The sequence below is a fragment of the Hemiscyllium ocellatum genome, chromosome 25 (genome assembly GCF_020745735.1).
Source record: "Hemiscyllium ocellatum isolate sHemOce1 chromosome 25, sHemOce1.pat.X.cur, whole genome shotgun sequence".
NCBI classification, from domain to species: domain Eukaryota; kingdom Metazoa; phylum Chordata; class Chondrichthyes; order Orectolobiformes; family Hemiscylliidae; genus Hemiscyllium; species Hemiscyllium ocellatum.
Genome location: NC_083425.1, coordinates 35,592,474 through 35,736,652, shown reverse-complemented (window position 1 = coordinate 35,736,652; position 144,179 = coordinate 35,592,474). Strand labels below are relative to the sequence as shown.

The window sequence follows — 144,179 nt, the reverse complement described above, 5'->3', positions numbered from 1 at the left end:
TTACCCTACATGGATTTCAACTCAAGTTTCACCTTTGTGGTTTGAATCCACCCAGGATTGCAAGTATCTTGAGGACATACAATGTTCCACAGACTGTTGTTCCTGTTGGATCCTGCGATCCATGATCAATGCATGTGCTGTCATATACACACACCCGACTCTAATGTGCAGCAACATTGGCACCCTGTCTCAAAGTCGTGCCATTCCCCAGTTTCACTTCATCCTTTGTCTCATCACCTCAACAAAATGCTTGTCTTTCTTTCAGGCATCAAAGCATGTAAGTTCCAGCAACTTATGCAGTTCAATATCCATCCTGCACTGCCCTCTCCTTACTGCCTCTCAGACTCCATCCCTTCAGCTTACCCCTTCCCGGCCCTCAGATGCTATCTCTTTCTGTCTCCTTAAGATAACTTATCCATCCTCTCCCTCAAACCCCAGCCCTTGCCATATTTTCATCCTACATTCTGACCTTCCCCTCTCTGAGGCTGAATGTACTGCCCTCAGCGAAGGAGTCAGCTTCATACCCTTACAGCCCCACCTTAATGCATTTTGGGCTTTCCATGATTTTTTTTTGCTGCCTCCATCTTCACACTCACTTTGGCCTCTATCATTTCATTGAAATCTGCTGGCGTGATATCAACTGTCTCAATATCTCTGTTCCCTTCTGAAATTGCCGCACTTCAGTCTCTCTGGTCCAACCCTAACTTTGTTATCAAAGCCTTCGTCAAAGGCGGTGTTGTTGTAGTCTGGCGCACTGATCTTTATTTCGTTAGGTAAGATCTCATGGAATACAGGGAGAATTAGCCATTTGGCTACAAAACTAGCTTGAAGGTAGAAGACAGAGGGTGGTGATGGAGGGTTGCTTTTTATGCTGGAGGCCTGTGACCAGTGGTGTGCCACAGGGATCAGTGCTGAGTCCACTGGTATTCGTCATTTTTATACAAATGATTTGAACATATGAGTATAGTAAGTTCCCAGATGACACCAAAATTCAACATGTAATGGACAGTGAAGGTGGTTACACAGTTTACAACAGGATCTTGAACAAATGGGCCAATGGGTTGAGGAGTGGCGGATGGAGTTTAATTGAGATAAATATGAGGTGCTGCATTTTGGGAAAACAAATCATAGCAGGGCTTATACACTTAATGGTAAGGTCCTGGGGCGTGTTGCTGAACAAAGAGACCTTTGGGTGCTGGTTCATAGTTCTTTACAAGTGGATTCGCAGGTAGATAGAATTTAGAAGAAGGCATTTGTTTTGCTTTGCTTTATTGAACAGAGCATTAAGTATAGGAGTTGAAAGGCCATGTTGCGGCTGTAAAGAACATTAGTTCGGCCATTGTTGGAATATTGCGTGCAATTCTGGTCTCCCTCCTATTGGAAGGACTTTGTGAAACTTGAAAGGGTTCAGGAAAGATTTGCAAGGACGTTGTCAGTTGGAGAGTTTGAGATTTATGGAAAGGTCAAATTGGCTGGGTCTGTTTTCCCTGGAGCATTGAAGGCTGAGGAGTGACCTTAGAGGTTTATAAAATCATGAGGGGCATGGACAGGGTAAATAGACAAGGTATTTGCCATGGAGTGGGGAGGGGGTGGTGGTGGGAGAGTCCAGAAGAGGGTGTAGGTTTAGGGTGAGAAGGAATAAATTTTAAAGAGACTTAAAGGGCAACTTTTTTAATGCAAAGGGTGGTGTGCGTATGGAATAAGCTTCCCCAGGAAGTGATGGAAGCTGGTACAATTACAACATTTTAAAAGTCATCTGGATGGGTATATGAATGGGAAGAGTGGAGAGGGACATAGGCCAAGTGCTGGCTGATGGGACTAGATCAGATTAGGATATCTGGTCAGCATGGACGAGTTGGACTGGAGGGTCCGTTTCCATGCTGTACATCTCTACGACTCTATTGTGGATGCTGAACGCCAACTCTCAGACACTTCTTCCAGACAGTCCTGGTGGGGCCCATCGCATCAGCCTATTCCTTCCCAACTGAGCTCATTTCCTCTTCATCTTCTCTCCATTTGTCCAGACCCTGTCTGCCTACATCTGCAATTTCTTCTTGATGCTCTCCATCATATTGACAATTTCCAGTTCCCTGGCCCTAACTGCCTCCTGTTCCATGGATATCCGATCCCTCTTTGCCTCCATTCCCCACCAGGATGGTCTGAGAGCTCTCCCTTCTTTCTCGTCCAGAGGCTTGAACATCCCCATCCAACACCACACCCCTCTGCTTGGCCGAACTTGTTCTCTCACCAAACATTTTCTCCTTTTCATTCATCTCACTTCTGCCAAGTCAAAGGAGTGCCTATGACACCTGCATGGATTCCAGTTATGCCTGTTTCTTTATGGGGTATATGGAACAATCCTTGTTCCAGTCCTACACTGCCCCCCTCCCACAGCACTTCTTTTTTCAGTCTGCTGGCTGTTTTGGTGCTGAAAAATTTGTTCATTTTGCCTTCAATTTCCAGCCCTCTACAACTTTCACAATCTATTTCTGATAAGTTTCTTCCTTTCCTTGACATCTGTCTCCATTTTGGGGAGTAAACTGTCCACTGCCATCCACTACAAATGATGTGGAGATGCTAGTGTTGGACTCGGTTGGACAAGGTCAAAAACATAGAGTTCAATACCTTCAAATTATGAACCAACTCCCCTTTTTTAGCTTTACTTGTTACATTGTCTGTCCTCCCCTCCTCCTCCTCCCCCACCCCACCCCAGTGGGACTATCTGTTCTTCCTGGTCTGGCACCATTGTTCTGTCATTCTCACATCCCGATCACTTAATCCGAACTGTCAACATCCTTTCTCCAGCCCTCCAATCCCCACACCCAACACCACTGTTGCATAAATGCTGCCCCCTCCACACTTGGTGTTCGGTCTGACAAAAAGTCACCTGGACTCCACATTAACTTGCTGTCTCTCCATGGATGCTGCCTGCCCTCTTGTGATCTCCAGTATTTGTTGTTTTCAGTACAGATTACAGCACCTGCGAATACTTGCTCCATATCCCCTGCTTTTTGCCCATCCACAGCATCATCATTTTGAAGGACGAGGTTATGGAGAATGATTAAGCAAGTGGAACCTCAATTGTGGATTTGCAGCACTGAATAATTGGGATGTGTGGAAATTGAAAGCAGCAGCATTGAGTGGTTAGGGTTGGGGTCTATGCAATGGTTGAGAAGCTCTGGGAAAAGTAGGGTGAGCCTTTGTATTAAGAATTGGAAAGCAGTGGAAACTACCAAGAGGTTGGGGAATTGACCGTTAGGTAGTATTGATTGACCATGACTCTGCCAGAGCCTCAAAACATTTTGTGGTAGACAAAAGACAAAAGACAGCAGAAAGACATTTGAGGGCGATGACAAAAGTTAACAATCAGTTGTCTGTAACCACTGACATAATTGATTACTGTTTTCCTCCAACATATGTATAAATGCATCCAAAATGCAGCGAAATCGACGTTTCGGGCAAAAGCCCTTCATGATGAAGGGCTTTTGCCCGAAACATTGATTTCGCTGCATTTTGGATGCTGCCTGAACTGCTGTGCTCTTCCAGCACCAGTAATCCAGAATCTGGTTTCCAGCATCTGCAGTCATTGTTTTTACCTCATATGTATAAATGCACAGGAATGTGTTAACAGTAATCTATAAACTTTAAAAATGGCTATTGTTGGCACTTAATATGCAAGGTTAAAAAGTATTCAGAAAAATTAGAAAGGGAGGTGGAGTGGTGAGTAATGTTTAAGGAAACTATTATTTTGGAAGTGAGAATTTCCGTGAAGATAGAGTTGAGAAACCCAAACGATAAGATTGTGCTAGTTGGGTTACTTTATCGGGCTCCAAAAAAATGAGAGTATTGGAGCAAATTGCAGGGGGATCACAGTTGTGCAAGTCTATAGGTGGCCATACAGGAATACTAATTGCTTAAATATTGATTGGAATCATGTTGATGTATGTTTTTAACTCAAATTGCACGAGGGCATTGGTGCATCTGGTGTCAGACACTTTATCGAGCTCATTTCCTATGAGGGAACACATTAAGAATAGGCATAATACCATAATGTTTAGATTGGCAATGGCAAGGAACAGCTTAACATAGAATTTCTAAAATAGAAGCAAGAACAAAATGGTGTTTAGGAAAAAGATACTTCAGGGGAATTCCAAACATGGTAACAGAACCAAAATTAGGGCTCTTTGGATGCTGAGGGGTTTAGAGATTGTGATGAAACAAATGGTTTGTGATGACAACCAGATTAGTTCAAATGAGTAAAAAGTGAGGTCTGCAGATGCTGGAGATCAGAGCTGAAAATGTGTTGCTGGAAAAGCACAGCAGGTCAGGCAGCATCCAAAGAGCAGGCGAGCCAAAGGGCTCATGCCTGAAATGTCGATTCTCCTGCTCTTTGGATGCTGCCTGACCTGCTGCGCTTTTCCAGCAACACATTTTCAGCTAGTTCAAATGAGTACCAGGTCAATGGAATAGGTTATAGAAGTGACGCAAAAATGACTGGCAAAGAGAGAGCATCAAAGTAGAATGGTAATTAACATAAAACTGGAATCAAGAAAGGTCTGCAAGCATATAATTAGCAATTGGGTAATAAGTAGAGTGGGTTCTATTACAGATAGGATATTGTGTAGTTTGAGCTACAGGGCAAGACTAGAATCGTAACATATAAATTATGATAAGAAGGAGACCGTTCAGTTTCACCTTGTGCAGGAATTCAATGAAATCATCGCTGATGTACATTCTACATTCCCATCTACCTTTGATTCACTTACTAACAAAAAGGCTAACTCGTCCACCTTTTAAAAATAATCCATGTTGATGCCTCTATTACCCTGAAGAAGAGTTATACCCCAAACATGGACTTCTCCACCTCCTGAAGCTGCCTGGCTTGCTGTGTTCTTCCAGCCTCCTGCTTGTCTCCATTACCTTGTAAGACAGTGTTCCAAAATTTGTCAACCCTCTGAGAGAAAAGGAAATTCCCTCTTTCCTTTTAAAAAAAAAAGAGATTGTGTTTTAAAATTAACAGACTCCTAGGTTCTGGGCTCACCCGCTTGAGGAAGCATACTTTGCAAAACATATCTTATTAAGACTATTCAGGTTCTTATAAAATTCAGTTAAATTATCCCTCACTCTTCGGAGCTACAGTGGAAAGAGCCTGTCCATTCTATCCTCTTAAGACAGCCTGCTCACTCTGGGTATTGGTCAGAGTGTAAATCTCCTTCAAACTGCCTCCAACACATCTACAACCATCTTTCAAGGAGACCAAGACTGCCACAATATTGCAGATGGGGTGATAAGGTAATGGCCAATTATTACCAGATGTTATTACCAGACTGTTAATCCCAGGTTCGAACCTGCCATGGCATGTGGTGGAATTTGAATTCAGTAAAGTGTCTAATGATTGTGAATCCATTGTTGATTGTTGGAAAAACCCAGTTGGTTCACTAATATCCTTTTAGAGCAGGAAACTGATATCCTTACCTGATCTGGCCTACGTGTGACCCTAGACCCACAGCAATATGGTTGACTCTTAAACTGCCCTCTAGGATGGGTAATAAATGCTGGCCTGGCCAGTTACATCCCCAACCCATGAATGAATTTTTTTTTAAAAGGTAGCCTCTCTAATACTCTGTACAACTGAAACATGATTCCCTTATTTTTATCTTCAATTCCTCTTCTCATAAAGGATAGTATTCCTTCTCATTCACTTGCAGTACCTGCAAACTAACTTTGTGACTCATGCACTAGAACCGCTACATGCATCTGTACCTCAATTCTGTAGTTGGCTCTCCATTGAGTAATCTGCTTTATTCATTTTACTCACAAAGTGAACAACTTCCCATTTTCGCACATTATTTTCAAAGTGATAATTTTCTGCCCAATTAACCTGGAGGAGAAAGTGAGGACTGCAGATGCTGGAGATCAGAGCTGAAAATGTGTTGCTGGAAAAGCACAGCAGGTCAGGCAGCATCCAAAGAGCAGGAGAGCCGAAGGGCTCATGCCTGAAATGTCGATTCTCCTGCTCTTTGGATGCTGCCTGATCTGCGCTTTTCCAGCAACACATTTTCTGCCCAATTAACCTATCTATAACACTATATTACTTATGTCATCTTCAAAACCGTTTCCTACCTATCTTTGTGTCAACTGAAAATTTAGTCGTCATGCCTTTGATTCCCTCATCTAAGTAATTAAAATGAATTGTAAAAAGTAGAGGCCTTTGCTCATCAAATTGTGTTGATCTGAAAAAGACCTATTCATGTATGCAGTTTTTGCCAGCCAGCTAATTTTGTTTTTGGTTTGTGCTAATATGTTAGTACTTACACCAAACATTCATTTTGTGCAATAGCCTTTTATTTGGAGTCGTGTCAAATGACTTATGGCATTCTAAGAGCACAACATCACACTGGCATCTAGAAGCACCCACATTCTGCATTTGCTGTATTTTACCTGCCCTATCTTCTTTAATATGTTACTTAATTACTTAATGCTTAATGCAGTCTAAACCTCCCAGTAAGTTGTTTTTGCTAGTAAGCTGTACAATATTGATGAATGTTATAGTTACACGTTTGGAAGTCAAACGCTGGAGGTTGGAAAAAAGACCATTTCCCAACATTCATTGAACTCTCCACTTCCTCAGTAAACTTTACAAAACCACTACTTTTTCCTCAATGTTCTGAATTCCCACTTTTTTGCCACTTTCCTCGATATATTACTGGCTAGTCTCCCACATTCTATGCTTAGTAAGCTTAGGTCCCATCAAAATTTTGGTCTTGTCTAAATTTGCAATGTTCTGATAATCTATCATCCTGTATACTCTCCTGCACTTCATTCTAGTCAAAAATTTCTGAATTTTAAATTTATCATCCTTGCTTTCAAACTGTTCATAACTTTGCTCCTTCCTATATAACACTTTCTTTCAGCTCTAACCTTCCAAGATATGTCGTCTTTTAACTCTGGTGTTTTGGGCATCCCATTGGTGATTTTGTTTTCAGTTGGCTTTATAGAAAGGTTTAAAAACTTTTCGCTGTACCTTGCTGCTGCTTTACCCTTTTTTTCCTCTTTTAACACTTGAAACTTCTGTCTATTGATGTTTTAGACCCAACATCTCCTTAAGTTGTACAATGATATATTTTGTTTTAAAATTCTCCTGTGAAATGTCTTGGGACATCTTATTTTGTTAAAGGTGTTTATATAAATTCTTCAGTGGATATATGTTCTATGCTTGGGAGTGCACCTGCATGGGCCATTGTTCACATTTCATGTTTGCAATTCTGAATTTAGGAGCATCTACAAAAATGTGTTTTGCGAATAGCGAAACTTATAGACCTTTCCAGTTAGGGAAGAGCTGACTTTAATCACAGCAGTATACTTTGGACTCTCAATTGGGTTCTTGAGTGGAACAATATTGAAAATAAAGAATTTAGATGCACAAGCCTGAGAGTAAGTAAGTTTGCAACTGAAAATTTACTGGCTAAGTATAAAAGGCTGCCTTGCTATAATTAAATCTGTCTCTTGTTAATGGTATAAATATATGAATAAACCTTTAATTCTTCAGCATTTCAATCCACAGAGTAGAAGTTTTGAATCCTGCCTCTAATTACCCAGGTAACTGATGAGCAATATTCTGGTTCATAAGAAGTGGAATATTCATTTGGTAGGTGTACAGAATGTCAGTGTCCATAGAAAACCACCTGCGGTATATGACTTAAAAAGATGGTTAGGTTTTTTCAAATGTACTCATGGGATATGGGCATTGCTGGCTGGCCCTCATTGCCCTTCAGAAGATGGTGGTGAGCTGCCTTCTCGAACTGCTGCAGTCCATATGCTGAATGTAGAGCTGTAATGCCATTACTGAGGGAAATCCAAGATTTTGACCCAGCCACAATGAAGGAAGGGTGATTATATTTCCAACTCAAGATGGCTTGGAGGGGCACGTGCAAGTGCTGGTACAGTATTCCCTTGTATCTGTTGCCCTTTATTCTTCTAGATGGAAGTAGTTGTGAGTTTAAAAAGTACTGCCTATGGATCTTTGATGAAATTCTGCAGAGCATCTTGTTATAGTATAAACTGCTTCTCTACATTGATAGTGGAAGGAGTGGATGTTTGTGGATATGGTCAACCAATGCGGGCTGCTTTGTCCTGGATGGTGTCAAAATTAAGTGTGGTTGGAGCTGTACCCATTCAGGCAAATGGCGACTTTTCCAACAGTCATGATTTGTAGATGGTGGATAAGCTTTAGTGAGGTAGGGGTTATGGAGATGATGTACATGCTGTGTTCCTAACCTCTGCCCAGCCCTTGTAGCCACTGTATTTTATATGGCTAGTCCAGTTCAGTTTCTGGTATGGAAGGAGTGTTTCCATCTTAGTCTGCTAAACTGTTAATCAACCCAAAGTCTTCCCACTCTAAAGGAATAGCATGGTGTTAGGAAAATAACATCAGCAGCATCAGCCTTTTTCAACTTGTGAACTTTGTTACTTCATACGGATTTAAGGGAAGAGTGTGAAGATGCAAAAGCAACAACTGTGAAGACAGCTGAAGTTTGAACAGATGCTACTGTCTATATAGTCGAGGTTAATGTCTAATTGTCACTTCAAATAAATGTTGAACCAGCTGACCTGCACTTAACCAATTTGATTCTGCCTCCTAAGCCGCTCTGCAGTATTTTCATCACCACTGCATCCAGTTTTCTAGAAAAGCTGTAACTCAGAAGGAGGCATTCAGCTCATCCATTTACATGGTGCTATGTGAGAGTAATTCACCTAGTACCATCCTCCTGCCTTTCCACCCTGGACCTGAAAATCTTTTGCCTTCAGGTAGTTAATCCAATTCCCTTTTGAAGAATGTTTGTTTGAATTTACCTCCACTGTTTCCAGATGTGCATTCTAAAATCTAACTGTTACTGTAAAAGCAAAAATATTTTTCATCATGTTGCCTCTGGTGCTTCTTCTGTTCACCTTGTTAGTGGTTGACTCCTTTCATCAATTAGCTTTTTCTTTTTCTTGCTCTGTACCCTGTCCAGACCCATCATGATTTTGAACCCTAATTTTCCTTCAGCTTCTCCTCTGAAGCAACTCCCATTTTTCCAATCTATTCACATAATTGAACATCCTTAAACCTGGAGCAATTTTAATGAATGGTTTCTCTCGCTTCATGCATTCATCCTTTCTAAAAGTGTGGTACCCAGAATTGAACCCATGTTCCAACTGAAGCTATATCAGCTTCTGAGAAAGGCTCACTCCAACTTCCTTTTGTATTCTATCCCTCCAAAATTCTAGATCTCGTATGCCTATTAGCCGCTTTTACAGCCAGCCTTGCAGCCATCAGCAACCTGTGCTGCTGCACCCACTTTTGCATTTGATAGGACCAACAAGAAATGACCTCTTTGCATCAAATTTATTTATTCTACTAGTTTGCTTATGTCCCCTTAAAATCTATCACTTTCCTCCTCTTAGTTCAGAACAGTTCTTAGTTCTGTGTTGTTATGAAAGGTATGTTAATATATGTAATAAACGTCAAAATTTGGGTTTCAAAATAGCTATATATGGATGTTGATTACTTTTACGCAGGGTTTTCTTCTAGAACAAAAAAGGTTGTAGTATGTTTGGAGCAGTGATTCAATCCAACATTGTTCAGAAAGCAAGTTGCTGTCGACTACAACACTGTGTTAATGGAAAATTGTTTATACTGTGGTGGTTTATGTCAGAAGCATTAAAAAAAAATTGACAGCCATTAGCTTGTTTTCAATTTAGAATGATCAAAAGTTTATTTTGTGTTAAACACCCAGACGTTGGAAGGTTTTTAGAGCAGTTGGAAGGAGATGTGTCCGAAGTCAAAAACATTCCTAAAGTAGTGGAAGACGCTTACGGGAATAGAATGTTGCCTCGGTGGAAACATTTAGCTTGTGCAGCTTCCCAAACTAGGAGTGGAAAACACAGATTATTAGGAACTGAGAAAGCTTAAATTCCAAAAACTGAAAACTTATGTAAAAAAGACTCTACAGTTCACAGGAAAGAAGTTGAGAAGAACCAGTTGAATAATTGCTCTGAATTTGAATCTCTGTAATCAGTGGTGTTGAGAATGATGTTGAAAGCTGTTTTAATATCTTTCTAATTGTTCTTTGTGCAAAAAGTTGTTTTATTATTAAAAGAAATCTGCAAATGAGTGTGGATGTGTCACAGTGACTAACCACCACTTTTGTAAGTTAAATGACTAAACAAGGAAAAAAAAACTACTTAGCCACGTTTTATTTTGGAATCTGATTATCCAGGAGTGGCATTAGCTGGAATCATCATAATGTCATTTGTAAACTTATGTATTGTGCCATGTGCAAGTCATTAATAAACTTCAAGATCCCACAAGAAACCAATGTTTTCCAATCTGATGAATGGCCATTCATTATTTCTGTTTTCAGTTCAAATTCAGAACATGCCAGCAATATTCCTCTGATTCTATAGGTTTCAACTGTGTTGCACTTGTTATGTTGCACTTAATCTAATGTATTAACCTCATTAACCCTTTCTGTTAATTTGCCAAAATGCAATCAAATTAGTTTCACAAATAATGATTTAACAAATCCATGCAGCTTGCCTTAATCAGTCTTGAAGAGGGACATGGTCCAGTAAGCAGGAAGACTAGGATAGCGACGGAGGTTATGAATTTTTTCAAAAGCAAAAATGAAGCATATAAAATAAAAGGTTTAGCCAGCTAAAATCGGACAAGGCCTATGGGGAATATAAAGAATTCAAGCAGGGAATTGGAACAAGAAGGGCAATGCAATGACCTTGGCAAGTAGGGTTAAAAGGAATTCCAAGGCATTCTATACATGAAAAGTAAGAAGATAACTAGGGAGAAGATAGGACCACTCTAAGAACAAGGAGGGAACTTGCACTTGGAGACAGAGGATGTGGGCTCCCCTGACTGCTTGAGTACTTTAATGTCAATACTAACTCAGGAGAAAGATATGGAGGATTGTGAGATTTGTATGGAACATGCTAATATGCTAGGGCATTTGGAGATCAAGAAAGTAGTGATGTTGGGTCTCTTGCAGAGCATTTAGGAGAATAATTCCCCAGAGCCTGATGGTATCTGGTGGTGGGAGAACACAGCAGATCAGGCAGCATCCAAGGAACAGGAGAATCAATGTTTTGGGCATAAGCTGTTCATTGGGAATGAAGCTGGGAACCTAGGGGGTGGGGGTGGTGGAGGGTGAAGATGGAGGGAAAGGTAGCTGAAAGTGCAATAGGTGGATGGAGATGGGAGTAAGAGTGATAGGTCAGATGGGAGGGTGGAGTGAATAGGGAAGGAAGATGGATAGGTCGTACAGGTCATGAAGGCGGCACAGAGTTGGGAGGTTGGATCTGGGATAAGGTGGGGAGAGGGGAAATGAGGAAACTGATGAAATCCATATTGATGCCATGAGGTTGGAGGGTCCTGAGGTGGAAGATAGTCGTTCATCTGAATCCTGATGGTATCTACCCCAGGTTATTGAGAGAGGCAAGAGAGGAGATTGCTGGGGCCTCGACCAAGATCCTTTGTATCCTTGCTCGTCATTGGAGTGGCCCCAGAGGACTGGCTATTAGCTAATGTTCCTATGTTCGGGAAGGGAAATGGGATAATCTAGGAAACTATAGACCCATGAGTCTCACATTGGTGGTTGAGAATTTGCGGGAGAATTCTTAGGGATAGTATTTGCATACATTTGGAAAATCATAGCCTAATTAGAGATAGCCATCATGACTTTATGCAGGGCAGGTTATGTCTTGAATTTTTTGAGCAGGTGACAAAGGTGATCAATGAGGTAGAGCAGTGGATGTTGTTGACGTGGATTTTTGTAAGGCTTCTGTGAAGGTTCCTCATGGTAGGCTCATCCAAAAAATTAAGATGATTGGGATCCATGGTGTCCTGGCTGCTTGAGTTCAGAATTAGTTTGCCCATTGAACGCAAAGGGTGGTTTTTTCGCCTGGAGGTCAGTGACAAGTGTTGTTCCCCAGGGACCTGTACTGGGATCTCTGCTGTTTGTGATATATAATAATGACGTGAATAAAAATGTAGATGTGTGGCTGAGTAAGTTTGCAGTGGAGTTGTTGAGAGTGTAGAATGTTGTCAAAAGATACAGTGGGATACAGATCAGTTGCAGATATAGGCAAAGAAATAGCAGAGTTTGATCCAGCTAAGTGTGAGGTGCTGTACTTTGGGAGATTGAATGTTAAGGCAAAGTATGCAGTTAATGGCAGAATTCTGAACAGCATTGATGTACAGAGAGATCCTGGCATTTAAGTCCATAACTCCCTGAAAGTGGCCATGTAACTAGATAGGGTGGTAAGGCAGCGTATGGCATGTTTGCCTTTATTGGTTGGGAATTGAATACAAGATTCAGGATGTTATGTTCCAGCTTTATAAGACATTGGTGAGGCTACATTTGTAGTATTGTCTTCAATTCTGGTTGTCACATGACAGGAAAGATGTGGAGGCTTTGGAGAAGGTGCAGAAGAAGTTTACCAGGATGATGCCTGGATTAGAGGGTATAAGCTGTAAGGAGAGGCTAGAAAAACTCTGGTTGTTTTCTCTGGAGTGGTAGAGACAGAGGAGAGACTTGATAGAAGTTTATAAAATTATGAGATGCGTTGATAGATGCGTTGACTGTCAGAATCTTTTCCCAGAGTTGAAATGTCTCATATGAGGTGGCGTGCATTTAAGGTGAGAGGGGAAAGTTCAAAGGAGATATCGGGCAAGTTTTTTTATAGTGATAGTTGTTTGTAGCATGCTGCCAAGGGTGGTGGTGGAGACAGATACGATAGAGGCATTAAGGGACTTTTAGATAAGGACGTGAATATGCACAAAATTGAAGGATATGGACCAAGGGCAGACAGAAGAGATTAGTTTAATTTAGTGTCATGATCGGCACAACATTGTGGGCTGAGGGGCTCGTTCTTGTGCTATACTGTTTCATGTTCTATGTTTAAATGACTAATTTTGTTCTGAACGTTTTATTCAGAACCCCTTAGAATTTGTCTCGATTAGAAATTCAGTATAACCTCATTATTTTTGTATTCCATGTCCCTATTCATAAAAGTGGATACTGTGTGCTTTAACCAGAGTCAACCTATTCTGTCATCTTCAATGACTAATGTACATAGATTCAAATTGTATATTTTTTTTATGTTGACTCTTTGCATTCGTCTGCATTGGACTCCATCTACCACCTCTGCCCATTTGGCTACTTTGTGTCCTTTTGAAATTTTAGCCTTACCTTCTCACAGTTCATAAAGCTTCCAAGTTTCCTATTGTCTGCAAATTTTGAAGTTGTGTCTGGTCCATCTAGGTCTAGATCATTAATAAATTATCAGGAAGTCTACATGGACTTTAGTAAAGACTTTGATCAGGTTCCGCATAGTAAACTAATTAGTAAAGTTAGATCACTTGGGATTCGGGGAGAACCTGTCAACTGGATACAAAATTGGCTTGATAGTAGGAGACAGAGGGTGGTGTTGCAGGGTTGCTTTTTGAACTGGAGGCCTGCGACTAGTGGTGTTCCTTAAGGCATTGGTACTGGGTCCACTTTTGTTTGTAATTTATATAAATAATTTGGATGAGAATTGGAGGAATGGTTAGCAAGGTTGTGATGACACCAAAATTAGTGGTACAGTGGATAGTGAAGAAGATTATCTAAGATTGCAAAGGAATCTTGGTGACTTGGGCCAATTGCTGAGAAGTGGAAAATGGAATTTAATTTGGATGTGAGGTATTGCATTTTAGTAAAACAACAAGGATAGGACTTGCACAGTTCATGGTAAGGCCCGAGATAGTGTTGTGGAACAGAGTCCTAGGGATTCAAGTACATAGTTTTTGAAAGTTGCACACAGGTTGACAGGGTCGTTAAGAAGGCATTTAGCATGTTTGCCTTCATTGCTCAGACTATTGAATATAGGAGTTGGGATGTCATATTGAGGCTGTATAGAACATTGAGGCCACTTTTGGAGTACTGTGTCCAGTTCTGGTTGCCCTGCTATTGGAAGAATTTTAGTAAATTGGAGAAGATTCAGAAAAGATTTACCAGGCTGTTGCCAGGACTGGAGGGTTTGAGTTATAAGGATATGCTGAGACTTTTTTCACTGGGGTGTAGGAGGTTGAGAGGTGACCTTCTAGAGGTTTATAAAATCATGAGGGGCAAGATAAGTTGAATAGCCAAGATCTTTTTCCCTAGGATGGAAGAGTTCAAAGCTAGCGGCCATATTTTTATGGTGTGAGAAGAAAGATTTAAAAAGGATCTGAGGGGCAGAATTTTCACACAAGGTGGTTTGTGTGTGGAATGAAATGCCAGATGAAGTGGTAGATTCTGGTACAGTTACAACATTTGAAAGACATTTGGATAGGTACATGAATAGAAGAGATTTACAGGGCCAAATGCAGGGAAGTTTTGTTTGGGAAACTTGGTTAGCATGGACGAATTCAAACACAGCGTCTGTTTCCGTGGTGTGACTCTATGATTCTATTTTAATACAGACCCAGGAGGAATACCACTATAAATCTTCCAACCTATAAAATATCCATTCAACACTACTGTTTCCTGTCAATCAGCCAATTTGTATCATGTTGCTACTGTTCCTCCTGTGTATTCAACTCTCTTTGTGCACCTGATATTTCCATTAAGAAACCCATGCTGGCTTTCCTTAATTAACATGTATTTGTCCATGTGGCATATTAATTTTGACCAGAAGAATTGCTTTGCAAGATTGCCCCTGTACCAATGTTAAACCAACTGGCCTGCAGTTGCGTGACTTACATGTACACCTTTGTTTTGAGCAAAACATTTTTAATTATGTAGACCTCTAGTACTGCCCTGAAGAAGAACTTGAAAGATTATGGTCATCGTCTGTGCAATTTCCACTCTTTCTTCCGCCTTGGTATCCTTGGATAACTCTCATTCAGTTCTGGTCCCTTATCGACTCTAATCTTAGCCCACGTCTCCATTATATCTTTTTGATTAATTTTTGATCATGGTTGTATGCATTCCATTCTATTTCACAAAGACCTAGGTAACATTAATTTCCTGTTGAAGATTGAGATTTTAAAAACTGCAGATGCTGGATGGGAGACCAAACGCAAACTCATGGCATGTTTCGCTGAGCATCTCAGTTGGGCACATGGGGCTGACCGGACCTCCCAGTCACCACCCATTTTAATTCCCCTTCACACTCTCACTTCTGGCATGACTATCCTTGGCCTCCTCCATTGCCACAGCGTATCAAACCGCAAATTACAGGAACAACACCTCATCTTCCGCCTGGGCAGACTACAGTCTGGAGGACTCAACATCGAGTTCTCCAATTTCAAATAACCTCCCTTCCCATCTCCCTCAGTCCCTTCCCATCTTCCCCCTCCTTCCACTCCTCTGGTAGACCCTTCCAGCTACCAAACAGATTCATTACTCCATTTGGCCAATCAGGTTGTACCTTCTACCTGTGTTCACCTATCCCTACCTCCACCCCGCTCCCCCCCACCCCTCCCAACCTTTATCTGCAGCTCCCCTTACACCCATCTCCAGTCCTGAAGAAGGGTTACATCCAAAACATTGACTTCTCTACCTCCTGATACTGCCTGGCTTACTGTGTACTTCCAGCCTTCTTGTCTACCTCTATTGAAGACTGAAGCATTTAATACCTCTGTAATTATCTCAGCCCCAATTTTTATTTCCCTTTTTGATTCCTAATCTGCCCTATTCCTGTTTTTACCACCTTTTAACTATTTTAGCTAGCTGCCAGTTTCTTATGTTCCTTCTTTGCTTCTCGTATTTGCTTTTTCAACTCCTTGCAGAACCTTCTGTAATGAGAATACACCTGTCATAAGCACAAATTTTCTTCTTTGTCTTAGTTTCTCTTTCTTTTGCCATCCAGGCATTTCTGGCTTTGTTTTCCCTACCTTCCCTTTTGCAAGAATATACCTTGATGATGCTTAAACTGTATTTTCTTTGAAATTGGCCCTTTGTTCAGCTATCATTTTAAACCTTAACTCTTAACTTTTCATCTTTCCTGAGTATCTAATAAGTGCATCTGATCTGGACCCCGTGTTTTATCAGCAACAAGTATCACCAGCATTTTTAATACATCTTTGTTCCTCAACCCTATCTAGTCTTGCACCTTCCTACCAAAATTTGTTACCTGGTATATTGAGTTGAACTTCATTTGACAATTATTTGTCTATTCTGCAAGTTTATTAACACCCCTGTAATTTGTTGACAACCTCCTCAATTATGAATGTATCCCTTCAACCCACCTCTAATTTGGTGTCATCCCACAAATTTATAAATGGTATTTCTGATCCTTGAGCTCAAATAATTAATGTAAGTTTTGAAAAGCAGTGGTTCTAGCACTGATCCTTACAAACACAACTTTCCACCATCTCCACTCTTGGCTTTGTCTTGAAGCCAGCTAGCGATTCATTTTGCAACTGCTTCTGCTCCACGTTCTGTCCTTATTCACTGGTCTACTACAAAACACCTTATGGAAGGCCTTTTTGAAAATCCAAATAAATTACATCAACTACATTACCATTGTCTATGTTCTGTTATCTCTTCAAAATATAGGCCCATATACCACAATTTTAACCACACTGCCCTTATCTATCACAAAAGAATTTGATCACATTAATCAGATATGATTTACTGAGGATTAATCTACATTGTAATAATTTGTTAACCATCACTTTTCTCGGTGCTAATTACTTTTATCTATGGTTATCATCTCTAAAGGTTTCCAGGACACCCATTAGACTGACTTATCTGGGGTTACCATCTCTCCTTGTTAAAATGCTGTAACGCCTTCAGAATTACTACGGTGTGAAACAGGCCCTTTGGCCCAACAAGTTCACACCGACCCTCTGAAGATTTTACCACCTAAATCCATTCCCAATACTCTACATGTACCCCTGACTAATGCACCTAACATACACATATATGGGGCAATTTAGCATGGCCAATTCACTTAACATGCAGATCTTTGGACGGTGGGAGGAAACCGGAGAACCCAGAGGAAACCCATGCAGACACAGGGAGAATGTGCAAACTCCACACACAAGTCACTCGAGGCTGGAATCGGACCTGGGTTCCTGGCGTTGTGAGGGAGCAGTGCTAAACACTGAGCCAACGTGCCACCCAAACTCAGTTCTCCAAATCTGAGGTAACACCCCAGATTCGAGGGATACTTTTTAAAAAATGGTATGTAGGTGTCACTAACTAGGCCAGCATTTATTGCCTGTCCTCAATTTCCCAGGAGAAAGGTGCTTAGGATGTAGGGACTCTTGCAATGCTATTGGGTTCTAAAATTTTGACTCAGAAGCAACAGCGATATAGCTCCAAGTCAGGATGGTATACCACTTGGGAAAACTTTGTAGGTGGTTATATTCCATGTGTCAGCTGTCCTTTTCTTTCTAGGTGGCAAAGCTCATGTGTTTGGCAGATGCTGCCAAAGAACCTCCACAATTTCCACTGTTGTGCCCATCTGGACTATTGTTTTAAGTTTAGAATTGACAACTTCTGCATCTATTTTTAATCTATTCAATTATGCTTCTATCTCTTTCTTTTATTTTATCTGTTGCATTGACAGCAGATTTTTTTCCAAATGAGTAAATATCAAAACTAAGTACTTTAATTAGTACTTTAGCCATACCCCCTGCCTTTTGGTCCCTAATTAGCCATAGATCTTATTTGACTTTCCCTTCAATTCTTACTAAAGACTTTAGTTTCCTTTTCATGTTAACCATCTTTGAATCCATGTCACCTTTGACTCCAACTCACCACAACCAGAAAATGTTTGAACCAATGGAAGTTGGCCCTCTCCAGTTAAATATTTCTATGCCTACTGCATCTTGTGATGTTTTAGAACTAATGCAAACCAAATTACATTATGATCACTATTGCCACATGCTCTCCATTAAAATTTTATGGTGTCACACATTTGGTTGTGCTTACTAAGCAGTACTGTTCTCCATCAGCCCATTGACAGTGCCACCGTTGAGTGTGCACCCACTGATGAATGTCACTGTCCAGTCTGGTGTCACTGACAATTTTCACAGTTCATTTGTTCATTCATTGGTGGTCAAATTAGAAAAGCTTTCCCTTGATTACAGGAGCTAATTGAGTGAGTGCAACTTGGACTATGTAGATGTTCCCACTTTCAAAACCTCATGCAAGCAGGATAGAAATAAGCTGAACCTCTCGCGTAGTAGACTGTTCTTCCAGCCTCCTGCTTGGATTCCAGCATCTGTAGTTAATTTTGGCTCCAGTCTCCTACAGTGGCAATCTTACACAGTTGGGCAAGATGGAGGATCTGGGAGCTGTCTTTTGATCAGCCATTCTACTCGTGAGAGTCCCAGGTCAAACTCTCACCCCCCCCCCCCCCCCCCCAGCTACTGCAGATTACTCGACCCCACATTCACATTAAACACCTCCAATCTTGTCTACAAATGGAAACATTTCCTGTCGAACCAAATCATTATTTCTATCCTTCAGTCTGTTTGTTGTGGATGCAAATGATTTTGCCAAACTCTTAGTTCTTTAAGCCTTTTAAATTTTTTGCCATCATCTAATCAACAAGGCACAGTTTCTTCTACATATAAGTCACCCAATATATTTTATTAATATGTTCTTAATTTTAGGAGGTTCAGTTAAAGAAATGAAGATTGTGTGTTGTTCGTAATTTTCAGGTTCAGTTAAAGAAATGAAGATCAACATTCGAGGCAAACATTACCAGCTGGAACTGGTGCTCAACAATTATCCTCCTTTATTTCTTACTCTTTATTTTTATTGCTACAATTAAAACACTTAATGTAAACAATGGCTGTCATCACTCAGTACAGAATACACTAATGTGGCCTCATCATACAAAGTGACATTCTGATATAGAATCATAGTGAGTTGGGCCAGTTGTACAGCATAGATTGTGTTGTCATGTACTAACGTATGTAGTTCACTGAAGGAAGACTCTGTCTCTCTGTCTCCTATTCCTACCTTCTTTCTCACTTTCTCCCTTCTACCTATTCTGCACCTTAACTCCCACTTCCCCCTTTCTCCCCCTCGTTCTTTCAATCCCACCTTATTGTATCTTCCTCTTCCCTCTTTCCTCACCAACCCATCCTGTTGTTTCTGTCTGTCCTATTTTTCCATATCTCTCTCACTCCCCATTCTTGCTCTCCCCCTCTCCTCACCAAACTCTTGTCTTGTTCTGTATATGTAGGGGTGTGTGTGTCAATGTGATTGACTGCAGGACTGTGGCAGGGTGAGGGGTGATGCAAAAGTGTACCATTGGTATTAGGCTTATACACACAGTGGATCAGCGCGGCCCATTATGCATGGAACTGAGTTTTGTAATACACAATACAGGACAGAAAACAACCCATTCAGATAGGTGCTTTTGTTTCCTGTAATGTTTTGGATATGAAGCTGATGAATGTTTGTGATATTAATACAGGGATTAGATTTGTAATGTGTTTGGTATGGTCAGAGATGTGTACATGTAATTAAATGTCTAAAGAGTGAATAGAGGTACCATTAACTATAGAGTGAGCAGGATGCTAAATAGATCTTGTACTTAAACGTGTACTGACTTGAACACAGCACAAAGAAGTCATTGTTCAGGAAATTGAATTTCTTAGATTAGAATAGTCATCAGCAGTTTGGTCCAAGTCCAGGCCCAGGATGTGTGGGTCCAGGCCCCAGGGGATGGGGGATAGGTCCAGGTCCACCAAGGGCAAGTCCAAGCCCTCCAGTGGCAGGTCCAAGCCCAGTGTATGTTGTGCCGAATCAGACTGCCACCGTGGTTTCCTGCAAGGAACAAGCAGAGCTGGGGTTATATTAGAGCCTGGTGCTCCTGGTAGGACTGAATTAACCCTCAGCAGAAAACCCAAGCTTTTGAGATTGGACCTCATACAATCAATTGAAATGTTACCATTGAACAGAGCATGGTATGGATGCAACACTCCCAGAATAGTGTTGAAAACAAAATCCTTCCTGATACTTCTCAATAAAACTGAAAATTCTGGGATGAGGTGTTTTCAAAACAAAAAGTAAATTAAGTGGATTCAGGAACTTTATTTGAACATAGAATCTCTAGAGTGTGGAAACAGGCCACTCGGCCCATCATGTCTACATCAGCCCTCCAAAGTTCATCCCACCCAGCCATTACCCTATCCCTGTAACCCTGCATATTCAATAGCTAATCAACCTAGCCTATACATCCCTGGACACAATGGACAATTTAGCTTGGCCAATCCACCTAAGCTACACATGGTCACAGATATACAGCATGGAAACAGACCCTTCAGTCCAACCTGTACAGACCGACCAGATATCCCAACCCAATCTAGTCCCACCTGCCAGCACCAGGCCCATATCCCACCAAACCCTTCCTATTCATATACCCGTCCAAATGCCTTTTAAATGTTGTAATTGTACCAGCCTCCACCACTTCCTCTGGCAGCTCATTCCATACACGTACCACCCTCTGTGTGGAAAAAGTTGCCCCTTAGGTCTCTTTTATACCTTTCCCCTCTTACCCTAAACCTTTGCCGTCTAGTTCTGGACTCCCCCACCCCAGGAAAAAGACTTTGTCTATTTATCCTATCCATGTCCCTCATAATTTTGTAAACCTCTATAAGGTCACCCCTCAGCTTCTGATGCTGCAGGGAAAAAAAGTCCCCGCCTGTTCAGCCTCTCCCTATAGCTCAAATCCTCCAACCCTGGCAACATCCTTGTAAATCTTTTCTGAACCGTTTCAAGTTTCACAACATCTTTGGGACTGTGGGAGGAAACACACACAGACATGAGAACGTATAAACTCCGTACAGTCACCCAAGGCTGCACTCAAACACAGGTACCTGATGCTATGAGGCAACAGTGCTAATCTCTAAGCCCCATTCTGCCCTTAAACCGAATAAAGGAGAGCGTAAGTCAGTGAGATCTCATGAAGTGTGTAATAGTTCAAGTTGATTTTAAACTGAATTCACCCAAACTGTTTACCCATTTACGCTAAGATCGCTAACATTATAACATTAGGATTCAATTCATGATGAGCTTTTACTGTAATATGACACAATTCAGAGTTCTCTCCAGTGACGAAATACCATTCTGTCATGTTACACGGTTAGTTGCACAAAGATCTCATTCTAATTGTCTAACACTAGGTCTTATAATATGAATATAAAGTTGTTACACAGAATTAAGACTCATGGGATTTGGGTAACATTAACGTGAATTCACGATTGATCAGTGGACAGGATTAGAATAATGGGACATTTAGTTGGCATTATCTAGCAAAGATCAATACTTAAGCCTTAGCTAGTTACAAATTATCTTAACTTAGATGAAGAAGCCAAGTTTTCTGATGATACAAGTTTTGCATGAGGACATAAAGGCTACAGAGGGAAAAAAAATTAATCGAGAGCTAAAGCATAATATATTTGAATACAAGTGATGAAGTGTGAAGCTATCTACTTTGCTAGAAAAAGCAAAAGTAGTAGATTTTGTTTACACATTGAGAGATTGGAAAATCTTAATCTTTAAAGACATGGATGTTTTTGTATACAAATCAAAGTTAAATGCTGGTAAACCAAGCAATTCAGAAGGTAAATGAAGTGCTACACTTTACTGCAATGAGAATATATATATTTTAACATGTCCTGGAATAACATGTCCCATTTGATCATCTTATTTAAGGAAAGATGTGCGTGCCTTAAACAAAGCCATTGTCCCATGAAGAGAGAGTGAGTTGACAAGGTCTTTCTCCTTTGGAGATTTAAAAAGGTGTAAGTGATCACATTGGAACAGGTTATGTTCTTACATGGCTTGATAGGGTAGATGCTGGGAGGATGTTTTTCCTCTCTGACAAGCCTCTAAATGGATTGTATGCTGAGGGTAAGTGGTTGACCCTTGACTGAAATAAGGAAAAATTTCTTGATTCAAATGTTTCTAAATCTTTGTAATTTTATATCATCGTGGTTTGTAGATTCTCATTTTGGAAAGTACATTCGAGCAAAGATTGATAGATAATTGGATACTCAGAATTGAAGGATATGGGGATAATGCAGGAAGGTGAAGTTTTAACAGAAGATCAGCCATTATTTTACTCCTTTTTCTTTCTTTGAAGTCATGATTTTATTAACTGGTAAATCAGGCTTGAAAAGGCAAATGGCCAATTACTGTTGCTATTAATGTTAATAAAATCTTGGTACGTTACTGAAAACTGTCTCCAACTATAATGTCAAATTTGATTCACACTGAGATCAGTGTGTAATATTAGAACTTGCAAGTTAAAATGGTAGTAAAAAGAGCACAGACATTGAAAAGTGTGATCTTAGACTGTTAGCAGAGCAGGAGAAAAATTGTGAAATGATGTCACTGTACATGGAAGAACAGTGGGATTCATTATGGGGGTGGGGGGGCAATATTTAATCTAGTCAGAGTCAGATAGTCTGAGTTGTACAACGCGGAAACAGACCCTTCGGTCCAACTTGTCCATGCTGACCAGATACCTTAAATTAACTAGTTGTGAGAAGATGTAAATCTCAGATTGAGGTTTTGGATGTAGGTTTGCTCACTGAGCTGGAAAGTTCATTTCCAGATATTTCGTTACCCTACTAGGTAACATCTTCAGTGGGCCTCCGGCAAAGCCAACATATTGAGTTATACCCCAGCTACCATCCCCTGAGAAAAGGAAGAGGAAGTGACTTCACCACAGGAAATAACATCACTACAGGAAATGACATCACCAACCCAAAGAAATCTAAACATATAAATAGAAAGTAGGAATTTTCAGCATTGCTTCGCCTGAGGTCCACTGAAGATGTTACCTAGTAGGGTAATGAACCTAGTCTGGAAATGAACTTTTCAGCTCAGCGAGCAAAGCTACATCCAAAATCCTAAATTTAATCTCACCCCACTTGCCAGCACTTAGCCCATATCCCTCTAAACCCTTCATATTCATATGCCCATTTAGATGTCTTTTATATGTTGTAACTGTACCAGCGTCCACCACTTAACACTTAAATCAGATCGAGTAAGTGTTTTACTTTTTTAAAAAGAGCTAAACATTAACCAAAACATTAACTGATTAAATAACTGAGACAAGGTGAAACAGGATTGACTGGCAGTCGGGGGAGGCAGTAGTGTAGATGTATTGTCACTGGACTAATGTCTCTGCACTGGATGCATGGGTTTAAATTGCTCTACTGCTATTTGAATTAAATTATTAAACCTGGAATCAGAACTAGTCTCTGTCATTATGCAACTAAATTGCCATTGATTATTGTTAAAGCCCCATTTAGTTCACCAATACCCATGAGGGAGGAAAACATGCTATCCTTACCTGGTTTGGCCTACACATGACTCCAGATTAACAAGCCCCCTGAAATGACCGAGCAAATCAGACACTTCAGAAATAATTTGGGTATGAGAACAAATTCTTGTCTTGCCAGTGACACCATCAAAACATAAAAGAAAAATGGGAAAAAGGTCAGGAAGGTAGTACATAGAGGTTTTTGATGTTGTGAGCAACACTTTCCTTAATTATTTTTTTGGAATGCATGGATGATTTGATTAAGTGTGCAGATTGTTTAAATCTCTTTACATTGTCATGCACACATAGGATATGTCCTTTAACTTGCTATGTGGGAAACGAATGCAATGAATGGGCTGGATAAGAGAGAACCCTATGATGTAGTAATATTTGGATTTTCGAATATCTAAGGAGATGCTGCATAACAGGCTGTTACCCAAAATTATGCCCCTGAGGACTAGGGTGCAGAAAGCAGGAATTAATTATACTTTTTAGAATGCTATATTCTGACTAGTGGATCACTATTTGTGTCTCAGCAGAGGGACCCACCTGTCCATACAGAACTTTATTATACAGGTACAGTAAGCAGTTTAAGAAAGCAAAAGCTTTGTTAGCCAAAGGATTGTAATATGAGTAAAGAAATCTTTTCATGGTTATACAATTGGTACAGATATCCAGGACTTGGTTAGACCACATGTGGAATATTGTGTTCAGCTGGACCTCCTCACATAAGGAAGGATGCATTTTATTTTGAGAGAGTGCACTGAAGTTCACTTCGATTTCTGAAATGAGAGAGCTACACTACAAGAAGAAATTGTGTAGAATTGGTCCACTATGTCTTAATTGTTTAGAAGGAGGAGATGATCTCTCAGAAATATCTCAAATACGTAAGGAGTCTGATGGGCAGGTGTTACTAGTAAGTATTCAGAGCTGAGGAATCTGGGACATGGAGCCACAGTCTCAGAATAATTGATCTCCTAATCAGGACTGAAATATAAATTTCTTTATTGGAAGAGTCGCAAATTTCAGAATTCGTTAGCTCATGGATCTGTGGATGCTCAGTCATTTGAATACATTCAAGTCAGAATCATTAAGTGTTTGGATAATGAACAAATTAGAGGCATGAAGATTGTGCATGAACGTGGATTTTATGGAGAAGATTAGTTGATATCATATTGGATGTGCAGCAGGTTTGATGAAGTAAATGTATTTCAGCGCTCTCTATGTAATGTTAAAACTTAATTGTACAAATCTCAGGGTGGATCAAGTGGAGTGCCTGATTTTGGATGTAATTATGTCAGAGAATGATCCCTCAACCATCTCATACTGCTGCCCAGATATACGTGTTTGAGACTCATTGTTAAGAGGACTGGCCTCCGCAGCTGCCATAATGTGACCTCTCATGCTAGCCCTACTTCTCTTACAGGCCCAACTCATGTCTGAACTCTGGTAACAGAAACACTTTATGGTTCTGTATTAGAGAGCAGTCTGTGACACTGCTGATTGCACCATCAAGTATAAAGTTGCCGATCTGTCTGGTTACACTGGCAGAGCCTCTATGTCAGGCCATTGACATTGACTTTAACCTCTAATGCCTGCAAGTCCAGTTGATGTGGCAGGGTAGCTGTGCAATAGTTTGCTGTATGAAAATATTGAAATATTTTGCTGTTATCCGCTTCTGTCTAAATGCAAGGATTATATGTCATAAAACATTGGTACAGCTGTGAGCAGCCAGGAGCCATCTACTTTGAGATGTATTAAGTCCTTTGCTAAACTGTGCAGCTGCTACTACTCGGATGAGATCAATGAAAGCTCAAGTCATATGACAAACACATTGGATAATTTATCAGCTTTGAAACCCCACAGAATGGATGCTTCATTTCTACAGAAATAGATCTTATTTCCCAAGAGAGAACCATAGCACTGAATGCAGTTGATCCCTTCACTCTGTTCTCCATTCAATTCATAGTTCTTTGCCTCCAGCACTTGCAGCTCACTCACCTGAGACCTGCTTGATTGTCATGACATCTTTTTCCCATGTAGCATTATGGTGAATAGCCTAGGTATTAGGGACTGGAAGAGTTAGATTGGAAAGAAAAGTCCTTTCAACCTAGTTGGCTAAATAAAATAATCAAGGTGTGTTTTAATGAGAGAGAGAGAGAGAGGGGGAGAAGTTGGAAAACATTCAAAGTAATTGAACGAAGAAGGGGATCACTGAATGAAAGGAAGGTTTTCACTCCTGGAGTTTATTTCTTTAAATTTTACTGAATCTATACCTCAGATTCAAGGCTGGAAAACCTTGCACACGATTTTCTCAAATGAGTACAACTGACTCCTGCTCTTCCAGCCTCCAGCTCCTCGCATCCTCTAGCTGTCACCCTATGGTCAACCATTCTGCTCCTTCCAGCCGTGGGCTCCCTCGCAGGATTGTCATGGTATGGAGTCCTTTTTTCTAAGTACTTCATCACAATGTCTCTGTCACAGGATTGGTGTCCTGATCCAATCAACCAATTGAAATGTTGGGAGCCCACACGGCGATGCCAGACGTACATGGAGGGACTAGGACAGGAATGTGACCATGACTGTTGGTGTAGTTCTGTGGAGGCATGTCTCAGAGCAGCTGAGTTTTGCAGGCAGGCCTCTCTGTATGAGGGAAGTCTGGCAGGTGGAGAATACCTGGGTCTACCTGGTGAGCTGGAATACAAGAACTTCTTGTCATGACCCAGGACTGCTTCTCTCCGATCTGAGGAATGCTTGGTAGTGTCCCTTCTTGGTTCCAGAAATTCATTGTTCAGGCTGGAGAACAGATCAGTAATTTCTCCTCGCCGTCCCAGCTTTTCGAAGTTTACTGTTCTGACTTGAAACCTAGAGGTTTCCTCTGGTTCCTTTGTTGCTTTAATATATGAAGATCGTCTGGTCAGTGAGGGTAGTTCTTCTGACTGTGACCCAGAGTAAAGTCTCATACATGAACTACAATTGGTCAGGTTGGGATATGACACTGGATGGTGCAAGTTTCGCACAGGCCATTTCTCATTCAATCCAGTACAAGATTTCACTGCAGGCACTGTCTTTGTCCCACTCTGAGAAGCCACATGCCCTGCAGAGCAACTGGCCAACTTCCTACAAGGTAACGATAGTCGTCTTGCAAAATATTTTCTGTTATAAATATCCTGGTGATGTAATTCATTATTGCTGATAAATGGAATATAAGGGGATTCCAAGTCTTTTCTCATATCAGTTCCCCTGGTATGTTGGGAGTGCATAGGGAACTCATTTGATGTCATGGAATGAGGGTTGTGAATCACAGTAAAAGGTTTTGAAGCTACATATTTGCTTTCTAGTCTGTTCTTATATTTAATTATTGGTCGACCTGACCATCTTGTCTCACGTTCAGAAGCCAGAGATGGAGATAATGTTGCTGGAAGGTAGCAAAGTTGGTGTCTGTTAGAAATATAGGGAACTGAAAGTTGGCTATCCATGGCCTCTGACCCTTCAATCTGCTGTGATGGTGCTTTAGGAAGTCTGTTTGTGAGGTTTTCACCTGCACGTGTCCAATGTTCTATTGTTTTTGTTGCGTTCTCCAAAGAATTTTCCACGTTTGTGGATGAGACTAAATCTTTGGCCGCCTGCAACATCTTCTTCATATTGGCCTGAGAAAAGCTCGAGGAGACAATAGGAGAGGCCACATGGAGTGGGCTGGAGACTTCCTGTACACCACTGAAACAACTGTAGATTCCCTGAAAAGGATGAAGGAAACAGACAACTTTGTTACAATTCCATTCACAGCCAAGAGCAATTGAAACCCTTTTCACCCCAACCAATCAGCTAAAAGACCAACTCTGTAATCACAATTCTGTGGTGAAAATCAGAAAATTTGATTTCTGTTGAAGTGAGACTTGTCATTTCTGGAGAGCCCTTGTGCCTTATGTCTGTTCTTGTAGGGCAGGTATAACACAGGAAAGATGAAGCTTCCTCTGACTGTCCCCAACAAATTGTCCCAGGGCAGATACAGCATAGGGACAGAGGGATAATCTGTTCCAAGACACTCCATTCTCTCTTACTTTGCAGGATATTAGTTAATGTAGGAAGTATTGCAGTACCTCAAGCTCTTTTTGCTACTTAAAGGCAACTACTGTCAATTCCTTTGATGTACAAGGGTTTCTAGCAAGCCTGCCTCAATTTAAAGCAAAGAGGAGTTGCTACTGTAAATGGAAAAGCCTGTACAAAACCAGATTGTGATCTGTTCACATCTCTGTGGTTTTGATTTCATGGATCTGAATTCATACTGAAGATGACCACAATACTGTACTGGTTATTTGGTTGGTCAGAAATTTTGCAGCAGTAGCTCTCAAACCCTCTCAGCATGGACTCAGATAACTGTGACCAAATCCTGTATTGCCTTTTCTTGTCATTGTGTGCTCTTAACATTCAAATTTTTTAAAAAATTAATGTATGCTTTATTGTCTCATTTGTATTTTCTTTCCTTTTTAGGTAAGTCCTGGCTGCAAACATCTCATGCTCTTAGCTCCTGCCCCCCTTCCTCTCCACTTTCACAATCCCTGTCCTCATCACTCCCACATGAGGCAAGATTTAGATCTATCTGCCAGCATTGTAGTTGTGCTCTATACCCTGTTTTCATAGAGTCCCTATGCGAAAACAGGCCATTTGGCCCAACAAGTCCACACTGACCCTAAGAAGAGTAACCCACCCAGACCCATTTCCCTGTCCTTTTACATTACATTTACCCCTGACTAATGCACCTAACGTAGATATCCCTGAACACTATGGGCAATTTAGCATAGCCAATTCACCTAACTTACACATCCTTTGGATTGTGGGAAAAGACCGGAGCACCTGGAGGAAACCCACACTGGGAGAATGTGCAAACTCCACACAGGAGGTGGGAATCAAACCCGGGTCCCTGGTGCTTTGAGATAGCAGTGCTAACCATTGAGCCACCATGGTTTTATGTTGCTTCAGCTTCTACCATCAGGGTCCCAGGAAAGATGTCCACCATTGCAGTAATCATATGGCCCTAAATTTCGAGTCCTTTATTGAAGGTGAAGGTTAGTGGGAATCATAGAATCCCTACAGCATGGAAACATTCAGCCCAATAAGTCCACACTAAGTCTTCAGAAAGCATCCCACCCAGACTCATCCCCCACCCTATCCTTGTAACCCTGCATTTACCATGGCTAATCCTTGGACACAATGAACAATTTGACATGGCCAATCCACCTAACACACGTACCTTTGGACTGTGGGAGAAAATTGGAGCACCTGGAGGAAACCCACACAGACACTTGCCCTAGTTGGAATTTAACCTAGGTCCCTGGCACTGGGAGATGGCAATGCTAACCACTGAGCCACCATGCTATCACTTCTATATTAGGAGCATCCTGTTTATGGACTACTTCATTGGAAAGAGGTGATCCTGTACTTGGAAATCCATCCCTTTTTTAAGAGAGTTTCTGCTTTGGGATGATAGTGTTGTACTGGAGTCCCTGTACTGGAGATGATTCAAGAGCTGATGTGGTAAATTAGATCCCTCATATCCAACACAGGATGAAATTTCTGAGCAGTTAGGAGTTGATGAGTGACACGGACTAATAATCGTAGATTTATAAGTGACTACTTTGCTTGACTAGCCTGACAACCTTATTTAATTTAAAACGCAAGATAAACAGTGTGGCTGGTCTACAAAAGTAAGGTCTCACAGATTAGTCTAATGGAGGTTGGAATCCCATGGAATGTGATGGTGACATTTGGGGAATTGAAAGTTAGTCTGCAAATTTCTGGTGAGGGATTTTGACAGCTCACTGAGGCTGCACTTACTCAACCCATAACTTATTTTGAAAGCAGAGGCAGCACCTTGAATGTAGAAAGCCCTGCAGTCTTCATTGAGGCAGAAGAAAAGCCAAAGATGACACAGACAGATGAGGATTGAATAAAACCTGGTCAGGGGTGCAGCTAGAAGAGAAGCTGAGAAATTTGGGGAAGGAATTCCATATGTTGTGGCCTATGCAGCTGTAAGTTCAGTTGCCAAAAGTGTGAGGGAAGGAAGGGCTGGATTTTCAAAAGGCCTATATCAGAGGATTGAAGATTATATTTACTATTTTGAATACTCTATGACTGCTAAGTAAATTTGATATTTTCCAGTAAGTGGTGAAAGGGAACTTAGTGGACTTTTGTGTCCTATTACATTTCTCCAGTTTGTGGATAGCCTTTGTTTTGTGTTGCTGTTAAAGTTCTGATTATGGGAATGGTCAGTAATGTGGAACTCCAGAAAGTGTAGCAGAAAACTTCAAAAATATAACAGCAAAAACTTTTAAAATTGATGCAGTCCAAGGTTTTATATCTTATGGTGTAGGATTCCAAAGTCAAGAGGTGTGTGGAGAATGAGTCCCTGATTACTGGGAATAATCAGGAATGTGGATTTAAGGCCACAGTCTAATAATTTTTAATTTTATTGAGCAGGTCAGAGGACTGAATGGCCTACTTCTTCTCTTTCATCTTTCTTTACTTGTATTATATAGTGTAATTGTTGAAAATCTGGATTTCTGATTAACTAAATCGAAGGTAGTAGGATATTCTTCAATGGCTGTGAGAACAGTAGATGATGGATTAAGACAAAATACCATGGATGCTGGAAACCTGAAATGGAATGCTGAAGAAAAGTCATACCAGACTCGCCACGTTAACTCTGATTCTCTCTCCTCAGATGCTGCCAATTTACTGAGCTTCTCCAGCATTCTGTGTTTAAATCCGATATTGAGATGTTCTAAAAGATTAATATTGTACTGAAATAGTGTGACAGTCCTGCTACTTAGTAAATCATTTGATCTCCCATGCTTGGGGCATGGTTCTGGTCAATATAGTACCAGAAGGATATTTCAGTTTAACTTTTTTTTATAAGGAATATCTGAGGATGTTTGAAATATGTCTAACAATGGACCTCAGGGTAACAGTGATCATGTTGATGTAAAGTTTTTGTAGCAATGCTCTGATGACATAATGAATGGTTCAAGCAATAAGTGGAATACTGATGAACTAGAATACTGGTTAGTGCAAGTCTGCATGTAGTGGCACTCACTCCCATTGTCAGTGTTTACAATAGTTACAGTCTGCCCTGATCCTCTCTGACTCTTGCCCTTTCCCCCTCAGGCTGCTGCCATTTCACCCCTTGTTCCATGCCCTTTACCTCCTCTGCCCTGTGCATTATGTTCTTTCTGTTCTAGGCATCTTACCCTGCTGATTGCCAGAAGAAAATCTGTCTTGCTGGATTTCTTCACATGATGTCTCAGCTTCCAATAAACCAGATGTTCCCAAGCGAAGACCAGCAGACTGAGGCCCATAGCCACCAGGAGCATGTAGAAGACACCAGCCATATTATCAATGTCCAATTTGCTGCTCATTGCCTCATTCTTCTCATTCTGACAGATTCCTGTCAACCACACAGTGTGCAGCTTATGGGTCTCTCCTGTAGAAAATGCAAAAAGAAATGCTTTATTATGAGTGGGATATTAAAATTATGTGAGAAACGAACAAGCGTGTGTTAAACTGAATGAGATATTGAAGGGCAAAGAGTGTTAGGGACAGTGAAATTAGACATGAGTGGATTTTTAAAAATATTTTTAGCACAGGAACAAGCTATTTTTTTCCAAATGACTCTGATGTTACTGCTCCACACAAGTCTCCTCTCACCTGTAATTATCCCATACCATCGATATATCCTTGCTATTCTAATTCTGACATGTTTATCTATTGTCCTCTTAAATGTATCAGTGCTACTTACCTCCATCATTCTCTTTGGTAGTGAGTCTCAGAGTCACTACTCTGAGACGAATATTTTTCCTGAAATCCCTACTGGGTTTATTGATAAGTATGGTATAATTATTGACCCAATTTGGATCCCTGCAAGTGGGCATATCTTCTGTATTTATCCTATTAAACCTTGTCATAGTCTTAAACACACAATATTCTCTTTTCAAGAGGGCAAAGCCCCAATCTATTCAATTATTCCTGCGAAGTATAATCTTTCAGTCTTGGTGTCATTCTAGTCAATCTTTTTGCACCTTTACAAGTGCCCCTATCCATTTTAATATGAAAACAAGAATAGCTCAGAGCTCCAAGTATGTTTTAACCAAGTTCCTGTCCAAGTTTAACAAACAGCACTGCTGCCTCACAGTGCCAGGGACCCAGGTTCGATTCCACTCTCAGGCGACTGTCTGTGTGGGGTTTGCATGTTCTCCCTAAGTCTGCATGGGTTTCCTCTCACAGTCCATAGATGTGCAGGTTAGATGGATTGGCCATGCTAAATTGCCCATAGTGTCCAGGAATGTGCAGGTTAGGGAGGTTAGCCTTGGGAAATACAGGGTGATAGGGTAAAGGGGTGGGTCTGGTTGGGATGGTTTTTGGAGGGTCGGTTTGAACTTGATGAGCCAAATGGCCTGCTTCTGCACTTGTAGGGATTCTATGAATTCCTTTGCTTTTCAACGTTATATCTCTAGAAATAAGCCCAGTGCTTTGTTTACAACTTCTATGCTTTATACCTTACAGAACTACTTTTAGTAATGTTTATATCTGTTTTCATGGGCTCTGCTGGTCCTTTACCTGGATTTAGACACACCCAACTGGATTCTTGCTCTGAGGTGGATAGTTTGAGTCAGGAAGTATCCTTACTTGACAGATTTGTTGTGGATTAAAGAATCCCATTAGGTTCACATTCAGTGAAGGCTTTCGAGGGTTAGAACTTGCTGACCACGGAAGTAGATCCTCTGCAAACAGATGAGTGCTGAACTATTTAGAAAGTCTATCTCAACTCCTGCCAAGGTGTTCAGCCCTCACACACTTTCTGCCTACTCCCTTAACCTCTTTGCCAAATCGTACCTCCTTTACATTGATGTTCCTACAGGCTAATTCATGCCTACCATCCACTTGTCATGCCCTGTCACTGCCAATACTTCACTCTATTCACCTCCATACCCCATGCCATTTCCAACAATCTGATAAATCTCTCATACATATACACTTGACAGTGATTAAATGTTCCATTCTTGAAACTCAGAACTTTTAAATCTTCTCAAGTGTACTCAAAATCTCTTATTAAAGCATTTCTATTCAGATCCTACATCAAACATAGCTGAAACTAAAGCCTCTTTAAATTGTAAGTCAAACTTTTACTTCAGAATATCCCGCTGGGATCATTGAGGTTACCATGAAGGTTACCTCCTACACCCCTCCCCTAGGCTGAGGTGTGGTGAACCGCAGGTTAAACCACCAACAGTCATCTCTCTCTAATGGGAGAGTAGGACGATGGTGACTTTACCTTTTTTAATTGTAGTTTTCTTTTTAACTCAGGTAAGTGTCAATGATGACAGAATAATAGCCCCAGGAACTGTTAAAACAAAGAAACTTTATTGAAACTATACATATTGATAATTATTTTTCTCACCTACACCTTATGGGAATATAAATCAAAGCTGTCCAACAATTAATATTTATTTACTTCTCATTGACTTTCTTTCTTCAAGTTTAAAGGATTTAAAAATCCTCAGATCATGAGTTTAAAGAAAACTTATGTGCCTTTCAGGATTATTTATATCCACGCAAACATTTTATTACCAGACATTGCGCTAAAACTATTGGACCAGCTAAAATAATGTTTGTTTGAACTGAGTATTATGTTCCAATGGCTTGCTGCTTTCCCTCCTGTGTGAATCGTGCCTCAACTCCAGCAAAAATTGCATTTGTCAGAAACAAACATTGGACTGCCACATCAGGTCACGTCTACCATTTTTAAATGTCTGCAGAAGCTAAGTCTGGCCTTTATTCCTAGGTAATATGTTGCCTCTGATTCCTCCAAAATTTACCCTCCATCCCACATTGAACTCCATTTATGTGCCTGTTCTGTTGGTTTATTAATGTCTTCCTTATTTTTGCAGTTCTCCTCTCTATTAAATATACTCTGCAATTTGGTGTTTTCCTCAAATTTTGAAATTTTATTTCCAATTCCTGAGTTCAGATTGAGAAGATTTGTAGCTCAGGTTGAGGTTTTGGATGTAGGTTTGCTAGGAACCTCCTTGCTCAACATGGATAGTGAAAACTGTGATCTCAGTACTGATTCCTGGGGCGCGGTGGCACAGTGGTTAGCACTGCTGCCTCACAGCGCCTGAGACCCGGGTTCAATTCCCGACTCAGGCGACAGACTGTGTGGAGTTTGCATGTTCTCCCCGTGTCTGCGTGGGTTTCCTCCGGGTGCTCTGGTTTCCTCCCACAGTCCAAAGATGTGCGGGTCAGGTGAATTGGCCATGCTAAATTGCCCGTAGTGTTAGGTAAGGGGTAAATGTAGGGGTATGAGTGGGATGCGCTTCGGCGGGTCGGTGTGGACTTGTTGGGCCGAAGGGCCTGTTTCCACACTGTAAGTCTAATCTAATCTAATTCCTGTGGAACATTACTTCCCAATCTCAGGAACTACTTTTACTCCCCCTGCTCTGTTCTGTGCTATCTATTCTGCTATATTTCTCTAAATTCACATATTCTGATCTTAATTTGAATCCAGAATGGGATTTAAAAGATATTCAAATGTGCCATGAGTGAGCAGAGTTGTAGAATTACTAAAACAAGAGTGTAATGGAGGAACAAGGCAGATCTGGCAGCATCTGTAAGAGAAAACAGAGCTAAAGGTTAGAGTCCAGTGACTCTAAAAATGTTAAAGGAGAGTTCTTGTAGGACCAGACTAGTTGCCTTAGTGAGCTTAGTGAGGGTGGAGTTCACCTGGTTTGAATACTCCACTATTTCCTTATTTGGCATAGCATCCAGTTTTGACAGTTTACAGATTAGTAGAGTCCCTTGGAATGCTTTTACATCGCTAGGCACACAATGATTTGATTTTTGAATTGACTGCAGTTTGTGCTTTATTCCTGTTTAACGAGGGCAAAACTTCAATGTTCATTTCCACTTGTTTACCATAATAACATGGATTTAAAGTTTAACTTACCATCACCCAGGAACTGTAAGAGGGCCAGGTCAATGGCTCTCTTCCATTTGGAGTTTTTCTGCAAAGCAATCCCGTAACCAGTCGTTGCAAATACTTTGCCACTTCCGATGGTAACGAGTTTACAGCCCTCATCCTTCCCAGCCATATAATTAAGAACAGCTGCATCATAAATAAAGGCATCAAGCTTCCTGCAAGAGGGAAAACACATCAACCAGAAACGCTGGTGTTAGGAATATCAGAACAAAAGGAGGCAACTTAGCTCCTTGATTCTATTCTACATTTAAATTAAATTATGGCGGATGGGTATCTTAACTCCAGGCTGCCTGGATTTTATAACTCTGAATGCCCTTAACCAACAAAAATACATCTAACTCTGTTTGTCTTTTTAATTGAAAACTCTCCAGCCTCAACAGGGAGGGAGAGAGTCCCAGATTTCCAGTGCTGTCTGTGAAGAAATGCTTTTTGACATCACCCGTGAATGGACTGGCTGAAGTTTTAAGGTTATGTTTCCTTTTTATAAGTCACTCCACTAAAGGGAAACAGATAAATAGAAAGAAACTATCATCATCTTTAATCATCATTAACTGGAGGAGAGGAGTGATTTCCTTTAGACTCACTTAAGCTACACACATCCATCAGTATCCCCTCCTCTCCATCCAAAAAATCTTAACTGCACAGGTTAGGTTCAGAGAGGGATGACTGGGGTTCAAATTCTTTCCATTGCCCTGCACTGCTTTGCAAACACCTCCCATCTCCCAAGAGAAACCTGTGCTCATGATGTTGTATGAGGACAAACAAATCACCCTATCCTATAACAACTTTATGAAAAGAAAACATCTCATTGCCTCATTTATTCTATCTCTTGCCTTTAGAGATACAAGAAATGGAATATTCAGATCTCTTTCTTTCTCAAAAATCTTTGATGCTGTCTCCCTGAAGGCTACAATTAACATGTTTCCTGTCCATAACACTGCATCACATTGCAGTCTTCCAAATTAAACAGTATCTGTGAGTCATGAGCCCAAACCTCAACATGTTCAGATCAGCCTGAAGCGACTGGGCATTTTGTACGGTCCTAACACTCAAACCTTCGTATCATCTAGGAGTTTTCAGATATTGCTGAAAAAAGGAGAATTACTGTCAAACGTTCATCTTGCACACATTACTTATGCAAGAATGTCACATTTCCAAAGGAAGCATCACCTTAGATTGCATTAAAATGTTTGCTGATTGGTTAAGACATTGCCATAGAGAATTTATCAGGGAACTATTGATCGGCAAGTTTTTTGTTTAATTCAAAAATGTTTGAATTAATGCAGCTTTCAACAATTTTGTTAGAATGACTGATAACCTTAAGTTGGTTGTTACTGAAAGAGCGCAAAATATTTACTCGAATTGTTCTGTGAATGAAGAGCTTCAATGAAATGTGTAGTAGGAGAAGCTGAGGTTCATCTTCTCAGAGATGGAATTGTTGAGAAGGGATTTTCAACACTCTATCAAATCATGTATGTCAATCTGGACCACAGAATAGAAAAGGAGAAACTATTTCCCATAGGTGGAAAGGTTGAGAACTAGAGACCCTGATTTACGGTGATTGGCAAAAGAAGCATGGACAACAAGAGGAAAATCTTATTTTATGCAGCAAGTGTTCAGAAATCTGAATGTATTACCTCACAGTCTGCCTCCATTAGACTTAATCCTGGCTTTCAAAAGTGAATTGGATAAGCACCTGAAGAAAAGGTAATTGTGGGATATTAGGGGAAAGGTGAGGGCTTTGAGATTGGCTGATTTGCTGTTGCAGAGAGCTGACACAAACCGAATGAGCTGAATTTAAGGGTATCAAAGGGTATGTGGAGAAGGTGGGAGAATGCGATTAAGAAACACATCAGCCATGATTGAATGGCAGACCTGGCTTGTTGAGTTGAACAGCCTAATTCTGTTCCTATATCTCACGGACTTAAGTTCTCTTTCTGTGCTGCAACCAATGTATGAATCCATGTTGATGAGACTCAACAGCTTACCCTGATTTTAAACTGTCAAGAGCATCTGCCACAGAACGTTGATTATATTTGGTCATGTGAGCATGCATGTCTGGATAATTGTTCTTGATATTCCGCTCTGTGCTGCCATTGGGAACCGTACCAAATCGAAACGGCGGATAGTGATCTTGTGGCTTCTGAAACTGTTCACGAAAGATCATGTTAGAACCTCACCAATGAGTAAATCACAAAACTTATTCTACTCTTTATTCAGCCCTCTGTTGACAATTCCTGATGTGGGGCAAGTGACAATAGCAAGGTTTTCACTGATTCCTACCAAAGACATTGGCCCCAAATTGACAGAGTTACAGCAGTGAGCCTCAGAACTCAATGTTCAAATCAGGTGATAGTAAACAAAGTTCCAGATGAGGAGAGCCATATCATCCACTATGACCATCCCACAATCCCCTTTAACACTCACCAATTTCAAGACTCCCTAAGATGCCCCTAATAGCCGATGACCTCCAGAATCTCTGAGAGTCCACTTAACATAAAAAGATTCCAGCTGTGCAGAAGTTCAAGTTATTTCCAATGTTTTGCTTCCACATTCTGCCTAAAATGTACATCAAATATGGCTCACTTTCTGAATAAGACTTTTCTTTTATATCGATCAATGGTAACCTATTTCAAAATCAAAGTAGTCTTTTAGATTAACCCTTAAATAACTTCACATTGAAGTTATCAGTATTTTACAGAAAGAGACTGAACAGTGCCACAAAGTTTTTTTTATATTTTATTCATTCATGGGATGAGGGTGTTGCTGACAAGGCCAGCATCTATTGCTTATCCCTAATTGCCCACTGGACAGTTAAGAGTCAACCACTCTGCCATCCTTATCTGGTCTGGGCCACGTGTGAATGCAGACCCACTGCAGTTTCCTTCCCTCGAGGACATTTGTGAACAAGATTGATTTTGCTGACAATTGGCAATGGTTTCATAGTCACCATTAAACTCTTAATTCCAGGGTACATATTGAATTCAAATTCCACCATCTGCTGTGGTGGGATTCGAACCCCAGTTGCCAGAACATTATCTTGATCCCTGGGTTAACAGTCCATCAATGATAGCACTAGGCTATTGCCTTCCTGTTTGTTCTACTGTTCAATATCATAGAATCCCTACAGTTGGAAACAGGCCATTTGGCCAAACAAGTCTACAATGACCCACTGAAGAGTATCCCACCCAGACCCATTTCCCTACCTCTCTACATTTCCCCTGACTAATGCACCTAGTCTACACATTTCTGAACACTATGGGCAATTTAGCATGGCCAATTCACCTAACCTGCATATCTTTGGATTGTGGGAGGAAACCGGAGTACCCTGGAGGAAACCCATGCAGACACTGGGAGAATGAGCAAACTCCATACATTTGCCTGAGGCTGGAATCGAACCTGGGTTCCTGGTGTTGTCAGGCAGCAATGCTAACAACTGAGCCATCATGTTGTCCTAAGTTAGATTGTATTTTATTTTTACCTCAGCTCTATTTATGAGCCCTTGATCAATTACCTTGATATCCTTGCTGAACAAAAATCTATCCATTTATTCTTGACAGCGATAGCTGACCCCCAGCATTAACATGTTTTGGAAACAGAGTTCCAGATTTTCATGACCATTGATGTGAATATAGGCTTCTTAACGTCAACCCTGAATTTTCCAATTTTAAAGTTATATTTCCTTTTTCTGGGCCTTCCAACAGAGGAAATAGTTCCAATCTTTCTGCACTATCCTAACAGATTGAGTTAAAAATCAGAAAACACCAAGGTATAGTCCAACAGGTTTACTTGGAAGTACTATCTTTCGTAGCACTGCTCCTTCATCAGGTAGCTAGGTGGAACAGTGAGGTATCAGGGGTACACAAAAAGGATGCTAATGATGTAGACAGGGCAAATGAATGGGCAACAAGGTAGAGGTTGGAGTATTATGGGGAATATGAGAGTTTATTCACTTTGGAAAGAAAAGCATAGCTATTTTAAATGATAAGCAGTTTTTTTTTTAAATGTCAGTGTTTAGAGGTACTTGGATATATTTGTACAAGAAGCATGAAGTTAGCATGCAGGCACAGCAAGCAGTTAGGAAGGCAAAGCCTGCACAGTATTAATTTCCTCATTCAGGGAAGGATATGGAAACTGGTACAGCAAAGGTTCACTGGGTTGATTCCTGGGGTTGAGAGTCTTATGATGAGAGTTAGAGTAGAGTAGATTAGACTTGTATTGTCTGGAGTTCAGAAAGTTCGGATTTTGTGGGAGAATACTGAAAGAATGTTTCTCCTAGCTGGAAGTCTCAAACTTTGGAAAGGTTTCACGGTTAGAGATTGATTATTTAAAATTGAGATGTATACTGTAAATCTTTGGAATTCTTTACTTCAGATGGCTGTAGATGCTCAGGCATTTGACTATGTTCAAGGCTGAGACAGGTAGAGCTTTGCAGTCTAAGGGAATGAACAGATAAGGTGGGAAGGTGGAGAAGATCAGCCACAATCTTACTGAGTGGCACAACAGGCTCAAGGAGTCTTGTAGCATACTCCTAGTTTTATTTCCTGTACTCTTAATCCATTTTATGATTTTAAAACATCCGATCAGAACATTCTTTATTCTTCTACACACAAGGAAGGGTGAGCCTTCTCCAAGCAAATTCTTTTCATAACTTCATCCACCATTCTGATGAATATGTGCTGCATCCTGTCCAGGGCCAGTATATACTTTTTGAGTGCAGTGCCCAGATCTAAACACAGGCAAGGTCTGGAGCTGCTGCAATAAGGAAGATTCTGATTTTGAATTGGTAACAAATGCAGTATGTTAACTATCCATCTCCTTCCTTCCTTTCATCTACAAGAAAATGTTTCAAGAAATATTCCATATAAAATGTTGTTATTCATAGTCAGTTTTATCAATGAGCAGTATCATTAAATCTTATGTGCTGTTTAAAAAGGAAGAAGGCCCGGATGCTATCTTCCAGATTGCTGCACAGTTATGCATGTGCAGATCATAGCAGGAGTTGCCATTTCAAGTAAGCACAAGATGTTTGATGGGAGATTATCTGGAACAGACTTCTTTTGAGATGCAACACTGGGATCTGTCTGACTGTAATAGAGAGCTTTTCCTTTCCTGCATCTTTTGAGCTCTTTCAAGATCTGCTCCATTGTACTTCAGCTACATCAAAGATAAATATTTCAGATAAGACTTCACAACGTGTCTGTTCCTGTCCCTTTGTAAATAATTGCAATTCATTACTGCAAAGCAACTTCCCTCAAACGAGGCCTGTAACAGTTCTGAACCTATTTGAACTTGGAGAAAATGAGGACTGCAGATGCTGGAGATCAGAGTCGAAGAGTGTGGTGCTGGAAAAGCACAGCCATTCAGGCGGCATCCGAGGAGCAGGATCATCTATGTTTCAAACATAAGCCCTTCATCAGGAATGAGGCTTGTGGCCCAAAAGGGCTGTGGGGAAGGTAGCTGGGAATGCGAAAAGGTAGGTGGAGGTGGAGCTGAAAGTGGTAAGTCGGAGAGGAGGGTAGAGTGGATTGGTGGGAAGGAAGATGGACAGGTCGGACAGTTCAAGAGGGCAGTGTCTAGTTGGAACTTTGGATCTGGGAGAAGATCAGTGGGGGGGGGGGGGCAAATGAGGAAACTGGTGAAATCTACATTGGTCCTGTGTGGTTGGAGGGTACCAAGGTGGAAGATGAGGCATTCTTCATCCATGTGGCAGGTGTTTGGAGTTTAGCGATGGAGGAGGCCCAGGACTTGCATGTCCTTGGCAGAGTGGGAGGGGAAGGGGGGTTGTTTAGTGCGTGTGTCCCAGAGATGTTCTTTGAAATCTTCCAACCTGATCCAACCTTCCACTTTGGCACCACCCTCTTGAACTGTCCTATCTATCCATCTTCCTATCTATCCGCTCCACCCTTCCCTCCAACCTTCAACTACCTATCATGCTGTGCCCGACCAGCTGTGCTTTTCCAGCATAACACTCTTTGACTCTGAATGTATTTGAATAACAGATTTGGTGAACTATTTTGTTTTGATATAACATTAATAGATCTATCAGTCTGTGTTTGTTACATTTCTCAATATAATATTATAAACAAGCAGGAACATTGTTTCAAACTGGCCAAAAAACACCATAATGCTAGAAACATATTGTGGAAAAACATTGAAGGAAAAAGCAGGGTATTGTTGCTGAAATCAGACTCTCAAAGACCCTAAGCTTCACTTGGAGTGCCAGGCAATATGGTCAGGAAGGATATATTGATCTTGGAAAGTCAGTTTTTATAAGATTTTATTTTTGATTCTTAATCCTGAACACCCAACAAATCAAGTCGCCTTTTTCACTTGGACATGTTAAATTCAAATTATAGCATTAAAACCTCTACCTCATTTTTGGAGCATCACTTGTTAGACTGGCACACAAGTTAAAAAAAGTCCAGGATATTGATGTAAATGAGAGATTAGTGGTCATGCTATGGGCATGATGTACATGACTCCAACACTCTACGTTCTTGTTATTGGTCAGTTGACAAAACATTACTATAATTTATGAATGATATAACTTGACAGATTTTAAATGTGGAACCAAGGTTTATACCAGCACAGCGAAAGAGCCTTTCTGAATTTAAGCAAAACCTACTCATTAACTGCAGGCTGTTTTCCAAAGGTAAACAAAAGCAAAAGGTTTGTGAAGAAGGTCACACTTTTAATGCCAAGGAATGTTTAGTCAGAGACCCTGGGTTGTGAAATTAGAACTAAGCATAACAGAAAATCATACTCCAAAGCTGGGATAACTTTAGTGTTGTGCTTCAAGAAGTATGATAAGAAATTGTCATGATTGGTCTCAGACAGGCAAACGGACTCAACAGACAGCTATTGCTCAATTATTATCCAGGAGTCTTTCTCTTTAATCTACTTCCTGAGACGTAATGGAGGATTACAGGTTGGGGAGGAAGGGACATGAAAAAGTGTCAAAAACAGAATAAGGAGAACGTAGAGGAGGGAAGAGAAGGTGATGATTTTGACAATTGAATGGTAGAAGAGTTGTTTCAGCATCAACAGACGTGTTCTGAATTTACTGCTGATGTTGTTTATTTTAGGTGGTAGTAAAGATTCAGTTATAGTGACATCACTTCTAGATGCAGCGCTAATGATATAGATTCTGTTGTTGGGTTGTGCCTTACCTTTTTGTCACTGAGACCAGAGACAGTGTCAATGAACTGCTCTTGAATCATAAATGCTGCCAAGTTTGCTGTATAACTTGCCAGGAAGATGACAGCAAAAAAAGCCCAGATTAAGACCATGATTTTGCTTGTTGTTCCTTTAGGATTTTCGATGGGGACAGAATTGTTGAAGACAAGTGCCCAGAGGAGCCACACTGATTTCCCAATGGTAAATGTTGGCCCTCCTGTAACTGAACAAATATTCAGAGAAAATCATAAAAACTACTGCGACAAATATAGTTCTCTATTCATTTTCAATCTTACAAATGTAATCAAACGAAATGTTTGTAATACTGTACTTCCATCTCTACTTTTTCCCTTCACCACAGGCAATAATTCACCAAAAATCATAGTGAATCACCTTCTTAATCTTGAGCATTTTGATAGAAAACTAAAGACTATTTGGTGAACCTCAACAAATTGAACCCTTAAGCCTTCCTGATAATGTTAATTCTTGATGCCCATGATCTAATATATGTGACGAAGGCAGAACAATATGATACTATTTGTTGTACACAAGGGCTCTGGGAGATGCATAGGGTTGATGTTGATGTATTGTAGGAGGCTGGGCCTACTCACATTCTGTTGACTCAAACTAACATTGTTTCTGTTTTGCTAACTAAATATTAGTGTTTACATTTGCTAACAAGTTAATTATGTTGCACTTTTTTGAGTTCTTGGCCTTTCTCACAATATATCCATTCAGTTTGATTTTCATAAAGACTAGTAAAGCTGTTAGTAGGATCAGTTGAGGCAAAGAGGAGAAGTGAGCAGTCTGTCTGTATGAAAAAATGAAGTCCCACACACCAGTCATGTCGTCATCAAAGGAATTAAATGAATGGATAAGAGGTGTCAGCTCCTCCCAGAGACTAAATAGCAGCAACAAGTTGCACTAATGCTTCCGTCTGTACTAGATTGGTGACAGAGAGGGCTGTGAGGAATTAAGAACATGGTTTTGCTGTGCGGGCAGGCTGGCCTGTAGTTTGGTCTATGTCAAGGATCATTCAGAGTTCTAGTTTGCCCAGAACAATTTTGTAAAAGAACGGAGTTTGGCTGTTGCTGGTGAGGAGGCACTATCTCGGTCAGAGGCAGGCTACTTGGCAAGGAATCTTCATTAACTATTACAAGAGAAACTAATGCAAAATCCTCAGTTAAATATTCTCGACAGTGCCAGTCTACCATTACCTTTATCATAAGACCATTCTTCTCAATTTCTACTTAAAGGGACATTTTCTTATATGAATGTTCATTCTATTCTACTTTAGTCAATGAGAGAGAGAATTGCAGGTAATTGATGTCCATGCTGTACAATAGAGGAGCCTCTTGTTATGGCAACTTATTTCAAACTAGGAGATACAAATGGCAGTAACTCTGGAGTTGTTCCTGTGCATTCTGGTGCAGCTTCCCATGCTCCACCTGCCTGGTACGCTGAGAAAGATTTAGTGCAGTGAGTTACATAGAACATAGAACATAGAAGGATACAGCGCAGTACAGGCCCTTCGGCCCTCGATGTTGCGCCGACCGAATCCTACCTAACCTATACTAGCCCAATAACTTCCAAATGCCTATCCAATGCCCGCTTAAATGACCATAAAGAAGGAGAGTTCACCACTGATACGGGCAGGGCATTCCATGAACTCACAACCCGCTGTGTGAAGAATCTACCCCTAACATCTGTCCTATACCTACCACCCCTTAATTTAAAGCTATGTCCCCTAGTAACACCTGACTCCATTAGCGGTAAAAGGTTCTTAGTATCTACCCTATCTAAACCCCTAATCATCTTATACACTTCTATCAGATCTCCCCTAAACCTTCTCTTCTCCAATGAGAACAGCCCCAAGTGCCTCAGCCTTTCCTCATAAGATTTTCCTACCATTCCAGGCAACATCCTGGTAAACCTCCTCTGCACTCGTTCTAAAGCTTCCACATCCTTCCTATAGTATGGCGACCAAAACTGCACACAATACTCCAGATGAGGCCGCACCAGAGTCTTATACAACTGCAACATGACCTCAGGACTCCGGAACTCAATTCCTCTGCCAATAAAGCCCAGTACACCATATGCCTTCCTCACAGCACTATTTACCTGGGTGGCAACTTTCAGAGATCTGTGTACATGGACACCAAGATCCCTCTGCTCATCCACACTACCAAGTAGCCTACCACTAGCCCAGTAATCCATCATCTTGTTATTCCTACCAAAGTGAACGACTTCGCACTTAGCTACATTGAATTCCATTTGCCACATTTCCGCCCAGCTCTGCAACTTATCTATATCCCGCTGTAACCTACCACTTCCTTCCTCACTATCCACAACTCCACCGACTTTTTTTTGAAGGTGTAACTAATAATGCAGATAATAGGGAACCTGCTGAAATTCCAAAAGACATTAAATAAAGGGGTATGCAAAAGATTAATAGGCAAGATGAGGACTTATGGACTGAGGTGTAACATAGACGGGAAGCAGAAGGTGGAGATAAAAGAGGCCTCAAGATGATGAGGTATAGGAGCAGAAGTAAACTCTTCAGCCCATGAGTCTGCTGCACGATTTAATAAGATCATAACAGGTCTGATATTCTTAAACTCCACACTCCTGCCCTTTCTGTATGACCCTTGGTTCACTTATTGACTAAAAGATCTACCTTAGCCTTGAATATACTTAATGATCCAACGTTTTCAGTACACCGTGATAAAGAATTTCATAGGTTCACTATTTTCTGAAAGCGGAAATTCCTCATCGCTGTCTCAAATGTGTGACCCCTTGCTATGAGATTATGCCCTCCTAGACTTTCCCACAAGGGGAAATGATATTTCCTCATCTAACCTGTCAAGCCTCCTGAGAAACGTTTATATTTTAGTGAGATAGTCTGTCCTTCTTATAAACTCCTAAATTAATACAGGCACAATCTACTCAACCTCTCCTCATAAGAAAATCCCTCTATGTCCTGGATCAACCTCATGATCCTTCTATGGATTGCCTCCAATGCCAGTAAACTTTTCCTTAGAGAAGTGGACCAAAACCATACATAGTGTTCCACATGTGATCTAATTAGTGTTTTGATTAGTTTTAGCAGGACTTCCTTCTCTTTGAAATAAAGACCAATGTTCCATTTGTCTTTCCTGTTACTTGCTGAACTTGTGCTGGCTTGTTGTGACTTATGTACAACTTCATATTCTTTTGAGCTGCAGCTCTCTGCAGTCTTTCTTCATTTAAATGTTATACATTAACTTTATTCTTCCTGCCAATGTGCATAACCTTACAGTTTCCCACATTAATTCCATCTGCCAAGATTTGCCCATTTCCTAAACTGTCTATAACCGTTTACAGACTCTGTGTCATCCTTCCCACTTGCCTTCCCACTTATTTTTGTGTCATCCCCAAAGTTGGCAATAGCACATTCACCATCCTCAAAATCATTGATATACATGATGAACAATTGTGACCCCAGCAATGATCCCTGTAGCCCTATTTACACAGCCTGAAAATGACGTCCTTTAACCTAACTCTATATCCTCTCTTAGTTAGTCAATTCTCTGTTCATGCTAATACACTACTCCCGATATGATAGGCTGTTATTTTATTGAGTAGCCTTGTATCCAGAACCTTATGAATTGCATTTTGGAAATCTACATATATTACATTTACTGGTAGCCCTTATCCTGCTGGTTACCTCCTCAAAATAAAACTCAAATGTAGTTTTCAGGTATGATAACTTCTGCATGAAGCCATACTAGCTCTACTTGATTATATTTTCTCAATGCTCTGTTGTTCCATCCTTTATAATAGACAATTAAACATTTAGTCACTGACAGATGTTAAACTAACTGACCTATTGTTGCTGTTTCATGTCTCTCTCCCTTTTTGAATAAAGGGTTACATTTGCAGTTTTCTAATCTTCTGGGACTTTTCCAGAATTTAAGGATTCTTGGAAGATTACTTCCAATTCATCCACTATCTCTGTAGCTACTTCCTTTAATATCTTAAGATGGAATCCAATAGGTTCAGGGGACATACTAGCTTTTAGGAGGAAGCAAGGATTGCCAATGCTGGACAGTCAGAGTTGAAATGTGTGGCGCTAGAAAATCACAGCAGGTCAGGCAGCATCTGAGAAACAGGAGAGTTGATGTTTCGAGCATAAGCTCTTCATCAGAAATGTGGAGGAGGTAGGAGGCTGGGAGATAAATAGGGTGGGGGTGGGCTGAGGGAAGGTAGCTGGGAAGGTGATAGTTGAATGCAGGAGGGAGTTGTAATTTTGATGGGTGGGGAGGGTGGAGCGGATAAATGGGAAGGAAGGTGGACAAGTAGGTCAGGTCAGGAGGGCAATGCTGAGTTGGAGGGTTGGACTGGGATGAGGTAGGGGGAGAGGAGTTTGGAAACTAGTGAAGTCAATGTTGATGCTGTGTGGTTGTAGGGTCTCAAGGTGGAAGATGAGGTGTTCTTCCTCCAGTTGGCAGGTGGCTTTGATTTGATGGTGAAGGCGGCCCAGGACTTGCATGTCCTTGTAGGAGGAGTTGAAGTAGTCAGCCACAGGGTGGTAGAGTTGTTTGGTGCATGTGTACCAGAGATGTTCTCTGAGACTTGATATCCTGTCTCCCCAATGTCGAGGAGACCATATTGAGAGCAATGGACTCAGTTGGTGAGTTGAGTGGATGTGCAGGAAAATCTCTGCCTGATGTGAATAGATCCTTTGGGGCCTTGGACAGAGGTAAGGGGGGAGGTGTGGGCACAGATTCTATACCTTATGCAGTGGCAAGGGAAGGTGCTAGGTGTGGAGGGTGGGTTGGTGGGGGGAGGGTGATGTGGACTAACGAGGGAGTCGCAGAGGGAATGGTGTCTGCGGAATGCAGATAGGGGCGGGGAGGGAAATATATCTCTGGTGGTGGGGTCTGATGTTAGGTGGCAGAAATGGCGGATGATAATACGCTGTATCCAGAGATTAGTTGGGTGGAAGGTGTGGATCGGGGGTTATATCCTTGATGCGTCGGAGGAGTGGGGTTCAAGGGCAGAGAGGCAGGAAGTGGAGGAGATGTGCTGGAGGGCATTTATGATCATGTGGGAGGGGAAATTGCAGTCCTTGAAATAGGAGGCCATCTGGGATGTCCTGGAGTGGATTTGCTCCTCCTGGCAGCAGATGCAATGGAGGTGGAATAATTGGGAGTAAGGAATCATTTTTTATGAGGAAGGGGGAAGGGCGGGTAGCAGGAGGAGTTGTCGTCAAGGTAGCTGTGGGAGTCGGTGAATTTGAAATAGCTTTCCAAATCTCCCTCCCCCACCCCCACCCCGCCCCAGCCCCACAAACTTCATCCCGGATTGAACACTCCAACTCAGCACCGCCCTCTTGACCTGTCCTACCTGTCCATCTTCCTTCGCACCTATCCACTCCACCCTCCCCACCTGCATCCAACTATTGCCTTTGCAGCTACCTTCCCACCCAGCCCCACCACCACCCTCCTATTTATCTTTCAGTCCCCTTCCCTGTCCACATTCCTGATGAAGAGCTTATGCCTGAAATGTTGACTCTCCTGCTTCTAGGTTGCTGTCCGACCTGCTGTGCTTTTCCAGCTCCACTTACTCTGACTCTTACTAGTCTTTAGCTCTGTTTGTTTACCTAGTAATATTTTTCTTTGTGATAATTATGATGTTTATTTTTATTCCAGCCTTTGCCAGTTGATTATCGTTGGAAGGCCATTATTCTCTTCTACTGTGAAGACTGATACAGATTAATTTTTTTTAAACTCCTCTGCCATTTCCTGGATCCACCTTATTGTTTTCTCTAGCCTTGAATTCTTTTGGGCCTGTGTTCACTGGTCTTTCTCCTTTTTACACATTTAAAGGAGTTCTTTTCGTCTGTTTCCTACTTTGCCCTCTTGGTTCATTTTCTCTCTCTTTAATAATTTTTTTGGTGATCTTTTGTTGAATTATCATACCATCCTAAGCCTGTGATTTACCACTAATCTTGGCCATTTTGTATGTTCTTTCTTTCAATTTGATACTATCCTTAACTTCATTAGTTTACCATGGTTGGTTTTCCCTCTTCCTTACTGGGATGTATCTTTGTTGCAAATCATGAACACCTGTCTTTGTTTCTCAACTATACTTTATACTAAACTCCTTTCTCAATCTACCAGCCTACTCTGCTCTCATTCATAAGGCATGGAAACAGATCCTTCGGTCCAACTCGTCCACGCTGACCAGACATCCCAATCTGACCTAGACCTATTTGCCAGCATTTGGCCGGTATGCCACCAAATCCTTTCTATTCATATACCTGTCCAGATGCCTTTTAAATGTTGTAATTGTACCTACTTCTGCTACTTCCTCTGGCAGCTTGTTCCATAAGTGCACCATGCTTTTTGCGAAAAACTTACCCTTCAGATTCTTTTTAAATCTTTCCCCTCTCACCTTGAACCCATGCGATCACAGTTGTTACTGACCCAAGTCTCAATATCAAATTGAATGCCAAGTTCCACCATATTATGGTTACTGTTTCCTAGGGAATCTTTTGCTCTGAAATGTTTTATTGGAATTTACCTAATTCCCAATAACCTGATCTCTGAGTGGATATAGAACATACAATTCTCGGAAACTGTCCAAATTACTCCACTATATGGATATTTCTTGTGGCTACTTTTTGGTTTTTGCCAATATTGTTTTCCTAGTTTATATGAAGATTAATATCACCCATGATTAATGTACCTTTTTTTTTGCATGCCCTCATTCCCTCCAGATTTATCCTCTGTCCTGTTATAGGCCTATGGACTACTCTCACCAGTGTCGTCTTCCCCTTGTTATTTCTTGTTTCCAACCATATAGATTCTATGTCTTCTGATCGAAGGTCATTTCTTGCTATTGAACTTATTCCATCTCATACTAACAAAGCCTCCCTACTGTCCCTTCCTTTTCACCTGTCCTTTTGGGAAAAAAATATTCCTGAGTAATTAGACACAGCTTTGATCTCCTCATAACTGTCTCCCGAATAGCTATAAGATTATACCAATCATAACATGTGTATTTAAGTAGACAGCTATTAATTTTCCTTTTTGACCATTTTTCCCCCTTCATGTCAGTTTTTTTTTCATGTTTGCACATTCTGTCCCTTCCTGTCCCACTCATTACCTAAATGGTTGCCCTGCAATACTGCCATATTGTTTTGCTTTGCAGCCTTACATATTCTGTCTTCACAACCCTCCCCCACTCTTAGTTTAAAGCTCCTCTCTGCAGCCCTAATTATTTGATTCATCATAACATTTTCAAGTTGACAGGCAGTGAATAATGGAGTGCCAAAGCAAGTTTACAATCTATATGAATGACTTGGATGAAAAATTTAAAAGTATAGTATTTGAATTTGCTGATCACAGAAGAGAACATAGAGGCGTTTGCAAACAGATACAGACTGGTCACATGAGTGGGCAGCAAGATGACTGATGGAGTAAGTTGTGGGAAAATGTGAAGGTATTTACATTTAATTATAGAAAACCAGAATATTTTTTAAAGGGTGTGAAACTTGCAAGTGTCGATGTTAAAAGAGACCTGTATGCTCAGATAGCCAGTGTGTTTTCTTTATTCTCTCCTGGTACATGGGCATCACTGGCTGGCATTTATTGCTCATCCCTAGTTGCCCTTGAGGTGGTGATGGTGCGCTCCTTTCTTGAACTACTGCAGTCTATGTGCTGTGGGTGGACCCACAATGCCTTTGGGAAGAAATTCCAGGATTTTGACCCAAAGAGAAACTGAAGGAATGGCGATATATTTCCAAGTCAGAATGGTGAGTAGCCTGGAGGGAAACTTGAAGGTGGTGGTGTTTCCATATATCCACTGCCCTTGTCCTTATAAATGGAAGTGGTTGTTGATTTGGAAAGTTTTGTCTAAGGATCTTTGATGAGTATCTACTGTGTATCCTGTAGCGGGTTCACAGTGTTGCTACTGAACGTCAGTGGTAGAAAGAGTTGACACTTACGGATACGTTGAAAGTGAGGACTGCAGATGCTGGAGATTAGAGTCGAGAGTGTGGTGCTGGAAAAGCACAGCAGGTCAGGCAGCTTCTGCAGAGCAGGAGAATCAACATTCTGGGCAAAAGCCCTTCATCAGGAATGAGACTGTGAGCCTCGGGGGTGGAGAGATAAATGGGAGGGGGTGGAGCTGGGGTGAAAGTAGCTGAGAATGTGATAGGTAGATAGAGGAGGGGTAATGGTGATAGGTCAGAGAGGAGAGTGGAGCGGATAGATGGGTAGGAAAATGGACAGGTAATACAGGTCATGAGGCCGGTGCCGAGTTCGAAGGTTGGAGCTGGGATAGGGTGGGGGGAAGGCATCTCCCGGGCCGCCTCCATCGCCACTCCCTTACCACCTGTTGCCTGGAGGAAGGACATCTCATCTTCCGCCTTGGGACCCTCCAACCCCATGGCATCAATGTGAATTTCACCAGTTTCCTCATTTCCCCTCCCCCCACCTTACCCCAGTTCCAACCTTCCAATTCGGCACCACCCTCATGACCTGTCCATCTTCCTTCCCACCTATCACTCCACCCTCCTTTCCGACCTATCACCATTACCCCCACCTCCATTTACCTATTGCACTCTCAGCTACCTCTGCGGCCCCCCCCAGCCCCACCCCCCCTTCTCATTTATCTCACCACCCCCTCAGCTCACAGCTTCTTCCCTGTTGAAGGGCTTTTTCTTGAAGTGTCAATTCTCCTGCTCCTCAGATGCTGCCTGACCTGCTGTGCTTTTCCAGCACCACACACTCAACTTCTGGATATGGTGCCAATTAAGCAGACTGCTTTGTCCTGCGTGGCGTAAACTTCATAAATATTGTTGGAGCTGCACCCATCCAGAGAAGTGGTGACTATTGCATCATATTCAGACTTGTGTCTTATCGACGGGAGGCTTTAGGGAGTGAGGAGGTGAATTACATACTGCAGTATTCATAGGCTTTGACCTGGTCTTATAGCCACTGTATTTACTTGCAAGACCAGTTGAATTTCTGGTCAATGGTAACCCCTAGTATTTTGATAGTGAGGAATTCAGTGATGGTAATGCCAGTGAATGTCAAGGATCAATGGTTAGATGGTCTCTTATTGGAGATGGTCATTGCCTGACATATGTGTGGCATGAGTTTTACATGCTACTTGTTAGCTCAAGTCAGGATATTATGCAGCTCTCATTGCATTTTAACATGGGCTGTTTCAGTATCTGAGGAGTTGCAAATTATGCTGAACATTGTGCAATCATCAGTGAACATCTCCACTCCTGACATTATGATGGAGGGAAGGTCTTGGAGCAGCTGAAGATCATTGGGCCTAGGACACTAGCCTAAGAACTGCAGAGATGTCCTGGAGCTGAGGGGACTGACCTCCAGCAACCACAACCATCTTCCTATGTGCCAGGTATGAGAGTTTCCCCCAGATTCTCATTGATCCTAGTTTTGATAGGGTACAACAAGCAATTAGGAATGCATAATGCATGTTGGCCTGTATTGAATGGAGATTGCTGTGCAGGAGTAATAAGTATTGCTAACATTGTACAGGTTAGGCTGCATCTGAAGTACTATGTGCAATTGTGGTCTCTAAAATTGCAAAAGGATACACTTACATTGGACACAGCATAACAAAGGTTCACTAAATTGGTCCTAGAGATAATGGATTGTCCTATAATAAGATGCTGAGTAAATTGAACCTATACTCTGGAGTTTAGAAGAATTAGGGCCTATTTCATTGAAATATAAGGATTCTGAAGGGGTTTGTTGGTTGGATGCTGAACATTGTTTCCACTGGTCAGGGAATCTAAAAGACAGAGCATAGTCTCAGGATACAGTTGGATAGAGGGGTGATCATTTGGGGCTGAGATGCAGAGAAATTACTTCATTCAGCATGTAGTGAATCTTTGGAATTTGCTAATCAGAAAGTTGTGGATGCTCCAACATTGAAAACAGTTAAAGTGGGGATAGGCAGGTTTTTTTTATTTTTTAAAGAAAGAGGAATGTTATATTGTCATGTAGAGAAGTATCCAGAGCTATATTATGTGGACCTGTACATCAGTATCCAGCTGCCATCTTACTCTCGACTGCACTACTGCATGTATCCAAAGCTAACAGCATATCATTTGTACATACACCACCTGCAGGAATAACTGCAAGAAATACACTTGAAGAAAGCCCTGGTATTGCGCCTAAACATACGTTTATTGTTAAATTCTGTAAGCCACAAACATAAGTATGGAGATGAATGTTAGATTTAAATCTTCAGACCTAAGGATTCCAACCTTGACCAGACTAAAGGTTGTTGACTTACCTTTGGAAATGCTTTTCAAGCAAACTCCTTGCCCAGTGGCCTTTGAAATAGTGCAGTCAAGGCCAGGAATTCACATATTTGAGAGTGTAGTGTGGAAAAGCACAGAGGTCAGGCAGCATCCGAGGAGCAGGAGAATCAACCTTTTGGACATAAGCCCTTCATCAGGAAGGGCTGATGAATGGTTTATGCCCGAAACGTTGATTCTCCTGCTCCTCTGAAGCTGCTTGACCTGCTGTGCTTTTCCAGCACTACACTTTAGACTCTGATCTCCAGCATCTGCAGTCCTCACTTTCTCCAAGAGTTCACATAACCACTCCTTCTCCAACAGTAACTACTGTATTCTGTGGCTTAAAGATCCTTAAACCATTTTCACAGCTACTGAAAGAAGGTAAGTATTGAAGTGATAGTGAGGTGCTGGGTGGGTGCAGATGTACAGGTATCAGAGGTTGAAAATGCAGGTAGGGTGGCAGATGGGTTATGCGCTGGGGAGTAGATGCTGGAGACAGGTAAAGTGGTAGGTGGATGGGAGGGGTTCAGAGTGCTTGGTTGGCAAGGAGTGATGTGTTGGGTCCAAATAGGTCAAGGTTCATGTTTGGAAAAGTGGGTCTGAAGAGTCTATGGGAGATGATGGGGTGCAGAGAGGTTGGGAGAAGAGAATTGCTATCAGATCATATATCATTTGTGGGTGGCACGGTGGCACAGTGGTTAGCACTGCTGCCTCACTGCGCCAGAGATCCGGGTTCAATTCCTGACTCAGGCGACTGACTCTGTGAAGTTTGCACATTCTCCCAGTGTCTGCGTGGGAATCCTCCAGGTGCTCCGGTTTCCTCCCACAGTCCAAAAATGTGCAGGTCAGGTGAATTGGCTATGCTAAATTGCCCGTAGTGTTAGGTAAAGAGGCAAATGTAGGGGAATGGGTGGGTTGCGCTTCGGCGGGTCGGTGTGGACTTGTTGGGCCGAAGGGCCTGTTTCCACACTGTAAGTAATCTAAAAAAAAATGGAGCAATGTGATGTTTTGGATCTCTGCATTGGCATTGCACGTTCCAGGATACAGAGGGGTGGGCGTGGTGACTGTTCCTGTAACCGTTTCAGGTAAGTGACTCAAAATTATCTGAAGCCTCTGACCCTAATCCAGAGTTGGAGATGTTTTCAGAGAATTCAAATGGGGGGTAATTGCCAATCAGAACTTTCATCCTCTGAGATTTGCACAGAGTGATCTTCATCAGGGCTTCTGCATGGTCCTGTCACACAACTCCAGTTTATGTTGCTGCAATAGATCTTCCTATTGGGAATAGTGATATCTGTAATCATTTGTTATAACACAGAAACATTACCATTTGACCCACTGAATCATGTCAGCCGTCTATTGGGACAATTCAATAATTCCTACTACACCATGTTAGAATCTGATCTTCCAAAGAGAAGATAAGCCATGGACATATGCTCCAGTGAATGATGGGATAGGTGCAATGATAACCACACTCAGAAAATGAAATCACTAACAAACTGCAGCAAATACTGTGTGCTGAGGGCCTTGGAGCCAGTGTTCAGGTTTTGTAGGGCTCTTGTGGGATAGTGTTGTATTTCTACCTCTTGGTCAAAAAGCCGGCATTAAATTCCCATCTGTTCCAAAGGTGTGTCTGAATAGGCTGTTTATGGGTCCAAGGTGTGGAGACAATATAAACTAAATATAATAATTTTGAGAGATTGAGCAATCAGATGATCAGTGAAAAGGCTGATGAAATATGGGTAAATGGAGTTGAGACACAGATCAATGATGATTGATTTGAGTGGTGGAACAGGCGTGATGGGCTGAATGGTTTCCTGCAGTTCCTATGTTTCATTCCAATCATTATATCTCACTACAACTTACTTTTGCCGTTCATGAGGTTTCTGTTATATCCAACGGGACTGAAGTACTCAAATAGACAGACTGTGAGAGCAACCACCGTCAGACACATCACAAACATCATCATCCACACTGCGGGGCTGTAAGGTTCTGCAGAGAGAGAAATGGCAGCTGAGTGCCTTCAACAAGCAGTCATGAACTTTCTAATTACTCAATCAGCATGCATTCACTTCCTGCAAACTGAAATGTCTCAATGCATTAGCTCAGAGAACACTCCTATGCATGAAATCAAATTCCTATCAACCACATCTAATTGTTAATTTTGTAAATCTCACAAAGGTAGCCAGATCCATCTTTAACACCATCACTGTTTTTTAGCTCAACCACTGACCCCAATTCTGATCACTGACCCCAGAGTCCGAGCACTGACCCCTGACTATGAATACTGATCCCAGACCCGAACACTGATCGTGTTTGATTATTGCACTTGGTTTCGAATCACTGTTCCCAGTCCGCAATCACTCACTCCAATCCTTGACCATTAACTCCCAGTCCTTGAATGCTGAACATTGACCCCAATTACTCACTAGTCTCAATCATCGACCTTTAACATAATGATAGATCGACTCTTTGATGATTGACACCTGACTTCAATCTTTGACCTCAATCCATACCTATGACATCCCAATTAATGAATGATGCAGCTCCTAGTATAGAAACCAGCACAATGATAAATCCTTGCCTGAACCATTCTCATCATTGGAAATCTTTGATCTCAACACTAATACCCTCATATTCTTCATCCCCAAATATTTAATAAAACAAAGGCACGGCAACCAATCTGGGCAATCACACTCAAAATTTCTTGTGAATAAGTTGAAAACAGCAGATTTTGTTTTTCCCCTTGTGGCCAACTTCATGACAACATTTTCAGCTATGACCTGATGTTGACCCATTTGCTGCACAGTTTTATCAGTACAAACTCTTCACAACACCATGCTGCTCACCAAGAAAAGCTGATGGGGAGACAGTACCATTGCTCCTGGCCACCATCACACTGATTCCTGTTTCCACAAAGGGGACAGAAAAACTCACAATCTCCGAGCGCTCTTCATTGATGGTGAGAGATCCGATGGCCATGTCTGCTCGCTGGTAGAAAACCTAAAGTGGGAAATAAAGGACCAAATGGGGTAAATATAAGGATGAAACTGATCAGCATTTATTTGGAGTGAGTGTTTCCTACTGGTTTAATTTAGATTAGATTAGATTACTTACAGTGTGGAAACAGGCCCTTCGGCCCAACAAGCCCACACCGACCCGCCGAAGCGTAACCCACCCATACCCCTACATTTACCCCCTACCTAATACTACGGACAATTTAGCATGGCCAATTCACCTGACCCGCACATCTTTGGAATGTGGGAGGAAACCGGAGCACCCGGAGGAAACCCACGCAGACACGGGGAGAACGTGCAAACTCCACACAGTCAGTCGCCTGAGGCGGGAACTGAACCCGGGTCTCTGGCGCTGTGAGGCAGCAGTGCTAACCACTGTGCCACCCATAAAGTGAGAGTCGAGGCGATTATCATCGCGACAGCAGAGAAACGTTGCAATAGTCAGCACGTTTCCATGTCACAGTTAAATCCCTGGGGACATCCAAGCAGCGGGGATCGAAGCAGCATTTTAGCAAGTTGATCACCTGAAATGGCAGTGGTGGGATTCGAACCCACGATCCTTTTGGGACTGGAACCTGGATCCAGCACCTTAGACCGCTCGGCCACATTTCCAGACAATGTGAGTAGACTTAGAGTAAATATGAAGAGTTTGTATTTGCTGAGTGTAAGGGGTTTTGTATTGACTAGGTGTCAATGGTCTATCTTTATTAGATGAGTTAATCACCAAATGAAGTCATTCAATCCATCATGCCAATGCTGGCTCATAGAAAGAGCATTGCATTTCGTCCCATGTCCTTTTCATTTGCCCATCATCCTGCATTTTTGTCACCCTAAAATATCCATCCAACTGCTTTTAAAAATATATTTATTTATCTGCCTCCTACCTTTTGGGTAAAGAATTCCAGATCCAAATGTCTGAATTAATTTTATAATTATGGTTTTTGGTTAATGATTCCTTCACTAGAAGGATTTTTTTCTCTGTCAAAACTCTTAATTCGATAGGCTTCTGCCTTAGCAATCATCCTTTGAGATTTTTTAAAACATATTCTGAGAGTCCATATGTGCAACCGCTACTGCAATACCTCCTCTGTTGAAACATTTGATCCACTTAGTCATATGTTATTTCTTTTAACAAACCCACAGCTGTATTCCTTGAGTAAATAGTGTTCTTGCAAATGAAAATGTATTTTGTCCCTGATATTAGCTTCCATTAATTCCTCCACCACCAACATTAGACGGACTGGCCTGGATATGCTTGGTTTATGTCTGTCTTGTTTCTTGCCTCAAACAGTTTGCATCAGAATTGAAAGGTGTGGCACTTGAAAAGCACAGCAGGTCAGGCAGCATTCAAAGAGCAGGAGAGTCAATGTTTTGGGAATAAGCCCTTCAGGAATTCCTGATGAAGGGCTTACGCTTGAAACGTTGATTCTCCTCGGATGCTGCCTGACCTGCTGTGGTTTTCCAGTGCCACACTTTTTGAATCTGACTCTCTAGCATCTGCAGTCTTCACTTTCTCATAGTTTGTGTCAGTGAATTTATAATAATAGAGTACAAGTGAATTTTATTTTTTGATTACTACCCACATTTAATTGCTACAAGTGGTCCAAATTTTGTTATGTATCTGGTGGAATGGTCTGTATGGACGGAATGAAAGTATTTTTTCTTTATTTGATTTGGGGGCCCTTAATTGTGAATGTGCTCTATTGATTGGGTTGCATTTTCTAAGTTAAAGGATGTAGTGATAATAATGAGGTCAGCCAGGTGAATCTCTCGGGGAGCTTCAGATATCCTGACACTCTGAGGAAGGTGGACCAGTGTCCAGGACTTTGCACATGTTTAAAAAAAAGGGTGAACTGGTGACGGGAAACCAGCCTCTATTTCAATTGTCTCTGAATTTACACAAAATGAGTAATTCTGTTAAGTGAGTGTGATTTTCTTTTTGTTTTGTTTATTTTTCTGTATTTAATGAATAGTATTTATTTGGCCTGAATAAATAGTATTTAATGTGAGTGTCTTGTTTTATTGAAAGTGATGATCTATGTTTGTTTCTTGTGACTTTTTTGAATAATGTGAGATGATTGATCTATGTATGTAGTGTCAGTAGTTTTTATGTGTCTGGTTCATATGTTTGTTTTGATTTGTCTGCACTTGATACAGTTATTTAGTAATTGTTGTTTAATAAATAAACAACTTGTGAAGTTTGAGCATGTATTATTTGTTGGGTGCATGGTCTCTGTTTAAATATTCTTTAAGTTCTCCCAATGACAGCTTGACCTTCGATCCCACACTTGCCATTCTGCTGCAACCCTCAACCTCCCAAGCCCGTGTCACCAAGCCATGTCCCATTCATTGATGATTACTTTTCATGTCTCCTCTGAGGAACAATGAATTCCATACCTCTCCAATCATTCCGTTCCAGGTTCCCCGAACTTTCTTGCCGTGTTTCCCATTGGTCACGAGGTAAAGGTCATAGGAAAATTTGACAGTTCTTGCAAGTTTCTTCAGGATGTCGATGCAGAATCCTTTACAACACAGCTTGGTGTACGTCTCTGCAATGCTGAAATATATTTAGGTTAAGACAATGCATCGCAACAGATCAGGACTTGGCACAGAGTTTTAAGAAGCTCCACAACAAGTTACAGACTAAGAAGTCCAGAGCCCTGGCCTCATGATCAGACATATAATCTCAAACCCTAGATGGCTGCCTGCGAATTTGAACTCAGCTATTTATTTTATTCTGGAATGAAAAACTAAGTTTGGAGGGAATGGGATTCCTCAGCATTGATTCCAGCCCCCAGGCTGTATCACGATATCAGGTCAGTCAGAGGGAAAGAAACCTCCGTGTCAGTATTGGCAAGAGTTACCACTTTGCTGTTCTTGAGATAAAATCCAATCTTCACACTGAGAACAATACACTGTATTGTATAACACATTTACTGTGCTAAAAACAGATCTTGCATCCTAAAGCTAGGCATGCAGCTGTGGGCCATCAGCAACAGCAGAACAGTATTCAGGTACTAACCATGGATCAATGAAGAGAGTAGAAGACAATATCAGGAGCAACACAAGGCATATCTAGAAGTGAGGTCCTACCCAGTGAGGCTAGAAAATGGACTACATACCGGTTAACTAATAAAATCAATGTGTCAGAGACAGAGCTAAGCAACCTCATGACCAAGATTACATTTCTGCAGTCTTGCCACATCTCATCATAATTCAACAACTAAACAAAGGAGAAAATGTCAGAAATATCCTCATTCTCAATGATTGAAGAGCCCACAAACCAATGAAAAGCAAGATTGAAAGATTTGCACTATTCTTCATCCAAAAGTGGTGATGATTAATACACCTCAGCTTTGCCCTGAGGTTCCCCATATCACAATTTTGAGGCAAATTAAGCAAATCACTGAAGGCACTGGATGCTATGGGCCTTTACAACATTTTAACCATAGTGAATACTTTTCCTTCAGAACTAATCATGTCTAAAGTCAAGTTACTGTAATACAGCTGAAATGGAAGCATCTAACCGGCACTATGGAGATGTCCCAGGTATGTTCTGCTACAAAAAGCAAGACAAATCCAATTCTGATTAGATATTGCAAGGATCTGGAAATGGGTGGGTGGTGATGTAGTATCAATGACAAGGCAGATACATAGAACCGTAGAACATAGGAGCAGAATTAGGCTGTTTGGCTTATGAAGTCTGCTCCACCATGCGATCGTGGTTGACATATTTCTCAACTCCATTCTCCCCATAAACTTAGGTTCTTGATTGGTAAAGGAATCAATCTGAAAAAGTGCAGCAGGTCAGGCAGCATCCAGGGAACAGGAGATTCGACATTTCGGGCATAAGCCCTTCTTCAGGGCTTATGAAGATGGGCTTATGCCCGAAACGTCGTATCTCCTGTTCCCCGGATACTGCCTGACCTGCTGTGCTTTTTCAGCAACACATTTTTCAGCTCTGATCTCCAGCATCTGCAGACCTCACTTTCTCCTCAAAGGAATCAATCTGTCTTACATACACTCGATGACTTGCCCTCCACAGCCCTCTTTGGCAATAATTTCCACAGATTAATCATAAAAATGTACAGCACGGAAACAGACCCTTTGGTCCAATTTGTCCACACGGACCAAATATCCTAAACTAATCTAGCCCCATTTGCAGCAGTTGACCCTCTAAACTCTTCCTACTCATGTACCCATCCAGATGCCTTTTAAATGTTGTAACTGTGCCAGCCTCCACCACTTCCTCTGGCAGCTCATTCCACATGTGCATCATCCTCTGCATGAAAAAGTTGCCCCTTAGGATTTCTATCTTTCTCTTCTCACCTTAAACTTATACCCTCTAGTTCTGGACTCTCCTACCCTGGGGAAAAGACCATGACCATTCACCCTATCTGTGCCCCTTGCGATTTTATAAACTTCTACAAGGTCATTCTAGGGAAAACAGCCCTGGATTCAATCAACAAGCACATCGACCTGGACCCAATATACCGGCCACTGCAGCGGACAGCTGGAACTGACAACCGGAAGCGGCAGATACAAATCACTATAAATGCCGGAGGAAACATCACAGAAGCGCTTCACAGGAGGCTCCCAAGCACTGAGGATGTCACCTAGACAGGGGACGAAACATCTGCAACACAAATTCCCAGCTCAGCGAACAGAACCACAACAACAAGCACCCAAACTTCTCCCAAACTTTGAAAAACAGCCCCAGCCTATTCAGCCTCTCCTTATAGCTCAAACCCTCCAGACCTGGCAACATCCTTGTTAATCTTTTCTGAACCCTTTCAAGTTTCACAACATCTTTCCTATTGCAGGGAGACCACTCTCTAGCTGAAGTAGTTCCTCCTCATCTCAGTTCTAAAGATTGTCCCTTCACTCCTGAGGTTCCTTGGGTCCTAGTCTCTCCTACTAGTAGAAACACCTTTTCCACTACCACTATCCAGACCTCTCAGTATAAAGTTTCAATCAGATCCTCCAATCCTTCTACACTCCATCAAGTCAGACCCAGAGTTCTCAACTACTACTCATATGACAAGCCCTTCATTCTCAGCATCATTCTTGTAAACTACGTCTGGATCCCCTCCAATTCCAGTGTATCCTTCGTTAAATATGGGGCCCAGAACTGCTCACAACATTCTAAATGCATTCTGACCAAAGCCTTATACAGCCTCAGCAGTACAATTCTGCTCTTGTATTCTCTTGAAATGAATGCCAACACTGCATTTGCCTTTCTAACCGCCAACGGAACTTGCAACGTTAACCTTAAGCGAATCCTGAACTTTGACTCCAAAGTTTCTTCATGCTTCAGATTTCTGAATCCTTTCATCTTTAGAAAATAGTCTATGCTTCTATTCTTCCTACCAAAGAGCATAACCTCACACTTTCCCACATTGTATTCCATCTGCCACATCTTTGCCCACTCTTTGCCCACTCTCCAAGCCTGACTAAGTCCTTCTGCAGCTTCCCTACTTAATCAATACTACCACATCTACAGCTATGTTTCTATCATTTGCAAGCTTAGGAACAATCCCCCTCAGTTCCTTCATCCAGATTATTAATGTGTAACGTGAATAGTTGCATTCCCAACACAGACCCCTATGGAACTCCTCTAATCACTGCTGTCACCCTGAAAAAGTCTCCTTGATCCCCACTCTCTGCCCCAGTCAGCCAATCTCTATCCATTCCTACCTTGCCTGTAATTGCATGTGCTCTTATCTTATTTAGCAGCCTCCTGTGCAGTAGCTTCTCAAAGGTCTTCTGAAAATCCAATAGATCACACCCACTGCCTCACCTTTGTCTAACTTGCTCATTACTTCTTCAAAGAATTGTAATAGATTTGTCAGGTATGACCATCTCATGATGAAGCAATGCTGACTCAGCCCTATTTTACCATGCACTTCCAAGTACTCCACAATCTCATCTTAATAATGGTCTCTAAAATCTTACCATCAACTGAGGTCAGGCTAACTGGCCTATCATTTCCTACCTTCTACTTCTCTCCCTCCTTAAACAGAGGTGTTACATTGGCCATTATCTAGGTCTCTGGGAGCTTCCCTGACTCCATTGATTCCTGAAAGATCTCCACAAATACCTCTACAATCTCATCAGCCATCTCCTTCAGAGCATAAGGATGGTACGGTAATACTATGGTTAACACTGCCGCCTCACAGCCAGGCACATGGGTTTTATTCTAACTTCAGGTGACTGTCTGTGTGGAGTATGCATGTTCTCCCCGAGTTAACTTCTGTTTTTGATGGATGCTCTGGTTTTCTTCCACAGTCCAAAGATGTGTAGGTTAGGTGGATTAGCCACCTAAATGTGGGGTTATGGGGATGGTTGGAGGTGGGGTGTTCTTTGGAGGGTTGGTGAAGACTTTGGAGAGTGGCCTCTGTCTGCACTGTAGGGATTCTATGATTCCAACTCAAATGGGGTGTAGTCCATCTGATCCAGGTGATTTATCAACCTTCAGAACTTTAAGCTTCCTTAGCACCTTCTCCATCACTTCTCCATAGTCATGCCCACCACACTCACTTTGCCCCTGACTTTCTTTTGAAGTTTTGGTATGCTACTAGTGTCCTGCACTGTGAAAACTGATGTAAAGGAACTATTCTGTTTCTCTGCCATTTCTTCCTCTTTACCTCTTGTCTAGGCTCACTTTCCAGCAGTTCAATGGTCCAATATACATTCTTTCCTATTTCTTACCTTTTAGATATCTAAAAAAATCTTGCAATTTTCTTTTATATCATCAGCTACCTTACTTTCATATTTCATCATCTCCCCTCTTGTTGTCTTTTTAGTTATCCTCTGTTGGTTTTTAAAGGCTTCCCAATCCTCTGGCTTCCCACTAATCTTCACCCCATTGCATGCTTGTAAAACATAAGGGTAATCACATAGCAATGAAGCCAGTGTTGGTTAGAGTGGATTGGGAAAAGAATTTAGCAAAAAAAATAGTTACATAAGAATGTAAGAACTTATGAACTAGGAGCAGGAGTAGGCCACCTGGCCCTTCAAGCCTGCTGTACCATTCAATAAAATCATGGCTGATTTTTTCAGGGCCTTACCTCCACTTACCTACCCTTTCTCCATAGCCCTTAATTCCTTTACTGTTCAAAAAATTATTTTAGCTTTAAAAACATTTACTGAGGAAGCCTCAGCTACTTCGCTGGGCAGGGAATTCCACAGATTCACAGCTCTCTGGGTGAAGAAATTCCTTCTTAATTCAGTCCTAAATCTGCTCCCCCTAATTTTGAGGATATGCCCTTTTGCCCTCGTTTCACCCACCAGTGGAAACATCCTCTTACTTCTATCTTATCTATTCACTTCATAATTTTATATATTTCTATAAGATTCCCCCTCATTCTTCTAAATTCCAATGAATATAATCCCAATTTACTAAGTGTCTCCTCATAAGACAACCCCCTCAACTCCAGAATCAATCTAGTGAACCTCCTCTGCACCCCCTCCAGTGTCAGTACATCCTTTCTCAAGTAAGGTGACCAAACACTGCACACAGTACTCCAGGTGTGGCCTCACCAGCACCCTATATGGCTGCAACATAACCTATCTGTTATTAAACTCAATTCCTTTAGCAATGAAGGACAAAATTCCATTTGCCTTTTTAATTACCTTTGTACCTGCAGACCAAACCCCTCTGACTCGTGCACAAGGACATGCAGGTCCCTCTGCAGAACAGTGTGCTGTAATTTTTTACTATTCAAATAATTGTCCTTTTACTGTTACTCTGACCAAAATGGATGATTTCACATTTATTAATATTGTACTTCATCTGCTAGACCTTTGCCCACTCACTTAAAGTATCTATGTCCCACTGTAAAGTTTCATAGTCTTCTGCACACTTAGAGGAACAAAGGCAAATGTTTAAAGAAAACAGTTCATGACTCACTTTTAAGTTATATTCCAGTGAGGAAGGACTACAGGGAGGGAATAAACCAACCATGGTTAACCAAGGACATTGAGAATAGTATTAAGTTGAAAGAAATGGCATGTAATGTGGCAAAGATTAGTGGCAAACTAGAGTTTTGGGAAAAAATTATAAATCAACAAAAGATGACCAAAAATGAATAAAGAGGGAGATAATAGTTAATAAGGGTAAACTGGCAAGTAATATAAAAATGGGCAGTAAGAGCTTCTTTAAATACTTAAAAAGGCAACAGCGAGGCCAGCTTGAATATAGGCCCCTAAAATAATGAGGCTGGTGAAATAATAATGGGGAATCAGGAAATGGCAGGGGAATTGAATAAGGTTTTATGGTTGAGGACATTAGTTGCGTTTTAAAAAAAACTAAACAATTAAGTCCCCAAAGTAGAACAGCAAATAAACACGATAACTGATTAGAGAGAAAGTACTAGGGAAACTAATGAGGCTAAACACTAATAGATCCCCAGAACTTTGTGTTGTGTCCTAGGATTTTAAAGGAAGTACTTAATGACATAGTGAAGCACTGGTAATGGTCTTCCTAGATTTTGGGAAAAGTCCTACCAGATTGGAAAACTGCAAAGGTAACATCCTTATTCAAAAAGAATAGACAAAAAAAATCACTCTAGACCAGTTAACTTAACATATGTCATGGGAAAATGTTGGTTTCTTTTATTTTTAATTAGATTCCCTACAGTGTGGAAACAGGTCCCTTGGCCCAACAAGTCCACACCGACCCTCTGAAGAGCAACCCGCCTATTCCCCTACATTTACCCATGACTAATCCACCTAACACTATGGGCAATTTAACATGGCCAATTCACCTGACTGCACATCTTTGGACTGTGGGAGGAAACCCACGCAGACTTTGGGAGAATGTGCAAACTCCACACAGACGGTTGCCTGAGCCAGGAATCGAACCCAGGGCCCTGGCGTTGAGGCAGCAGTGCTAACCACTGAGCCACCATGCTGCCCTGAGTGCACTGTAAGTGCTCTTAATGCAGTGTATTGTCCCTACCTCCAGGCCATAAGGCCTTGGTTCAAGTCCCACCTGCTCCAAAGGTGTATCATAGTCATCTATAGACTCTATATAAATAACAGTTGAATGTTGTAATAAGCCATCTGGTTCACAATTTTGGGAAGGTAACTGCCAACCTTATCTGAGCTGGCCTAATATGATTCCAGGCCCACAGCAATGTGTTTAACACTTAACCACCTTCTGGAAATTAAAGATGGACAAAAATGCTGACCCAGCCAGAGATGCCCATATCACATAAACAAATAAAAATAAAACTTAGAAAGAGGGTACTGAAGGAGGTGAGTCTACAATAACAAGTATCTTGCAGAGTCTGAAGATGAGTTACTTGCTGCAGGATTCCTTGCCTTTGACCTGCTTTTGTAGCCACAATACATGTATGGCTAGTCCAGTTCAGTTTCTGATCAACTCTAACTCCCAGCATGTTAAAGGTGGGAGATTCTGTAATGGTAATGCTAATGGTAATTGTCATCAACTGGCAATGATTTCATTCTCTCTTTCTTGAGATGGTCATTGCTTGACACTTGTGTGGCATGAATGTCACTTTTCATTTGCATGTCCGAACCTGGATATTGTCCAGGTCTTGCTGCAGTCACCAGCAAATATCCCCACTTCTGACCTTATATTGAGGGAAGGTAATTGATGAACCTGCTGAAGATGGTTGAACCTAGGACATTAGAATGAAGAATTCCTGCAAAGTTGTCCTTGATCTATGATGACAAACCAACAACAACTCCAGCCATCTTCCTTTTGTGTCAGACATGTTTACAACCAGCAGAGATTTTTTTTCTTTTGATTCACATTGACTTGAGTTTTGCTAGGCCTCTTTGATCCTATACTCGGTTGAAGACAGTCACTCTCACCATACCTCTGTGAGGTGTCCAGATCCTTTGTCCATGTTTAAACCAAGGAAGTAATGAGGCCTGGAGCTCAGTAGCCCTGGCAGAACCCAACCCAAGATTCACTGACCAGATTATTGCTAAACAAGTGCTGTTTGTTAGCACTGTTGTTGACATCCTCTATCACTTTACTGATGATCCAGAGTAGACTGAGGGGATGATAATTTGCCTGTTTGGATTTGCTCTGTTTTTATGTATACAGGACATTGTCACCACATTGTTGGCTGGATGCCAGTATTGTAGCTATACTGGAATAGCTGGCTTAGGGTGGGCAAGTTCCAGCAGACAATTTTCATTACTATAGCTGGAATATTGTCAAGGCCAATAGCCTTTGCAATATCCAGTGCCTCCAACCATTTCCTGATACCACATGGAGGGAATTGAATTGGCTAAAGACTGTTATTTGTAATGGCGGGGGCTCTGGAGGAGTGAGATAGATCATCAACTTGGCACTTCAGACTGAAGATTGTTATGAGTGTTTCAGTCTTGTCTTTTTCTTTGATATGCTAAGCTTCCCCATCAATGAGGATGGGGATGTTTGTCTCCCCATGAGTTGTTTAATTATCTATTACCACTCATGGTTGGATATGGCAGAATTGCAGAGTTCTGATCAAATGCATTGGTTGTGGAATCACTTGTCCCTACCTATCCCCATGAAGCTTACAGTTCTGTCATTCCTGTTGTGTAGCTTCATCAGGTTAGCATCTCATTTTTTAAGTATGACTGCTCCATACATACCCTCCCGCACTCTTCATTGAACCAGCATTGATCCCCTGGCTTGATGATAATGGTAGTTTGGGGAGTATAGTGAACCATGAGGTTGCAGATTGTTCACAGTTAAATTCTGCTGCTGCAGATGACTAATGGCACCTCCTGGATCCACAGTCTTGAGTTGCCAAATCTGTTCAAAGTCTGTCCCATTAAGCATGGTGATGGTCCCAGACAATACAATGGAAGTATTCTCAATGTCAAAATAGATCTTCATCTCCACACAGGCTGTATGGTGGTCAATCTTATCAATACTGTCATGGACAGATGCAACAAAGAAGTTGCTGAGGATGAGGTCAGCTATGTGTTTCCCGCTTGGTTCCCTCACCACTTGTTGCAGATTCAGTCTAGCAGCTGTATCCTTTAGGACCCGACCAGCTTGATCAGTAGTGATGTTGCTGAGGTAGTTATAGAGTCATAGAGGTGTACAATATGGAAACAGATCCTTCGGTCCAACTTATCCATGCTGACCAAATATCCTAACCTAATCTAGTCCCACTTGCCATACCCCCCCTCAACCTTTCCTATTCATATACCCATCCGGATGCCTTTTAAATGCTGTAATTGTACTAGCCTCCACCACTTCCTCTGGCAGTTCATTCCATACATGCACCACCCTCTGTGTGAAAACGTTGCCCCTTAGGTCCCTTTTATATCTTTCCCCTCTCACCCTAAACCTCGTCCACCCCAGGGAAAAGGCCTTGTCCATTTATCCTATCCATGCCCCTCATGATTTTATAAACCTCTATAAGGTTGATATATAAAATGCCTACAGGAATCACAGGTTCACAATCACATGGATTTAAAAGCCTAGTGATGACTATGGAACTCTTGATGATTTTTTTGGAAAAACCCAACTGGTTCCCTAATGTCCCTTAGGGAAGGAAACTGCCATCTTTATCTGGTCTGGCCGACAAGTAAATACAAGCCATTCATTTGTCTCAACTACTATAGAGTGAAAAAGGAATGAAACCAGATGTACCACTTGACATCAACAAACAACAACTTGATATAGATACCCCTCAGCCTCCGATGCTCCAGGGAAAATAGCCCCAGCCTATTCAGCCTCTCCCTTTAGCTCACTCCGAACCTGGCAACATCCATGTGGGCGGCATGGTGGCAGTAGGCGGCATGGTGGCACAGTGGTTAGCACTGCTACCTCACAGCGCCAGAGACCCAGGTTCAATTCCTGCCTCAGGCAACTGTCTGTGTGGAGTTTGCACATTCTCCCCGTGTCTGCGTGGGTTTCCTTCGGGTGCTCCGGTTTCCTCCCACAGTCCAAAGGTGTGCAGGTTAGGTGAATTGGCCATGCTAAATTGCCCGTCTTGTTAAGTGAAGGGGTAAATGTAGGGGAATAGGTCTGGGTGGGTTGCTTTTCGGAGGGTCGGTGAGGACTTGTTGGGCCAAAGGGCCTGTTTCCACACTGTAAGTAATCTAATCTAAATCTTTTCTGAACCCTTTTAGGTTTCACAACACCCTTCCAATAGGAAGGAGACCAGAATTGTGTGCATATTCCAAAAGTGACCAAACCAATATCCTGATCAGCCACAACATGACCTCCCAAATCCTATACTCAATGCTCTGACCAATAAAGGAAATTATACCAAACACCACCTTCGTTATCCTCCACTTGCAAGGAAATATGAACCTACACTCCAAGGTCTCTTTGTTCAACAACACTCCACAGGACCTTACCATTAATTGTATAAGTCCTGCTCTGATTTGCTTTTCCAAAATGCAGCACCTCCCATTTATCTAAATTAAACTCCTCAGCCCATTTGCCCAACTGATCAAGATCCTGTTGTACAGTGAGGTAACCTTCTTCGCTGTCCACTTCACCTCCAATTTTGGTGTCATCTGCAAACTTACTAACTGTACTTCGTATGCTCACATCAAATTCATTTATATAAATGATAAAAAGTAGTGAACCCAGCACTGATCCTTGCAGCACTCCACTGGTCACAGGCCTCCAGCCTGAAAAGCAACCCTCTATTACCACCCTCTGTCTTCGACTTTCAAGCCAGTTCTGTTTCCAAATGGCTAGTTCTCCCTGTATTCTGGGATCTTACCTTGTTGGAACTTTGTTGAATGCCTAACTGAAGTCCAAATAGACCACGTCTACTGCTCTTCCCTCATCAATCCTATTATTTCTTCAAAAGCTCAATCAAATTCGTGAGACATGATTTCCCATGCACAAAGCCATGCTGACTATCCCTAATCAGTCCATGCCTTTCCATTACATGTAAATCTCCCAGTCTTGTGATCCTCAGTGCTTCTTCCAAGTATTGGTCAACATGGAGGATCACTGATCTCTAAGTTGGTCAGTGGTGGGCGTAGAATGTGGGGACGTGGTATGGGGAGTGAGGTACATGGTGACCAGTAGCAGGCTCTCTCTCCCATGTATGACCTGATGCCATGAGACCTCATTGGATGCAGAATGTTGAGAACTCCTATAGCAGTCTCCTTCTGGCTCTATTGCCTCTGCTGGGTATGTCCTTTCCCACAGGGAATGATGATGTCGAGAACATTCTGTGTAACAAATTATTCTGTGACTATGACTATATCAAGTTGTTGTTTGTTGATGTCAAGTGGTACATCTGGTTTCATTCCTTTTTCACTCTATAGTAGTTGAGACAAATGAATGGCTTGTATTTACTTGTCAGCCAGACCAGATAAAGATGGCAGTTTCCTTCCCTAAGGGACATTAGTGAACCAGTTGGGTTTTTCCAAAAAAATCATCAAGAGTTCCATAGTCATCACTAGGCTTTTAAATCCACGTGATTGTGAACCTGTGATTCCTGTAGGCATTTTAAATCCACGTGATTGTGAACCTGTGATTCCTGTAGGCATTGCACCACATCACAAAATGAAGCTCCTTACCTTTCACTCAGGTTTGCTTGCTTCCTGCAGGGGACAGTATTCCGTACACACGCTCCATCTTCAGGATCTGCTTCTTCCACAATCACAAATGGCCTCTCCTCCAATGTGGCAACAGTTAAATGTGCACTGTCAGTTACAGGTTGCTGAAACTTTCCATATCTTGGCCACACTGGATATTTCATTCTTATCAAGCCATTTTCCCATCTTCCAACCTGTAGATGCGTGGAGAGATTTTACATTTAACTCTCAGTTTATGCAAAGAGTGGCAGTCGCCTCAAATCTAACCGTCCAGCCATTATAATTTCTCTTTATTCAATCTTCATGGTGATAGAGATTTATGCAAAAAAATGAGAGTAGTGGAGAAGTACTGGCACTGGACAATTAGAATGACAGTGACTGATATGGGAAGGGTTTGTGGTGCTACACTGACACTTGCAAATGGATTGATAGTGGGAAAAGAATGAATCTGGGGAATAGTCAGGTGAGGTTTTGCCAAGAGTATCAGAGTCCTATTGGAGTGAGTAGTACAGTGGAAAATGTGAATTATAGGTTGTCTAACACTGGCACGAGCAAATGAGGCTGTTAATGAGATAATAATGAAGTTGCAGAATGAGAATCAAATGAGAACGAAGTATGTGTGTCAGGCAATTCCCACAATCTGAATATATCAATATCATGGTCAATGTGTGGAACCAGCACACAATGAGTCAAACTACTTTCTGTTAGTTATGATGTACCGCACCGGGGAATTGAAGACAAATGTATCTCTAGAGACAAGCAGGGCAATAAAATATTTGAACTTTGCTCAGTGGTTTCTAATGGTCTGTGATAATTTGGGATAAGCCAATTCGGCACTAATATGTTTGCAGAAAGGGATTGAAAATAAGGTGATGATGCAATCATATTAACACGATTATTGAAAGAGATTAAGAAGTTATATGCATTCTGCTGAGTCCTTGTCATTATTCTGCTGTCATTTGTATTTTTTTTTGTTTCGCTACGATTTATTTATGGGATGCATGAAAGATAAAAATGGAGCACCTGATGAGCAATTCACTGTATTATAGCAATCATATGGCTCTAGTGAATATGACATCTCAATAAGGATCTCTTATTACAATTTCAATATATAAATCTGTTGTTTCAGTAACAAAATGAATTTGATGTAGAATCTTCTTGAAAATTTCCAAATTTTATGAACTTGTAATTGTTTCGTGAAGGTTTTTCTAAAACACCTATTTGTCTATTTGTGTGACTAAGTCTGCTGTTGTCTTAAAAATCACAACCTGAAGGGATTTCCAGTTGATGATGGGAAGATCAGGAGACATTCCAGTAAAAGTCTAATCATTTCATAATAAATTGATTAAATGTAAGTGGGGGTTCTGTGGAATAGATAATGAACTAATTACAGGAGGATTGAGAGAAAGACAACAATCTTAGTGGAAACTGTTTAATTAAGTGTATCAGTGTCTAATGCTGGAAACTTAGAAATCAGGAACAGAGGCTGAAGCCAGAAATAAACGAGATTCAAAATGAGGAAGAAAGCCATGAAGGAGACTGAGAAAACTTGGTGATTCAAGGCACTTGGAGTAGACAACACGATTCTGAATCTGGATTAGTCTCTCGCTAATAAATAGGTTAAGAACTGGGTTATTTAGAGAAGAATAAATTGGCAGAAACTTGTAGATTAGAATGGGCTCTATTGTCCTGCATCCAGTGATGGGGGTGGAGGGGCAGTAGATGATGGGATAAGCTTTCTCAGTGGAGATAGATATAAATAAAGCACAGTATAGTCCACAGGATCCCAAGGTCTAAATGTTGATAAGGTTGTAATGGAACATCATTCCCTTCTGCATCTCCTTTACCTTCTCTGCCTTTAGAGTTTGGAACCAGATGGTACTAGCGGTGATTTTTGATAAGGCCGAAGAGTAATTAAAAGCCTTTTTCATTCTTCACTCACTTGTTACTTCAAAATAGTGGGCAGAGCCTTTCAAAAATGCAGAGATTGAGAGAAGTACACTTGGGTGGACAAGCTGACAGTCTGATCATGAATCTTCAATTCCCTTGAGAGGTCATAAAGGTAACATGACCTTTAGAGGTTTAATGGATTCCTGATGAAGTTACAGGACATGTGAGAAAGAAAAGAACTGGTGTAGATGAATATGGAGTGATATATGGAATTAAGAGCAGGTTTTTCACAGCATATAAATGTTATGAGAGACTTATTAAAAAAAAATCTTAGGTTGACAGTTGATATGCAACACGGTGGCACAGTGGTTAGCACTGCTGCCTCACAGCGCCTGTAGACCCGGGTTCAATTCCCGACTCAGGCGACTGACTGTGTGGAGTTTGCACGTTCTCCCCGTGTCTGCGTGGGTTTCCTCCGGGTGCTCCGGTTTCCTCCCACAGTCCAAAGATGTGCGGGTCAGGTGAATTGGCCAAGCTAAATTGCCCGTAGTGTTAGGTAAGGGGTAATATGTAGGGGTATGGGTGGGTTGCGCTTCGGCGGGTCGGTGTGGACTTGTTGGGCCGAAGGGCCTGTTTCCACACTGTAAGTCTAATCTAATCTAATCTAAAAAAAAAGGGTAAGGAAAATGAGAAACAAAGTTAAAGAGCACAGACCAGAAAATTTCAATGAGACTGTAATAGTAGGTTAATTAGATTTCTCTCATTCTTCTTAACTGCAGGGAATGTAGAAAGGGCTAGTTCTACTCTGGGCCATGGAAATTCTAATGTATGCATTGTGTATATTGGTTGGTCCTACTCAGAAATTGATCTGGAATTTTATTCAAGGTTTGACAATGCTATCTGTGATACTACCTTCAGGGCAATTTTAGTTTAATTTGTGATTAAGAACAAATTTGCTCTTGTAGAGTTGAATTTCACTGGTTAAACAAATCTATAATTGTGGATGTGGGATGTGCTTGATTATGTGTATGTAATTTGATGTATGCATCAGTTTTGTTGTCATTCATTGCCTGAACAACTGTACAATGCGATTGAACAAGCTATGATGATTTTACAGATAACTCCTGGCAGGAAGGACAGAGAGAAGATTTGTCATTACATATACTTAAGCAACTTCACACTATCCAAGTAGCCTGCGGGACCAGTTCAGGATGAGTTAAAACTGTTTTCTGTTGAGACTGAGGTATAGGTTTATCTGCACAAACATGGAATGTGTTTAAATTGTTCAGCCCATATGTGATGGTCTCAACTATATTTGTCTAGTTACTATTGGAAAATGAAATTAGATTAAGACCATAAGATATAGGAGCAGCATTAGGCCATTTGGCTCATTTGAATCTGCTCCGCTGTTTAATCATGGCTGATCTATTTCACTTACCCATTCTCTTACCTTCTCCCTGTAACCTTTTGCCTCCTTACTATCAGGAACCTAGCTATCTCTGTCTTGAACACACTCAATGACTTGACCTCTCAGCCTTCTGCAGCAACGCGTTTCACAGATTAAACACCCCTTGGCTGAAGAAATACCTCCTCATTTCAGTTGTAAAGGGTCATCCTTTTGCTTTGAGGCTGTGCCCTCAGGTCCTAATCTCTCCTCCTTGTTAAAATATCATCTTCATGACCACACAATCCAGGCCTCTCGGTATTCCGTAAGTTTCAATTAGAACCTCTCTCATCCTTCTAAACTCTATCAAGTACAGGCACAGATTCCTCAACTGCTCCTGATATGCCCCTCCTGGGATCATTCTTGGAAATCTCCTTTGGATCCCCTCCAACACCAGCGCATCCTTCCTCATCTATGGGACCCAAAACTGATCACATTATTCTAAATGCTGAGGGCAGCGTAGCCAAGTTAAAGTCGAGATAGAAAACAGCTTAATGACATTTTAGTCTAACCATTGTTGTTATTCTGATGTTACTGTACTTGCATTTACATTAGCTTAACTGATTTATTGATATTTCTGGAGTGTAGTGATAAAAAGATAAAAAAAATTTACACAGTGAATACCACAGTACAGTTAATTAATCACATAAAAACTGTAAGGTGTCTCAGAGACCTAATTCTGAACTGTTACAACAGTATGCATACATGCAATCTATTGTTTATTGTAATTTAAGTTGAATTTCTATGGGAAAGCAGTCTAACACCATACACTATTAAATGTGAATGATACGGTGACAGAATATTGCTGGAGAATGAGAATTTCAATGGGGTGGAAAGTTCAATGGAGAATGGAATTAATAAAAGGGATAGAATTATAAATAAGGTGTCACTGTGCTGGCAACTGAGCATGATCTTGAAGAATGAAGTACACTGGGACTGAGAAAGATAATGGAGAGATATTTACACTGGGAGATGAGAATCTTCTTAGGATGAGAAGTAATTTGGTATTGAGGTGGAGTCACTGTCACTGATTCTTGATGACACCAGTGGGAAAAAATTAGACTTAAACTAAGGAATGATTATAAGGTGAAGGAAGGTTTGCACTAGGGAGCAAGAATGATGATGACAGGATGTGGAGATTGAGAATGAGAATGATAATGGTCAGGGAAGCAAATTGGGGAATGACAATCAGAGGTATATCACTGACACTGAATTCTCTGAATATTATCAGGGAAAGCTGACAAAAAGAGTGCAATTGGATGTTGCCAGATGGCAAAACATTAATCGGATGTGAGGCAATGACTCTGTTTCCTTCCTACATCTGCCTGATTAAGTCCAAGGCAGGAAGGCTCAGGACACAGCCTCATACCTCAACATTAATTGAAGTCCTTAAGTGGGCATTTAATGTTTATTTAAAGAGACTTATTCTGTCACTATTGATGCTCGATTTGAGAAGGATCATTAAGCACTTAACTGGCCAGCATTGATCCTTCCAGGGATTTAGGACTCTTGGGAATTCCAGTTCTCATCACAGGTACCTTCCCCATTGCCTGTTAGAGCCACTGGCAACAATGGCAGTTGACGGTAGTGTACCCACCCGAGACCTATCCCATACTAAAGATGACTGAAGGTGGGCTGGAGTCACTAGCTAAGGGTGGAGAGGTCAAAGAAAGGGCAGGAGGTGACTCTCAGTGCATCCCATCCCAATGTTAAATCCCTTGAGCAGGCTGTGAATGCTTTTGATGCGACTTGGTTTTATTTTAGTTTCCTCGTGTGGTGACTAGTTGAATCCCAGTGATGGTGAGATGTGCCCTTAGACAGGCATTAAAATTTCCATATAAAGAAAATATATTGGAGATATTGGAAATCTGAAATGAACACAGAATGCTAGAGAAACTCAGCGAGTCTGGCAGCATCTGGGGAGAGAGAATCTGAGTTACCGTTTCAAGTCTGGTGTGACTCTTCTTCATTCAAACTCCTCCTCTTCAAGATTAAAATTTCCTCACTTAGCAGACTTGCCTTTGTTTGGAGGTGTCTATAAACCCAATTTTCACCCAAGGGGGCAGAGATAGAATGCACCCCAGAAGTGTTTCCTAGGCAGCCACTGGGCAGGTGAGTGCTGAGGTGGGCTGGTTAGAAAGTCCACCTCAGTTCTCTGAAACTTTGTAACAATTATTTTGAATGCTGTTTGTCCTTTATCCATTCCTTCTGCCTTCTCCATGCCAGTTCATGCTCACTTCCCACACCCATACTCTCCATGGCATCTGCATAGCTAATCACCTACTATCCAACACAGGCAGATCTCAGGATCCATGTGCAGATCAAAGAAACAATATATGCACACTTCCAAGCATTTAAATCTTAAGTGGTTAATCTTTTGTAAAAACAAACACTCCTCATGTTCTGACTTTAATTTTTATGAATATTATCACCACAAACCACATACGCAGACTAACCAATTTGAATCATGTACACTGAATACATCAATGGGGGATAATTCAGACTGTTCTTGACCAGGTCACTATCATAAAAATATTCAACTAATACTCACCATTTCCCAAAATCTGCTTCGGTTCAGTGTTACCACAGCCATCGATGGTCTCACCAAATAGCCATCCTCATTGAAAGAGAAGTCTTTACCTTCCCAGGTAATGTTCAACATGTGCCTGTGAAATGTGTTTCAAGATCATTGTTAGGTCTAATGAAATGGAAAATATAGAAATCTTGGTTAATTCAAACATTCATTATTCATCGTTTCCAAGGTGATACCACTCTGCAATATGATCACCCACCAGTCGAAACAGTTTCTCTCCAGCTGCACCATCATTTACAGGTTGTTCTGCTCAAGCGTGCATTTGATTAATGTGAATTCGCTGTAACACGGTTGATGAATTGGGGACACTGTTTCTAAAGAGCAAACTTTTAAAACATGTTGGTTGTAACATGATTACATCGGCAACACTTTAGGCATTTTTTTTAAGCATGATTTTTCTATACTCCAGGTTTGTATAAGAATGCAACCACTGTGTTATATAAGAATTACATGTACTTTCCCAAAAGTTTCATTCAAACCACTTGCCATATTTCAGGTTATGTAATTTTTTATTGTAATCTAGCGCTTGGAGCTATTCTAGCATTTTATTTAATCTGTGTGCCATTCCTTCCCAAGACCAACATAACTTTCATTACATACAGTTCCCAGAACTGTACACAACAGTTAGATTTTATGTTATCCATCTTGGCAGGAACCATGGTTATTGAACATATGCAATTGCTGGAGATGCCCCTGTTGTTCTTGTAGTTTACGATATCCCAATTATTGTTAATACTGGACAAATCAGATTCCAGACTGAACTCAGTGGATCACATTTTGTTGTTTTGTTTTTAATGAATGGTCTTTCTTGGAAACACAAACATACAATGTTGCAAATTTGGTTTTAACAATAAAATAGAAGTTTAAGATGCAAAAGAATTGAAGACAACATAGAAAAACCAAATTATTTTCATAAATACAAGTTTAAGAATTTTGAAACATGCTGTAAAATAAAATCCTGTTAATCCCAAAAGCACTCCTTTACTCTCGTCATTCCAGAGAGAAGTACCACTCTATCACCTCTCCAGGACTTAGCTTAATTGTGATTTCAATTCCCAGCCTGGAGAATCCAAGAGACTCTTCCTTGAGTTTAAATGGAACTGAGCTTGGACTCTCTCAGCTTCAAATAACTGGTTCAGGATTTTAACCAAGCATTTGTGATTTGGAATTTTAAAACTGATTCCTTACACTGAAGTAAATTATTTCTTAACGGTTCTAAACTACGTCTATTCTGTTATTTTGTCTTACTGTCTTACACATCCAGCTTCAGCCAAGAGCTCTGCAAAAGTGAAACCAAAAGGTCTTTTTCAAACTATGGGTGCTTCTCCTAAGTCAAAAAAATTCCAAAACCCTCTACCTGAAACATAATACCCAACTGTTCACTCTGCTCATAACAGTGAAAACAAAAATCCAGGAAGTCTCTCTCTCTCTCTCTCTCTCACACACACACACACTCTCACTCTCTCTCACATTTTTTAAAAATAATAAATGACCATGACTATAGAAAGATTTAAAATCCAACCAATAAAGTAAATTATATTAAAATATATATCATACACCTTGCAGCATAACCTCTCCTGATTAAGTCAGAGGTTGGAATGGACAGATGTTGGCTGTCTAGCCATGAGCTCATTAATGAGTCAATTGATGTCCGTCTCCCTGAGCCCACTACAATGCAGTGGTGAATGAGTCGGTATCATAAACCCTTGGAAGGTGCTGAGCAAAACATGTTGGTTTTTCCTTAAGGTCAGGTAGTTTGTGCATGATCAAGGAACCTGGTATTGTGTAGGAACTGAAAGTTACCCCTTGCCGTTGTTTCACCCTCACATGGGGTCTCACTATGATTATGGTTCTCAACTGTGTTCAGTGCCATTAGCTATGGCCAACACTCTCACTGGTACACTTGCTGTCACCCTCTGAGTGGCTGGAAGATCTTGGAAGGTTTGACTTCTGTCATCTTGGACTCCAGTCAGGGAGTAAGCATCATTGCAGCCAATTACTGCCAGTTCTCCTCACTCCTTGTGTAGTGCTGATTGAGCTTCTGTGCTAGTTGTTTGATCAGTAGATGATTCCCCATGGTTACAACAAAATCCTGGCTATTCTGTAACCTGACCTGAGATGATATACCCATTCCACTTTATATTCCCAGCCCTTATATTATAAATGTTAACAATAAATTAGACACTCTGATTTTTCTTCGAACATTGCATTTTGGTGATCTGTTTACAGAACCCCCCAAAAATCTCTTTGGATTTTCTACTGCTCCTGGCTTTTTACTATCTTAAAAACTCAATTCTAGCACTTCTTTTTCATCCAGAACAGATGACATAACATATAACTGCAGTGAAAAGTATCTGCTACACTTCTATCTACTCACTCATTCAATCAATGTTTCTTTGCCATTTTATATTCCCAGCTGAAGCATTTATTATACTAACTATAGTTCTATTATTGGCAAACATGGATATAATGAATAATTCAACTCCCAAGGATTGTTGTGGGCCACTAGCTCACTTGCTTTAAGTTCAAGTGCATACCCATCACTCTTTATTCTGTTTTGTACTGTCGAACCAGTCAGCAATCTCAATCATTTGCTGTCAATTTGCTTTGTTTTGAGTCATGGAATGTGTTAACCATGCATTTGGGTGTTCGTTCACTCATTTTGCTGCTCCAGTCTTGATTTCTACTGTGACATTCAGATCTGTAAAAAGTAATATTATCCTCAATCTTTTTTTGTTTGTAACTATTACATTGAAACCCACATTCTGTATTTGACTGATCTTGACAGACTGCAATTATTGATATCTCTGTTCTTGAGGATACCACAGAGTGCCCCATTTGCACTATCAAGGCTGCTGGAAATAATTCTTCTTCCAGGAATTTAACTAAACAGCAGACATTTGATCCAAAAGTGTATATTTTCCTGGAACCAAATGCCTCAAGAGCCGAAGCCTATCCATATATGACATCACAATAGAATCCAGCAATATGAAGATGAGAACTGATTGTCTGACTTCTATCTTCAAATTGACTTTCTACACTTTTACAAACAGTTTAATAAAGTCCATGATATTCCTCTATGGAATGATTGTCCAGTATTGAAATCAATCAAAGTCTGCATTTAATGGATCATCATTTTTTTATAAAATTTAGATGTGAAGCTTACGACAAGATACAAATCATCACCAAAACTTAAAATTCTTTGCTTTTGATTTTGTTTGTATTAGTTAGAAGCAATACTCTGGCCATAGTTTGTTTTCACTTTAGTAAAACCATATTTCACGTCCACATATCTGCTTTTTTATTTTCACCAGTCACAAGGTTCAGATTCAGAGAACATCAATGGGTATTCATATCTTGACAATTTATCCTTGCTTTCAGCCATCCTCCACAGGAGTAACTCAGATTACAATCTTCTGTCTGACTTGGAATAACTTAACCCTGTTGAAAAACGTAACAGGATAACAGATACCACAACTAATTAACTACTACCAATAAACTGTTCCAATGTAGTAATGTTCCATAAACACACCCATGGCAAAAGGCAAATTTAGAACACAGATTGTCTCAGTTTTCAAGTTTCATCGTTTGGGAAACATTCTCTGCAACTTTGGTGGGTTTTTTTTAAAAGTTGGAACCACAGAAGCAACCTGAGTGGGTGTGGTTAAGCTCCCACCCACTGAAGCAGAATGTTTTAGTTTAGCTTTCAGCAGTTGCTTTTGGGGACTTGAAGAAGAAAAAGCTATTTTTTTCCCTCTCTCGGTTACAACCAAACATTGAGAGTTCTCTGCTTGCCAAGGGAGTTGCATGTGAGGCAGTCTGTGTTCTGAATTTGTCTTTTGTTAAGAGTGCATTTATCTGATGTTACTTTATTGAAACAGTTCAATAATAATAATTACTGTATCTATTACTCTGTCGAGTTTTCTAGTAGAGTTAAATTATTCCAAATCCATTTTTTTGTTGTATTTGAACTGTAGTGGATGAATAATGTGTGTCTTGCTTTAAATCTGATAGTTTGACCAATCCAATTTAACATCCAAAATAAAGGACACGATCACTTACCACTTGCTTCCTTTGAATTCAATAATCCTAAACCCAACCCAGATTTAGAGATTTTGATCCCGATAAGAGTGCCAAGTTTGTTATGGACCAGATCAAACCCCCTCAAAATATTCAGAAGATAATCTAGGCCTTAACCTGTTCTTATTTTAAAAGTAATTGTGGGTGTTGTGTTCCAGATGCAATTCAATTGGTCAAACTACCAGATTTAAAGCAAAACACACTTTATTCATTCACTATAGTTAAAGTACAGCAAAAGAAAGATGGAATTGGAATAACTTAACTCTGTTGGAAAACTTAACAGCATAACTGATACTACTACTAATTAACTGCTACCAATAAACTGTTCCAATATAGTAATGTTCCATAAACATACCCATGGCAAAAGGCAAATTTAGAACACAGATTGTCTCCATGCCAATCCCTTGGTTGGCAGAAACCCCCCAGCGTTTGGTTGTAACTGAGAGAAGGAAAAAAATAGCTTTCACTTCTTCAAGCCCCCAACAGCAACAACTGAAAGCTAAACTAAAACATTCTGTTTCTGTGGGTTGGAGCTTGACCACACCCATTCAGACTGCTTCTAATGTTACAGCTCTTAAACAATTTTTGAAGCATTGGGTGTTTTTTTTTATCTTGTAGAATGCTCAGCACCTGTTCCCCAACCTCTCTTAAAGGAAACAAGGACAAAACACACTTTTTGTGAAGCACTTGTGACATCTGGGAGTTGCATGTATTAATACACAGGGCCTCTGTCTCTGCAGATATGCAGAAAGAGAATGCAGTCACTGAATCTATGTTAACACAACAAAATAGGCGATAACCATTCTCTGATTTATTCTTGACAATCCCTTGACAGAAGGGAATCTGCCTGGTTTAAATTTGAACAAAGCAAGCAGTTAACTGTCAATTATCACCTAATTGCTACATTCTCAATAGCAACATCTCTACCAATCAGGTTCCACTTGTCAACCAATCAGCACTCTCTTCTCACATAGCATAAGGTGTTATTGTCCTTTATATTGGCATTCTTATGAATATCCTCCCGATGAGTGCTGTTCAAAAAAGCTTTGATAAAATGTCTTACTTTACAAGACATAACTTACAAGACAAAACAGACGTAGATGAATTCTTCAAGTAAAAAGTGAGGTCTGCAGATGCTGGCGATCAGAGCTGAAAATGTGTTGCTAGTTAAAGCACAGCAGGTCAGGCAGCATCCAAGGAACAGGAAATTTGACGTCGAATTTCCTGTTCCTTGGATGCTGCCTGACCTGCTGTGCTTTAACCAGCAACACATTTTCAGTGGATGAATTCTTGTTGAGCAAGAAGGTGAAAGATTGTCAGTGTGAGCCAGAATGTGGACTTGAGGTTCCAGTCCATCCACCATGATATTATTAAATAGAAGAGCAGACATAAGGGGCTGAATGGCTTACTCCTACTCCTTTTTAATATACTTTGCTCCCTACCTTGGCGTCATCAGCAAATTTAGCTATACCTTCAGTCCTTTCATCAAAGTCATTGATGTGAATTTTAAAATATGAGGTCCCAACACTGATCTTGTGGCATACCACTCGTTACATCTTGTCAACTAAAAAATGACCTAATTAAGTTGAAACAGTTTCCCATTAGCTGGTTAATCTTTAATCTATGCAAATTTGTTGGCTGCCACAGCACAAACTTGTAGTTTCTACAATAATCCACAAATGTGTTCTTGGAAATCTAAGTTCAGTACATCCACTGTTCCTCTTTATTCACAGCTGTGTCAGAGTGTCTGTGTGGATACCACCATTACGCATGGGGACACCTCCCACCATGTATGTGGCAGGTACTCATGCGACACAGTCAATGTTGTCTATCTCATATACTGCAGGCAAGGATGCCCTGAGGAATGGTACATTGACGAGACCGAGCAGAGGCTACAGTAAAGGATGAATGGACACCGCACAATAATCAACAGACAGGAATGTTTCCGCGCAGTCGGAGAACACTTCATCAGTCTGGGACATTCAACCCCGGACCTTTTGTTGACTGTCCTCCAAGGTGGACTTCGGGACAGGCGACAATGCAAAGTGGCCGAGCAGAGGCTTAGAGACAAGTTTGGGACTCATGGGGATGGCCTCAACCGGGATCTTGTGTTCATGTCACACTACAGGTGACCCCACTGCACTACACACAGACACGGACACACATTGACAGACACACACAGACACTACTACACACATGCACTCCTACAGGCACACACACACTTCTACAAATTCATACATTCACACAGACCCTCTCTCATACACAAGTTGTCTCTCAGATGCTGACACGTACACTCACACACAACCGTCTCACAGACTTTACATTCACACTTACACATGCACACTCTCTCACAGACACTTGTAACACCCCTATGCCTCCACACTCGCACTCACACACAGGCATGCACACACATGAACACTCATATAGGTTTGTGGGGGAATTTGTACTTGCAGAATTATGTTTTATTTTGTTCAAAAACTGCATGAATCCATGTAATATTCTGTAAATCCATTTTTTAGATTTGAATTAGTCTGACCATTGTGGCACAGACAGTCACACACAGGGCACTTCACACCTTCAATGCATTGGGCTTATGCTCGAAACGTCGAATTCTCTATTCCTGAGATGCTGCCTGGCCTGCTGTGCTTTGACCAGCAACACATTTTCAGCATTATCTGGGCCAACATGACACCAATTGTTAAAGTTCATTTGAGAATGTAACTTTAAAAACATTCTGTGATTTACATACAAAAGAACTGCAACCAACATGGTCATTCTAAAAGATGAGAGACTTAACAAACAATCCAAATCTTTTTTCAACATATAATTTCAGTTACATCACACTTTAAACTTTTGCTTTTAATTCTGTCTTATGATCTTATCCTCCACAACCACCTGAAGGGGCAGCGCTCTGAAAGCTAGTGCTTCCAAATAAACCTGTTGGACTATAACCTGGTGTTGTGTGAATTTTAACTTTATTTACAGCACTTGTTATTTTGTCTAAAAAGTCCAATAAATTGGTAAAACATGATTTTCCTTTCACAAAAGCATGCTGACTCCATTGATTATTTTGTGCCATGCAATAATATCTTTATAATAATCATGGAGCAGGCTATCTCTGGTCACATCCATGAATCAATCCACTTCCCTTTCATGTCCAATGTGACCTCCTTCTGTGTCTATGTCTAGAAAATACTATCAAATCACTTACAACTGTACGGACAAAATGTCAATTGTCTAGCCTTTGACTCTATGTTCATCACAACATTTCTACATCTATAGATTTTCTTAATTGCACTCTCCACCTTTGATGCCCTTCTCCATAATAAATCCATTTTTCTTTCTCAATCCAACTCTTCCCTTGGTACAGACCTGATCACAGGTAGACATAAATGGATGTGGTGGACAAAAGATTTAGCCATTCATCACTAGATATGGCTGGACCATATAGAATATTATCAGGTTTCATTATTATTTGCTAAAACTGCTCACTATTCCAGGAACATCCTGGAATGCAAAGCTGTTCCAAAGAGCTCACAGATATCTTTATCACTAAGATAAAAACAATCTGTTCACTACCTCTGTCACTCAATCCTTTTCATTAGTCTAAACATCCCTTAATGCTCCCCATTCCCAACTCTAAATTTGCATCTTTCTCTATTTTCTCCCCTGTCTCCCCTCAAACCCTCTGTGAATTCATTTTGTCCATGAGTTCTACCAGCAGCCCCCTCAAACCTAGTCCCATCTAACTGCTGATGACCTCACTTCCCCTCCTGCTCCCCATATTAACCAATATTGTTACTCATTCTCTCTTCAGTTGTGCGTGTCAATTTATGTTGTTCACTGTTGTTAAAATGAACATTAAATAAGTGAGATTTTGTCCCTTGATTTTCTTCGTTCAGATCATCTGGTAAGTTTGATTCTTTTAGATTATTGGTCTCCAGGGGGATCAAAACAGTCTATGAAATAACATCCCTGTGAAATGATTGATATAGTCTACTACACTAGAAGGTATTACATAAATGTAGGTTGTTGTCTTTGAATTCATCTCAGCATATAACAGACGTTTCTCTACACTGCAGAAAACTATTTCCTGTGGAATATCACTCTGCACAATAGATCTTTATTTATAAAATGCTAATATTTATAATAGAGTATCTTCTGTAAAGTGTAAATACTTATAATAGATCATTACTTGTAAAAACTGAAAGCCTGCAGTGGAGCATTACTCCTAACACAATGCTGTCCATAATGGATTATTATCGGTATAGATGACTACAGTGGACCATTCACTGCAAAGTATTTCATGATTGTACTGAATGATTATGTGAATGTGGTCAAAGTCCATGACAACTCCCTCCATGCAAAGTATCACTCGCTATAACAGATCATGAATTGCATTAAGTTACTATCTATAATGGATCATTACCTTCAAAAGTTTGCTCTCCATAATAGATTATTAGCTAAAAAGGGTCTCAGTCTAAGTGGATAGTTACCCATAAAACTACTCTCTGTAATGGGTCATTATAAGTATAAGGTCATTGAATTTAATGGATGGTTATCTTTAAAAATGTCACTTTTTGCAATGGATTATTATGTCTACAGGGTCCATAATGGACCCATTACCTGTCAAAGTTCACTGTCTATAATGGATCATCCTCTGGAAATTTCACTCTCTGCACAGGATCATTACCTGTAAATCTTCATTGTCCATGAAATATTGTTGTCTTGAAATACATTTCCCTGGAAAGGGTCAACACCTATATTGCATCCTCATAAGCACAGGATCACAGTCCATCATTCATCTCAAATTTAATGGGTCATGTTTCACTAACTCTAAAAGTTCATTGTCTGTAATGGATCATTAACTGTAAAATGTCACTGCCTATTTTTAATTGATATCTATAAACAGCCACTGTCTCTTAGGGATTGTAACCTGTAAATGGTCATAACTTTAATAAATCATTATCAATAGAAGTTCACTGTCTATTGCAGAATTTAGTTATCTGTAAAAGATTATGGTCACTGGTCACCTGTTATTAGCTACAAATGATTACTATATATAAAAGATTAATAACTGAAGAAAGTTGCTCTATGGAAACCTTAAAGAGTTACTGTGTGCAATGTCACTAAGAGTTTTCACTGAACAACAAAGGTATAACATTTGAATGTGTGGTACCTGTTTCTGGTTGCCAGTAGACATTGTTGTCCAAGCAGCATCATATATTAAATTAGTGATTGCCCATTTTTGGGTTCAATACTCTAGTTAATGTGTCTCAAAATCACACAAATGTCAGCTTTGATTGCTCAGCAAGAAGAACCATCCTATGTCTGTAGAACATAACTTATTGGGATCACCAGTTACTTATAGATTAGTTACTGATTGATTTCTAAAGGCTAGTAAGACAATTTAAAAAGGAAAAGTAAAGACTTTCATTTCTGTGTTACTTTTGCAATCACTGAAATTGTCAAGCACTTCGCAGATAATGAAGTACTTTTGAAGTGTAGCCACATTATTGTAAAATAAACAATGGAATGGCAAAATTCCCTGAAACAGCAATGTGACCAAGACCAGGTCATCCATTTCAATGATATTGATTGAGAAATAAATATTGGTCAAGATACCTAGGACAGCTCCCTACTATTTTTGAAAATATTATGGACTCTTTACATCCACTTAATGGGCTCTAGTTTAAAATCTCATTTGGAAAACGCAACATGCTCGATTTTCCAAGAGTGGCAATTTCACACAGATTGGGAGGATGTTAGGTCCAATGGCAGGAGGTATTGAGTCCTGGTGAAAGAGATGGTGCGCTATGCCAATGCTTGCTCTGTGTGAGGAGTTTGTGGAAGGTATAGCCAGGGTCTAATTGGCATGGCCAGTTGAGTAGTTACTTAAGAATTAGGCTAAGTATTTAATTATCTGACTTTTCCTGAGTAACTATTTAATTAATGGACTTGGAACCTTCCAAATTCTCAAGTTTAAATGGATACTTTTCGAGAGTTTCAGGCAGAAGAGAATTTCCTGAAGCAATCTTCAGTTCCCAGGCAATTCCCTTGGAGCCTGTTACATTGGGGAATCTGCAGGGTTGCTGTGCACAACTCCACTTTGTGGTTCAGAACCCAAACCATTCTGTTAGCTAGCCCTTGGAAACTTGGGGCCAACCTTTGCAACTGCAGTGAAATGTCAGCCCAGGAGCATGTAATTCAGAGACAAGAGTGCTACCTGCTGAGCCAAAACAATCACATAAAATAAAGTAAAAACTTGGTGTTCTCCAGAGTTCTTCAACGTTTCCAAAGTTTGGAGGAAGTGGTTGTGGCAGCTGCTAAGTGAATTGATCCCAGACATGTGCACAGAAGTAGGCATTTATATTGCATGCATTTGCATCATAACAGGAGGAATGCACAAAGGACTTGAAGAAAACAACAAAGTTCCAGAAGGAAAAAGGAGGAGGGAGAAAAGTTAGGAAGGGGTAAAAAAAGGGACAAACAGGAGGGCATTTCATCCAAGGTGCTCAGAAAGCAGTTCTCCAACTTGAATCTGTGAGAAAAGACATATCTATGCTTCAATAAGAATGAAACACTCTGAAATCTGCCAACTGCTGCAACCACATCTGCAATCTCAGACCAAGGGAAGAATACTACTGCTATTGACTGTGATGCTTTTATGCGCTGGCTAGGTTGGAGCAGACAATGTTTGCAACATCACCCAGTTCCCATTCTTTGTTGCCTGAGGAGGTCACTGAAACCCTCTATACAAAGAGAGCTGATTACATTTCAATTTCTCTAGTCAGTCAGCAGCAGATGGAGTGAGCACATGACTTCTGAGGATTGCAGGCTACTCCTTGATGCAGATCTCTCTTGAATGCACAGGCATCGCTCTGCGGGAATTGCATGTCAACTCCATACCCCAATCAAAAGGGATTACATTCCCTCAGAGTCCAGTTAGTTTGTAACCATACACAGTGTATCCATGAGGACAGCATTCACTATCCTGGGAGCAGTCATCTTCATCATGCAGCAGATTGCTGTAACATCTGCATCTAAATCATCATGAAAAGCCAAACAGTCGCTGCTAGGTTGTGAGCTCTCTGCACTGACCACGTGATTGCTGTTTCTAGTGTGTCTACATGTGCAGTATGCTTAAAGTGAAAGTTAAATGTCTATTGACCGGGGTGGCACGGTGCCTCAGTGGTTAGCACTGTTGCCTCATAGCACCAGGGTCCCAGGTTCGATTCTAGCCTCGAGTGACTGTCTGTGTGGAGTTTGCACATTCTCCATGTGTCTGCGTGGGTTTCTGGTACTCTGGTTTCTTCGCACAGTCCAAAGATGTGCAGTTCAGGTGAATTGACCGTATTAAATTGCCCATAGTGTTAGGTACATTAGTCAGAGGGAAATGGGTCTGGGTGGGTTACACTTTGGAGGGTTGGTGTGGACTTGTTGGGCTGAACGGCCTGTTTCCACACTGTAGGGAATCTAATCATATTCAAAATGTGACCATTGGGGTGCAGAAGCCACTAGCTGGGCAGCTCTGGAGGAACCACAGTACTGGGCAGAACATGTGTCAAGATTCATGGTGGGCTACTGCATCCTGCACAACCTTGCATTACGAAGGTGCAATACTCACAATGAGTGATGATGAGGAGGAGGAGCAGGAAGAGGAAGCAAGGATGTAACCAAGACAGTCTTTTTCTGGCAGGATTGTATAACTGTAATCCCAACGTTCTCTCCATTACTGACTATTTCAAAATAAACATAAAATAAACATTTCAAACCAAATTTGTAAATTTAGTGATACTACACCAAAGACAAAGGTCAACTCTTGTCTACTGCTTTACCTTTCCTTGCTACAAAACAATGCTACCACAAATTTGCTGACTTTCAATGGGGAGACTACAGCTGTCATTGCTGGATGATCTTGAGCAGCTCTGTGCTGGGAAGAATGCATCACCTTATAGACTGGCTGGATGGTAGGCAACAGCAAAAGCTCTGAAAAGGCTGCAGTTATGAGAGAGAGCAGTAGGCCATATCAGAAAGTTCAGATTGAGGGGACAAAATTCAATCTGAGGAAGAACAATGAGTTACCTTCAAAGGAGAGGTATTCAGCAGCCAAGATATATCCCTCAGAGGGGAAAGGTAGGGCAAACAAAGATAGAGCTCCCTGCATGACAAAAGAGATAGAAACTAAGATAATGAAGAAAACACACTTTAGATGAAAGTACAATTGAGAACCAAACTAAACATGAGAGGTTTAGATAGGAGGTGAGAAAGCAAAAAAGAGAAGCAAAGAAGAAGTGTGAAAAAAGACGAGCAACATGAATAGAATAGAATACCAACTTATTGTCTCTGTATTTTTACAAAAAAAAGTCACCATATCACAGCACTTAAATTAATGTCAGAAGTCATCAATAAGAAAAGAAAATGTAAAATGTTCATCACAGTTCAATTAATGGCTCCTGGGTTCAGGGTATGCTGAGACCGCCACATTGGACTGAGATGAGGTCTCCTCACCGGAACTAGATCTTCACGGAATACCCGGGAGCCACTGAAGAAGACCTCCATGCTGGGATGAGACCTCCACACTGGGTACTACATGATAGGAAGGATGTGAAGTCATTGGAGACATGCAGAAAAGATTTGCAAGATTGATTGCAGGGATGAGAAAGTTCAGTAATGAAAATAGGTAGAAGTTGAGATTGCTTTTACAGAAGAGAAGGCTGAAAAGCTATTTGTTTGAGGTATTCAAAATCATGAAGGTCTGGATAGGGTAATAGGGGGAAACTGACTCCACTCCTGAGATAATTGAGAATGAAAGGACACAGATTTAAAGCATTCGGCACAAGCAACATGAGGAAAAACATTGCTGTTCAAGGCATGATTGAGTTCTGGAATATGCTGTCTGAGAGAATGTTGGAAATTCAACTGAAACAATCAAAAGAAAATTGGAGTATATTCTGAAAAGTAAGAATGTACAAGATATACGGGCAGAAGACAACAGAACAGAACTAAGTGAATTGTTCTTTCAGCGAGCCAATTCATTCATGATAAGCTGAATGGCCACCTTCTTCTCAGTGACAACCTTTTTGATTCTGTAGTTCTGAGGTTCCTGTTCTTTAGAGCCGCATGAAATCCCACAAGACAATGCTTCATCAATCCAGTCGTCTGTTAGAGTCATAGAGTCATAGAGATGTACAGCATGGAAACAGACCCTTTGGTCCAACCCATCCATGCCGACCAGATATCCCAACCCAATCTAGTCCCACCTTCCAGCACCTGGCCCATATTCCTCCAAACCCTTCCTATTCATGTACCCGTCCAAATGCCTCTTAAATATTGCAATTGTACCAGCCTCCACCTCTTCCTCTGGCAGCTCATTCCATACACGTACCACCCTCTGCGTGAAAAAGTTGCCCCAGAGGTCTCTTTTATATCGTTCCTCTCTCACCCTAAACCTATGCCCTCTAGTTCTGGACTCCCCTACCCCAGAGAAAAGACTTTGTCTATTTATCCTATCTATGCCCCTCATAATTTTGTAAACCTCTATAAGGTCACCCCTCAGCCTCCGACTCTCCAAGGAAAACAGCCCCAACCTGTTCAGCCTCTCCCTGTAGCTCAGATCCTCTAACCCTGGCAACATCCTTGTAAATCTTTTCTGAACCCTTTCAAGTTTCACAACATCTTTCTGATAGGAAGGAGACCAGAATTGCACGCAATATTCCAACAGTGGCATAACCAATGTCCTGTACGGCCGCAACATGACCTCCCAATTCCTGTACTCAATGCTCTGACCAATAAAAGGAAAGCATATCAAATGCCTTCTTCACTATCCTATCTACCTGTGACCACCACTTTCAAGGAGCTATGAACCTGCACTCCAAGGTCTCTTTGTTCATCGACACTCCCTAGGACCTTACTATTAAGTGTATAAGTCCTGCTAAGATTTGCTTTTCCAAAATGCAGTGCATCGCATTTATCAGAATTAAACTCCATCTGCCACTTCTCAGCCCATTGGCTCATCTGGTCCAGATTCTGTTGTAATTTGAGGTAACCCTCTTCGCTGTCCACAACACCTCCAATTTTGGTGTCATCTGCAAACTTACTAACTGTACCTCTTATGCTCACATCCAAATCATTTATGTAAATGACAGAAAGTAGAGGACCCAGCACCAATCCTTGTGGCACTCCACTGGTCACAGGCCTCCTGTCTGAAAAACAATCCTCTACCACCACCCTCTGTCTTCTACCTTTGAGCCAGTTCTGTATCCAAATGGCTAGTTCTCTCTGTATTCCATGAGATCTAACCTTGCTAATCAGTCTTCCATGGGGTACCTTGTCGAACGCCTTACTGAAGTCCATATAGATCACATCTACTGCTCTGTCCTCATCAATCTTCTTTGTTACTTCTTCAAAAAACTCAATCAGGTTTGTGAGACATGATTTCCCAAGCACAAAGCCTTGTTGATTATCCCGAATCAGTCCTTGCCTTTCCAAATACATGTACATTCTGTCCCTCAGGATTCCCTCCAACAACTTGCCCACCACCGAGGTCAGGCTCATCGGTCTTTGGTTCCCTGACTTGTCTTTACCGCCCTTCTTAAACAGTGGCATCACGTTTGCCAACCTCCAGTCTTCCAGCACCTCACCTGTGTCTATCGATGATACAAATATCTCAGCAAGAGGCCCAGCAATCACTTCTCTAGCTTCTCGGGTACCCCTGATCAGGTCCTGGAATTTATCCACCTTTAACCGTTTCAAGACATCCAGCACTTCCTCCTCTGTAATCTGGACATTTTGCAAGATGTCACCATCTATTTCCCTACAGTCTATATCTTCCATATCCTTTTCCACAGTAAATACTGATGTAAAATATTCATTTAGTATCTCCCCCATTTTTTATGGCTCCACACAAAGGCCGCCTTGCTGATCTTTGAGGGTCCCTATTCTCTCCCTAGTTACCCTTTTGTCCTTAATGTATTTATAAAAACCCTTTGGATTCTCCTTAATTCTATTTGCCAAAGCTATCTCATGTCCCCTTTTTTGCCCTCCTGATTTCCCTCTTAAGTATACTCCTACTTTCTTTATACTCTTCTAAGGATTCACTCAATCTATCCTGTCTATACCTGACAAATGCTTCCTTCTTTTTCTTAACCAAACTCTTAATTTCTTTAGTCATCCAGCATTCCCTATACCTACCAGCCTTCCCTTTTCACCCTGACAGGAATATACTTTCTCTGGATTCTTGTTATCTCATTTCTGAAGGCTTCCCATTTTCCAGCTGTCCCTTTACCTGCGAATAGCACCTTTGCTAGTAGGTACATCCACATACTGAATCAGAAAATTGTACACATAAAAAATTCCTCTCCATCTAAACCTTTAACACGATGGCGGAGGACACTTTATTAGATTTTGACACCCTGTAAATCATTTTAGGTATTCCTATCCACAGCCATGAGGTACCAGTCTGAATTTTCACTCTAATATTCAGAGTAGGTGATTTTCATGAACTGAGACTCAGCCATCAGGTGATGTGTTGTAGTTATGTCCACAAGTGTGCTAATTGGCTGCCATTTCCACATTGGAAAAATATGGGCTTCAAGCCCTGTGCATAGCCATGAGCTAAGCCAGATCTCTGCACGTATGGATTTGTTAAGGGAAAGTTGTGATGCTTAACGTGATTAAAATTTTTTTGAGGGGGCAACAAAGAGGGTTAATGAGGACAGAGCATTTGATGTTTTTTACCTAGATTTTGGTAAGATTTTCAATTAGAGTCCCAATAACAGACCAGTCAGGAAAGTAAAAGCTTTTGCAATCCAGTGAAGTAACAAATTGGATCCAAAATTGTCTCAGAGATGGGAAGAAAAGTGTGATGTTCAATATGTTTTTATTTAACTGGAAGGTCATTTGTATTAGAGTTACACAAGATACAGTGCTACATCCTCAGTGTTCACAAGTAGAAAGCAGTGATTTAGTTTAATTTAACATTTACATATGCAAAAATTGACCATGTGTTGATAATAAGGAAAATGTAGACTACGGGAAGATGTCGATGGACTAGGTATATAGGCAGAAAAGTGGCAAATGGAATTAATTTCAGAAAAATGTGTGGGAATACATAGTAACTACAGAGAAGTGAAGATGAACAGAGGAACCATGGTGAATGTTCACAGATCCTTGAATGTAACAGGACAGGTAGATAAAATGATGAAGAAGGCATAGAGGATATTTCCCTTTATTGGTTTAAATATAGAATTTAGGAGTAGCAAATTTATAATAGAACTGCGTGAAACACTAGTTGAATCACAGCTAGGGTACCATATAAAGTACAGTAAACTTTTTTATTTATTCGTTCACAGAGTGTGAGTGTCAGGACTAAGCTAGAATTTATAGCCCATTTCTCATTGCCCTGGAGAAGTTGGTGAGCCACTCTCATGATCCATCGCAGGTCCATACAGTATAGGGGAATTCCATGATTTTTACCAAACAACAATGAATGGTGGTATAGTTACAAGCCAGGATACTGCATGTTTTGAGGAGAACCTGCCAGCCATATTGTTACCTTTGCCCATCTTGGTGATGGGTAGTGATGGTGGGGTCACAGATTTGGAAGGTGCTACGAAAAGACTATGGGTAAATTAATTTCTGGATTAGTGGTGCTGAAAGAGCACAACAGTTCAGGCAGCATCCAAAGTGCAGCAAAATCGACGTTTCAGGCAAAAGTCCTTCATCAGGAATAAAGGCAGTGAGCCTGAAGCATAGAGAGATAAGCTAGAGGAGGGTGGGGTGGGGAGAATGTAGCATAGAGTACAATGGATGAGTGGGGGAGGGGATGAAGGTGATAGGTCAGGGAGGAGGGGGTGGAGTGGATAAGTGGAAAAGGAGCTAGGCAGGTAGGACAAGTCCGGACAAGTCATGGGGACCAGTGCTGAGCTGGAAGTTTGGAACTAGGGTGAGGTGGGGGACAGGGAAATGAGGAAACTGTTGAAGTCCACATTGATGCCCTGGGGTTGAAGTGTTCCGAGGCGGAAGATGAGGTGTTCTTCCTCCAGGTGTCTGGTGGTGAGGGAGCAGCGGTGAAGGAGGCCCAGGACCTCTATGTCCTTGGCAGAGTGGGAGGGGGAGTTGAAATGTTGGGCCACGGGGCAGTGTGGTTGATTGGTGTTTGTAGGGTGGAAGGTGAGCACCAGGGGCATTCTGTCCTTGTTACGGTTGGAGGGGTGGGGTCCGAGGGCGGAGGTGCGGGATGTGGACGAGATGCGTTGGAGGGCATCTTTAACCATGTGGGAAGGGAAATTGTGGTCTCTAAAGAAGGAGGCCATCTGGTGTGTTCTATGGTGGAACTGGTCCTCCTGGGAGCAGATACAGCGGAGGCGGAGGAATTGGGAATACGGGATGGCATTTTTGCAAGAGGTAGGGTGGGAAGAGGTGTAATCCAGGTAGCTGTGCGAGTCAGTGGGTTTGTAAAAAGTATCAGTGTCAAGTCGGTCGTCATTAATGGAGATGGAGAGGTCCAGGCAGGGGAGGGAGGTGTCAGAGATGGTCCAGGTAAATTTAAGGTCGGAGTGGAATGTGTTGGTGAAGTTGTAATGCAGTGCATCTTGTAGGTGGTACACACAGCTACCTCCACGTTTCGGTGTTGGAGGGAGTGGATGTTGAAGTTGGTGGATTTGTTACCAATCAAATAGAATGCTCTGACCTGGATTTTATTGAACTTCTTCAGTATCGTTGGAGCTGAACACATCCAGTCAAGTGGAGAGTATTGGATAACAGTCCTGCCTTGTAGATGGTGGACAAGCTTTGGAGAATCAGGGTGTTGACTATGGTCAATTCGATTATGGTAATGCCATGGAATTTCAAGGGGAGATGGTTAGACTCTGCCTCATTAGCTTTGGCTATCACTGGCCATTGTGTGATGCAGGTGTTACTTACCACTTATCATCCTAACCTGGAAGTTGTCCAAATCATGTTGTATAGAACACAGACTGTTTTCATAATTGGTGTTGCAATGGTGTTGAGCATTGTGCAATCATAAGGTGAGCATCACCACATTTGACCTTATGATGAAAGGAAGGTAATTGATGGTGATGGTGATTGGGCCTGTGACAGTAGCCTGAGGAATTCTTGCAATGATATCCTGAGACTGAGATGATTGACCTCGAACAATTACAACTATCTTTGTTTATGCCAGGGATGACGCAAATCAGTGGTGTGTTTTCCAAAAATTTTCATGGAGTTCTATTTTGTCAAGGCTTCTTGATATCAAACTTAGTTAAATTCAGTCTTGAGTCAGGGCCAGTCACTTTCGCCTCACTTCTAGTGATCAGTTCTTTTCTCTGCACTTAGGTGAAGATCGTGATGAAGTTAGAAATTAAGTATCTTGGCAGAACCTAAACTGAACATAAATGAGCAGATTTTGTTAACCAAGTTGAAGACTCATTCCTGCCTGGTAGATGCTAATCTTGCAGCTGTAACTGCAATAGCTTGACTTGGGATGCAGCTATTTCTGGAGCATAAGTCTTCAGTCCTATTGCCAGAATGTTGTCAAGGCCTATAGCCTTCATAATTTCCATTGCTTTCAGCCATTTCATGATATCATATTGAAGTGAATCAAATTGACTGAAGACTGATTCTGTGATACTGGGGATTTCTGGAGGATGCCGAGATGGATCATCTACTTTCCACTTCTTATTGGTTGCAAAAGGCTCTTTTGCTGGATTCCTCCATCACTGAGGATGAGTGTTTATCTTTCAATTATTTATTTAATTGTCCACCAACATTCATTAGCTGGATGTGGCAGGACTGCAGACCTGAGATGTTGCTATGTTGTTGGTTGGACTGCTTAACTCTATCCTTTCCAGTTTGCTTCTGCTGATTGGTATGCAAGTAATCCTGTTTTGTAGCCTCATCAAGTTGATGCCTCATTTCTATGTAAGACCAATGCTGTTCTTGACATAGCCTCTGGCATTCTACATTAAACCAGGGTTGATCTCCTCACTTTGATGGTAACAGAAGAGAGAGGGATATGCTTGGCCATGAGGTAACAGATTGTGGTTGAATATTATATTAGCCAGTTGGGCCCTGTGACATCAGGATAGTATCCACTTAAGGTCTTCCTTGGTGTGCATCCTTTTACTGCAGTGAAGTATTAAGAGATTCATTTTGGAAGGATGAATGAGGAGAGACAATTTAACCTGAAGGATACAATTCTAATAAGGGTGCAGGAACAGAGAGACTTGGGGTACGTGTGCACAAGTCAGTGAAGGTGCAAGTCAGGTTGCATGAGCAGTTAATAAACCAATCGCATCTTAGGATTTATTAACAGGACCATTCCGTAATAAGAGTACAGAAGTTATATTAAACCTCCATAGCAAGAAATGGAATACTGCATATAGTTTTGAGCATCACACTTTAGGAAGGATGTAGAAGCATTAGAAAAATGCAGAACATTGTCATTTATATAAATAAATTAGAGAATTTATAACTGTTTTTCTTAGAGAAGTAAAGTTTGAGATGAGATTTGTTCAAGGAATACAGAATTAAGAGGGGTCTGCTCAAAGCTCATCAGGAAATTCTTCCCGTTGGTGGAAGAATTAAGAATGAGAAAGCAATGATTTAAGGTGCGGGTAGTCTTTGTTCAACTCTGACCCATTGGGTGTTTCACTTAAATGCCAATTCTCCAATGGGGCTTGACATTTTGGTATCAGTGCCCTGGGTTCCATTCTTGGAGTGTCAGGGAATAGGAGAGGCTGCAAGTCAAAGGTTCAGTGAGGAAAAGAATCCACAACCAACAGGAGGATCAGGGAGCTGGAATCATAATTGGCAGTGAGTAAGAGATATTCCAAATTTTTCTTCTGTATTTTATTTTAGTGGTTATTTAGTTTATAAATATAGGAACAGCCATTTAAAAATATTACATTTCAGCTTAATGGCTCTCAGTATAATTTTAATTTTCTCTTCTGCAACTGAAGGTCCTATGGAACACTTGACTCCAATTTGATTCTTATGCTAATTAATGCATCACTTAAAGTCATTCCACTTTAATTTGCAATTTTCAGGAATGCAACCATGACCTTATGTGAGAACTTAATGCATTGGCAATCAAAGCAATGAAAACATGAGGAAAAACCATTTCACATGTTCAGGATCTGGAATTCACTGCGGGTGAGTGTGGTGGGGTCAGGTTCAGTGAGGCATTTAAGAAGCAATTGGCTTATTAGCTGAAAAATGTAAAGCATGCATAGCTAAGGGAATTATTCCTTTGGAGAAACGGCACCGATGCAACCAAATAAATTCCTGCAGTAGCAGTAATGGTTCTGTGATTGATTAATTCTGTATAGCAACAGTAGATGGGCACCACAAGCAGTGATAATGGGCCCCTGAGAGAACTAGGAGGTGCTGTACCAACCCTCAAAGCCACACGATGCAAACCAATTCCTAGTCCAATGGAGATCTGATGGATCAGTACGTGTAACATATCTCTGCAAATAACGGATATTCTGCCATCAAGGAACATTGTCTATAAAGAATGATTACCTGTTTTAACTGCCATAAGTCACCTGCCAATGGTCGTTGATTATATTTGATATCAGCTTGTAATCATTCACTATCTATAATGGACCAGCATCTATAATTGGATTTCCATGCATCGGTACCTGTACAGTATATTTCTTGTGGCCCCTCGAGCTGGATGGCGACAGTCAGCACTTGGTCCCGGCATGTATCCGTATGTTTTATAAAAACTTTCTGCACCTTTTGCGACGATTGCCACTCCATCCCTCACCCGCTGCTTCAAGCTCATCTTCCATCTCTCCGTCATGACGCTGATTAATCCGACTGGAAATTGTTTTGCCACTCGTTCCATGCTGCCCACTGCGATACTGGACAGTATCCAGATATAGCCTGGGCCAAGGAGATTAACTTGTTCAGCCAATTCAAACAGATTTTCTGCCTCCTCTCTTGAGCAATATAGAATCAGAACCTGTGCATCAATCTGCTGCAGAAGTCTCTTTGTTTTGAAATTGTCCTCATCTTTTATCATTTCAAGAGTAAGAGTCTGTTCAATTTCCCACCCATAATAGCTGGTTTCAATAAAAAGCTGAATGTGAGTAATGAATTCCTGATATCCAGGGAAATAACTGGTAATGATGGCAAAGCTCCCCCAATCATACTCTTCCATTACTTTGAAAATGACCCTGATCTGCTGTTCCATTGAAGCACCCAACTGTAGAAATCCAGAATGCTGCTCCTGGAAGGAAATGGAAAGTTAAATAAGTTTAATTAAATAGCAGGATCCTAACCACAACTTCACTGTGTCATAACTGTCTGGGAAACAAGAGTTACTGGGGATGCTGCTGTTCCTCCCTCTACCATCCAACATTCATATCTTATCCGAATCAAATAGGTGTTCACTGGTTTTAACATCAGGTCTACATAAAATCAGACATCATGCCCAGATTCTGACAACAATCATTCGTAGAGCCTGACATCAGGCTTACTGTGAGACCTCACTGTTGAGTCTATGGCTTTCTGTTTCTGTTCCTTGAGATTTATGTGAAGTTACACAGGAAAATCAAGTTCAGCGTATAAGACCTTAATATATTTTTAGGACAGTTTCAAAAACACCACTACCACAATCTAATATTCAGTGTAAAGGAACACTACAGTGAAAGCAGTTCGTTGTAGGTATGGTTATCACTTACATTATAAGTCACAAATAGTTGATTAGTCCTTGCTGAATATAGGTCTTCCCAGCCAGATTGGTGGCCAAGATGGACAAGTTGCCATCTTCTGACTAGTAATGAAGTGCCTTTAACTACAATTTTTTATATTTTTAAAATGCTTTTTAATAACCCCACACTACCACCTAACTGCAGTAGTGTTTTTTTTCCCCAGCACCCATGTTGTGTGTGTGTAGGTGTGAGATGCAGTGAAAGACACAAGGTCTACAAATCTTTATTCAATTTCCACCACCAGGAAGAAAGAAAACACCCAAGTGGTCAGTGACAAGTAGTGCCCTTCTCATGAAAGGGCAATGCTGTGTGATCAAAAAGGTGAAGGGGAGGGCAGTGATTAAATCGAAATAGAGTTGGGGGGAGAAATAATGCACTCCACTCCCTGTGGTGCCACAACAATTTTTTATAGTGCTATTCAATAGTAAACAGGATGTTAGATTGACAGGGCCTCACTGTTTAGTAAAAGTCTTTTGTGGTATAAATTATCCAATGGAACTTCAAGTTCTTCATCGGAACCATAGCATTAAAGCTTGCCTTGACATTGTCCATTCTCTTTGAGCTTTCACATATGATTTCTGTCAATGAATAACCAGGCATTTATACTATCTTGTAAATAGACCTGGATTAAGATTTTAGAATAACCTGATCATTTTAAATTATTTCCATTTTAAATTCACTGTAGCAATCTAGCAAGGTCCAAAGAAGCCATTTGAAACAAGTATTAAAAAGTTATTTTACATTCTGTAACTTACAAATACAAATCTATTAATTGGAACTACTGTACTAACCACCAATTAGAAACAGATGATTAAATAGATTGTGAGTGCAGTAACTATAGAGGCCAGTATCCCTTCACCAACTCACCCTTTATCTGCACATAGGTGACACTGGTTCCAGATCTCTCGGAGTTAACTCTCAGAATGAACAGGATATCTGACACTCCTGTTCTTGCCTGTAAGCCAGGGCTCCCTGATTGGATCAGATTAACAGCCCCAAGTAGGGAACTTATATTCTATGAGATCTACTTGGCTGACCTCGTTATAATCACTACAGTGAACCTCAACCAAGTTACAATTGAAGAATCCGTGATTATATTTTATTGACTGGGTGATATTAAAAGCTCTTTAATTCTGTTTTGATGTCATTAATTACCCATGAGTTTCTATGCATGTGAAAAGAATGTAGATATTTTAATCAACATGTTTAGAGATGTAATGATACGTCTCTGGAGCATGTGGGGCTTGAATCCATGCCTTCTGGTGTAAAAGAAATGTATGATCCAGTCAAATATGTTAGTAATTAATCCTGCTGACCTTGATTAGCCTACAAGAGAACTACATGACCGTACAGAGAATTGATATAATTGGAACATTTCTAAACATGGGAGCATTATCCAAAATTAGTTTGGCAGATGCTGTAAACACCTCTAATGTAGATATTTTCAAATCAACCTGTCCAGAGATGTTGCATACCTCTGCAGCAGGTGGGGCCTGAACCCAGGCCTCCTGGTGCTGAAGTAGGGACATTATCATTGTGCCATGAGAGCCCAATATCACCATTGCAGATATCTTTAATCAACTTGTTCAGAGATGCTATGACACACCGCTGGAGAAATTAGCATTTGAATCTTAGGCTTTCAAAGCCAAAGGTAGGGCATCACCATTGCAGATATTTTCTAATAAATCTGTTCAGAGATGTTTTATATACTTCTGGAGCAGGTGGGATTCGATTCTTAGTCTCCTGGCCCAGAGGTAGGGATACTACCACTACACCAGATGATGCCTTCACATTACCATTCTAGGTATTTTCCAATCAAACTGTTCAAATATATTATAGCACCTGGAGCAGGTAGGACTCAATCCTGGGTCTCCTGGCCCAGACATACAGACACTACAACTACACCATACGAGCCCCACATTAGCATTGTATATATATTTTGGAAACAACCTGTTCAGAGATGCTATGGCACACCTCTGAAGCAGATGGAACTTGAACCTAAGCCACCTGTCTCCGAGGTAGGGACATTATCACTGTTCCACAAAAGCACTTTCATATCACCATCTTGATATTTATAGTCAACCTGTTCAGAAACGTTACTGCACACCTCTCAAGCAGGTGGGACTTGAATCCGTGCCTCCTGGGTCAGAGGTAGAATACTACCACCAAACCAAAAGAGCTTCAATGCATATCACTACTTTACTCTTGCCTGGGAGCCTGGGATAGTAAGCATAGGTGACTGTAATAATTGGGACCTAAATGAAATATTTAAATCATAAAATTGACCAATTATCAAGTTACACTGAATTCAACTCAGAATAAGGTAATTAATTTCATGGTTAAAATTAAAGACTCTGATGTGCTTCCAATCTAGACGTAGACTGAAGATTCTGTCAGACAGAATTCCTAGAGAAACATTTGGCAGAGAAGGATTCCAATGGAGTAACACTTTTGTGTACAGATCACCCCTATAAATCTGTTAATAGTTATCTTCAGTTGCATGTCTACCATTTTCTTTCAATATATTCAAAGTTCACTTTTGTCTTCAATTGGTTAATATCTAGTTTGAACCAAAATTAAATGGCAAGTTAGGGTGACTAGAATCAATAATATTACAGACAAGATTGAAATTATCAAGATATGAACAGGAAAAAACAATGTAGAAAAAGATAAACTATTTCTACTGTTGGGGCAGATTCTGAGAAATTGGGGCAGACTGTTCAAGAGAGATGTTAGGAAGTACATCTTTACACAGAGGGTAGCAGACATCTGGAATTCCCTTCCACAAACTGCAGGATCAGTTGTTAATTTTAAATCTGAGATTGATTTTTCATTAAACAAAGGTACTAAGTGATATCGGCCAACACAGCTTTATAGAGTAAGGTCATAGATCAATCATTATCTCATTGAATAGCAAAACAGGCTCCAGGGTCTGAATGGCATATTGATGTTCCCATGTAGATAACTTGAATCTTATCTAAAATCCTATCATCTTCCCTTCCCTCATTCTAGGCTTTTTCCTTGACTCTCTTGAATCATTCTATCTCTGGTTTGTATAAACAAAATGACTTTCAATCAACCTGTCATGACACAGATCTTGGACAAATGGGATTTGAACCAGGACTTTCATGATCCAGAAGTAGAAACAGTGTGCCGCAACACCTCTTGCATCCCTACTTTGCAAATTGACATTCAGAAGCTCCTCACTGGTATGTATTTGTTAGCCATCAGTAATGATCAGAGCTGTTCATAATAGTTATCTAGTCCAAGTATTCTGAACAGATTATTGAAACCATACTAAAAATGTTTCTTCTCACAATATATATGGAATTCTTGTCTGTGAAAAAGCAGTCTGCAGCTTTGAGCAAATTACTTTACATCCAAATGTTTCCTCTGGCCTTTTCAGAGCATGCTGTAAAATTGGGTCAAGTTTCTGAAAAACCAGCTCCTGTAAGCCGTACTCATACTTAATGTAACTGTTAATGTCGTGTCCCCTGGGTTGGACACTTTTTCTGAGTCTCAACCCCATGTTCTGAGGTTAGTTGATAATATTATAGTGTCTCATATATTGCAATGTCTTACGTCACACACCGACATTGTCTTTGCACAGGGCCTAACATTACGAAATATGAACAGAATCTGACGTCAGAATTTAAGAAAGGAGCAGGAGGAAACTGTTTGACCTTGAAGCCTGCTCTAGGATTCCAGAATTCAATGTGATCAGGGCTGACCGTCTGCCTCAATCCCACTTTTCCACCTGCTGTCATATCCCTCTGTGCTCAGAGATTCTCTAAAGTTTGTCTGTTTGAACCTTGAATATATTCAATAATGGAGCATGTAGAATTTTACGGAGTAGAAAATTTCAACAATTCATAACCCACTAATATAAGGTCTGTCTCCGCATTTCAGTCTGATTGGTCAACCCGTTATCCCAAGACTGTGCCTCTGTGCTCTACATTCCCCAAACTGGGAAACCATCAGTATCTACCCTATCGGCCCCTTAAGAACCTTGTATGCTTCAATAAACTCAGCTTCCTTTCTTCTAAATTCCATTTTACTTACGCTCCCATCCTAACAGCATTGTGGATATCCTGACAACTCCAGGACTGCAGTAGTTCAAAAAGGCAGCTCACCACCACCTCTCTCCAGGGCAATTAGGAACGGGCAATAATTGTTGGCCTAGCCAGTGGTAAAAGCATTTCCTGAACAAATGAGGGAAAAAAATCATAGGACAACAATAACATCCCAGAAACATATCAGGTGACCTTTGAACTTGTCACCTACAAGTGAAGCATACCTACCCTTAAGTATTGAGACCAAACGTCATACAGTATTCCAAGTGTGGTCATCAAAAATCTAGCAACACTTCTATAGTCTTGTATTCTAACCCCCTTGCAAGTAAGGTTAGCATATTATTTAACTGTCTAATTGCATCAGTCTCCTTATACAAACTCCCACATGTGATCTGCCTAGAGCCTGCTGCTAGCAATAAACTGAATATCATCTACCAATATGTAGTGATATGAGCTGATTCATTTTGGTAGGAAGAAATGAAACACAATGTAAAATAAAAGGTGCAATTCTAAAGTGAATGGTGGAGGAGATGGATCTATGTCTCCACATAGATAAGTCACTGAAGGTGACAGGACAGTACCTCAGGCTTTATATATAAGATAGAAAAGCAAGGCAGTGATGTTGAACTTACATTGGACTAGCTGTCCCAAGTTGGAATATTCCATCCATTTCTGTGTACCACAATTTGGGGAGGATGTGTGAAGACATCAGGGAGTGAAGAAATGATTCACATGAGAATGGTTTCAGGGATGAGGAACTTCAGCTATGAAGATAGATCGAAAAAGTTGGGATCATTTTCTTTGGTGAAGAGAAGGTCAGGAGGAGATGTTTTTGAGGTATTCAAAATCATAAGGGGCCTGGACAAAGTAAAATGGGAGAAATAGGGAGAGGACAGAGAGAACAGATTTAAAGTAATTCGGGAAAACTGTACAAGCAAGCAGGCGGTTAAGATCTGCAATACATGACTTGAGAGTGTGTGAAGTTAGGTTCAGGAAAGGCATTGAAAAGGGTAATACTCCTTTTGTGAAAGGACAGAATATGCAGGGTTATTACTGTGAGAAGGCAGGGAAACGTTTTGCGATGAATTGCTTATTTTGAGAGCCATTACAGACACAATGGACTGAATGGTACCCTTCACTGTGAAAATTGCGTCTGGGTGAGAACCAAATTAAATCTGAATTTTGTTTCTGAAGAAAATTTGTATTAGATTCAAAACATTCTCTGTATTTTTCTTTCTATCCACAGATACTGCCAAACCCGGCAGTTGTTTCCACTACTTTGTTTTTATTTTAAATCTCCAGCATCAGTAGTATTCTGCTTTTACAAAAAATCTGAAATCAGGTCAACACAGAATCTGCCGATTTATAAGTGTACAGCATCTGTCAAAAGCTGGTCCACACAGAGTATGACATCAGGCCTATAGAGGTTTTAACATCAAGCCTACACAGAATCTGCCATGAGGATGCCAGAGTTGCAGTATCAGGCGAACACAGAATCTGACATCAGAACAACAAAGAATCTATCAGGACTACAGAGTCTGACCTCTGGATCACATTCTCAAACATCAAATATGCACACAATCCGACATGAGGATGCCAGAGATTTTACTGTCAGATCTGCAGAGAAACTGATACTAGAGGCTGTGTTGTAGCTAGCCTGCAGCTACTATCAGAACTGGGGGCAGAAACCATTTAACTTAACAATTGACTGACTACACGCAATGATGAATCATTGAATGGTAGGATACCTACAGTGCAGAAAGAGGCCATTCTGAAGAGCATCGCTCTCAGACCAACCCTCCTCCCCATCTCTGTAACCCCACATGGGCTTCTATCCTAGCCAACCATCTAACCTGCACACCCCTGAACACCATGGCCAATGGCCTAACCTGCACATCTTTGGACTGAAATGAAACTGGAGCATCTGACAGAAACCTATGCAGAGAACAGGAGAATGTGCAAAACTCCATACAGTCTTCCAAGGGTAGAATTGAACCCATGTCCCGAGCATGGTGAGGCACCAGTCCTAACCGTTGTGCCACTGTGCTGCCGGCACATGAGAAGAAAGACCATAAAATCCCTACAATACAGCAATGCCCCTCTCTGAACTCTCCATGAGGCTGCATGGGCAAGGTCTCTTCAGGAATGAGAGGCAGAAACTGATTTAACTGCCTAAGCAGGATGAGATACAGAGGAAGCAAGCAGCTCTGAGCTTACCTCCAGAATCTGGCTTTGGTGTTGCATCAATGACTATCTGTTCAATCCGTTTAGGTGAGTACCTTGTACGGGATAGGGTGGGGTTATGGGTCTGGGTGAGATACTATTTGGAGGATCAGTGCAGATTTGGTGGACTGAATGGCCTCTTTTCACACAAGAGTGATTCTATGACATCCATTTTAATTTAAACCCTGCCCTCTTTCCCTGCGACTTACTATTCTCTTTTGTTCTTGTTGGGGGCAGTGCTTGTACTTTGTTAATTTACTTTTATACAGTAATATCCTTCCTATAACTGGCTGACCAGAACAGGACACAGTATTCCAAACTAATGTCCGGTATAACCTGACCACGACGTCCCAACTCCTATACTCAATGGACTGAGCAACGAAGGCAAGTGTGCCAAATGCCTTTTTAACCACCCTGTCTATATGTGATGCCATTAAATAAAGCTTCTTTTTTAAAAAAAAAACCCTGGTAAACATTTAGAAAAATAATTCTGTATCCTACTTTAAAACATTACTGATCAGTAATAAAATTACTTTTCTTCATATTCCATAATATTCAATTGACAAACTTTTCTTAAGTTAGCCTTACCAAAAAGATGGATATTCACAGATAACGTTCTTCCCATTGAGACATAAGGCTAAAGCCAGACTTAAGGCCAAGTGGTGTCAAAGAAAAATTCTGTGATCAAGATGTTAGATTGCATAGGATTTTCTTCAGCATTTGGCAATAAATACACCCTGGAGCTATAACGCCTACAGCGCCAATGTTTCAGCTGGTAAGATACTTCAAATTAACCTTTTTGTTTCTTGGCTTCCCAAACCAATGGGCAACATTTGTTAATCTTTCCAACAGAGACCATGATAAATCTTGCCATTCTAGAAAGAGCCATTTAGAATAGGTTGCCATGTGAAGCATCACTGAAAAAGGACGCTCTTCATAACTTCTGGGTGACTCAGGGTTGGATATTTCACTGTCTATTTTTTGGAATTTACCTTCTTTGATGTCTTGTTTGCTCCCAAGACTTCCTCATGTTTCATTGTAGTCTTCAAATTCTAATACTGGCATCAGTTCTAGTCAAACTGGATGATCCGATTAACTATTTGAATAAACCTCTTGTCAGGGCTATATCTTCCTTGGACATAAAATCATCTTTGTCTGAGGGCTGACCCAATTTATCAGGGTAATTTGCTCCAAGGAAGCTCCTGATTTATTCTGCTCAGTGTCTAACCCTGTATGTTTAAAACTCCTTCCACCAACCCCCAAGCCTATCTCTAAATTTAAATTTCCCATTTTTAAAAATTTTATCTACTGCTCAAGTTCTGTAGAATCTCCTGACAGAAAATTGATGTGTCTCTTTATAATTCCTGTAGAAAATTGCTAGGTCTGCTATAAGTTGAATGCAATTTATTTTTGATCAGGACAGACCTAATTGAGAAATACCAAACAAACGCAGAATATTCTGGAGAAACTCAGTAAGTCTGGTAGCATCTGTGGGGGGAGAAACACTGTCAATGTTTCAAGTCCAGTATGACTTTTCTTCAGAATTGGTATCAGTTCTGGTGTAAACATGCAGACACAAACTTTAACTCTGTTTCTTTCTCCACAGATGCTGTCACTTCTGCTGAGTTTCTCCAGACTATTCTGTCTTTTTCCCAAGATATCCAGCATTTGCAGTAATTTTATCTTTACTTGAAAAATAGCAAAACCTCGCTGCAATTCAGCCCATAAACATATTTGTTTATTTTCTATAGCTTCGCTTCCTTATCACTTGCTTCTTAAAGTGACTTCAAAAATACTTCCCATTGAAAGTTTTCATCCTGTAACAATGCAATTGTTGCATTGATCAATTTTCACTTCCAGGAGTATGTTGTGAATAGAGGTAGGAAGATCTTTAAGATCCCTTTTCCTCCAGTAGGGGAGTCCACTTATAACCTCTTGATTACCATGTTTTTCTTTAAACCCTTGATCCTTTAGTCGGACTTTATCTTGACATATCCTATTAGAAATGAGGAGAAAGTGAGGACTGCAGATGCTTCAGTCCTTTTCAACTCCGTTTCAACTCAATATCCTATTAGAAAGAACATTTTCTGTGAATACCCATTTGTTTGGCTGTTCCCCCATAGAACAGTACAGCACAGTACAGGCCCTTCAGCCCTCACTGCTGTGCCAACCTTTTATCCTACTCTAAGATAAAACTAACTTACATACCCTTCATTTTACTGTCATCCATGTGCCTATCCAAGAGTCACTTAAATGTCCCTAATGTATCTGACTCTACTACCACTGCAATGCATTCCACGCACCCACCACTCTCCGTGTAAAGAACCTACCTCTAACACCTTCCCTAAACCTTCCTCCAATCAGTTTAAAAGTATGCACCCTCTTGATAGCCATTTCTGCCCTGGGAAAGCCCTCTAGTTATCCACTCTATCTATGCCTCTCAAATTCTTGTACACCTCTATTAGGCCACCTCTCATCTTTCTTTGCTGCAATGAGAAAAGCCCTAGCTACCTCAACCTTACTTCATAAGACATCCACTCCAGTCCAGGCAACATCCTCGTAAATCTTCTCTGTACCCTCTCTCAAGCTTCCATGTCCTTCCTATAATGAGGTAACCAGAATTGAACACAATATTCCAAGTGTGGTCTAACCAGGACTCTTAAACTCAATCCCTCTGCTAATGAAAGCCAAACACACCATATGCCTTCTTAACAACTCCATCAATTTGGGTGGCAACTTTGAGGGATCTATGGGCATGGACCCCAAGATCCCTCTGTTCCCCCAAACTGCTTCCACCACTTGGCCTGGTTTGTTGTCAAGTACAAAATCTAATATGGCCTCCCCTCTAGTCAGCCTATCTACATATAGAGTCAAAACTCCTTCCTGGACATATCTGACAAAACCTTCTCCATCCAAACTATTTGAACTAAAGATGTTCTAATCAATATTAGTGAAGTTAAAGTCACCCATGGCATCAACCCTGTTACTTATACACTTGTTAAAATTCTGCCTCTCAGTCTGCTTCTCCGTGTTTTTGTTGCTATTGGGGGCTCTGTAAAAAACTCCCAATAAAGTGACTGCTCCTTTCCTGTTTCTGACTTCCACCCATACTGACAGTGTAGACAAACCCTCCTTGATGACCTCCCTTTCGGAAGATGTGATACTATCACTGATTAGCAATGCCATTCCCCCACCTCTTTTATCCGCCCCTCATTCCTTTGAAACATCTAAATCCTGGAACATCCAACAACCATTCCTACCCCTGTGATATCCAAGTCTCCGTAATGGCTACAACATCATGGTTCCAAGTACTGATCCATGCTCTCAGTTCGTCACCCTTATTCCTCATACTTCTTGCATTAAAATAGACACACTTCACCATCACACTGACTGCACCTTTACCCTATCAATTGTCTAATCCTCCTCACAGACTCTCTGCATGCTGTGTCTGGCTGTTCACTACCTACTCCATCATCTGATCTGTAGCTCTGGTTTCCACCAACCCCTGCCAATGTAGTTTAAACCCTCCTGAAGAGCTATAGTAAACCTCCTGCCCAGGATATTGGTGCTCCTCCAGTTCAGTTGCAACCTGTCCTTCTTGTACAGATCCCACCGTCCCTAGAAGATATCCCAATGATCCACATATCTGAAGCCCTTCCTCCTACACCAGCGCTGCCGCTGCGTGTTCATCTGCACTCGCTCTGTTTCTAGTTTCACTAGCCTGTGGCACCGGTAACAATCCTGAGATTACTACTCCGCTTGTCATGCCTTTTAGTTTCCAACCTTCTCTATTCCCTATCCTTACCTATGTCAATGTTGCCGATCTGTACCACGACTTCTGGCTACTCCCCCTCCCTCTTAAGAATCCTGTAGACTCAATCCTTGACCCTGGCACCTGGGAGGCAACATACCACCTGGAACCTCATTTGCAACCACAGAATCTCCTGTCTGCTCCTCTCACCATTGAGCCTCTTTTCACTAACGTACTCCTATTTCCAACCCCCCTCCCCCCCACCAAATTCCCTTCTGAGCCACAGAGCCAGGCTCAGTGCCTGAAATCTGGCCACTGTGGCTTTCCCTTGCTAGGTCCCCCCACAATAGTATCCAAAGTAATATTCTTATTATTGAGGTACACGGTTACAGGGGATCCCTGCACTGTCTGCCTATTCCCTCTCCCTCCCTATAACTTCTCTCTATCACCCCCTCAACCTCCCAAATGATCTGAAGTTCATCCAGTTCCAGCTCCAGTTCCCTAACATGGTCTGTGAGGAGCTGGAGTTGGGTGCACTTCTCACAGGTGAAGTCAGCAGGGACACCAGTGGTGACCCTTACGGCCCACATCCTGCAAGAGGAGCATGCAACTGCCCTAGCCTCCATCCCCTCTGTTCTAAATTACCAAGAGAGATTGAATAAATGACCTTACCATCCCTCCACACACAGTCTTTTGTTTTGGTTACAGGAGGAGGACAGGTGGGAAACATTATACGTGTAGTATCTTGGGTTTAGCCACAGTCCAAATATATCAGTCCACGTGTTCAGAAATCCCTGTGTCTGCGTCCTCTCCTGTTGAGCTTTTGCCCCGTCTATTCATGAGGCAAATCTTTAAGAAGGAAATTTACCTTCCCTTGTCCATGCTCTCACCACTCCCGCTGCTGTACCTTAATGTATACACAAATTCTTTCCAGCTATCCAATTGTTTTTGGTTGGCAAATTTTATCAACTTATATTCTATTTTCTTTGTAGCCACTGAAACGTATTGATCTTACTTCATGTGGTATTTCCAGCCTGATCCATGTTCTTGTTTTTCTCTTTTTGTCAAACAATGACCTCTATTCGCCATCATAGCTTTTTCTGGACTACTATAGCAAGGTTCTTCCAACTATGATCAGAACTCCTTTTGTAAGTTTGTTATTTTTCCCATGGTCCATGTTCAGAACTTGTGCTGTATTTTCTGGTCTTCCACATCTTTACGTCATTATGTGAATTCATGGATCTTACCTTCTATCCCTCAACCTGTACACTTAATCAGTATTTGTACTTTCTGCTCCCCCTATAATGGTGGCACTAAATTTTGATTAAGGAAGCTAGGTCTTTTGGAGAAATACCATAACTTTCAGATTGTGTAAATTCTAATCCCACTGACATCAGAAACAACTGCCTATTGTGTTCAATGTCTGGTTTCCTTTTGAGCTCCTTTCATAGAAAGCCTGCTTAACAGTAGGAGTGAACATTATGCCTGTGCTGGTAAATTTGTTCATCCGTGCTATTTTACATTGAATCACTACTCTTTTTAATGATTTAGCATGCTGTCAATCACAAGTCTGAAGCTCTTAACTTCCTGAACAATCACTTTAGTCCTTATTATTTAAATAATCCAGACAGCATTTTATCCAATCCATTCCACATGGTGTGGATGTGCATTCACTGTCCAGCACAGTGCAACTGAATGAGTCTGACTAAAATGTTGATTATTGGAATGAAGTTTCTTGTAACTAGTACAATGCCCTCTGCCCGATCAGTATCACCTCTTCCTCTTCTGAACCTTCCAGATCATGTATAATTTTGAAAATCTTTGTTATTCAGTTTAAGATAATTCATTGTATAATACCATAGAGTTGCCAGTAACCATACCCTAGACATTTCTGGGATTTGTTCTTCTGCTAGTTTCTCAGTCTCTGTTATAATTACTCAGGGTATCTCTAACCCCACTACTTGAATTGCTTATTTATTTGAGTTCAGCTGAATGTCCTATGAAGGCCACTGGGAATTAATGTCTTCCCAGGAAATTTTGTTAGGAATTCTGGTATGTGTTCCGAAAGCAAGCTGCTTTCTTAAAATTTAATTCTACTGAACCTATTTGTGTTCAATGCCTTAACATTGTCCAAAGTTTAAAGTCAAGCACTGAATTAGGGCTGTTCAAGTAGAATTTAAACAACTTTGTGTATTGTCTGTTAAATTCCATTATATTTTCTTCTATAGAATATCCAACCTGTTTACTAAATTTATGAACGTCTGACCACGCCTCGTGCATTTCATAAGCCATCTTTCTTTTAAATTTTATCCGTAAATGTTAGTAGAATTTGCACATCTTCCTCAGTGTCCAATTGTTGATCTTTGAACTCCAGGAATACTTTGAACATGCTTTTATTAGAAAGTAACAAAACCAAGGTCATGCCTTGCTCTTTTTCTTGGTAAAGATTTAACCTATCTCCACATATTCACTTAGTTTGTTTATTGATCAAAAGGTCTTTTATACAAGCCATCAATGGGAAGTCAAACCTCAAAACTATGGACTTGTTTTCATCCACCCTACTCCAAAGTAATTCCAATTACAATATTCTGTTTAAAAAGAACTTTTAGTCTTCAATCTGCAACTTTCAGAAACCACCTTCTGCTACCAATATCATTTTGGATCCAAACCAGTTGGTGAGACAGAAACCAAGAGACCTTTCTTTGCGAATAGAGTTTATTAACTACCAACATATTCAAAATTATGTAGGCTGGGGATACAGTACTTTATCTCCCCCTCCAACTCAATTTTGATTTAGCCCCTTGCTGGTCTCCCTACCTGCCCAAACCTTTGACGGTTTGTGTTGCCCATAATAGGCTTTGCTTGTAACTATTCAATTAGCTACTTGATTGATTAACTGGTGGTAGACACTAGTTTAAAATAAAGCAATAAAAAGTCAGAGATTTTGGTAGTGAAATAGTCACTCAGTTGTGCATAATAGCACTTATGGGTTTTAAATAAAGAACAAAACAATGATGTGATCAAACATATTGATGGGAGGGGGGTGCTCTTGTGGTACAGTGGTGGTGTCCCTGACTTTGAACCAGGAGGCTCTGATTCAAGTTCCATCTACTCCAGAAGTGTGTCATAGCAGTCTGAACAGATTGGTTTAAGGTATCCAACGTATTAAAGGTTGCAAACAGATTAGCAAGAATGAAAAGGGATAGCTTACCTTTGTCAAGCTTTGCTAGAGAAAAATAATGAATGTGTGCAATGCAGGAAGGGGAGATATAATCAGCAACAATCAGCAGAAGGTTTGTTCAATGAACAAAAGAAATAGAAATAGGAGTAATCTATATTGCCTCTTGAGTCTGCTCCACCATTTGATAAAATCAGGGCTAAACCTCTCCCATTTCCACTTTTGTACCTTACATTCTGTGAGATCAAAATTCTGCCAACTCAGCCTTGATTAAGTTTAACTGTGTAGAAACACAACAATTTGAGAGAGAGAATTCCAAATATTCACAAACTTTCGAATGAAGATGTTTTTCATCAAGTCTGTCTTAAACAATCAGCTCTTTTTCCTGAGACAGTGCCCCTATGTTTTAGCCAGGCACAACAATGCCCCAGTGACTGTCCTGTGAAACCCCTTTGGAATATTATATATTACAATGAAATCATCTCTCGTTCTTTTGAATGCCAAAAATTACAGACCCAATCAACTCAGCTTTTCATCATAACTCAGCACCTTTCTGCCAGGTGCACATCATTAACTGCATCATCACTGATGCAATTATAGCCTTTGTTAAATATGCAAAGCTAAATTGCACATGATATTCCAGGTGTGGCTTCAGCATAGCCCTTTAAAAAAAACTGGAGTTTTGCTTGTGAGACTGGAACTGGAACTAACCTTTGGAGTGAGCACAACAGTAGAGCCTCCACTCATCCCTATGATTGGAGCTGACACTTCTGCAGAGGTAAAATCCAGAATTTGTGCCACAGCCTCAGATTCAATATCGTCCTCAAAAATAACAGCATGGATCCTGGATTTGGCCAGTGCATCACAGATGTGAGTGATCAGGCTGCTGGGATTGGTGTTGTTAACTACTACTGTGACGGTGTTGATTTGTACAGGCAGGTCCTGGAAGGTCTCTTGATTAAAGCTGCCCCTGATTTCCATGTGGTACCAAGATCCTCCGAGTACAACAGCTACGTTGATGGTAGGTTGACTGGGTTGTCTGGCGAAAGCAGATTCTACTGCAGACAGGAAGAGGACGGTCTGTAGCATTTGTTCCATGGTGTTCCCTAAAGAAAAGCAAGGATCGTCTAGTTAAAATAAATCCAAAACTGTTTCCATATAAATCAGTCACATTTAAGGTGTCATAAACAAGGAGGCCAAGACCAAAACCTCAGTTTGGGGCCATTTGGGTAGGAGAGGAAAGGCAGAGATTGAGGGGAATGGAATTAGAGGTAATGTGGAATATTGGATTTAAAGTTGCTTAGAAGATAGGCAATAGAGTAGGAACTCAGGGCAAATTTTAAATGTGGTTGGAACTACACTGTGGAATCTTCAAGGATTCAGTTCTGGGGCTATAACTCTTCACTGTCTCTCAATAATCTGGAAATAAACTAGAGACATGATGAAAGATTTGTGAGAATGGAGGGCGCTGCAGGGGATGTTGATGAGATGGTGGACAGGATTATAAAAGGTGCAGTGGAGTTCTCTGCAACTTAATGACAGATGTTGCATTCTAGTTTAAAATGTGATCATATTTTAACAGCTAGGTGATTGGAATTATGATTTGGGGTTCAGGTTTGCAAGACATTAATGCAGCTATTCAAATGGATAAGATCATAAAAGAAAATGAAATGAAATGGGTCAAATAACAAGTGTACAGAATGGAACAATAAGCATTTACAAATCTAAACAAAACCTTTACTAGACCACAGCTGCTGTGATTGGGTCCGCTATACAGGAAGATGCTGAAACTTTAGAGGTTCACTAGGATGTTGCATAGTATGAGGATATATAATTACAAGGAAAAAGTAAGAATAATTAGAACTGTTTTCATTTAGGAGATCAAAGAATGGTTTGACATGAATGATTAAAGATTAATCAGTGATGTTGCCAGTGAAAATTGTTGACATCAGAATTTACAGTTGAAGAAGAAATTAGCGTGTTCGAAATCCCGAGGGAACTAATATTGAATCAGGGACAGCAAATTGAGCAAAATAAGAACTATGAGAAAACATAATGGTACTAAACATAATGGTGACAAATCAGAACTAAATATTTTTCTATATCATTAGTAGATGAGAACGTTATAGAAATGCTACGAGCTTCTGAAGTTCTCTGAACTTAGCAACCATTTATTTAGCTTGAAAAGTTGTGCATGTCATCTGCAGTTTCAGTAAAGTGACATGTGTGGGAAGCAAGGGAATTAGAGACCATTAAGCCTAATATTTTGTGTCAAGAAATTGCAAGTATTGATAATTAATAGGGTAGCTGAATACCTTGATATTTTCAGCTGATCAGAGAGCCAGCATGAAGTTGTAAAGTGTAACTCATACCTGATTAAATTAATTGAATTATTTGAAAGGGTGGCGAAATTAACAGAAAGGGAATATCTTTGGATATTATTTAAATGAAGTTTAGAATTCATTTGTTTCAGCCATTTATAATAATACTTGTTAGATGGAAGTGAAACTCATGAAATGCAAGAATATTATTGACTTGGATAGGAAATTGACATAGTGGAAGGAGACAAAGAGGAATAAAGGACCACAATAATAGTGACAAGGGAAGTTTGGGGTGGTCTGTCGGTGCTTGGGTTGATTAACCATTAAGATGTCATCATATAGACATGGTTACAAGGTGACCAAGATTGGGAAATAAATATTTCGGCATAGACAAAATTATGAAAAGAGAGTTAAATAGGAAGAGGAACAGCCCTAATAGTAGAGAGTAATGTAAGGACATTCATAAGAAAGGATCTTGGCAAAGTGAATCAGCATGGGTGGAGATTAGGAATCGCAAGAGTCCGAATATGCTAGTAGTATAGTTTATAGGCAGCTAACAGGAGTTATACCATTTGAAAAAGCATTAAACAATGTAATCATTATTAAGGATTTTAATCTTCACATAGACTGAATCAATCAGGTCAGCAAAGATCATCTGGAAGATGAGTTTGTGAAGTGGTTTTGTGATATTTTTCTGGAACAATACATTGTGGTACCAGTTAGAGTTGAAACTATTTTCAGTAATTAGTAATCTAATGATAAAGGATACACAGGGAAAATGTGATCATAGTTCAGTTCAATTCCATATTCAGTTTGGAAAAGACATATTCCAGTCCCAAACAAGAATTTTAATCCTACATAAAAACCAATTATATAGATATGAGAGGAAACTGGCTTTGGTTGATTGGGTAAACAGACTAGAACTTATGCTGACAAATAAATAACAGGTGTAATTTAAAGAAACAATAAAAATACTTATCATTTTAAAAAGAAATCTCAGCAAGAAAAATCCATCCTTGGCTTAAGAGAGAAGTTAAGGACAGTTAAAACCCACATCCTTAATATTCTTTATTTTTGACTGTGGATTAAAACTGCAGGTCTCCTGCTTTAATTCAAAGGGACTGTGGGGAAAATGGGTGCAGTTTTAAAAATCATGTTTGCATCTCTGATTGTGGATTGCAAAGTAAATGGAGCTAGCAGGTCCATGAAAAACTGTTACTGTGTGGGACACATTGTAATCAGACACATTGTCTTCACTTTTTCTGTTCAGGGTAAACCTGCCTGGAAACACTAGTTGTTTTTTTTCCATCAACCACTTGGATGTGAGAGAACAATGCTAGGATTGGCCTTTGAGGAGGAGACCAGTTCTGTGTGCAAGCAAGAGCAGCAGAAAAAGCCCAACTTCTGAGGAAAAGCTTGAAGTTTTTGCTTCACTTCCTTCTGTCTGTGAAAAGTACCAGCAATCCCCATCTTTTCTAGCTATTCTCACCCATTCCTGTAAACTGTTTCTTTCATATCTCGGCTGAAGGAAGGGAAAATAAAACTTTCCAACGTGTTCAAAGGATCGATTCTCAACGATAAATGAAAGACTGAAATTTGCAGACAATCTTATATTGCTGTCTTGTAATGCTCTCTTCCAACCTCTTCCGTCAGGCAAAAGATACAGAAGCTTGAACACATTCACCAACAGGTTCAAGAACAGCTTCTTCCCTGCTGTTATTTGATTGCTGAATGGACCTCTCTAATTTCAAATAATGTTGATCTTGCGTGGTACACCTCCTGTGCAACCATGATCTTGTATGCTTCACTCTGTCTAAGCACCCTGTAATCTGTATGTCCTTGTTTTCTATAATCTGCCCGTACTGCTCACAAATCTTTTCACTGTATTTAGGTACATGTGACCACAATAAAGCAAATCAAATCAAAATGAAAAGATATCAGGAAACTGGAAGACAGCAAACTAAAACCACTTACTCAATCCTGTACTCCAGGTTGGCACTATTGAACTTTGTTATCCCTTTGTTTTTTTCTCGTCCTTAAAATCCATGTGTCTACCTATGTGTCTTAGTCGTTAAAGGCAGACACATAGAGTTTTAATTTAGTAATTTATATTTATTTCTTACTATCAGTTAAAGACCATTTGTTCATAATGAATACAAATCTGGTATATTCTTTTGACCAGAGTTTATAGGTCAGGTAAATTTGATGGTTTAATGAAATCTTTTCACATTTTATCACAGCTCCAGGTTAGCGGGGCTTGATTTTACACAGTAATGAATTAAACAAAGGAGTTTACAATGTTGCAGAGGATAATGGTTAACCTGAGCATGGGGCTGTCAACAACATTGACAGAAAGTTAAGAAAAATAGCACACAAGTAAAATGACAGCAAGACAAAAACAAATTATATAGTCTTTTATAGCTGTGTAAAAAAGGAAGCAAATAGTTAAAATACATGTTGGTCCCTTAGGGGCACGGACAGGAGAAATTATCTTGGGGAATGATGAAATGGCAGAGACATTTGAACAAATATTTTTGTCTGTATCCACAGTAGAAGAAACATATTATAGACTAGAAAAAGAGAATAATCAAAGAACTTATAAGAGCAAAGAGCTTGAAATAATTAATGACAGCAGAGCAAAAAAGCATAAGAGACACTTTCAGGACTAAAAAACATCAATTTTCTATTATCTGTTGGCCTATATCCTACTGTTCTATAAGAAGCAATTGCAGAGATAATGGATGCATTAGTTATGATTTTCCAAAACTACCACGATTCTAAAACATCCTAAGCAAATTGGAAGCTAGAAAACATAAGACATAAAACATAATTCAAGAAGAGAGAAATAGAGAGAGATTTAGCCTAACATTAAACATTTGGAAAAAGCTGGGATCTGCAATAAAGTAAATCCGAACAATGCAATTAAAAAATTCTCATACTATCAAACTCAGTGTGGTTTCACTTGTCAAATGATTATAGTCGCATGGCACCTTTTGTTGAGTTTTTAATTACAGATATGTTAATTAACTTCACCAACTGCCATGGTGGGATTTGAATCTATCACCAGGGCATTAACTTGGGCTTTTTAAAAATTTATTCACAGGATGTGGGCATCGTTGGCCAGGCCAGTATTTTTTGCCCATCTCTAAATCACCAGAATGCAGTTAAGTGTCAGAATTCTTTGAGGCTGTACGTAGTAGGGTGAGTAAAGAGAACCAGTAAATGAAGCTTATCTAGATTTCCAAAGATTATTCAATGAAATACTGCATTAAAGGCAATGATAAGGCAATATGGACTTGATGTCATACATCAGCACAGATAAAATATTAGTTGATGAAGATGAAGTAAAACAGAAGGATATATGGGGCATTTTCAAGTTAACAGATTAAGCATTGCAATGTTGGCACTGTTGTTAAGAATAATGGATCTACATCTGCTGAAGATACAAAGCTAGATGGGGATGTTAGCTGTGAGGACCAGAGTGGCAGAAAAAAGATGGAGTCAGGTTGAATCTAATGATGACCATGAAACCATTGTCAATTGTCAAAAAAAGATATTTCAGGGTTAACATCCTTTAGGGAAGGAAACTACCATCCTTACCTGTTCTGGCCTACATGTGACTCCAGACCTACAGCAATGTGGTTGACACTTAACTGCATTCTGGGGATTTAGAGATGGGCAAAAAACACTGACCTGGCCAGCAATGCCCACATCCTGTGAATAAATTTTTTTAAAAGTCCAAGCTAATGCCCTGGTGATAGATTCAAATCCTACTATGGCAGTTGGTGAAGTTAATTAATATATCTGTAATTAAAAACTAGTCTCAACAAAAGGTGCCATGAGACTATAATCATTTGTCATTGAAAATACACGTTCATTCATATCTCTGCTGTCCTTACCTGATCTGACCTACGTGTGCCTCCAGATGCACAGCAATTTGGTTGACTCTTAACCGCCCTCTGAATTGCTGACCAGGCTACTCATCTCAAGGGTAATTAGGGATGATTAAGAAATGCTGCCTTTACACACATCATAAAAAATAAAAATAAATAGATACAGTGAGTCATTTGCAGGTTGATGTACTAACTGACATTTGAACAATGTTGAGGCCACAAATATTTATGATGTATATTAGTGATTCGGATGAAAGAGCAGGCTATATTGCCGTCAAATTTGCTGATGATCCAAAAAAAAGGAGCAGAACAAGTTAGTAGTTGGATAAAAAGTATCCTTCAAAGTGATATAGATAAATGTATGGTCAAAATTGTGCAGATAGACTACAGCGTGGGAAAATATCAAGTGTGCTTGATAGTTTTTCTTATCCCCATAAATTCTGATTGCAGGATTTCATCTCTCTTTGCCTGAATGGTTTGCACAATGTGGATCTCAGCTGTTGGCTGGTCATTTTGTCCCCCTCAGCTGTGATATCCTTGACTGAAAATGTGTTGCTGGAAAAGCACAGCAGGTCAGGCAGCATCCAAAGAGCAGGAGAATCGACGTTTCGAGCGTAAACCCTTCTTCAGGCATCAAGGCGATACCATTCTGGATTCATATTCACAGCTGCAGAAATGCATATTTGTTCCTTAATCCATGAATCCCTCTTTATTGCTTTGCCAAATTTCCTCCTGTCATCCTTCACATCTGAGCCAGGCCCGGTGCTCTGGGCTGTGCTGCAGCTATTCACCCAGAAAAAAAGCTCGTGGAATACAGGCCGGGTAGTGAGATGCACTAAGGAGGACTCCTGCACTATCTGCCTGTTCTTTCTTGACTGTCTATAGCAATTTCCCAATCTCTCTCTACCTGCACAGCCTTCAGCTATGGGCTGATTACATCTATAAACATGGTATCAACAAAAATATCAGGTAACACCTCCTCACCTGAAGGAGTTGAAATCTCTCCACCCAAAAACAGGCAAGGCTAATTGAAAATTTCAAAACTAGGATCCTGTAAAATGTGTTTTACTTGTCAGGACCGGTCTGGACTTGCCTTTCAGTATTTACCAGTATTTTCAGTATCATAATTGTAACAAATATAATGATGCACCCGTGTACGGTCATGATGAAATAAAAAGCTTTACTTTCTCTCTCTGGCACTGCTACCAGCTGTTGGCTTCAGTAGAGAAGGTGCCAGATTGCTCTTATCCCTGTTCTGACTGCTAATGTGTTTGCAGATAATGACGTTCTTCTTATTGTAGCTCAGGAATGCACAGTCACTGACTGCCCTAGAACCATTGTGGGCTATTGGGAGATGAGACTTCAGGTCAGATGTTGTTTGTAGGACATGATAGGTCTTGTATGGGCATGCCAGGTCATGAGACTGTAGGAGCTGCTGCTCATGGTAGTCGCCACCACCATCCTCTTTCAGTGTAGGAAACTACAGGGCCTGCTTGGTCTCTGGTGGTAGAGGAAAACCACTTCATGGTCTAACTGTAATTATCTCTCATAGTTAACAAAATATAGTTTATCGCATTTTAGCAACTAGTTACAGGTTACATTGATATGATGAACATTGTCACAGAGACTTTGAACAGGAACAGATGTTAGGTATCATTGCTTTGAGATCCCAAGCTGTTCTACCCAGAAGCCCACATGAAATAATCATAATAATGATGTTTATTATAGTCCTCCATTCAGATTCCCTCCAAGCTTTTTTTCTGGTATTAATTTTAATTCATTTGTGCATAGATTACATTGACCACTAACTCAATTCCTCCCCATCTCTGACATTACAAATTCAGGCAGTCTGGAACATTCGCCTTAGCACTATTTCCAGAATGTTGTCAAGGCCCGTTGCCTTTACTTTATCCAGTGCCTCCAAGCATTTTTTGATATCACATGGAATGCTTCAAAATTGGCTGAAGACCGGCATCAGTGATGCCAGGGACCTCTGGAGGAGACCAAGATAGATCATCCACTTGGCACTTCTGACTAAAGACTGTTGGAAACATGAAAAATAAGAACAGCTGTAGGCTCTGTGGCTTTTCAAGTCTGCTCTGCCATTCAACATAATCATGGCTGATCATCCTACTCAGTACACTGTTCCTGCTTTCACCCCATACAGTCTCTTTAGCTCTGAGTACTATATCTATCTCTTTTATGCTTCAACTGCTTTCTGTGGTACAGAATTCCACAGGCTCACCACTATCTGAGTGAAGAAATTTCTCGAGGAGAAAGTGAGGACGGGAGATACTGGAGATCAAAGTCGAAGAGTGTGGTGCTGGAAAAACACAGCAGGTTAGGCAGCATTCAAGGAGCAGCAGTGTCGACGTTTCAGGCAAAAGCCCTTCATCAGGCCAAGGGGACAGAGAGATAAATGGGAGGGAGGGCAGGCTGTGGGAGGGAATCTGGGAATGCAATAGGTAGGTGAAGGTGGGTGTGATATGTCGGAGAGGAGAGTGGAGCAGATTAGTGGGAAGGAAGATGGACAGGTAGGACCATTCAAGAGGGCGGTGCTGAGTTGGAAGGTTGGGACTAGGAGAGGTGGGGGGAGGGGAAATAGGGAACCTGGTGATTTTATTGGGTGGTGCAGGGTTCCCAGACTATGAGGTTGGAAGTTATGGATGGTTCATCAGGTTCCCCATTCTGTGGTAATCAGTAGGTCGTTCCTTTGCCCATACTTGACCTACTGCCATGAGACTTCATGGGATCTGGAGTTGTTGTTGAGGACTCGTAGAACAACTTCCACCTGACTCTATCCTTCTGTGTGGTGCTATATCTGCTGGGTCTGTCCTCTCCCATATCCGGAGGTGGTGATGTTGATGTCTGGGACATTGTGAGGTATGATTCTGTGAGTATGGATACGTGAAACTGTGTTTGACTAGTTTGTGAAACAGCTTTCTTAATTTTTTTGTAAGGTTTATGAAAGTTTGTAGCTCAGGTTGAGGTTTAGGGTGTAGGTTTACTGGCTGAGCTGTAGGTTCAAACTTAAAGCTCAGTGAGCAAACCTACTCCCTAAACCTCAACCTGGGCTACAAACCTTGCAAAAACCTATGGGCGCAACCCGCTACAACTTGCCACCTTCTGGTTTTGCAGGGTTCAAACCTGTGTCCCCGAGAACATTGCCGGAGTCTCTGGATTACTAATCCAGTAACAATGTCACTATACTGTCACCTGTCCTTAAATATTAAAACTATGTTATATGAGCTTCTGTTCATGATTAAAGTTGCTGCTGCCATCCTCTTAAAGTCTCATGAGCTACAGGACCAACTTGGTTTGTGGTGTAGTAAGGGAAAACCACTTCCAGGTCAAGCTCCAAGAGTCTGTTATAATTAGATGGATAGTATAGGTAAATGGGTTATGGTTTTCAGTTCTGAGAAAGTGAATTGTATATTTTAAGGGTCAGAAACTCATTTTCCTTTATCAGTGGGTCAAAGCAGCATTTCCAAAATATCACATGATTTAAGTTGAATGAATAACAAACTACCTGGCAAGATAAAGGCTGGTAGGTATAGGGAATGCTGGATGACTAAAGAAATTGAGGGTTTGGTTAAGGAAAAGAAGGAAGCATATGTCAGGTATAGACAGGATAGATTCGAGTGAATCCTTAGAAGAGTATAAAGGAAGTAGTACACTTAAGTGGGAAACCAGGAGGGCAAAAAGGGGACATGAGATAGCTTTGGCAAATAGAATTAAGGAGAATCCAAAGTGTTTTTACAAATACATTAAGGACAAAAGGGTAACTAGGGAGAGAATAGGGCCCCTCAAAGATCAGCAAGGCGGCCTTTGTGTGGAGCCACAAAAAATGGGGGAGATACTAAATGAGTATTTTACATCAGTATTTACTGTGGAAAAGGATATGGAAGATATGGACTGTAGGGAAATAGATGGTGACATCTTGCAAAATGTCCAGATTACAGAGGAGGAAGTGCTGGATGTCTTGAAACGGGTAAAGGTGGGTAAATCCCCAGGACCTGATCAGGTGTACCCGAGAACTCTGTGGGAAGCTAGAGAAGAGATTGCTGGGCCTCTTGCTGAGATATTTGTATCATCGATAGTCACGGGTGAGGTGCTGGAAGACTGGAGGTTGGCAAGCGTGGTGCCACTGTTTAAGAAGGGCGGTAAGGTCAAGCCAGGGAACTATAGATCGGTTAGCCTGACCTCAGTGGCGGGCAAGTTGTTGGAGGGAATCCTAAGGGTAGGTCGTTTATGTATTTGGAAAGGCAAGAACTGATTACGGATAGTCAACATGGCTTTGTGCGTGGGAAATCATGTCTCACAAACTTGATTCAGATTTTTGAAGAAGTAACAAAAAGGATTGACGAGGGCAGAGTGGTAGATATGGTCAATATGGACCTCAGTAAGACATTTGACAATGTTTCCCATGGGTGACTGATTAGCAAAGTTAGATCTCATGAAATACAGGGAGAATTAGCCATTTGGATACAGAACTGGCTCAAAGGTAGAAGACAGAGGGTGGTGGTGGAGGGTTGTTTTTCCGACTGGAGGCCTATGACCAGTGGAGTGCCACTAGGATCGGTGCTGGGCCCTCTACATTTTGTCATTTACATAAATGATTTGGGTGTGAGCAGAAGAGGTACAGTTAGTAAGTTTGCAGATGACACCAAAATTGGAGGTGTAGTGGACAGCGAAGAGGGTTACCTCAGATTACAACAGGATCTGGACCAGGTGGGCCAATGGGCTGAGAAGTGGCCAATGGAGTTTAATTCAGATAAATGCGAGGTGCAGCATTTTGGGAAAGCAAATCTTAGCAGGACTTATACACTTAATGGTAAGGTCCTAGGGAGTGTTGCTGAACAAAGAGACCTTGATGTGCAGGTTCATAGCTTGTTTAAGGTAGAGTTGCAGGTAGATAGGATAGCGAAGAGGGATTTGGTATGTTTTCCTTTATTGGTCAGAGCATTAAGTATAGGAGTTGGGAGGTCAAGCTGTGGCTGTACAGAACATTGGTTAGGCCACTGTTGGAATATTGCATGCAATTCCAGTCTCCTTCTTATCGGAAAGATGTTGTGAAACTTGAAAGGGTTCAGAAAAGATTTACAAGGATGTTGCCAGGGCTGGAGGATTTGTGCTATAGGGAGAGGCTGAACAGCTGGGGCTGATTTCCCTGGAGCGTCAGAGACTGAGGGGTGACCTTATAGAGGTTTACAAAATTATGAGAGGCATGGATATGGTAAATAGGCAAAGTCTTTTCCCTGGGGTCGGGGAGTCCAGAACTAGAGGGCATAGGTTTAGGGTGAGAGGGGAAAGATATAAAAGAGACCTAAGGCAAAACCTTTTCACACAGAGGGTGGCGCAGGCATGGAATGAGCTGCCAGAGGAAGTGGTGAAGGCTGGTACCATTGCAGCATTTAAAAAACATTTGGATGGGTATATGAATAGGAAGGGTTTGAAGGGATTTGGGCTGAGTGCTGGCTGGTGGGGCTAGATTGGGTTGGGATATCTGGTCAGCATGGACGGGTTGGACTGAAGGGTCTGTTTCCATGCTGTACATCTCTATGACTCTATGACTCTGAAGATTTATGATCCAAAGAGAGACATTTCCACAAGTGGGTTCGGTTCAGAGAGAAAAGATCCTTACCAGCAGAAAAAAAACAGTTTAATTTTCCCACTGTCTAGCCATCAGAGCTAGAAAAAAATCTTAAGCTGTTTTAACAATCTGAGCTGTATTCTAAGAGTTCAGCAAGTTAGTTTGTGCCTGATTAAAATATTAGCCTTGGACCCAATCACCAGATGCAAGATTCAGTCATGTTCTGGTCACTGTCACCTAGGATACTTTTATTCTGAGGTATTTTGAGAAATAATCCTGATGCATTACACAAAACTAATGTAATGTGCTGCTTTAAGGAATCATCTGAAAAGCATTCTATGCACTCCTCATCTAGGGTGTACCTACCGATTTGATTTTTTTTCAGTATTTGTGTACGTTAAAGTTATCCATGATTATAGCCACGCCTTTTATTAAAAGCACTAAATATTTCTTCTTGTATACTTCTCCCAAATTGTGGTTACTGATAGAGGTCTTGTAGATCACTCCCACTGGTAACATTTTTCCCTGTATTCCTCATCTCTAACCAAGCTAATTCATAGTGAGTCATGATTTGGATAGATGTGAGCATGTGGTTGATTGTAGCAAATACCTTCTGTTAGAGTGTCTCCCATACTGAGCCTGGTTTGATGATGTGCATTAGGTTGGGCAGAAATGTGCACAGCTAGTTTATTTTCATAAGCAGGTCCATAAAGTATTGGAGTTTGGGTAACGGATAGTTCTTGAATAGCTGTTGTCTTTTGAGGATCTGTCTTGGTACCTGAGGCATGGACAATGTGACTGAGGATGATGATGGTGAGTTTGGCAGGCACAGACTCTGTATTTGGTGTGAACTCCACCATCTGCAGATATTGTTGTATTTCCTGTACTTTGGCATCATGCTCTGTTGAGTGGAGTCATTGATGACGATCCTTTGGGCCCTCTAAGATGTATAGAGCATTGAAACATTAAAGATGCTGAGTTCTAAATGGAAGACAATGTAAACAGTACGTTCCTAAGGGAATGAAAAATGGAGCAAGGAGGCTGGACTGATCACCCAGTGGAAACTGTCAAAAGCTACCGCTGGCATCTAAATTATTGAAGTCTGGGCTCCCTGTGAGTTTTGCCAAGCTCATATTAATTATGTCATGGGATGAATTTCTCTTCCTGTCTTCTTATTAAATTTTATATGGTTAATACAAATATGAAAAGACCCACCAGATTTATGTATAGGCACTATGTCAGGGTGCCAAGAAGTGACTGGTGACAGTCATCTTCCCTCCAGTGTAGCATGAAGCTTATCCCCTCCTGCCCTTTTGTAAGAGGGGGAAAGGAACCTTCAAAGAGAATGGACACTACAACTCTTGTAGATAATTTAACAATAGGCTTGTGGTTTTTAACCATTGTTTTAGTGGTTCAGATTCTCTGAGCTCACCTGAAGAAAAGGTGATACTCTCAATGGTTTTCTAGTGCTTTAGAAATTATAGGAACATGGCAATATGAGTAGGTCGTTCAGCCCTCAAGCCTGATATATCACTGTAATTGGGAGTAATGTATCTTTAAATTTTCAACTTAGATCTGAAAACTTTCTGTTACAACACTCTGTTTGAAGATACCCCTTCCTGTGGCAAGTCTATCTTAATGGATGCACAGGCACAGGCACAGACACAGGGTGGCGTGATTGTTTCTTGCAATGATGAAAACCACAAACAATGGCAGCAACCGTGCCTTTCCTCTTCCCCCTCAGCTTGTTGGTGGATGGCCTATGAACTGTTAGCTGATAACAATCACTTTGGAAGGGATCAATACTTGCTGCAGTTTTGAGTGGCCCTGCCAGTCTTTTCTCAGTCTGTACCATCTTGTGTTTCAGAGGAAAGCAAGAGTTGAAGGCAGTAAGTACATCTGCAAATCTAGCTGTTTCCTATTAATCCATCATCAAATTAAAATGTCTTAGTGCTACTGGATTCATGTAGTGGCACCCTGATCTGATCCCTGTTGACTCTGGAGGCTGGTGTGGTAGTGTTGAAGTAGAAAAGCCAATTGGTCCAGTGTATAGCCCTCTGTATGGTCTAGGGGTTCAGGAAGGAGTAAGGCTTTCTCAAAATCTATGCATACCTATTTTCAGCTGATGTGGGATTCTGGTAACAAGTCATTGTTCCATTTGCAGAAATAGTGCATTTTGAGTTTGTTGTGATGAGTTGACTGCTCTTCAGCATTTTCAGCATTGATGAGGATTCATGCAAAGCAGTTTGTAAATCATTGCCACTACGCATTAATACCAGAATGGGCTGCGATGTTTTTGACAGAAGAGAGCTGGAAACCATGCTATGATAAATTAATAAACATTTGTTGGCTATTTACATATTTTAGAAGGCAGACTTTGCAGGATCGTATCATAATCCAGTCACATGTGATTTGACATTACCTGACATCACTGATGATGCACTGTAACATATTGCAAAATTTTAACCATTATTACTATGAGTGGAAACTGGCTACAACTTTGGCAGACAGTGATAACAAGACTGGATCTGCAATTACTCCATGGTATAACTTGTACTGAGGCAGCTAGAGTAAGAGTGGAAGTATGCACATTTTAAACCCCAGTGATGTTTTTCACACATGTTCAAGTTAGGCCCCTGAATCCCTTGTGCCATTGAGGAATGTGTGCTTGGAAGGTGTTTTTGCACCTCCAGCATAGTCCTTCTAGTCAATACCTATCTGTATTCAGCATCTTCATCAAACCGAGCAGAGCTTGGAAAGAACAAAATCCCGCCCCCCCCCCCCCCCCAATAAAGAGTCTCCATAGTTGACTCTGCCACTACACTTTTTTTGTGCTGACTCGTGAAGTGTGATTCAGCTGGTGAGATCTAGCCTAACTGTGCAAAGGACTCACAATATGTCCATGCATGGCCTGGAATGCATGTATCTTCCAACACATTTCTTATCAGCAATGAGCTTATCTGCATTACATAACTTTGCCATTCACTGCCTCAGTAAAGTGAAGGTTGGTCTGATGAGAATGAACCAGAAGACTGGGGTCCCCAGTTAACACATTGTTATTCAGATAGTTCTGCCATATTATGGAAAGGCCCTTCACATTGCAGCCTTTTAGGCTTTGATGCTGCTTATACATAGTCTACTGTGTAGGTGTCTAACATCTTAGGTATCTTCCATTCAAATTATTCAGCATTCTGTGTCTATAGTAGATGAGGTGTTTGACCTTGCTCTCTAATTTTTTTTTAATGTTCTAAGATTTGCCCAGGAGTTTTGGTAGTTATTGACAGCAGAACTATCAGCATTCATTGCCACTACTCTTCTGTAATTAAATACAAATTCTGGAGTCCACATGTATGCAGCTAAATGCAGAAATTCAGAAGTTGAACTCTGTGTGTCTATACCACTCCATAGGGCTGTTGAAGTCCTCACAGACTGCAGAGATTAGCAATAATCAATTTGACAAAGACTTGCCCTTTCATGCTATTAGTCTCATTGTAAGAACTCTTGAAAAAGTTATACATTGCTGAATGAAGTGTAGCTGAAGTTTTAACAGTGTAATTGACCTTGACTGTACCTGACTATATTTCTGTTTTAAAGACAGCACACTGTTCCATTACAGCTCTGCCTGCCAGCCTTTGATTCCAATTTACCCAGGCTAGATCCATTCTCAGGCCACTGAATTTGGCCCTGCCCCAATTAATTATTTTATGTTAGATTGTTTATACTCCATGCTCCAGCTAATATAGTAAAGTATCCTATAAATCTTTTCATCCACCTTATCGACCTGTTTTGCTACCATCAGTGATCTGTGAACACAAATTTCAAGGTCCCTCTACACTTTCTTGGATCCTACATTTATTATGTACTCCCTTGCCTTGTTGTCCTCCCTAAAATGAGACTTTCAATTGTCAGATAAAACAGGATTGGCAACAGTGAGAGACAAGAGAAAAAAGTCTGAGGAGAAACAGTGTAAGAGGACAACAAGCAAAACTGGGAAACCTGGCAGCAAAGTCAGAGAGAGTGGAGAGAGACATCCTAAGGGGAAACATTCTGAGAGGGTGGAGTGTCCAAGTGCAAGCAGAACACATAAAACCTTGAAAGACATTCAAAAGTGAGAGGCACTGCCTTGTAGAGTCACTGCTACTTTGTAAATTTATTCTATTACATTGTTCACTTTATCACTTTTGAATTTCACTTGATGTTAGTTTTTTGAATAATTTGAATGGAAGATGCCTAAGATGTTAATCACCTACACAGCAAACTATGCATAAACAGCATTAAGAAATAAAAAACTCTATATAGCACCCTTCATGACAAATGAACGTCTTAAATCATGTTACTGTTAATGAGGTACTTTTGAAGTGTTGTCACTGCTGCAATTAAGGAAACACAGCAACTAATCTGTTCACTGCAAGCTCCAACAAACAACAATGGCTCGGTAATCTGTTTTTGTTATGTGGATGTAGGAATGAACATTGGCTCGAAGACTAGGGATAGTTCCCTGTTTTTCTTCAAAACTGTCCCATCAGAGCTTCCACATCAATCCGAGAGGACAAACAGGATGTAGATTTACCATCAAGTCCAGAAGATGATGCTTTGAACAATGGAACACTCCCTCAGTTCTGCACTGGAGTTTCAGATTAGATTACTATGCTTAAATTCTGAAATGGGACTTAAACCCAGAACTTTATAAACAAGAGGCAGGAGTGCTATCAACTAAGCCATAGCTGACTTTAAAAAAAGGGTGCTAAATTGAACAATGCCTGAAAACACGTCCAAGGATCACAATGCATGATCAACCAGTCAATTTTATATAATATAATGACAGTAAGAAGTTGAGAAGCCTTTCTGAGCTGTAGTTTCAGCCAGTCTAACTCACAGACAGAATTGATTACAAGATTTCTGATTCTTTTTGGACTTGATAAAGAGGGAACAGAGATTGTGGAATGGAGTTGCAGGCAATTTCTGACAGATTATAGGTTGTGAAGGGATCAAGAGAGAGGTGGTGAAGGAGAGCTGGGTGTTATCTGAATATATGTTGAAACCAATGCCATATTTTCAAAAGTCATCAGTATGGTGCAACATTTAGGAAAGCAATAGGATGGGATTAAGGAGAGAAGTAATAATGCAGGAGTGGGAAGAAAAAATGATTGTAGGTGATTCTGTGGTTACAACTGGAATCAGGTAATTACAATCCCAACAGCTGGAAGAGGATGGAGTAGTGAACTATGCTAAAAGCAAGAGGTAGGTTGAGAAGGATGAGAAAGGATAATTTCTATTTGTCATGGTCACATTTGTCATTTGCACTGGAGCAGGGATCAGAAACCATACTGGAGAAATTCAAATGCACAGATCTGGATTTGGGAAGTAACAGCGAGTTCAAGGACTTTAGAGAAGAAGGGGAGGTTAGAGATGATTCTGAAATTTGCAAGGATAGAGAGGTTAAGGGGTTTTTTTTTTGCAAAACATCATAACCACATATTTGAAATACATGAGAAGAACACATGAAGAGAGACAACCATTAACAATATCAGTCAACATGGAAGCAGGAAAGGAAGTTGAGTGCTTCCTTGTTTAGTGGAATTAGAATAGAGGGAGCTGAAGGAGAGTTTCATGGAAAGGAAAAGCTGCAAGAGGAAATGAGGTGAGACTGGAGGGAAACCAGACAAAGGTGCTAGATGTACACAGTGAATTCTTTTAGTAGGAAGAGCAAAAAAAAAGGCAGCATAAAATAAAATAAATTCTAAAGGGGATTCAGGAGCAGAGGCACTTGTGTTATGATAGTGTTAAAAATTGATGATCCACTTTCAACTTCCATGATTTAATTTTTTTACCTTGCACTTTTCATGAATTAAAAATGGATTTTTTAAAAAGTAAAACACTGACATAAGAAGAGTAAAATTATCACCCAACCAAATTAAAGTGAGAACTACAGATGCTGGAAACCAGAGTTTAGATCAAAGTGGTGCTGGAAAAGCACAGCAGGTCAGGCAGCATCCAAGGAGCAGGAAAATCAAGGTTTCGGGCAAAAGCCCTTCATCAGGAATCTTCCTGATGAAGGGCTTTTGCTCAAAATGTCGATTTTCCTACTCCTCGGATGCTGCCTGACCTGCTGTGCTTTTCCAGCACCACTTTGATCTAAACCCAACCAAATTAAGCCAAGTCCAGAAAACCATTGTATAAATAAGATCTAGCCTGAACAATATGGCTTGGAAATGATTTAAGCCATTTAATTATATCCCCACCTTTTATTTGATATACATGTTCCTGAAAGTTTCACACATTGGGATGGAACTTTTTTAAAAAACTGCCTATTCTTCTTCTTCCTTATTTATACATCTAGTACATCCTCCTTTTTAAACTTTATATCTATGTTTTTGTGAGTGTTTCATGTCTAAAATATGAGTAAAATACAGTGTTCAAACACTGTTTCAACCTTAATTGAAATATTTTGCCTAATTCTGGGCATCACACTTTAGGAAGGATATGAAGGCATTAGAATGAGTTTCAAAGAAGACATTAATAATGTGACATATGAGGTTAAATGCCAATGTAATGCCAGGTATGTTGGCAGTACATTCCTGAATCCAGTAGTCTAGATTTAACATAGACAATTTGCAAAGAATGATAACCCCATTAAGACCCATGGGGAATCACTAATTAATCTCCTTTTTGAGTTTCCTTGGTAATTTGGTTAGAGTGGCTTTCCCAGCTGGAACTCATCACCTGAGTCCTTTTACTTTTGAGCAGAGGGTCCCTTGTGGTGCAGTGTTTCCTTACCTTTGATCCAGGAAACCTAAGTTCAAACTTCACCTACTCCATCGATGTGTCATGATATATTTGGGCAGGTGGATTAGGGATGCCTACCTTTGTGGGGGTTTGCCCTCTTGTGACAGTGGTAGTGTGTGTACTCCTGGACTGGGAGGCCCTGATTCAGGTTCCACCTGCTGCAGAGGTGTGTAATAACGTGTCTGAATGGGTTGTTTAGAACAATGGGTTAAATAAAGAAAATACTAAAGGCTCAGATGTAGCTACATGGTGGGTCTGGTTTATCAAGAGTTTTCATTCAAAGAATCTAAATACTTCTGCGGTTACTCTTTGGGCCCTCTTGTGACACAGTGATATTGTCCCCATCCTTGGATTGGAAAGCCAAGGTTCAAATCCCACCTGCTCTAGAAGTGTGTAATGACTTCACTGAACAGATTGATGAGAGAAAAAAAGATTAAAATAAAAGGAGTATCTTTCAGCCAGGGGTCTTCTGGCACAGTGGTAGTGTCTCTACCTTTCAGCAAGGTGACCTAGTTTCAAGTTCCACCTCCAAAAAAGGTGTGGAATGACATCTCTCAAAGGGTTGACTAGAAAATAATTATCTTTGAGCCAGAGGACCCCTTCTTGTGGTGCAGTGGTAGAGTCCATACTTCTGAACCGAGAAATCTGTGTTCAACTCCCTCCTGCTCCAGAGGTGTGCAGTAACAGCTCTAAATAGTTTGATTGGGGAAAATAGGGTCAAATAAAAAGAAATGAAGCAGACCCAGCTGCTATCTTCTGTGGTTACGTTCATGCCTGGGTGTCCTTGGAGAGAGAGTACACTTGTCTATTATTGATTTTAAGGAGAGATGGACACCATGGGGGGATTTGGTGCTTTATTTCTCCCTTCTAACTCCATTTTGTTTAGCCCCTTCCCACTCTCCCTACCCCACCTCACTTTTAATGGTTTTGCATTGTCCTTAATAGGCTTTGCTTGTAAATGTCTAATTATCTATCCAGGTGTTTTACTGATGGTGGGTCGTCATTTATGGAAAAAGAACAAAAAAGGGTCACAGGGATTTAGTGGTGGGAAAGTTGCTCAGTTGTCTGTGGTAGTACTTCTAGATATACAAAGGAAGAAAAAAATACAAATAAAGCAGACCCAGAACACGTACTTGGCTCCATGGGTATTTATTGATCGTGGTTAGTGTTTAAAATGGAAAAAAAACAATAAAAGAGTCACAGTGATTTTGATGGTGGGAAAGCTGTCTGGTTGTCTGTGATAGCACTCTGGATACAAGAGAAAAAATAAAGCAGACCCAGTCCAAGCAGCGGAGGCTGTGGGGGATAATATCTGCTGACTGTCTGTCCCTCTTCTGAGATTATGTTCATGCCTGGGTGTCACTGGAGAGGAAGTATGCAGTGCTCATCAATGTTCTTGATGTCTTTAGAGAGAGAGATGGGCACAGCCAGTGCTTTATTTCCTCCTCCAGCTCCATTTTGATTAAGCCCCTTCCTGCTCTCCCTCCCTTCCTCAACTTCACTTTTGATGGTGCACATTGCACCTAATGGATTTTGCTTTTAAATATTTAATTGGTTACACAGAGGATTACTGATGGTGGTTAGTAATTCAAAAGGTGCCATGGTGATTTGATGGTTGGAAAGTCATTCAGCTGTGTGTGATAACATGTATAAAAATAAAGCAGACCCAGGGCTCTTGTGGCATGGTGTTGGTATTTCCTGTGCTGTACTGTTCTATGTTCTAAGGCCCAGTTACAAATCCCACCTGCTCTAGATGTGAGCTATAACACATCTAACACTATCAATACATACAGGTTGGTTGAAAAATATCTACAGCAGGGACTATGTTTGAAGAATGATGGGCCCTTGTAGCACAATGGTAGTGATTTGACCTGGAGGCCTGGGTTTAAGTCCTACCTACTCCAAAAGTGTATAATCACATGCCAGGATAGGTTGATTGAAATAGTGACAATCTGTAGGCTTTCTGTGAAAATTTGTCAAGATTTAAGCAATATTTAATAAAGCAGACCCAGATAGTTTGTGTTACCCATAATGGGCTTGCATGTAAATTTCTATTTGGTAGAGTGGGTGCTTTACTGGTGGTGGTTAATAGTTTAAAAACAAGAAAAATGTCATGGTGATTTGGTGCTGGGAAAGATATTCAGTTTGGTGTAAGAGCACTTCTGGATATAAAAACAACATTTTCCTTGATAAAGCAGATCCAAAAGGGCTCTGTGGTGTAGTGGTAGTGTTCCCTACCTCTGAACCAACAGACCCAGGTTCAAGTCCCATCTGCTCCAGAGATGTGTCATAAGTTCTCAACAGGTTGCTTAGAAAATATATTTTCAGTAAAGCAGACCCAAAGCATCTTGTGGAACAGTGGTGGTGTCCCTACCTCTCAGCCAGAAAACCAAGGTGTAAGTCCTACTTGCTCAGGAGATTTATTGTAATATCTTTAAGCAGGATGATTAGAAAATAACTGTACTAACAAATGGAAGGTGGCTTCAAATGATTAGTTTTAAAAAGTAAGCAGACCCTTAGGATCTTATGGCACAGTGGCTGTGTCCCTACCTCTGAGTTAGAAGTTCTGGGTTCAGATCCCACCTGTTCAATGTGATACGTAATAACATCTCTGAATGGGTTAACTAAAAAAAGTAGACCCATGCTCATGATGGGCTTTATATGTAAATATTTAATTGGCTGCATGTGTGATTCACAGGTGGTGGTTAATAATTTTTTAAAAAAGAAATTCATAGTGATTTGATAGTCGGAAAGCTCTTTGGTTGTTTTGTAAGGGTACTTCCAAATATAAAAGAGAAAACAGCAGACCATTAAGAGCTCTTTCGGACATATACATAAAGGAAAACATGAAGCAGATTCATACTCTTAACAGCCTCTGCATGTAAATATCTAACAGACAACACGGGAGATTTGCTGGTGGCAGATAATAGTTAAAAACAAAAAAAAAGGGAAATACAGCAGACCGAGGATGGGTCTACAGGACTGTCTTTCTTGATCTGGAACCAGTATATGTGCACCACGAACAGTAGCTCTATTTTGATGTTCAACAATAAACTATTTTCTTTTCAGTTGGGCTTTCTAAGTTATTACATTATGCTTTTGTCTTTTAGTAGGTTGATACAACTGAGTGGATTACTCAATTATTTCAGAGAGCAGGAGAGAATCGATTGCACTCCTGTGAGTGCGTATGGAGCAGACTGGTAGGGACAACAGACTTTCTTCCTGAAAGGAAATGAGGGAACTAGAGCTCTCTACCCTTTAAAATATTTACTAAAATGTGGTGCCCAGAATTGTCTGCATACCATTAGATGAGACTCAGTCAAGGACTTACAAAGTGCTGACATGGTCTCTGCCTTTGGTATTCTATTCTGCTAGTTTAAAGCCAGCTCATTCACGTGTTTATGAACTATCTTATTAGTGTGTTGTGCCACCTTTAAGGTATATGTACATGAGAACTCTAACAATCTACATGTATGCTGTCTTTACATGGTAGTCAGTCCAAAGGGCCTCACAACAAACATCAATGCATTGAATGCCATTTGTAATTTTTTTTATCTATTCCATACTCTGCTACATTCCTCGTTTCAATGTAAATGTACTGCATTTTTCAAGCATGTGAGAAAAGATGAATTGCCTCCCCGATAACCTCCTCACTTGCCCCAAACACTGATTTATTTTTTCTTAACCCACAACTATACCTCACTGCAATGAAAAATATAGTTCCCTGATTCATCTATATCAAAAATAAGGAACCAAGTAGAAGGTTTCCTTGAGGAAAACCAAGATGAATATTATTACTTACCAACCCCAAGAAAACAATAATGATGAAGCACCAAACTCACATACACAAATATCCATATAATGTTCTTTTTTTAAAGCTAATGGTGCCTAGTTCATAAAAGAAGATAAAAGAATATGCAGTCTAAAAATCCTTAGCATCCTTCCAATGTTAGTTTCTAACCTAGATCCATGGTTGTTTAATCAATGTTTGTATTCTTCGGAGTAGTGAATATTGTAAATATTTACATGACCACTTTGCTTTATCACTGAGAATTTTGTTCTGAGAGACTTGGAAGATGCAAAGAAAAACAAAGAGATTCCAGTTCTCTGTCAAAGCAGCTGCTTGAAATACAGTTGTTTGTGTATTCCCATGTCTGGCTTCATGTTTTTCCGAGTTGAATAATTTGCAGATGAGACTTTTTAATCCGTCCATATGTAAAACTATTCCATAATGGCATCAATTAAAGATAAAATACAGATATGAATTTCAATGCAATTCAATAAAGGTGTTGATTTCGGTTCAGACTGCTTTTTGTTTAATAATGGTTTCAGGAAATTGGCTCAATCTCTGGCCCTTTGAAGTTGGTTGTTTTTTCTCTTATTTATAGAAATCATCAGAGTCCATCAATGCCCCACGTATAAAAAAAAGATGGAAGTCAAAATTGATAGTCTATTCTTCTACAATCATAACACTTCCCTGCTCCAAAAAAAAACTCTAATAAGATTTCTCCTTTTTGTTTATGTGAGATTCCATTATGAAGGTCAAAATGTGAAATAGCAAGACAAAAATTGGGATGATAATCTACACATGTTCTCTATTCACTCTCATCGTCCTAAACTGAGTTCAATACCCTGCTTGAGGGATGGTAGTTGGATTTGTTCCCTGACTTATGTGAGTTTTCTGAACCTTATCCTGTTACTGCCTGGTTCCGTAATCCATTCAATTGTGTCAGGCATTTTTAGAAATTTACCTTCAAGGAGATCAGTACGTGGTAGTCTGGTGATTGCCGTAATATTTTAGGACTTGAATCCTGCACTTCAATTGCTTTGAACTTTCCAACAACCCAACTGGACTGGTTGCAGTATGAAACTAGGTTCTGTTCTTTGGTCTCCCAGTGTCTACGTTATTTCACTTCACTGGTGTACCCCTGGGGAATCCACCAGTATGTCTGCTGTGATGCTTTTTTTAATTCAGTGAATGCGTGCTTCACATGCTAAACCAGCAGTTATAGGAAAGACGATAGTGAGCTTCCTTCTTGAACAACTGCAGTCCATTTGGTAAATGTACATCTATAGGGAGGGAGTTTCAAGATTTTGATCCATAACATTAGAAGAACAGTGATATATCGCCAAATCAGGTTGGTGTGTGGCTTGGAAGGAAACTTGTAAGTGATGGTGTTCCCATGTATCTGCTGCCCTTGTTCTTCTAGTTGGTAGCAGTTGTGGGTTTGGATCCATGGTGAATTTCTGCAGTGAATCTTGTACATGGTATACACTGCTGCTACTGTGTCAGTGGTGGAGGGGTTGAATTCTTGTTGATGTGGTGCCAAGAAAGTAGATTGTTTTGTTTTAGATGGTATTAAAATTGTTGAGGCTGCACTCACCTGGTAAGTGGGCAGTATTCCATTACACGCTTGACCTTGTGGATGGCGGACACCGATTAGGATTCAAGAGGTGAGTTATCCGCTGCAAGATTCCTAGCTTCTGTACTGCTACACAGTATTTGTGTGGCTAATCCAGCTCAGTTTCTGGTCAATGGTAACTCCCAGGCTGCTGATAGTGGAGGATTCAGTAATGATAATGATGCTGAATGTTCAAGGATAGTTAGATTTGGGGTGCCAAGGTGGTTGGTACTGCTGCCTCACAGCACAAGGAACCTGGGCTCAATACTAGCCTCAGGCGATTGTCTGTGTGAAGTTTGCATGTTCTCCCCATGACTGCGTGGATTTACTCTGGATGCTCTGATTTCCTCCCACAGTCCAAAGGTGTGTAGGTATGGTGGGTTGGCCATAATAAATTGTCCATGGTATCCAGGAGTTTGCAGGCTATGTGGTTTAAACAGGGAAATGCAGGGTTATATGAAGAGGGTAGGGCAATGGGTCTGGGTGAGATGCCCTTTGGAGAGTCAGTATGGACTCGATAGGCCCAATGGCCTGTTTCTACACTGTAGGGATTCTATGTTATTCTCTCTATTGGTGATGGTCATTGTCTGGCACTAGTGTGACATGAATGTTACTTGTCATTGTCAGTCCATGTCTGGATATTGTCCAAGTCTCGCTGCATTTAGGTATGAACTGCTTCAGTATCTGAAGGATCATGAACACGGTGCTATTATCAGTGAACATCTACTTCTGAATTCATGATGAATGGAAGGCTATTGATGAAACAGCTGAAGATGATTGGGCCAAGGACAGTACCCTGAGAAACACCTGTAGATTTATCCTGGAGCTGAGATGACTGACCTCTAACAACCTCGACTGTCTTCTTTTGTGCTAGGTGTGACTTAACTAACAGTGTTTGTCACCTGGTTCCTACTGAGTCCAATTTTGCTCATGATTTGGAGATGCCGGTGTTGGACTGGGGTGTACACAGTTAAAAATCACACAACACCAGATTATAGTCCAACAGGTTTAATTGGAAGCACACTAGCTTTCGGAGTGACGCTCCTTCATCAGGTTTCTTGATGTCACACTGAGTTAAATATGGCCTTTCTGTCTTTTCTCTCTTCAGTGGGTTGTGGTTTTTTTCCCTTGACTGTTCAACTTTCCCCTGAAACATACTGCCCTCAAGTGGATTCTACATTCTACCCTGCAGCTCTTCCACTAAATGAGGCTTCATATTCACTTTCTCCTGGCCTGTCTTGAGAACGCTGGTCCCCTTATAAATTTTCGAGGAGAAAGTGAGGTGTGCAGATGCTAGAGATCAGAGCTGAAAATGTGTTGCTGGAAAAGCGCAGCAGGTCAGGCAGCAGGCGCTTTTCCAGCAACACATTTTCACCCCTTATAAATTTACCATGTTAGTATCTGTCAACCAGCTTTGCTCTGCCATTTTTGTTTGTAACTTTTCCTGGGATTTTTCTTGCCTCGTTTTATGGCTGCTGTAGCTGCTGACTGGACTTCAGCTCTGTTTAATTTGGGTGACCCTACTGAGTCATCCTAAATCTCAGGTTTTACCACCCTGAAGAGCTTCTGAGCCTTTTTCACTTCCTGGCCCTATCACCTGATGTAGCTTCCCCCGGCCTTTTCTATTTTTGAGGGAGATGGCCCTTTTTTTTATTCCTGGTTTCATAAAGATGTGACTTTTGATTCAGATTGATCTATGTTTATTTATGAAGCTAGTTCAACCTGGGCCATTTTAAGGAAATAATTTATTACCATTATAACAATTATAATTTATGACCTCTCTAGTATTATAAATCAGAGATGTAATTCAAAAGAGAAAAGATTGATAGTCTATTTTTACCACTATCATTACACTGATACAATAAGGAGAAAGTGAGGGTTGCAGATGCTGGACATCAGAGATGAGAGTGTGGTGCTGGAAAAGCACAGCAGATCAGCCAGCATCTGAAGAGCAGGAGAATCAATGTTTCAGGCATAAGCCCTTTATCAGGAATGAGGCTTGTGAGCCGGGGGGGCTGAGAGATAAATCAGAAGAGGGTGGGCTGATGGGGAAGATAGCTGAGAAAGCGATAGGTAGATGAAGGTGAGGGAGAAGGTGATAGGTTGGAGAGGAGGGTGGAGTGGATATGTGGGAAAGGTGATGGACAGGTCAGGAGGGTGGTGCCGAGTTGGAGGTTTGGGATGCAGGTCCTGGGCCTCCTCCATCACTAAATCCTTACCACCTGATGCCTGGAAGAAGAACGCCTCATATTCTGCCTTGGGACTCTGCAACCACCACACGATCAATGTGGATTTCAACAGTTTCTTCATGCCCCCTCCCCCCACATTATCCCAATCCCAAGCGTCCAACTTGGCACCGCCCTCCTGACCTGTCCATCACCTTTCCCATCTATCCTCTCCACCCTCCTCTCCGACCTATCACCTTCTCCCTCACCTTCATCTGCATATCGCTTTCTCAATGACCTTTCCCCTCAACCTCACCCCATCCTATTTATCTCTCAGCTCCACCCCCCCATCCCACAAGCTTCATTCCTGATAAAAGGCTTATGCCTGGAATGTTGATTCTCCTGCTCCTCGGATACTGCCTGACCTGCTGTGCTTTTCCAGCACCAAATTTTCAACTCTGATATAATAAGCATTGGTAAAGCAATAATATGGGTTCTTTAGGAACAAATTACTACAGCTGCTGGAATCTGAACGGAAACCGAAAAGTGCTGGAAATCACAACGGGTCAAGCAGCATCCATGGAGAGAGAGAGAAAACTAACATTTCGAGTCTAGATGACTTTTCAACAGTGCTGGGTTCTTTATTTGAATATAACATCACATACAGATGGCATTAACTAGGAGGCTAAATATTTGCATCTGATCTGTAATTGTGCTGCTTGTAGATTAAACCTATTATGAAACGAATACATCACAGCCTTGTTGAGGTGTTTGTGATTGACTGTATTTTAAGATATAGATTCCTGAAAAGTGCATGTACCTTAAATCACGACATCTTTTTTTCTAACCAAAGGTTTATTCTAAGAGAAACAACATAACTTTGTGTCTGCATGAAAGTCAATGAATAAGTCTCTGGAAATGGTGGTTTAGTGCTTTAACCATCTGACCAAACCTTGTTACGGTGATTTCTGCTGCATTCTGCAATATGTTTTCAGAACTCTGGTTATATTGTGTACTTTTTTGCGTTGCGTTTTCAACTGTGTTCTAGTCACAATCAGACTGCTCAGTGTTTCTGGTTGAACTATTGTTCTGATTTGGCATTTGTTTTACTGCATTGTCATTTGGTATTTATACTTGATGTGGTCTTGTTTTGGGGCATGAGCTGATCATTTCTGTTGGATTCCATTGACCATCAGTTGGGTGTTGCACTTGATCTCTCTATTACATGTACAAGGTTGGTAATTTATTGCCTGCAAGCCCAGCCATGGGCTCTTTCATCTTCCCATGTTTTTGAGTGATGCATTTTGTATTCCTGAGAGTTTTAACTGGTAATACCTTGGGAGATTTGCAGATACTTGTCTGCCAAATAGTAATTCTGCAGTGAAATTCAGAAGATATGCACGTATTCAGCTGTGACTGTGTTGTGTAGTCTGTTGGCTGATGATCTGCATGGCAAAGTTCAGTGATTTTCTCCCAGTATACACATGAGCTGTTCATCTGGTGCTGCTTGTGGTTTCTGGGTTTTGCTGTTGTCTTAATGATCATTGAGTTATAGAGATGTAGAGCACTCCAATTCGTCTATGCTGACCAGATATCCCAAACCAATCTAGTCCCACCTGCCAGCACCCAGCCCATATCCCTCCAAATTCTTCCTATTCATATACCCATCCAGATGCCTCTTAAAAGTTGCAAATGTACTAGCCTCCACCACTTCCTCTGGCAGCTCATTCCATACACGTACCACCCTCTGTGTGAAAACGTTTTCCGTTAGGTCTCTTTTATATCTTTCCCCTCTCACCCTGAACCTATGCCCTCTAATTCTGGACTCTCCCATGCCAGTCTATTTACCATATCCATGCCCCTCATGCTTTTATAAATCTCTATGAGGTCATCTCTCAGCCTCTCACGCTCCAGGAAAAACAGCCCCAGCCTATTCAGCCTCTTCCTATAGCTCAAATTCTCCAACTCTGGCAACATCCTTGTAAAACTTTTCTGAATCCTTTCAAGTTTCACAACTTCCTTCCAATAGGAAGGAGACCAGAACTGCATGCAATATTCCAAAACTGACCTAACCAATGTCCTTTACAGCTGCAACATGACCTCCCAACTCCTATACTTAATGCTCTGACCAAGAGGGATACCAAATCCCTCTTCGCTATCCTATCTACCTGCGACTCTACTTTAAAGGAGTTATGAACCTGAACACCAAGGTCTCTTTGTTCAGCAACACTCCCTAGGACCTTACCATTAAGTGTATAAGTCCTGCTAAGATTTGCTTTCCCAAAATTCAGCACCTCACATGTATCTAAATTAAACTGCATCTGCCACTCCTCAGCCCATTGGCTCATCTGATCAAGATCCCATTGTAATCTGAGATAACCTTCTTCGCTGTCCACTACACCTCCAATTTTGATGCCATCTGCAAACTTACTAACAATACCTCCTTTGTTCATATACAAATCATTTATGTAAATGATGAAAAGTAGTGGAAGCAGTACTGATCCTTGTGTGAATGATACTGTGAATGGTGACCAAGCACACATACATGAAAACTGGCAGGCCTGCAAGCACTGGACCTGTAGTGTTTACTGTATAAAATATCTGAGGTGACTAGGATGAGGTTTTGCAATGGATCCCAGAGATGAAATTGCTGGCGAACTTGTCACAGGTTTTTGAAGCATATCTTGCCATATTAATGGATACATTTATCTCAGTGAACCATTTGCAAGGATGATTGCACTTGCACTGATATTATCTGATAGTGACAAAGGCTTCTGTTGATACCACACTGGCAAAATACCCTTTGATGCTGACCATGCTAAAGGTCTGTTTATTTTGTATATCAATATACTGGTCATTCTCATTATCTGACTATATAGCCTGGGTAGACATTTTGTGGATCTTGTCTTGATATTGCTTGGCCTATGGTGTTGTTTGTTTAGAATGTTTTACCTGTCTCGCTTTTGATCGTGGTTTCTCACAAGTTTGAAGTACTTGTTTGAGCCTTGACACTTCCAATTACCATCTGCCTTGCATACAGCAGTTAACAACTGGCCAATTTCCAGGTACATGGAAGAAACTGCATAATCCGCATTGCTTACCCCTCTCACCTCTATTGACTATTGTAGTGATGGTGGATAAATTACATGCAGCCTCTATGCTATGTATAACCATTAGTATAACTTTGTACTTCTATCCACTTTGTTGTAATTTTTACATGGTGTAACCTTTGCGTTGGTCCAAAATATATTTTTGGAATGGTCTATCAATGTAAATGTTATCACAAGCTCAGTTATTCTATCAGCTAACTCCACCACTATTAAACCACAATCTTGGCCCTCTCTCCATTTACTTATGACTTGATTAATAGTTGTTGTCAGGTTTTGCTTAAAAAAAGAATTCCAGGAGGTGTGTTCTGAAGTCAAGGTTCACTCATAACTGATCCTCAAGGGTTGTCCTTATTTTGTGTGTTTTGAAATGGTCATCTGGACAGCCTTAAAATCTTTAGTCTGTGGAGTCCTTCACTTCCTATTGCAATTTTAATTTTAATGCTTGTATATCTGGCCTGGAAGTATTAAGGTCCAGAATACACAGGTCTGTACATTGTTGGAACGATTAAGTTCAGATAGAAGTGCTCTGCCCTTCTTTTGAATGTTGGAAATGTTATTATTTTGTGGCTTATTTGCAGGAGTTTTAATGCCATCTGGTATTTGAAAGATTGTTCAGGGACTCTTTCTTTCTCGTAAGCTTACTGTTGCTCTGAGTTGCAGTGCCATTGACTGTGTTCTCTCTCTGTAGATGCTGCAAGACCTGTTGAGTTTCACCAGCATTTTGTGTTTGTTTCGGACTTCCAGCACTAGCAGGTTTGCTTTAATTCATGGATTATTATTTGTTTGCAATTGTGGCACTGTTGAGCTCTTTTTGATTTTTTTTCCCCCGGTCTCAAAGCACTGATTTAAGCATGAATAGGAACTGCAGATTTCTAAAGTATACCAAAACAGTGAGATTTTCTTTTACATACTTCTTCATGCTGCTCTGAGCTTTTACCAGATGAATTCTTCTTATCACCCCCAGCTTGCAGTATTTTAACATCCCCAGACTTCATATAGCGATAGTGATCGCAGTAATGGTTTCTGTCCTTGCATAAACTTTGCAACAGGTAGACTTACTAAGTGCTCCAACATTTAAACAATCTTTCCAGAACCTGGTGTCAGATGGCTGTGAAGTGCAGTATGTCTCAGAATGAAGGTACAGAACATAGGATTATGACATGAATCCAGAATCCCTTCCACATAGTAAAGCTTCCATGTTGTTTAATTTTCACTCCAGGTCTTATCTCTGACTGTACCTGAACGGTTGAGGGTTGAATACAGGTACTTCAGTTGAAGCTTCAAAACCATATTGCTCCCATGTTACAATCTTCCCTTAGATTAAATTTACCAACAAAATTTGGTGAAACAATAATGTGGGTTCTTTATTTGAAGATAAGGCTGTAGCCGTGTACAGTTAAATAGGAACCTAAGTGTATGCATCTAATGTTGATGCTGCTCTTGTGCACTGAATGCAAGTTGTGTGCACCGTACATCAATTCCTCTTGATTAATAGTGTTTGAAAGCAACTAAAGACATGAATGTATGTACCTCACATCATAACTGTGTATGCCATCCGGGAGCCTGCAACTATCCTTATAACTATGAAGTATTTTGTCAAGTTTTGTATCACCTGCAAGCTTTATTGTGCTGCTCCCTTTGTCTGATATAAAGTAAAATTCTGCGGTGCTAGAAATCTGATTATAAATGGAAACAGTTGGAAACACTCAACAGGCACAGAAGTAAGTCACCTGAAATGTTAAAGTTAGTTTTTCTTTTATGCAGATGCTGCCAGACCTACTGAGTATTTTCAGAATTTTCTGTTTTTATTCCCCACACCTGAATGTATGTTGTTCATAAAAATTGTAAAGAGTTTTGGACCTAAAATATACCTTCAAGGGTACTTAGGAATTGGTAATAAATGCTGGTGTAGCCAGCAATGCACACATTCCTATGAATGAACATGTATTAAATACAATGAAGTATCATTGTTTTTTTCACTAAACTTAAATTCGTTCAGCTCCCAGCCAATAGCTTCTGTCACTGATTTAATCTGGAGTCTTAACTAACACTATTCCCTTTATACTATGGACTTCTCACTTTCTAAAAAGCTTTCTGTGTAACATTTTGCCATATGTCTTCTTACAGTCCATATATGCATCTATTGCAGTACCTTGATCTGTCTCTTCCGTTACCTCAAATAATTCAATCAAGTTAGTTGGATACAACTTACCTTTAACAAATCCATCTAAATCACCTTGACTAAACCATGCCTTTGTGAATGATACTTTATATTATCTGTGACAATCTTTTCCAACAACTTTCACTAGCGTGGGTGGCACGGTGGCACAATGGTTAGCACTGCTGCCTCACAGCGCCTGAGACCCGGGTTCAATTCCCGACTCAGGCGACTGACTGTGTGGAGTTTGCACGTTCTCCCCGTGTCTGCGTGGGTTTCCTCCAGTTGCTCCGGTTTCCTCCCACAGTCCAAAGATGTGCGGAGCAGGTGAATTGGCCATGCTAAATTGCCCGTAGTGTTAGGTAAGGGGTAAATGTAGGGGTATGGGTGGGTGGCGGGTCGGTGTGGACTTGTTGGGCCGAAGGGCCTGTTTTCACACTGTAAGTAATCTAATTTGATGTTAGGCTAACCACCCTGTATTTTACTGGTTTCTCTCTCTCCTGGTGGTTGACCAATGCCATGAATAAGCAACACTCTGGATCTCAGGCATGACTACTACTATTTCAGAAGACTGAAGGATTGTGATTAATACTTACGCTATTTCAACTTGTGCTTTTTTAAGCAACTTGGGATGCATTTCACAGTCCCAAGTGGTTTCACAACTTTTAATAATGCTACCCCTTTTTGTATTACCAATTTATTATTATCCTGTTTATCTTCCCTTTTAGTGTAACCTTCATACAACTCACATCCTTTGTGAAGATTTTCCTTTGGGTCCTTACTAAAGCCACATTTTTGCACAGTGAATCATCTACATTTGATATAGTCATGACTCACTGAGGTCATGTACTTGAGATTAACCCCATCTATTCTTGTTGTCACAAAAGATTTTAAATTAAGTACATAGAATTTCCCAATTTACCCAAATGTCAGACTCATATAGAAAACTTAGAGCAAGTTTCTGTGCTTAACAATTGATTGGAATTGGAAACCAGTTACAGGTAAACAATTATAAATGGTCAGCAAATGACATTACTCATTAAATCTATAATGCCCTTATTGACTCACCTTTAAATACATACATGCATACATACAGCCGATCAAACAGCCAAGGAAAAACTGGAAAGACAATCAAGTAGTCTTTGTCCACAAATTCTGTTGTGTTGATTCTTACTGATCCAAAATGTTATTCCTAACTTCCCTTTTCTGAATGCTTCCTGAGGTTTTGCAAGAGGCTCAGAGTGGCTGGGTGACTTATAAAATGTCTCTGATTTATCAATTAAAAGTCACAGCTTATAGCTGGAGGAAAGTTTAATTGTTTATCTTTTGGATTTAAAGTCAGCCTGACTGCAAGAATGTATCTGAGCAGGTGGAGATCAGATCCCTCCATCATTAAGGTCAGAAGTGGGGGTGTTCGTCAATGATTGCACAATATTTAGCACCATTCACAGCTCCTCAAATACAAAGCAATCCACACCAAAAACATCAAACCTGGACAATATTCAAGTTTGGACTGACAAGTATAAAGTAACATTCATGCCACACAAGGGCCAGGCAATGACCATTTCCAACAAGAGAGAATATAACCTTCGCCCCTTGACATGCAACGGTATCACCATCACTGAAAGCTCACCATCAATATTCCAGGGGTTACCATTGATGTGAAACTGCACCTGACTAGCCATATTAGTACCGTGACTGCAAGAGAATGTCAGAGGCTAGGAATCATGCAATGATTAACTCATCTCCTGACTCCTCAAAGTTTGTCTATCATCTGTAAGGTATAAGTCAGGATAGTGATGAAATACACCCACTTGTCTGGATAAGTGCAGCTCCAATAACACTTGAGAAATCTGACACAATTCAGGATAAAGTAGACTGATTGGCACCACATCAACAAACATCCAATCCCTCCACTACTGACATACACAGGACCGTGTGATATCTACAGATGCAGTGTGGAAATTCATTAAGGCTCCATAGACCGCACCTTCTAAACACATGACCTCTACCTTCGAGAAGGATAAGGGCAGCAGACACATGGGATAATCAAATGCAAGCTATCCATCCCCAAGCCATTCACCATCCTGGCTTGGAAATACATGTCATTCCTTCAGTGTTGCTGGCTCAAAATCCTGGAACTGTCTCCCTTGACAACATTGCAGTTGTACCTACATCAAATGGACTTCAGCAGTTCAAGAAAGCAGGTCACTATAACTTTCTTAAAGGTCACAAGGGACAGACAATAAATACTAGCCCAGCCATTGACACCCACATCCCGTGAGTGAATATGAACAATTCGGTCATATCTGCCTCTCCTTTTCTTCTTTTCCTTTCTTATCTGTCCTAAATACATTACATGTTTGTTATTATTTCTCATTTGTATTTATTACATACTTTAGTAAATTCTAAACCCTTCCTTGTTTAAGCTGTGTCTCTAATATTGCAATTATTTCACAATCACTCATGCTATTTAAGCCTTCTGTTCACCAATTCTATCTACCAAGCTCCTTGTAGAACATAGAACAATATAGCACAGAACAGGCCCTTCAGCCCACAATGTTGTGCCGAACATTTGTCCTAGCTTAAGTACTTATCCATGTACCTATCCAATTGCTGCTTAAAGGTCACCAATGTTTCTGACTCTGCCATTCCCACAGGCAGTGCATTCCATGCCCCCACGACTCTCTGGGTAAGGAACCTACCCCTGACATCCACCCATACCTTCCACCCTTCACCTTAAATTTATGTCCCCTTGTAACACTCTGTTGTACCCGGGGAAAAAGTCTCTGACTGTCTACTCTATCTATTTCCCTGATCATCTTATAAACCTCTATCAAGTCACCCCTCATCCTTTGCCGTTCCAATGAGAAAAGGCCTAGCACTCTCAACCTATCCTCGCACGACCTATTCTCCATTCCAGGCAACATCCTGGTAAATCTCCTCTGCACCCTCTCCAAAGCTTCCACATCTTTCCTAAAGTGAGGTGACCAGAACTGCACACAGTACTCCAAATGTGGCCTTACCAAGGTCCTGTACAGTTGCAACATCACCTCACGACTCTTGAATTCAATCCCTCTGCTAATGAACACTAATACACCATAGGCCTTCTTACAAGCTCTATCCACTGAGTGGCAACTTTCAAAGAGCTATGAACATAGACCCCAAGATCCCTCTGCTCCTTCACCTTACTAAGAACCCTACCGTTAACCTGTATTCTGTCAATACGTTCTGAAATGATATTTATCTGCCTTGCATTCCTAAACCCTACCTCCTTATCATCCAAGTCCAATCACTCCTGTTTTCCTGCTGTTTGCCTGTTTTAGCCACCTGCGCCACTTGTACTCTCTTCTAATCCTTAATAGAAGTGC

General features: G+C 40.8%; 1 protein-coding gene across 1 annotated transcript; it reads right to left on the bottom strand.

Moving 5' to 3' along the window:
* Positions 1-25,589: 25,589 nt before the first annotated feature.
* Positions 25,590-110,478, bottom strand: grin2cb (glutamate receptor, ionotropic, N-methyl D-aspartate 2Cb). Its single transcript, XM_060844834.1, has 12 exons — positions 110,092-110,478; positions 95,079-95,671; positions 74,308-74,422; positions 68,405-68,616; positions 57,275-57,434; positions 54,710-54,863; positions 53,727-53,852; positions 41,524-41,753; positions 36,340-36,500; positions 34,319-34,506; positions 30,567-30,799; positions 25,590-27,056 (listed from the first exon to the last, which is right to left on the bottom strand). Exons 1-12 carry the CDS (start codon positions 110,476-110,478, stop codon positions 25,590-25,592), a joined length of 4,026 nt encoding a protein of 1,341 aa, XP_060700817.1.
* Positions 110,479-144,179: the final 33,701 nt, after the last annotated feature.

What these genes read in the sequence shown, in the direction of transcription:
- grin2cb (XM_060844834.1), bottom strand. Translation starts at nt 110,478, where the DNA reads ATGGAACAAATGCTACAGACCGTCCTCTTCCTGTCTGCAGTAGAATCT. An exon ending in CTCCCCATCAGCTTTTCTTG is followed by an intron (nt 53,853 to 54,709) that starts GTGAGCAGCATG and finishes CTCTCTCTGCAG; the next exon opens with AACCTTACAGCCCCGCAGTG. An exon ending in CTTACAGTTCCTGGGTGATG is followed by an intron (nt 30,800 to 34,318) that starts GTAAGTTAAACT and finishes CATTTTCTACAG; the next exon opens with GAGAGACCCATAAGCTGCAC.